The sequence below is a fragment of the Pinus tabuliformis genome, chromosome 9 (genome assembly GCF_031772625.1).
Source record: "Pinus tabuliformis cultivar Carrire ecotype Pingquan chromosome 9, CPIR1, whole genome shotgun sequence".
In the NCBI taxonomy this organism is placed as follows: Eukaryota; Viridiplantae; Streptophyta; class Pinopsida; order Pinales; family Pinaceae; genus Pinus; species Pinus tabuliformis.
This window is the reverse complement of record NC_142307.1, coordinates 1,108,385,532-1,108,529,710: the sequence shown is the minus strand read 5'-3', so window position 1 is coordinate 1,108,529,710 and position 144,179 is coordinate 1,108,385,532. Positions and strand designations below refer to the sequence as shown.

Here is a 144,179-nt window from a genome sequence, read left to right as displayed (position 1 = left end):
TGCAGAACCAAGAAATCTGCAGGGTATTCCCAAGAGTCGATAGAGACCAAGACATCCTCCACAATCCCTTCGGGAGTCACAGTGGAGCGATCTGCTAATTACAGTACTGTCGAGGTTTTCCTCAAGGAACCCTGAAGATTGAGTTTGAGCATGGTATCCCTGGTCATCACATTAATGGCAGCCCCCAGATCAATCAAGGTGTGAGGTATGATGGTGCCATTGATGTGGACATCTACTACAGGACTTCCAGGATCTAGGTACTTTGGGCAGATGACTTGTCCTAACATAAGGTCAGACAGTTGTCCTATGACATTGATGGTTGAAGCATCTTTCTTCCGCCTGCCTGGGTGTTTGAAACACTTTTCCTTAACCAGTTTGTTGTATATTGGCACATCCTTGATGGCTTGGAGAAGTGGTATTTTTACACACAACTGCTTGAGCTCACCCAGAAGCTCATCCTCTTCTGGGTTAGGTTGTGTGGTGGCTGTCAGTCTCTCAGGAAAGGGTGGAATAGCCTTCGGTTCACTTTCCTGTTTATCTTCCTCATCCTCTGGGGGAGGAGGTTGGCGATCTGGTAGAGTCTTTCCAGATCGAAGATTGATCTCCTGGATCTCCACAGCATAGGTAGGGCATGAGGTTTCCCCAGTGTATACCTGCTGGGCCTGTCTATTGTTGGGGTTCGGGTTCGGTTGAGCAGGCATTTGAGGTTGCCTTGGAGGAGCAGGAGGTAATGGCTGAGGTTGAACTGGTGGTGGAGGCAAAATGGCGAGAGGAGTATTGTACTGGGGCCTCCACCCCGACTGAGGTGCATTCCACTGAGGCTGTGGCTGGGCATGTGAATGATATGAATGAGAAGTAGGTTGAGTAGGGTACTGAGGTGGATAAGACCATGGAGGAGGCATGGACCAGGAAGGATGAGCAGGGGGACCCCAGGAAGGCATAGGAGTCGATTGGTTGGGGCTGTAATAAGCTTGAGGTGCCCCTTGCATTCCCTGTTGATAAGGTCTAGATCCTTGTGGCCTCCTTTGGTTGAGGTAATAGAGAGGTTCAGTGGGAGCTTCTGTCCCTTGGTACATGGCTTTAAACCCAGGTAAGGTTGGACACTGATTTGTGGGATGGTCCTCCTCACAAACGAAACATACTTCAACCGAATGCAATGGGCATTCGTTCTTAGGGTGTCTCCTTGTGCACCTAGGGCAGAAGACAGCCAAGGCTCTCTCAGCTTCTTCTTTCTTCTGCTGGATCCTGAATGTGTCCAGATGCATGGCAATGGTCTGTCTCACCTCACTCTTGAGATCTTCTAATTGATTTGCAAGCTCATGTTTGAGAAAGGGACACTAGTTGAGAGGAGGTTTCCCCTACCTCGTTTCCGAGCTGCCTTGGAGTGGTTTCGAAACACAGTCTTGATGTCCTCATAAGGCAGTTGGTAAATGTCCCCCCCAGCTAACATGTGAAGGGTATCTAAGAGGTCTTCAGGGACTCCTCGGAGCAGGACCAACTTGAGGGATTCAGGGTCAAGTGTGCACCTGGCCCGCTTATAGCTTAGTTGGAACCTCTCCTCATAATCCTCTAAGGACTCATCATTTCCCATGGTCATCCGAAAGATTTCTCCCTTGGTTTCCTTAGACCTACAATAATCCCTGTACTTGGTATTGAAAGCTTGCTGCATCTGAGCCCAAGTGGTGATACTATTCCCAGGTAAACCCATGAACCAGCGTAATGCTGCATCCTTAAGAGTTGAAGGGAAGAGTTTCAGCTTTTGCTCATCTTCAATATAGTCATAGGTTCTACAAAGGACAGCAAACTCAAACAGGAAGGTATCAGGATCTTCAGTAGTCAGTCCATGGAAGTGAGGTAAGGCGGAGGGGCTAATGTTCTTCATTTTCATCTCTCCATTGGTCTCTCGGATGGGGAAGGCACCTTCTATTCTCTCATCTTCTCTTCTATTGTCAGCCATAGCTTCAGATGGAGTGGTCTCTAACTCTTCTTCTACTATAGGAACTTTGTATATCTCGGGATGTTCACCTATAGGTTCTTCTGGGTCACTGTCACCAAAGAAGAGAGAAGGGTGACTCAGTGATGTGGTGGGGGTGTTGGGTAGGAATTTGCCTGATTTATCTCGGTTCCTACGAGGCATGAAATGGAAAAGACTTTCTTTTTTTTTATTGTTTTTGCTTTTTTTTCCTTTGGTACCTGCAAAACTGAAGCGGATTGATCTACAACTAAAGATGCAGAATTAAACTGAAAGCAGGAAAGGACTAATCTACTTTGCTCAAATGAAATTGCAGGAATGGAAATGCTAGTCTATGCTTGCAGAATTGAAACACTAGTCTACGCTTGCAGAAATGAAAGGCTAATCTATGAAAGCAGGAAATTCCAATCTATGAAAGCAGGAAATGCTAATCTATGAAAGCAGGAAATGTCTATGCTACTTTTGCAGAATGGAAATGAAATAAACTACTTAGCAGAAGATTGTAGTGGGAAATAGAAGAAAAGCAACAATTACTAATACTCTGACACTTGCCCGGAAATGGCGCCAAAAAGATGGTGGGCTCCAGTATTGTATCAATAATGCTACAACTCCTGGGGCTTCCTATCTCTAATTTTATCAACCTGGTAGTTCGTACAAACTTGGAAGCAACGGTGCTGTATGCACAAGTACTAGCTCTTGTCGCAGCTGTCACTTGGTCAGCTGGCACAAGTCCGCTAGGGCTCAAGCCAACTTCTATATGCTCTTCAAAAGAAGCTTTCTAAATGATGGACGAAGGCTATCTTGAGGGAAATTGATCTACTTTTTAAAAGTGAACTGAAAGCCAACCAAAACATGAAACCCTAGTAAACCCTAATTTGACTAGTTTGACCTCTATGATGCAATAGTGAAAGTGCAAATGTCTAAAAAGGATGCCATTACTTCTAATGATGTGAAATGCATGAACTCAAACTACTTCCATTGAAAAGAAATTTGTTTTTGTATTTTTTCTTAAGTGGATGGAGTGATTATGAATTTGTTTCTTATTAGGGTTTGGCTGTGCAGAGGTGGTGCGAAGGGAGAGAAAGCTTGGGAAAGGTCAGGAGGGCTAGGAGAGGTCCCAGAGGGTCCCTAGCATCAGTCCACAGAAGTCTACAACGTTCAGATGCTCGGAAACCAAGTTTGCAGGCTTCTACAGGATGTCTGCAGGGGATCCTACAGGAAACTAAGGAATTCTACAGGAAATCTGCTAACTTCTACAGGATGTGCTGTAAGTGGAAGTTTTGGGTGATGGTGAAGTGATGGAACAGTATGGGTGGATAGGTAAGGTGGAGATGGAGCTTGTGATGACTCAGGGGCAGAGAACCAGGATGGAGAAAGAGTGCACGAAGTGGTTGGTGGATAGAAGGATGGGATCAACGAAAGGTCAAAAAGATGAAGCTACGTGGACAATGGAAGAGTTGGAAGGTGAACGAGCTGAACAGAGGTCGAGTAGGTGGCTTGAGGAGAGGTTAAGAAGAAGAAGAAGGAAGTAGAATGATATGGAGCAGTGTAAATAAAACAAATGACTTATGTCTTGCACCAAAAACGAGAATTCATTAACCAGTGCTACCTGTGATATTAAACCAATGAACAACGATGTAAATCATGAAGAAAAGTCATGCATGGAATTGTAATAAAGAAGTATGGCTCAAGAGCAAAATGCATGGAAGGATCCACGATTAAAACGACTGTGTTGCAGCTTGCATAAAAGTAGGAAAAGACTGCGTTTTTTGGTGGTTGGTATAGACTGCACCCCAATCCCTAAACAGAGATGGCAGTGGAGGAACTAACAACCTTTTCTTGGAGCTCCAGTGGATTAAAAACCTCCTATCCTAATCTAAGCAGTTGAAAGCAATTTAACCATAAGCTAATCCTACTCAATCTTATTAAAGAAATCAAATCAGCAACCTGTGTTCTTTGAAATGCATATCAAAACAAGGAAACAAAATGCTGGAAAGAAAGGTAAATAACACTACAAGAAGAGGAGATCTATTGCTCTCAGGTTGGGCCCTAACCTGAGAGCTATAGCTCCCTTAAAAGCTCAGAATTAGATCCAAATCTGCTTGCCTTTATTCATAATCAAGAGTCTAATGTCATGCCAAAACTGGCTTACAAAAACAAACACCGAGCTATGCTCAAGAATTACAATATCAGTCCAAAAGTTCAAAAAGCTCCTAACAAAGGCTACGGCCTTCATATTTATACAAAATGAAGATCAAGCTGGCTCCTCCATTCGTGGATCTTGGCTGTCCAACTAAAAGTCAAACTGCTGTAAAACTGCTGATCCTGTAGAACGTGTTGGCTGCCTTTAAGCTCGGTGCGGAGAGCTGTTAGAGCTCGTAGTTAAGGTGAAAATCACGAGGAGGGTCATCAAGACTGTGGACAACCTCCCTATGAACCCGCAATGTCACCTTTGATGTCTCCTTGTCTCCTTTTGCGTGGTCTTTTGCTCTCTTTAATGCCAAGAACCTGAAATCATCATGTATTAGTCACATAGATATAATGCCTGCCCTTCTTCCTACAAACAACACGAATATACTAAGAAATGAATGCATAAGTGGTAAAATATGAATGGTTGAACAAGGTAAGTAGGCCAATATGAGCCCAAATTGTACCAAAAATTGGGGCTCATCATCACCCCCCAGCTAAAATATTTGCTCATCCTTGAGCAACTTAGTCCAAATCTTCATCTTTCATTGCTTTTACTGCTTCCCTTGCATCCCAAGGCTCTATGGTAGTGTCCTCTTTGCTGATATGAAACCCTGCTTTCCTGTTCACCTCTTCCCATTGTTTACTGTCATCCTCCTCTGTATTGCCTTCAGTCAACCCTAGCAGTAGTGGTGGGCTGAGTTTAAGGCCAATCCAGCTGGCCTGGAGGCTTTGCATGGATTTCTTGTAAAGGTCTACCCTTGCCAAAGCTTCCCTCATCCGAATTGGGGTATGGTACTCTCGGATTTTCAAGCTGTGAGCCAAGGTATTCCATCTGCGTGTACATGCTTGGGCAGCACTTTCTCCTAACAATCTTTCCATGTCTTCGAAATGAGCTATGGCTTGGGCCTGTTGGTCCATAAATCTCAAGGAAGCTGTGGGATCAGTAGCCAACTGTTGGTGGGCTTAGATGAGTGCAACCGGATCCTCTGGTTCTGCTCGAATGAACAGTGACTCGCTCACTTCTCGGTTCATGACCGATTTTGCTTCAGCTGCTCTTTGATCCTCATGGTTTAACCATGAAGCGAACGCCATCAATTGCATATCACCCAAGGCAATATTGGGATCCCAGGAGACTTCATTAGGCAAAGCCAAATTGTGGAGGTAGAATTCTGCTAGATTGGCTTTGTCTTTTGACGAACTAGTACTACATAATTCCGAAAATTGTTGTGGGTTTTGGATCTGAGAAATACCTCTTTGTGCCAAGGTATTTATTTGGAACTGCAGCCATTGATCTTTTAAGTACAATCCATAGGATTTTGCAGGTTGTCTGCACTGTACAATTGTGCTTCCTTTTGCTGCAGCTGTTCTTTTAGAGCTTGCACTTCAATTTTCGTTTGCTGTTCTGCTTCCTGTAGAAGTGTCATTGGCTCTTCAAGACCGGTGGTCAGCTCCTTTTTGCCTTGTTGTTCTTTTGTGATGTCTTTGGAGGATGTTCCTGCCCCTGCCCTTAGTTCCTATAGCTGCAATCTCAGCTTCTGATTTTCTTCCTGTAGAAGCACACGTTGGCAATTAGCCACATGTTTAGCCATGGTGAATTCACTCCTGACCTCCTTCAGTTGCTCTTGTAAAGGGCCTATGTCTGCCACACCCTTTGACTTGGCGATCTGCATCCATGTGTGGGAACGGACGCTTTCTTCCTCTAATGCAAAAAATAAGGGTACAGTAAATTTCTGCGGTATTATTTTGCCCGCCTCTAAAAAGGTGTAGTATGAACTCAGACTAGGCTGGGGGCTGGGCTCTGGTATATGTACTTCTTTTTCCTCTTCAGGTGGCTCTACCTCACCCTCCTTTGGTGGTGATGAGGGTCCTTCTCCTTCCCTCTTCTCTGTTTCCTGTAGCCGGGCCAGAGTGTCCTGTAGAACATTTTCAGCTTCCTGTAGCCGAGTTTTTTCAGTCAACAGGTCTAACCTTTCTTGCCACGTATTTTTCTTTGGACTCTCCTTCTCGTAGGTGAGTGTGATCCTGGAGGGTGACTTTTCCTTGGGAGAAGCAGGGGTATCTTCGATGACAATCGGGCTGCTGGACGGAGGCTGTGGCTTGCCCGTCTTTATCCTAACACTTCTTTGAGCTTTAAAGTATAGGGGGGTCTCTCTCTTCCTCTTTTATTTTGGCTTAGGTGGCGTGCTGAGGCCAGCTAATACAGCTGCTGCCTCCCGTGCCAGAATATCCACCTTCTTCTCTTTGGGTTTTACCTTTTCAGGGCTTCCTGTACAAGCCCCTGTTTTGGAAATTTTCGGGCTTCCTGTAGAAGACCCTTTTGCCAATTTCGGGCTTCTTGTAGAAGACCCTTTCTCTGTTTTCGAGCTTCCTGTAGAAGCCTGTTTCTGCTTTCCTGTAGACACGGGTGTCACCACCTTTGCTTGCTTAGCTGCATGGGTTTTGCTTTTTGGTTTGGTTGCAGGTGCTGACGAAGTACTTGGGCTGATGTGGACCACCTCAGCTTTGTCCGTTCTGCTCTTCAACCTCTTTTCTCTTGCTGACAAGATGGGTGTGCCACCTTTTTCTTTGTCATCCTTTTCCTCATGCTTCTTCTTTTGTTCTTTCTTCTGCACTGTGGTCGGGGTCTTCTGGCCTTTTTCTCTCTTTCCCTCGGCCACTGCTTCTTGTTCCTCACTGTTGGAGGAACCCGTTTCTTCAATCAACATTTTTATGTCTCCATCTCTTGTCAAATTCCGGAATGATTCCCATGAGAGGGGAACCTTATATGAATGAAGTGCATCCTCCACAAGAATTTTTATCAACCCATGGTGGGCTACCTGATCTGGTATGCCCTCTTTTAATTTTGTGGCACACTCAATTAGGGATTGTAGCAGGAAATAAGGAATGCTCAGTTTTTCTTCTACAGGAAGATCAACCCGGTGCCTCAATTCAGTGAGCAACCGAAAATGATATGCGTACACGATGCTAAAACGGCCTTCACAGGTTATATACTTCATGATTTGCAGGCTGACTTCATTCCATGGTGGCAGCAAGCTGGTTCTTCGCACCCCATTTTTGTCCTCCGAGAATTCCTCCTCAGGTGGAAAGAATTCTTTCTTGGCCTGCTGGCTCAACTTCCTTTCCTCCTTATCCCATGGCAAACCCATCAGAAGTTCAGTAATTCGACTGATATATTGCGGGGTTAGCTTGAGGCTTAGACCCCTGAAGTTCACTGTGGCCAGTGTCTTGGATTTCGGCTTCAGAGCCTGCAAAAATTCTTCTGCCACTTCATCATCGTACCCCTGCAACTTGTCACAAAAAGATATCCATTGAACCCGTGTGAAGAGCTCTACCACTTCCTGGTTTTCCCTTAATTTGGTTGAATCAATGGGTTCTCGTCTTATAAACCCACCCGGCATGATAAAACAGTTTTCTTGACCAGAGGTGGTGATTTTGGAAGAGATTTTGGTTTACTGAGACAGAGCGTAGAATGTCATGCACATAACCCACAAAACTTATCCCTGAGGACTTAGCACAGTTTAATTACTCGACATCCTGTAGAATGACAATATAGGCACAGCAGACAACAATTTCACCGTTTTTCTATGACTAGACTGTGGACGACAATTCTGCCACCTTTAATAACCAGTTGCATGAAGAGTTCAGGGTTACCTCTTTAATTGGCCACCTTTTTACGTGAGGCACCTACTTTCCTGTAGAAAATTGCGTTCCTGTAGGATGACAGCATTCCTGTAGAATGCAGCGTTTCTGTAGAATGACAGCATTCCTGTAGAATGCAGCACGCGATTTTCAGGAGAGACTGCAGTCGATCTGCGCCTTGGGTGTGCTTCTCAATCATTCTGATAGCCAAAGGCTCGGCGTATCACACTGCAGAAGGATCAGGATAGCCACTCGAGTTCAAACCGGTGGTTGATAAATGCATGAATGCAATCTAGCCAATTAGATTTTGAATTCGGCGGAATCCGTGGCGCGGGGGTGAGCTGTCCCCGCCGGACCGTTGGGTGACGTCATCCCATCATTCAACTGCGCATTCACTTGCTGCTGCATCAATTCCCGCAGATCTGTCGCCGCCTCTTCGGTTAAACTCGGTTTTTTTTCGACGGCATTGCTCTCACGTGCGTGCTGCTATTCTTTTTGTCATGGCCGCCACCCTCTCATCCAACTAGACCATTAACTGGCTGACGTGGCCGGCCAAATGGCCATACAGCCGCTCAACCCATTCACCTTTACACTTAGCAATCAATCAAAGTAACATTCATGCAGTCTGATGGAAGGAAGGGTCGAGACACTTACCTGCGCGGCTGCACACGATGTTTCGGCTCTTTGGACGCTGATGAGTCCATTTACCTGCTGTTGGCGAACTTACACAGGCCCGGAGGTCCATGTTCACAAGCTGTCGTCGATGGATGGGATGCTTCAGTTGCATGCGCCCACGTTTCATTGCATATGGCCTGCGCTGTGAATGGTATCCACTCTAGCAGGCTTAACTGTTATAGGACTCCTGCGGGATGTCTTGGAACCATTTTTCCTCCTTGGGTGCATGCTGCACGTCGATGGATGGCCTCACGATCATGCTACTGGAGCTTCTGGCTGACTGTGATGAATATGGTGCGAGATCTCTAGCGCTTTTTCCATTTACATTTTTCTTTTTCTCGAGACTCATCGATCTGCTTTGCTGGTGCAGGTAACTTTGTTGCATGTCGACAAGGATGGTGGAACAAGATAACAGCAATGTGCATGGTTGACAACAGTGGCGTGCATGCGTCCAAACCAATCCTTAGTCGTTAGATCTCCTCATGAAATGAATTCTGGCCCGTTCTGAGCTTCTACAGGAAGCTTCCTGTAGAAATACAGCGCTTCCTGTAGAAAGGATGCGTTCCTGTAGAGAGTCTGCACCTTCCTATAGAAGATCTGCATCTTCGTGTAGAAACTCTGCATTTTCCTGTAGAAAATCCCCGTCTTCCTGTAGAAGACTCAAGCTGTAATAAAATTGCACATACCTTGGAGAAAATGAGTATTCTTGGAGGAGGTGATGGTGAGGTGTCCTGACTGCATGATGAGGACCCTTGTCTTTGAGTTGAGAGGCTTCCTCTCCTCCATAGAACACCTGGATGCAATTTTACATAATGCATCTGTTGAACTTGTATTTTCTTGTGTTTTTTTTCTTTTTCCTTTTTCTTTTCTTTTTTTGAAAGATGACAGGGGTGCCTCATTGAGGTTTTCACCCTTGCCATCTGCCTTAAGCACCTCAAAGAGGTTTTCACTCAAGGATCTTTTTCCAATCTCTTTTTTTTTTGAAAAGACAATAGGGGCGCCTCCATGAGGTTTTCACCCCTACCACCTGCCTTGGGCGCCTCAGAAAGGTTTTCACCCAAGGATCTTTATTATTTTTTTTTTTTTTTTTATTTATTTATTTTTTTTATTATTTATTTTTTTAGATTCTTCAGGGTATGCCCAAAGCAGAGGCAGAACCCTTCTCTATGACCAACACTGCCTTCTCCATAGTTTTGATGAACTCTTGTCTTGAGGGAGGCTTCCTGTAGATCTTCAATCGATGCCCATTGACAAGCATGGAGATGGCTTCCTCATCAATGGTCCGAATAAGAACAGATCCATTGTCATGACATTTTTCCACTGAATATGGCCCTAGCCATCTGGTTCTCAGCTTCCCCTTGAAATCTTTGTATCTGGAGTCATACAACAAAGCCCAATCTCCTGGCTGAAATTGCTTGTCATGGAGATGTTGGTCATGCCACACCTTTCTCTGAAGTTGAACCACTTCTGAGTGAAGGAGGGCTTGCATTCGGTGCTCATCCAGTCCATTCAGCTGCAATAGCCTTTCTTGTTGTGCATGGCTGAGATCTAGGTCCAGCTGAGCTGCCATCCTCAAAGTGTTGTATTCAAACTCAATGGACAGCAAAGCTTTCTTCCCATAGACCAGCTCATAAGGTGTGAAGCCGGTGGTGGTCTTCCAAGTGGTGTTGTAAGCCCATGTGGCTTCAACCAGGCGATCTGCCCAGTCCTTTCTGCTGCTGCTCACCACCTTAGTCAAGATCCCTTCTAATGCTCTATTGGTGACTTCCACCTGCCCATTTGCTTGAGGGTGATAGGGGGTGGAAGTCCTATGCTTGATCTTGTGATGAGCTAGTAGATCTTCAACCAGGTTGGAGGTGAACTGGCTCCCTTGATCAGTGACCAGCTCTCTTGGATAGCCAAACTTATAGAAGATGTTTTCTCTTAGGAACTCGGCCACCTTTTCTTCTGTTGCTGCTTTGATTGCTTTGGTCTCTGCCCACTTTGTCAGGTAGTCAGTGCACACAATGATGTAAGACCTTTGCCTCGAAGGAGGGTTGATTGGGCCCACAAAGTCCATACCCCACTTCTCAAATGGCTCAAGAGTCACCTGAGGTTGGAGAGGCATCTCATCCCTTTGGGTCAGTTTCCCCATTCTTTGGCATTGGTCACACTGGCTGACATATCTTCTGACATCTTGATGAAGTGTGGGCCAATAGTAGCCTGCCTGCAGGATTTTGAAGGCAGTTCTCTTTGCTGCAAAATGTTCTCCACAAGGGCCATCATGACAAGTGAGGAGGATATCAAAGACTTTCTCCTCCCTTACACAACGCCTTAAGATCTGATCGGGGCCAAGCTTGAACAGATTGCCCCCGATCCAAGTAAATGAGGCACTTTTTCTGATGATTCTGCTCTTCTCTCTGGAAGATAGGTGCGGAGGGAACTGTGCTGAAACAAGGTAGTTTGCTATATCAGCAAACCATGGAGAGAGTACTGAAATAGCAAACAGATGTTCATCGGGCATCTGGTCATCCACCGTTCCATCCTCATCTGCAGACAAATCCAATCTAGATAAAAAGTCAGCAACAACATTTTCTCTACCTGGTTTGTCAACAATGGTCAAATCAAACTGCTGCAATAAAAGTAACCATCTAATAATACGAGCATTCACATCTGGTTTATTCATTAAATATCTAATTGCAGCATGGTCTGTATGTACAAAGGTTTGATAGCCAGTAATATAATGTCGGAACTTGTTCAGTGCATGGACCACAGCCAAGAATTCTTTCTCGGTTACAGTGTAATTCAGCTCAGCTTTGGACAAGTTTTTGCTAACAAAGTAAATGGCATATGGAAGTTTTTGCTCAACTTGTCCTAAAGCTGCACCTATGGCTTTGTTCGAGGCATCAGTGTGGATGTGGAAAGGTAGGGCCCAGTTTTGACCTCTCAGGATTGGGGTTGACACCAACTTGTCCTTCAATTCATTTAAAGCCCTCTGACAATCGTCAGTGCATTTAAACTCCACATCTTTTGCCAATAGGCCAAAAAATGGCGAGGCTAGCTTGCTGAAATATTTAATGAATCTCTGGTAGTATCCTGCTAATCCCAAGAAACTCCGAACATCCCTTACCTTTTGAGGAGGTGGAACCTTCTTGATGAGAGCAATTTTGTTAGTATCCACCTGCAACCCTTGGCAAGAAATGGTATGGCCTAGCACAGTCCCTTCGGTCATTAGGAATTCGCATTTTTCAGGACTAAGGGACAAGTTCATCTCAATGCATTTGGTTAGGACTTTTCCCAGATTGGACAATGCTTCCTGGAAGTTGGCCCCATAAGGAGTAAAGTCATCCATATAAATTTCCACTGCATCATGGACTAGCTCCGAGAAGATGCTTAAGACAGCTCTCTGGAAAGTAGCAGGAGCATTGCATAGCCCAAAGGGAAGGACTCGGTAGGAAAAGGTGCCCCAAGGACAAGTGAAGGTGGTCTTATCTTGGTCTTCTGGGCTGATTTGGATTTGGTTGTACCCGCTAAACCCATCCAGGAAAGAGAAGAACTTCTTTCCTGCCAGTCCATCCAACACTTGATCTATGAAAGGTAGAGGGAAATGGTCTTTCTTGGTAGCTTTGTTCAATTCTCGGTAGTCCACACAAATTCTCCATTTCCCATTTTTCTTGGGAACCAACACTAGAGGGGACACCCATTCACTATCTGAGATGGGGTAGATGAATCCGGCATCCAACAGTTTTTGCAATTCTTCCTTGACAATGTCCTTAAGAGCTAGATTCATTCTCCTCTGGGGTTGCCTAACCGACTTACAATCCTCTTTGATGTATATGTGATGGGTAAAAACCGAAGGATGGACTCCTTTCATCTCCTTATAGCTCCAAGCAAAAGCATCTAGGTGACTGGCCAACAGGCTACACAGCTCCTTTTCCTGGGAAGGAGATAGGGAGGAGCTGATCTTCAACGTTCTCTCAGGGCCGAACTCCACATTCTTGACTCTGGGAGTGACAAGGTTGGTTGTACAAAGATCCACTAAGGTGCTAGCTTGGGCCTCCTCCACCAATTTCTCTACGGATAGTGCACTGGAAGGTGGGTTCTGGATCAAGGTCTCAATCAAGTCATCCTCGGTTGGGGGGTCTCTTCTAGTGGTCTCTAAGGTGCACAGAGGTGCTGAGTACACCTCGTCTTCCTCTCCTTCCTCTAACCAGAGTGGTAAGTCATGCTCTAAGGAGGGTTGGGCAGGAGGGTATAGGACTAGCTGTTTGGACATAGGACCATTTTTGATGGTCATATTTCCTGCACGGCAACTTATGTAAGCATCTGCAGTGGCTAACCAAGGCCTTCCCAAAATGAGAGGATATCCAGTAAGCTTTGCCTTAGGTTGCAGAACCAAGAAATCGGCAGGGTATTCCCAAGAGTCGATAGAGACCAGGACATCCTCCACAATCCCTTCGGGAGTCACACTGGAGCGATTTGCTAATTGCAGTACTGTCGAGGTTTTCCTCAAGGAACCCTGAAGATTGAGTTTGAGCATGGTATCCCTGGTCATCACATTAATGGCAGCCCCCAGATCAATCAAGGTGTGAGGTATGATGGTGCCATTGATGTGGACATCTACTACAGGGCTTCCAGGATCTAGGTACTTTGGGCAGATGACCTATCCTAACATAACGTTAGACAGTTGTCCTATGACATTGATGGTTGAAGCATCTTTCTTCCGCCTGCCTGGGTGTTTGAAACACTTTTCCTTAACCAGTTTGTTGTATATTGGCACATCCTTGATGGCTTGGAGGAGTGGTATTTTTACACACAACTGCTTGAGCTCACCCAGAAGCTCATCCTCTTCTGGGTTGGTTTGCGTGGTGGCTGTCAGTCTCTCAGGAAAGGGTGGAATAGCCTTCGGTTCACTTTCCTGTTTATCTTCCTCATCCTCTGGGGGAGGAGGCTGGCGATCTGGTAGAGTCTTTCCAGATCGAAGATTGATCTTCTGGATCTCCACAAGCATAGGTAGGGCATGAGGTTTTCCCAGTGTATACCTGCTGGGCCTGTCTATTGTTGGGGTTTGGGTTCGGTTGAGCAGGCATTTGAGGTTGCCTTAGAGGAGCAGGAGGTAATGGCTGAGGTTGAACTAGTGGTGGAGGCAAAATGGCGGGAGGAGTATTGTACTGGGGCCTCCACCCCGACTGAGGTGCATTCTACTGAGCCTGTGGCTGGGCATGTGAATGATATGAATGAGAAGTAGGTTGAGTAGGGTACTGAGGTGGATAAGACCATGGAGGAGGCATGGACCAGGAAGGATGAGCAGGGGACCCCAGGAAGGCATAGGAGTCGATTGGTTGGGGTTGTAATAAGCTTGAGGTGCCCCTTGCATTCCCTGTTGATAAGGTCTAGATCCTTGTGGCCTCCTTTGGTTGAGGTAATAGAGAGGTTTAGTGGTAGCTTCTGTCCCTTGGTACATGGCTTTAAACCCAGGTAAGGTTGGACACTGATTTGTGGGATGGTCCTCCTCACAAACGAAACATACTTCAACCGAATGCAATGGGCATTCGTTCTTAGGGTGTCTCCTTGTGCACCTAGGGCAGAAGACAGCCAAGGCTCTCTCAGCTTCTTCTTTCTTCTGCTGCATCCTGAATGTGTCCAGGTGCATGGCAATGGTCTGTATCACCTCACTCTTGAGATCTTCTAATTGATTTGCAAGCTCATGTTTTGAGAAAGGGACATTAGTTGAGAGGAGGTTTCCCCTACCTCGTTTCCGAGCTGCCTTGGAGTGGTTTCGAAACACAGTCTTGATGTCCTCATAAGGCAGTTGGTAAATGTCCCCCCCAGCTAACATGTGAAGGGTATCTAAGATGTCTTCAGGGACTCCTCGGAGCAGGACCAACTTGAGGGATTCAGGGTCAAGTGTGCACCTGGCCCGCTTATAGCTTAGTTGGAACCTCTCCTCATAATCCTCTAAGGACTCATCATTTCCCATGGTCATCCGAAAGATTTCTCCCTTGGTTTCCTTAGACCTACAATAATCCCTGTACTTGGTATTGAAAGCTTGCTGCATCTGAGCCCAAGTGGTGATACTATTCCCAGGTAAACCCATGAACCAGCGTAATGCTGCATCCTTAAGAGTTGAAGGGAAGAGTTTTAGCTTTTGCTCATCTTCAGTATAGTCATAGGTTCTACAAAGGACAGCAAACTCAAACAGGAAGGTATCAGGATCTTCAGTAGTCAGTCCATGGAAGTGAGGTAAGGCGGAGGGGCTAATGTTCTTCATTTTCATCTCTCCATTTGTCTCTCGGATGGGGAAGGAACCTTCTATTCTCTCATCTTCTCTTCTATTGTCAGCCATAGCTTCAGATGGAGTGGTCTCTAACTCTTCTACTATAGGATCTTTGTATATCTCGGGATGTTCACCTATAGGTTCTTCTGGGTCACTGTCACCAAAGAAGAGAGAAGGGTGACTCAGTGATGTGGTGGGGGTGTTGGGTAGGAATTTGCCTGATTTATCTCGGTTCCTACGAGGCATGAAATGGAAAAGACTTTCTTTTTTTTTTATTGTTTTTGCTTTTTTTTCCTTTGGTACCTGCAAAACTGAAACAGATTGATCTACAACTAAAGATGCAGAATTAAACTGAAAGCAGGAAAGAACTAATCTACTTTGCTCAAATGAAATTGCAGGAATGGAAATGCTAGTCTACGCTTGCAGAAATGAAAGGCTAATCTATGAAAGCAGGAAATGCTAATCTATGAAAGCAGGAAATGTCTATGCTACTTTTGCAGAATGGAAATGAAATAAACTACTTAGCAAAAGATTGTAGTGGAAAATAGAAGAAAAGCAACAATTACTAATACTCTGACGCTTCCCCGGCAACGGCGCCAAAAATATGGTGGGCTCCAGTATTGTAGCAATAATGCTACAACTCCTGGGGCTTCCTATCTCTAATTTTATCAACCCGGTAGTTCGTACAAACTTGGAAGCGACGGTGCTGTATGCACAAGTACTAGCTCTTGTCGCAGCTGTCACTTGGTCAGCTGGCATAAGTCCACTAGGGTTCAAGCCAACTTCTATATGCTCTTCAGAAGAAGCTTTCTAAATGATGGATGAAGGCTATCTCGAGGGAAATAGATCTACTTTGCAAAAGTGAACTGAAAACCAACCAAAACATGAAACCCTAGTAAACCCTAATTTGACTAGTTTGACCTCTATGATGCAATAGTGAAAGTGCAAATGTCTAAAAAGGATGCCATTACTTCTAATGATGTGAAATGCATGAACTCAAACTACTTCCATTGAAAAGAACTTTGTTTTTGTATTTTTTCTTAAGTGGATGGAGTGATTATGAATTTGTTTCTTATTAGGGTTTGGCTGTGCAGAGGTGGTGCGAAGGGAGAGAAAGCTTGGGAAAGGTCAGGAGGGCTAGGAGAGGTCCCAGAGGGTCCCTAGCATCAGTCGACAGAAGTCTACAACGTTCAGATGCTCGGCAACCAAGTTTGCAGGCTTCTACAGGATGTCTGCAGGGGATCCTACAGGAAACTAAGGAATTCTACAGGAAATCTGCTAACTTCTACAGGATGTGCTGTAAGTGGAAGTTTTGGGTGATGGTGAAGTGATGGAACAGTATGGGTGGATAGGTAAGGTGGAGATGGAGCTTGTGATGACTCAGGGGCAGAGAACCAGGATGGAGAACGAGTGCACGAAGTGGTTGGTGGATAGAAGGATGGGATCAACGAAAGGTCAAAAAGATGAAGCTACGTAGACAATGGAAGAGTTGGAAGGTGAACGAGCTGAACAGAGGTCGAGTAGGTGGCTTGAGGAGAGGTTAAGAAGAAGAAGAAGGAAGTAGAATGATATGGAGCAGTGTAAATAAAACAAATGACTTATGTCTTGCACCAAAAACGAGAATTCATTAACTAGTGCTACCTGTGCTATTAAACCAATGAACAACGATGTAAATCATGAAGAAAAGTCATGCATGGAATTGTAATGACGAAGTATGGCTCAAGAGCAAAATGCATGGAAGGATCCACGATTAAAACGACTGTGTTGCAGCTTGCATAAAAGTAGGAAAAGACTGCGGTTTTTGGTGGTTGGTATAGACTGCACCCTAAACAGAGATGGCAGTGGAGGCACTAACAACCTTTTCTTGGAGCTCCAGTGGATTACAAACCTCTTATCCTAATGTAAGCAGCTGAAAGCAATTTAACCATAAGCTAATCCTACTCAATCTTATTAAAGAAATCAAATCAGAAACCTGTGTTCTTTGAAATGCATATCAAAACAAGGAAACAAAATGCTGGAAAGAAAGGTAAATAACACTACAAGAAGAGGAGATCTATTGCTCTCAGGTTGGGCCCTAACCTGAGAGCTATAGCTCCCTTAAAAGCTTAGAATTAGATCCAAATCTACTTGCCTTTATTCATAATCAAAAGTCTAATGTCATACCAAAACTGGCTTACAAAAACAAACACCGAGCTATGCTCAAGAATTACAATATCAGTCCAAAAGTTCAAAAGGATCCTAACAAAGGCTACGGCCTTCATATTTATACAAAATGAAGATCAAGCTGGCTTCCTCCATTCGTGGAGCTTGGCTGTCCAACTGGAAGTCAAACTGCTGTAAAACTGTTGATCCTGTAGAACGTGTTGGTTGCCTATAAGCTCGGTGGGGAGAGCTGTTAGAGCTTGGAGTTAAGGTGAAAATCACGAGGAGTGTCATCAAGACTGTGGACAACCTCCCTATGAACCCGCAATGTCACCTTTGCTGTCTCCTTGTCTCCTTTTGCGTGGTCTTTTGCTCTCTTTAATGCCAAGAACCTGAAATCATCATGTATTAGTCACATAGATATAATGCCTGTCCTTCTTCCTACAAACAACACGAATATACTAAGAAATGAATGCATAAGTGGTGAAATATGAATGGTTGAACAAGGTAAGTAGGCCAATATGAGCCCAAATTGTACCAAAAATTGGGGCTCATCAGTCAACTCAGTGCTGGCTCAAAACAAAACTCATTCTTATTATCAAAACCATGGATTACATCAAAAACTGTCACAAGTCTTGTAGCTCGAAAATAGAGTAGAGTTTTACAATCAAAAATTTGAATCCTACTGAGCTTCTAGGCCTCTCTTATTATACATCTGAACTCCCCAAAAAATTCCTTAAAATTAGGGACGCTCAGCTCCCAAACTCGAGATAAACTGGTGCTTTGACTTTCACTTACTCGGTTGCCTTATAGTCCTCGTGATTTGGTTATTTGTACTCCGAGCTGATGGAGGAATATTCGAATGGGGAGGTAGTAAATGAGGAGGATTTACCTCCTATAATTCCTCTCCCTTGTCCCATTCGAGTTTTAACCAAGGTCTTTGCTAAAATTCATTGCTTTTATCCTTTAATCCTGTATTAAATGCACATTAGACCACAAAACAAAATATCCAACTCTAACTCATCTCATAAACAAAATATAATCAAAAGTATTCAATAAGTTGTGAGAATAGTTGGTTTGACTAAGCTAGGAGGTGAATTAAGGCCCATATAATTACCCAATGATGAGGCTCATCATCACCCCCCTACTGAAAGTGTTTCTCATCCTCTGAGAAACTTAGTCAATGTCCATGTCCTTCATGGCTTTGGTAGCCTATATGACATCCCATGCCTTTATTGTGGTCTCTTCTTCTTGTTCATAGAAGCCTGCTTTCCTTTCTACTTCTTCCCACTGCCTCTTTTCCTCTTCTTCTTTTCTCCCTTCTAGCATTCGTAGGAGTAGTGGCGGACTGAGTTTTAGGCCTATCCAATTGATCTTCAACCTTTTCATTGATTGCTTATACATAGGTGTCCTGTTGAGTGCCTCTCTCAAACTTTGAGGGGAGTATATTCTCTGATATTCAAGCTGTGTGGCAGTGTGTTCCATCTCCTTAAGCAGGCATGTATACTAGCATCTCCTAGCAGCCTAAATCCTCAAAATGTGAAATTGCTTGCTCTTAGGCAGCAAGATATCTAGGTTCCAGTTGAGGATCATTTGCAATTAGATTATGGGTGTTGATTAGGGCCATGGGATTTGATTGTTCAGATCTGAAGAAAAGAGGTTAATTTTGATCTCTAGCCAATATTCTTTTCATCGCTGCAGCCCTTGACTTCTCATGGTTCATCCATGATGCCAAAGCCATTAATTGTAGATCTCCTAGCTCGGCATTAGGATCCCAAACATTCATGTCTGTGAGGGCCATGTTTGCAAGTAAAAACTCAGCCATTTTGGCCCTGTCATCTAGTGTACTTTGATCACAAAGATCAATAAACTGCCTGTAGTCCTAAAATGGCATGGTGCCCCTTTGTGCTAGTGTTTTAATCTGAAATTGAAGCCATTGTTCTCTGAGGTAAAGAGCATAGGGTTTAGCTGGCATCCTACACTGGATGACCTCCAAGGAGAGGTTTGCCATACATGCTAGTTGGTTTTACCTTTCCTGCAGTTGTCCTCTCAACTATGCATTTTCACTCTCAAGTTGATCTCTCATTATCGCTTCTCTTTCCCTTAAGCCACTTAGCTCTTTGCCCATTTCCTTGAGCTTCTCTTCCATGTGCCCAATGTCTTCCACCCCTTTTTGAGGTATCACCCTGCCTCCTTCAATAAACTGGTAGTAGGAGTATAGGTTAGGTTAGGGACTTGGTTCCTTTGTCTTGGGGTCTTCCTCTTTTGTTTGTTGCTGCTCCCCTACCTTGCTTTCCAATTTCTGTGCTTCCTGTAGTTTTTGTTGTGGATCTTGCAGGATGGCCTTAACCTATAAGGAAGTTGATATGGTACTAGGCCTCCTTACATAGGTGATTGGTGACTTAGGGGAAGGCATTTTGTCTCTTGGAGTAGGGGAATATTCAATCTCAGTAGGGATTTTTTGTTGATATTTGTGGCTTCCCTTGTTTGATTCTTGTGCTCTTTCTTGTTCTGAAATATAGAGGGGTTTGCCTCCTTCCTTTCCCCTTTTGCTTGGCTGGGGTGCTAAGAGTAGTGAGGGTAGCTACTGCCTCTTTCTCAGGGGCCTCTGGAAACACCCTAAGTGACTCCTCCTTGTGTTCTTCCCCTTTTGTTTCAATGCCTTCTTCCTCTTTGTTTTTCTTATCTTCTTCCTCTTGTTGTTCTTTCTCATCTCCATCAGTTTCTTCCTTTGTTTCCTCCTCTGTTTCAGCATCATCCTCCTTCTCTTCTCCCCCTTCTTCTTCTGCTTCATCATGTTCCTCTGTATTAGTTTCTTATTCATCCATCTCATCCCCATCTAGCTCTGTATCTTCTTCTTCTTGTTTTTCCTCCTCCTCACTGACAGAAGGACTAACATCATAGGTGAGGGTTTTGATGTCATCCTCTGCTAGTAAGTCTCTAAAGACTGACCATGTTATAGGGATCCTGAAGTTTTGGAGGGCATCCTCAATGAGGGTCCTGATCAACCCATGGTGAGCCAATTGTTGGGAATTCCCTTCCTTTACTTTGTTGTTGGAGTCTATGAGTGATTGCATCAAGAAATAGGGTATGTTGAGTCTTTGGTGAACTAATGTTTCTACCCCAAATCTTAATTCTTCAAGCATCCTAAAATGGTAGCCATAAACAACATTGTATCTACCCTCACATGAGATATATTTGATGAGTTGGTAACCTACCTCACTCCATGGGTATGGCAGACTGTCCCTCCTTACTCCATTTTTATCCTCTGTGGGTTCTTCACCTTCTAAAAATAATTTCTTTTTTGCCACCTGACTATCTGCTTTGTCTTCTTTTCTCCATGGAATTCCTAGGGGAAGTTTGGTGACCCTACTGATGAGCTCTGGGGTGAGATCTATAGTGAGCCCTCTAACTATAATAGTGGCATGGATTCTGCTAGGTGGAGTGAGGTAATGAGCAAATTCTTGAGCCACCTCATTATCATACCCTATGAATTTTTCGAAAAACCTCATCCATTGGTGTCTTATAAAGATTTCAAGCACTTTGGGGTGTTGTTGTATCCTCACAGTGTTTGCGGGTTCTGTCCTATTAAACCCTCCTGTCATATTTCTTGTTAGGCTTGAGGAGGAAATGAGAGGTTTGATACAATAATTTTAAATTCAGGAGAAAACAAAGTTTCCTATGTATGTAATTCACCTCCCACATTTGTTATATCCACTAGCTTTTACAGAATTTCTAGTTCATTTGCTTGTAAATGGGGATGGATTTTTAGATCCTACCTCTTTAGAATGGTGGCAGTGGAAAATTCTCGTGATATTCCCTCTTGAACCCCTCTCTGCCTATCCTGTAGATTCTAGAATGCCTTTGTGTATCCTGTAGACTGCTCCTATAGACTATTCCTGTAGGAATTCCTGTGCATGCTCCTATAGAAATTCTCTTGCAGAACAATGGATCCTTGCTTCCGATGGGTGGCCAGAGTTATGAGAGCGACTTGAGTGAGGGAGTTGTGAGGAGGTGGAATGCATGAATGCATGCAAATGATGTTTTGTTTCCCTTTATTACTTTTCGAGGTGAGGTGGTGTGATGGCAGCAGAGGTACGTTGCCATTTTTGGAACATTGGTTCCCACTACCACCTCATCATTCCCACTCCTCGTAATCAGCTCCCACCTCATAGATCTGTAGTTAACCACTTCTTGTCCTACTCTTCCTCTGTCTTTGAGTTGACTGTAGCCACGTGTGAGAGAACACCCGGTTTTGTATGTGATGATTGAATGAAGGTGGCCAAGTTAATTGGCCACCTTTTAAATTATAAACCAACTACCTCATAACCCTTACAACTTTTGATCAAATGATGCATATGAGTGAGTGAGCAGGATACTTACCTATGGTTTCGATGCCATGCTGCAGTTGTCGAAGATCATAGGTGTTGCGTTGTTTATTTGTTGCATGGTCATTCTTCTTCCTCCTCTACCGTCTATTGATGGTTTCCTGCCTTTTGCAGGTGTCTGTGACTGAAGATCTAATGTTTTTGCTGCTATGGAGCTCTTAGATCATCCTAGTGAAGACCTGTAGTTGATGACTGATATTCTGTGGGATAGGCTGCTATAGGATTTCCTACAAGATTTCCTATAGGATGTCCTGTAGCTACTTCTCCCTTAGAATTTATTAATCATGTTTCTATCTGGAGCTGTGAGGATGCTGCAATGAATGCACCGAGGGAGTAGGAGTGTGTGTGGAGCAAGGGACATTCAAGCAATGCTCTTACTCTCGTTCGTTTTCGCTTTTGTCTTTTCTTTTTTTCATAACTGGCAGAAACTGGTCTCTTTTTGTTTTGAATGGTGAGTGCAGGGATGATGATAATGGATGAGGTAAGGGGTCAGATCATGTCTAGAATTAATTTTGGGGATCTAACCAACCTACCATTCACCCTCAGATTGCTTCCTATAGGTTTTTCGAAACATTGTAATTCCTACAGGATCACCCTGTAGGTTTCCTACAGGATCATCGTGTAGGTTTTCAGGGTATCCTATAGGAATACAGGGGACCCTGTAGAAAACACAGTCTTCGCCTAAATTGAAGCAATGAAGTGAAAAAATAATGGAATTGATGGAGGGATGCATGGTAAGGAGTGGAGATGAATATATGTGAGGCAGGGTTCCCTTTGGATCTTATCTTTGCTCCTTGATTGTCTCGCCCACCTGCAAATAACAATTATGTCTTTTTTCTCTCTTTTTTTGTTTTTTTGTTTTTTTTTTTTTTTTGAAAAACACCGACACTGCCTCAGAGAGGTTTTCACCCTAGATGTTTGCCCTAGGTGCCTCAAAAAAGGTTTTCACCCAGGGATCTTCTTATTCTTTTTTTTCATTTTTTTTTCATCATTGGGCTGCCTCACGAGGTTTTCAACCCAAAGATGGGACTCAGGTGCCTCATGGAGGTTTTCACTTGAATCCTTATTCTATTTTCTCTTTTTTAGTGACCTGATGAGGGAGGAGCTGGAACTTGCTCCACCATCATCACTATCTTATTGATATTGTCAATGACCTCTTGTTTTGATAAATGCCTCTTGTACATTTTCAATCGGTGTCCACTAACAAGCAATGGAATGGATTCTTCATCTATAGTTCTGATTTGCACGGAACCATTATCATGGCATATTTCCACCACATAAGGTCTGAGCCATCTTGTCCTTAGCTTGCCCTTGAAGTCTTTATACCTAGAATCATATAACAATGCCCAATCGCCCTCTTGAAATTGCTTCTCCTTAATATGTCTATCATGTCAGATCTTCCTCTAAAGCTGAACTATCTTTGTATGTAGGAGGGCCTGCATTCTGAATTCATCCAAGCCATTCAAATGGAACAATCTTTCTTTCTGTGCATGACTGAGATCCAAATCTAGTTGGGCTGCCACCCTCAATGTGTTATATTCAAACTCTATGGACAACAAAGCCTTTTTCCCATATACCAACTCATAGGGTGTAAATCTAGTGGTGGTCTTCCATGTTGTATTATAGGCCCAGGTGGCCTCAACTAGTCTCTCTGCCTAATCCTTCCTACTGCTACTCACAACCTTAGTTAACATGCTCTCCATTGCCCTATTGGTCACCTCCACTTGCCCATTAGCTTGTGGATGATAAGGAGTGGAGGTCCTGTGCTTGATTTTGTGATGGTTGAGCAGTTATTCAATCATGTTGGAGGTAAATTGGCTACCTTTGTCTATGACTAGCTCTTTAGGGTACCCAAATTTGTAGAATACATTCTCCCTTAGGAACTCAGCCACCTTCTCTTGTTTTTTGCCTTAATCGCCTTGGTTTCAACCCACTTAGTCAAATAATCAATGCACATAATAATGTACTGTTTTTTCTTTGAAGGAGGGTTGATAGGCCCAATGAATTCCATGCCCCACTTGTCAAATGACTCAAAAGTCACTTGAGGTTGTAGGGACATTCCATCTCTTGGAGTAGGCTTTCCCATCCTCTGGCACCGATCACACTGACTAATGTACTTTTTCACATCCTGATGAAGCATGGGCCAATAATAGCCCACTTGCAACACTTTGAATGCTGTCCTCTTTGCTGCAAAGTGACCTCCACAAGGCCCATCATGACAGGTCAGAAGGATGTCAAAACTTCCTCTTCCCTTACACACCTTCTCAAGATTTGATCTAGGCCAAGTTTGAAAAGATTGCCCCCAATCGAGGTGAAGGGGGCACTTTTCCTAACTATCTTGCTCTTTTCTTTGGAGGGCAAGTTTGGTGGGAACTGTGTTGATACCAAATAGTTTTCTATATCAACAAACGATGGGGAGAGAACTAAAATAGCAAACAAATGCTCATCTAGTAACTGGTCATCCACCATTCCTTCTTCACCTGCAGGAAAATTCATCCTAGATAGAAAGTTTGCAACAACATTTTCCTTACCAGGCTTATCAACAATAGTTAGATCAAACTGTTGTAATAAAAGAAACCATCTTATAATTCTAGCATTCACATCTGGTTTGTTCATTAAATATTTGATTGCAGTGTGGTCAGTATGCACAACTGTTTGGTAACCTATAATGTAATGCCGAAATTTGTTTAATGAATGCACAACAACCATGAGTTCCTTTTTGGTCACAGCATAATTTAGCATAGCCTTTGACAGGTTCTTACTGATAAAATAGATGGCATAGGGCAATTTCTCCTCTACCTAACCTAAGGTTTCTCCCATGGCTTTGTGTGAGGCATCAGCATGAATATGAAAAGGGAGGGCCCAGTTTGGGTCTCGAAGAATTGGTGCAGTGGTTAACTTACCCTTTAAAATGTCTAAGGCCTCTTGACAGCTTTTTGACCATATAAACTCAGAATCTTTAGCCAACAACCCAAATAAAGGAGACGCCAACTTGCTGAAGTCCTTTATGAACCTTTGGTAGTATCCAGCTAACCCCAAGAAACTCCTGACATCCCTCTGCTTTTGAGGAGGTGGGACCCTTTGGATGATTGCTATTTTGTTTGGGTCCACCTGTAGTCCTTGCTGAGATATTAAATGACGTAGCACGGTCCCTTCAGTCATTAAGAATTCACATTTTTTCGGACTAAGAGACAGGTTCATTTCAATGCATTTGTGTAATACTTTGCCTAGGTTATTTAGGGCTTCTTTAAAATCACAACCATAACGTGTAAAATCATCCATATAAATTTTCATTGCATCATGTACTAATTCAGCAAAAATACTCAAGACTGCTCTCTCGAAAGTGGCAGGAGCATTGCATAGGCCAAAAGGAAGGACCCTATAGGCAAAAGTACCCCAAGGACATGTGAATATGGTATTATCCTAGTCTTCTAGGTAGATTTGGATTTGGTTGTACCCACTGAATCCATCTAGGAAAGAAAAAAACTTCTTCCCTGTCCGGCCATCTAGCACTTGGTCAATGAAGGGTAGGGAAAAATGATTCTTCTTTGTGGCTTTTTTCAAATCCCTATAATCGACACAAATCCTCCACTTACCATTTTTGTTTGGAACTAAAACTAAAGGAGAGACCCACTCACTGTCGAAGATAGGGTATACGAATCCTGCATCTAGTATTTTTTGTTGTTCTTCTTTGACTATATCTTTAAGAGTTGGATTCATCCTCCTTTGTGGTTTTCAGACCAACTTGCAACCTTCTTTGATGTATATGTGGTGATTACACACTGAGGGGTGTACTCCCTTCATTTCCTTGTAACTCCAAGTGAAGGCTTCTAGGTTTTCTCTCAACATGTTGCATAGCTTTTCCTCTTCAAAAGCAGAAAGAGATGGATTAATTTTCAAAGTTTTCTCTGGGCCAAATTCTATGGTTTTGACATGGAGTGGGTTTGAATCGGCCAAGCATAAGTCAATTGGATGATTGTTCTAGGTTTCCCTTACTTCTTCTTCTAATGGTAACGAACTAGGAGTTGGACTTTGGAGCAGGTGTTCAATTAATTCATCGCCATCTTGTTGTCCTCCTCATATGGTTGCTTCCAAAGCATAAAGTTGGGTGGAGTAAACCTCATCTTCTTCCTCCTCCTCCAACCATAAAGGTAAATCATGCTCTAGAGAAGGTTGAGCAAGAGGGTATAGGACTAACTATTTGGACATATGTCCATTCTTGATGGTCATATTCCCAGCTCTGTAGCTAATGTAAGCATTGGTTGTGGCCAACTATGGCCTCCCAAGGATGAGAGGGTAACCAGTAAGCTTAGCCTTAGGCTAGAGAACTAGAAAATCTGCAGGGTACTCCCAGGAGTCAATGGAGACCATTGATGAACCCAAAAAATGGATAATTATATGGGCTCATTCAACCTCGTAATTCGACTTAATCCACCATTCTCATTAGTTTATTTCATGTTTTTGACTATATTTATGCTAATAGAGTGAATTGGGTTAGTCATTATGCCAACAAGTCTAATGTGTTCTTTGTGTAGTCTTTTTGGTCAATTTGGAGACAAAATCAAAGGTTTAAATGAGCACTTGGCAGCCAAATTCGTGGAGAGGATTTTTAGGAAGGTGTCCCCTTCATTTATGGGCCCTTACCTCGAATTCTCCACCATAGGCTCGGAGTTCAAGGGCCACCAAATCGATTATCACAAGGGCAGCCAAGCAAGTCAAGTAGGACTGCTATTAACTACAAGTTTTGGCAGCTGAGTTCCTAAAGTTTAGGAGGGCTGTTGGGGTCCTCAATTTGTATAAATAAGAAGGCTTATGGCATCATTTTGGTTAGCCAGTAGTTAGTCATTTTGTAGGCAGAAGTTAGCTAGTTTGTAGTTCGATTTTAGTCAGTAGATTAGCTTTGCATTTCAGCACATTTTCAAGCTTTCCCTTGTGGATAGTTTTTGATGTAACTCTTCTTTTCTTGCTCAATAAAGATCAATCTAGCTTTGCATCAGCACTAAATATCTCTTAGGAGGTTGTATCTCTTGGGGTTGGGCCCATCTCAAGTGCCCAGTACCTCCTTTGTTTACTCTCATGTGTCTTTGCTGCATTCTTAAAATAAAATCTGTTATTTAGATTTAAATCTTGTTTTGTTATTTAGGTTGTTTTTGATGATTAAAATATCTTTTCATGTTTAGAATAGATTGGTAGGATAATAACAAGAAAAAGGCTCCAAAAAAGGGTCAACAAACACTCTTTGTTTCACCTCTTCCTTATTGGATCAGGGGCTAGAATTGAAGTAACTGTGTTGTCCCAAACAAAAACACTAGTTTGCTTTACCATGCAATCCTTAGTGTACTCTTTTCATTTGCAGAAGTTGGTTATGTGTTCAGATCTCTGAAATGGTTCATTTCATAGTTGATATACATGGTTTTCTTTCCAAATAAAGTTGTTGTTCATTCGTTTTATTGACAGTTAGATTAGATTAGCTAGGACTTTGATTATTTGGAAGACTTTGTTGATTCGGTTAAATGTACATCGTGCAGGGCATCTCTACCACTCTCTCATCCGCCTAATCTTCATCAGAGCTAGCTGTTCCATCTCCTAGCTAGTTTCCTCATCTCAAACCTTTTCTTTTTCCCACGTAACCCTACCTTCTTGCTCCATCATTGTCTTAGCCTTCTTTAAGCCAAGTCAGCCTTCTACACCCTCTCACCACTCCATCCACCAGTCCCTGGATCACTCCAGGCCCCTATCCTACCTCCCTATCCATTCATGCATCTTCCCTCACTCACCCATCCTCTAAAATATACCTTTTAAACATCCTGTAGAAATTTCTAAACATCCTGTAGAAATCTCTGAACATCCTGTAGAACCGCTGCAAACTTCCTGTAGAAGCTCACAAATTAGGTTTCTTGATAGCCAAACTTTGTGAAACTCTTTGGAAGGGTGTTAGGGACTCCTTAGACCCTCTTTGAACCTTCCCAACCTTTTCCAAGAATTTCTCCTCCTTGATCCACCCCTACACAGTAAAAAGCCAGTTAAAAGCACATGCATGATAATTCTAATAACTTATTCAAAAATACAAAAAGATGTTTTCTTCAGGTAGAGGTAGTCTAGACACATGTATTTTACCTTCATAGAAGTAATGGCATCCCTTCCTGTAGTTTTCATTCTCTCCTTTGCATCAGTAGGACTAGCTGGTAGAATTAGGGTTTGCTAGGGTTTGCGTTACTTTTTGGATTTCAGTTTCTTCCCACAAGTAGATTAGCTTCCTTTGAGTTAGCTTTCATCCATCAGTTAAAAAGCTTCTTCTAAGAGCTCATAGAAGTTGTCTTAAACCCCTAGCAGACTTGTGCCAACTGACCAAGTGACAGCTGCGGCAAGACCTAGTACTTGTGCATATAGCACCGTCACTTCCAAGTTTGTTACGAACTACTTGGTTGATAAAAGTAAAGAAGGGAGTCCCAGGAGTTGCAGCCTTATTGCTACAATACTGGAGCCCACCAACTGTCACATCCTCCACAATTCCCTTAGGGGTGACTGTAGAACGGTCTGCAAGTTGCAGAGCTATTGTGGTCTTCCTCAATGACCCTTGGAGGTTGAGCTTGAGCATGGTGTCCTTGGTCATCACATTAATGGTAGTCCCAATATCGATCAGAGTGTGTGGGACAATGGTGCCATTTATGTGCACATATACTACAGGGATTCAAGGGTCCAAATATTTCAGACATATTACATGCCCCAGTGTTAAGTCAGACAGTTTTCCAATGACATTAATGGTAGGGGCGTCCATTTTTCTTCTTCCTAGATGATTGAAGAATTTCTCCTTAATCAACTTATTTTAAATGGGAACATCTTTTATTGTCTGGAGAAGGGGGATCTTTACACATATATTTTTCAATTCTCCCAGAAGTTCATTTTCTTCTAGAGTAGGCTGGATTGGTTGGGCTAATCTCTTAGCAAAGGGTGGATTTACTTTAAGGTTGCTTTGCTCTCTTTCTTCCTCAACCTCCCTATGTGGAGAAGGAGGTTGGTTATCCGGAGAATTCTCCCAGATCTTAGGTTGATCTCCTGGATTTCTATAGCATACACTAGGTATGGTGTCTCTCCACTATATACTTGTTGAGCCTGCCTATTGTTCGGGTTCAGATTTGGCTGGGCAGGAATATGGGGTTTGTTGGGTGGAGGAGAGTGTAGGAGTTGTGTTTGGGTAGGTGGTGGAGGTAATAGAACTAGAGCATTATTGTATTGGGGCCTCCACCCCTGGAGTGGTGGACTCCACTGAGGTTGTCGCAGAGCGTAAGGTTGAAATGACTGGCTGGCTCACTGAGAATGATACTAAGATGCATAGGACCAAGAAGGGGGTGTAGACCAGGAAGTATGAGTAGGGGGTCCCAAAGAAGGTATAGTTGTGGTTTGGTTGGCGTTTTAATATGCATGGGATGACCCTTGCATTCCCTGTTGGTATGGTCTAGGCCCATGAGTTCTCCTTTGGTTGATGTAGCAAAGTGTCTTAGTGACCCCTTCAGCTCCTTGTTATACATCTTTGAGTCCGGGTAAAGCAGGGCACTTGTCTTGGAGTTGTTTTCTTCACATACTGAGAAAATTTCAATACCGTTCAATGGACATTCTTTCCTAGTATGCCTCCTGGTGCATCTAGGACAAAATATGGCCAGGGCTCTCGCTGCTTCCTCTTGCTTCCTTTTGATGCTCATGGTATCCAACTGCAAGGTAAGGGTTTGCAGCATCTCACTTTTGAAATCTTCCAGCATATTTCCAATTTCAACCTTGATGGATAAGTTGGAAGATGATGTACTAGCCATAGGTTGACTACTCCTACCCTTTTTCCTGGCTACCCTAGAACTCTCCTCATAGGGCAATATGTAGATATCTCCTCCTACTAACAAATGTAAGGTATCCAAAAGATCTTCCCTTACTCCTCTGAGCATGACCAACTTTAGTGACTCGAGGTCAAGTGTGCACCTAACCCTTTTGTAACTGAGCTAGATTTTTTCTTCGTAGTCTTCTAAGGATTCATCCTGGCCCATGGTCATCCTGAAAATTTCTTCTTTAGTATCCTTTTACCTACAGTAGTTCCAATATTTGTTGTTAAAAGCCTGTTGCATCTGAGCCCAAGTTGTGATGCTATCTCCAGGTAAACCCATGAACTAGTGCAATGATGCATCCTTGAGGGTAGATGGAAACAATTTTAACTTTTTCTCATCATATGTATAGTCATAGGTTTGGCATATACCAGCAAACTCAAATAGGAAAGTGTCGGGGCCCTCTGTGGTCAGGCCATGGAAATGAGGTAAAGCAGAGGGGCTTATATTCTTCATCTTAGTGTCCTCGTTGGTTTCCCTGATGGGGAAGGCACCCTCAACTCTCTCTCTATTCCCTCTGTCAATTCAATTTTCAGCCATTGGTTCAGTAGGAATTGGTTCCTCTTGTTCTTCTTCACCTGCAGGTTCTTCAAATTTGTTGCTCACCTAAAGGTTCCTCCAGTTCACAGTCACCAAAGAAGAGAGAAGGTTGGCTGGTGAATGGAGTGGGAGTATTTGGCAAGAATTTCCCTAAATTGTCCTTATTCCTACGAGGCATGAAAGGAAATGTTTTTGGGTTGGATTTTATAAGATTTTTTTAAGCTGGAAAGTGATTTTCAAAAATGAAATTGTTGATTGAATGAAAACTACTTATAGAAAGAAAAGTTACTTAGTGAATTGAAAGTCTACTTGCAGAATGGAAAGGAAGGCAGATAATGACAACTGAAAGAAAGGAATCTACTGGATTACTTTTGCAGAAATAAACTAATGGCAGAAAATTAAAGACTAGAAATAGAAGAAGAGAAAGCAGTAATCACATTCTACTCAGACACCTCCCCGACAATGGCACCAAAAAGTGATGAGCGCCAGTATTGCAGCAAGGATGTTGCAACTCCTGGGCTACCAGCTTTACTTATCAACCTGGGGTTCGTACAAACTTGGAGGTGACAGTGCTATATGCACAAGTAAAAGTGAAGGTCCTGCCTGTTGTCACTTTTCATCTGGCGAGAGACCCCAGGGTTTCCAAGCTAGACTCTATAGAGTCAAAATAAGCTTGATTCTTTGATGGAAGAAGAGAAAATCTATTCGAAGAGAGCTACTCTACCGCAGTAATGAAGAAAACAACATGTAAAGGTAAATCACACCATATCCTAATTGACCATTTAAACAACTATGCTAAACAGAATTGCTAGATCAACACTAACCTAATGCTTCTATCTAAGTTACAGAAGTAAAGGGCATCAGACCATACTAATGTGTAAGCAAGGAAACTAAACTAAATATGTTTTCACTTTTTTGTTTTTTTTGGTAAATCAAGCATGCAATTTAATTGTTCTTGTGGATGTGACAGGGAGATGGAAGGTGGCTGAGGATGGCTAGCAAGTCTATGGAGTGTTTGGATGGTGTGGAAGGGTCCTAGGAGGCCTTTTGTGAAAGGAAAGGTCATTGATATAGAATATTAGGCCGAGAACAAACTCATTGTGTAAATATTTATTTATTAATACAGAAGCGCAATTTCTGAGTTTGTGTGGTGTGTATTGAGTAATTGAATTATGAATTGTGTGTGGATTAGAGTAATTCTGCATACCATAAGTGTGCAGGGAATTCAAAAAGATTCCAAGAGAGAGGACAGTGCTCAGAGGAGTAATGCAATGATCGGACAGTGCTGGAGTCTGATTGAATAACCAAATCAAAGCTCAAGAGTGGCAACATTTAAATAATACACATAACAAAGTTCAGGAAGGAGCCAAGTAGAAGAGCAATCGAAGATTGAAATCAATGAAAGGAAGAAGTAATGAAGCAATAATGCACATGAAACATTGGATTAGTCGAATCAACGATTAGGATTAACGGAAGATGAGCGGCGGAGATCTTTTCGCAGGAGATTAAGTTAATAGATTGATGGATCACATCGAGTCACGAGTCGACAGAAGGGTGGAAAACGTATAGAATGATGGAGTGATCTTCGTAGGTGGTAAGCAGTATCTTGCGCACCCTAAGAGCTGTAAGCGGTATTCCTAAATTTCACGCGATTAGCCTAAGTGGGTGACACGTAACACAGGAAAACCACTTTTTTCACGCTCTCAATCGGATATCGGTCGTGTAAGAAATCACGCGAGATTGTGTGATAGTCTTTGGATCATGCGGGATTGATCAATGGTGGAGATCAGCCAAGAAAGTTAGCGAGCGGGTGACGTGATAGCCTTTGGATCAAGCGAGACAGATTGACATTGGAGATTGACCAATCTAGTTGGCGCGCGGGTGACGCAATAGCTGTTAGATCAAGCAAGACAGATCGACAGTGGAGATTTTGAGTGCCTAAAGTCAAATGTTGAAATGAATACGTCAGCTATGCGACACACGGTTGACGGTGATTGTTTAGGTTTTTCGTGGATCGTACGGTAAGGAAATCCACGGGTATAATCTAATTAAGATGTGATTTATTAGCTTCTGCTTATGCATTTCAATGTGTCTAGGGAATTTCAATGAAAAAGGACAAAAAAAAATAGTGAGGGTGAGGGTGGACCAAGAGATGGTTGAGGTGGATGAGGTGAAAGATGGATGTTGGTGATGAAGTCTAGACCTCCTCCTGAAGTACCTGCAATGCTTAAAACGTGTGTGTCTTCCAAGAACTATGCAACAAGATACATTCTCATAAACTAGAAAAGCATGAATCAGTTGCCCATATTATGCATGAAGAAAGTGTTGAAGGAAACGAGAATATGAGTGATATATTATTAAAGAGAGAGAATGATAGAAAAATATGACAATGAAATGAACCAAGTACTGAATCAAGACAACAAACTCCAAATCTCATGAAAGAACTAGAAATTTGTGTTTTTAGGGTTGTTGAAGGGTCTCTTCCTCAAGTCATGGTCCCAGAGGGAGGAGGTGAGGCCGAGACACCTGTTGACAACCTTATGGTGATCTTTTTCTCCTTGCTAACCTGCTAATTGAAAGAAGGCACAAATGGAAGCAAACTAAAACATAACCAATCTACTCTACACTATTGTAATGAAAATGAAGCTACTTAAGCAAATGAACAATTAAACCATGAATCTATGCTAGCATACATGTACAATAAAGAGGAGCCTTGGCTGCTAGGGTTGGGCTCTAACCCAAGAGCTTCAGCCCTCTAAGTTAACTCAGTGCTGGCTCAAAACAAAACTCATTCTTATTATCAAAACCATGGATTACATCAAAAATTTTCGCAAGTATTGCAGCATGAAAATAGAGTAGAGTTTTACAATAAAAAATATGAATCCTATTGAGGTCCTAGGCCTCTCTACTTATACATCTAAAGTATCCAACGACTTCCTTAAAATTAGGGAGGCTCGGCTCTTAAACTCGAGATAAACTGGTGCTTTGACTTTCACTTGCTCGGATGCCTTCTAGTCCTCATGATTTGGTTGTTTGCACTCCGAGATGATGGAAGAATATTTGAATGGGGGGGTAGTAAATGAGGAGGATTTAACTCCTATAATTCCTCTCCCTTGTCCCATTCGAGTTTTGACCAAGGTCTTTGCCAAAATCCTTGCTTTTATCCTTTAATCCTGCATTAAATGCACATTATACCACAAAGAAAAATATCCAACTCTAACTAATCTCATAAACAAAATATAATCAAAAGTTTGCAATAAGTTGTGAGAATAGTTGGTTTGACTAAGCTAGGATGTGAAATAAGGCCCATTATTATAATTACCCAATGATGAGGCTCATCAATAAGCTTGGAAAATGCCTCACATAGCCTTCATACACCTTCATCTACATTGATCCACCTTCAAAACACTTTTTATACCCTCACGACGCTCACAGATCTAATTCTGTAGCAAAACAGGGCAATCTGGTAACATCTTAGAGTAATCATATAACAGACATGTAGCATCTTGTAGCACTATCCATAATTTACCATATTTGCTCTAAGAGTTTGATTTTTTCCTCTTGGTATTGAACTTTTACCCCCAGGTTCTGAATCCATGATTGGGGAGGACTAGAGACCACTCTAGACCCACCTTTCCTTGACTGCAAGTACAAATTTGCAATTAGAATTAGAAGACAAATTTCCACATTTGAATAGAAATAAATGTTGTCTTATGAGATGTACATGGATTTTGGTACTAATTCCAAGTTTCATTTAACACAGTGATAAAAAGGGTGATTCACCAATGTAAAGTAGATTATACTTGATCCACATTTTTTAAGTCGAATAACACTTTTCATTTTTTCAATTAGCACATTCTTTACATTCTTGCAATTAGAGTCAGTATTTACAATTGGATGAATAACACTTTCATTTCTGCAATTATAATAATTTTTTCGTTCCTGCAAATAGAGTAGAACTCTCCCTTTTCATGCAATTTCTTTCTCTAAGTTAGTTGATGGAGTGGTCTCTATAGGCCTTGATCTGATCCATTGCTTGAAGGTGGCATGTGTATAACTTGACCTACTATGCATATAGCATTTTCACCTCTATGTTTATACAAATCCTGAGTTGTTAATTAAAGCTGGTAGCCTTGGGAGTCACAACATTCTTGTTGGGATACTGAGGCTCATTGGTTAGCCATGGTCAACCATGATCAACCATGATCAACCAAGTTCAACCATGGTCACCAAAGATCAACATGGTTATAATGGTCGAAAATAGTCGACCAAGGTCAACTAGAGTTAATAATCAACCATGGTCCATTATGGGAAACCATGGTTGACCATTATCAACAATGGTCTACCATGGTCAACCATGATTGACCATGATTGACCATGGTCAACCAAGTTCAACATGATTAAAATGGTCAAACATGGTCAGTGATGATCCCCCATGGTCTACCATGATTAACCATGGCTAGAATGTTAGATTACGTTGCAATTTATCCAATGTAAACACAAAACTATGATGAAACGTAATCTCCTTTTAATAGTATTAATTAATATTACTAATAAAATATAGCCAACAACATTAGTCAATCATTATCAATCATGGTCAACCATGATGGTCATAAATGGTCAACCATATTGGCCAGCCATTACGGTCATAATATATGGTTTATCATATTGGGTTTAATATTAGGGTTTATATTATTCAATTTAATATCAAGGTTTGTAATATTAGGTTTAATATTATAGTTTATAATAATGGGTTAATAATATAGGGTTTAATTTTTGGGTTTATAATTTTGGGTTTAATATTATAGTTTATAATATTGGGTTTATAATATTATGGTTTAATATTAGGGCTTATAAGTTATAACATTGGGTTTATAATATAGGGTTTATAATATAGAGTTTATAACATAGGGTGATCAACCATGTTCAACCATAGTGAACTAAGGTCATCCGAGATCAATATGTATAGAATGGTCAACCAAAATCACCCTTTGTCGATCATGATCAACCATGGTCAACCAAGGTTGAAAACCATTGTCAACCATGGTCAACCAAGATCAACATGGTTAGAATGGTTGAAAATGTTCAACCAAGGTCAACTAGAGCCAACCATGGTCCATTATGGTCAACCATTATCAACCATGGTCAACCAAGGTCAACATGATTAGAATAGTCAAACGTAGTCAATCAAGGTCAAACACAGTCAACCATGATAAACCATGGTCAAGCATGGTATACCACGATCAACAATGGATAGAAGGTTACATTATATCACAATTTATCCGAGGTTAACACCCTTCAACTACGATAAAACATAATCACCTTTTAATATTATTAATTAATATTAATCATGAAACATAGTCAACCATGTTACTTAACCATTATCAACCATGGCCAACCATTATGGTCAATCATATTTTCCAATAATTATGGTCATAATATTGGGTTTATAATATAGGGTTAAATATTACGATTTTTAATATTGGTTTTAAAATATTAGGGTTTAATAGATATGGTTTTATAATATTAAGGTTTACTATATATGGCTTAATGTTATGGTTTATAATATTGGGTGATCAACCATGGTCAAGCATATAGGCTTTATAATATTAAGGTTTATAATATAGGGTTTATAATATCATGTGATCAATCATGGTCAACTATAGTCAACTAAGGTCATCTAAGATTAATATAGATAGAATGGTCAACCAAGATCAAGATGACTAGAATGGTTGAGCAATATCAACCAAGGTCAACATGACTAGAATGGTTGAGAATGAGTAGAATATGGATTTGAAAAATGTGCATAATATATTTTTAATTGTGTCTTCTATCTTGAAAGATGCATTGAATTATGAAGATCTATGTCCTGAAGGTGGATCCCCATTAGGATTCGAAATGTTGACAAGATGAAAATATTATTGTGGATGATCCAAATCACAAATTTCCAAAACAGAGCCACGGAAGCTTAAAATCTAACGTAATATATAATATTGTGATATGATAATATATTTTATATAATATATATTATAGAACGTGGCTTGAACATATAATAACTAATTCAATTATGTAACATATTCTCTCCTTCCTGCATTTAATTTCACACCAGTGCATTCAAACCTATCATCTTATAGTTGTTGCATTCACACCCATGATTATGTGATAGTTGTTTCATATTGTTTTATATTTTACATTTTATTATTTTAGGTTTTACTAGTTTTATGTTTATGTTTCATGTTTAGGTTTAGGTTTATGTTTATGTTTTAAGTTTTATTTGTTTTCGGTTTATTAGTTATAGGTTTTATGTTTTATTTACTTTAGATTTTACGTTTATTTGTTTTACATTTTACATTTGGTTTGGTTTTAGGTTTATGTTTATTTTGTAGGTTTATTTGTTTTAACTTTTAACTTTTATTATTATTATTATTATATAATACATGCTTTATTAGGTTTATTATATAGTATTAAGATTATAATAATAAGTTTTATTAGGATTATAATGTAATATTAATTTTATAATATTAGGGTTTTCATATTAGGTTAAAGAGCTCTATGGTTAGAATGGTTGACCATGTACAATTATAATATAAATATATTATTAATGTAATAATAATATTTATGGTCAACATTGATCAACTATGTTGGTCAATCAAGATCTCTACGGTTAGAATGGTCAAATGTTGTCAATGAGGATAATCAGAGTCAACCATGGTCCATTATGGTCAACCATGATCAACCATGGTCAACCATGGCTCACCATGGTCAATCAAAATCAACAAGGATCAACATGTTTAGAATGGTCTAACATGGTCAATCATGGTCAACCATGAACTACCACGATCAACCATGATAGGAATTTCCTCTATTACGATGATCAACCATGGCTAGAATGTTTCCTTACATTGCAATATATCCAATGAAAACACTCTTCAACTTCTATCAAACATAATTGCCTTTTAATATTAATAATCAAACATAGTCAACCACATTATTCAACCATGATCAATCATGACCAACCATGGTCAAACCTCGTTGAATATACTCAGCCATGGTTAACCATTATGGTCAACAATATTGGCCAAACATTATGGCCATAATAGTGGGTTTATAATATTTGGTTTATAATATAGGGTTTAATATTGGTTTTAATATTGGGATTTATAATATTGGTTTTATAATATAGGGTTTATAATATTGGGTTTAATATTAGAGTTTAATATGTTAGGCCTATAATTCCCTGATGGGTGTGTCGATCCTCGAGATAGGATCAACACATGGGCAATGAAAGGTCATATAAGGCAGATGGGGAGGAGGAGGTCGCATCTTACCTCCCATTATGCAAGACGTAAGGTGAAATTCTCTGTGCGACGTGTGAAACTTCATTCGCCCTTTGTTGGAAGTCATATTGGTAAGGTAAGGTTTTAATGGCACAAGCTAGGGATGGTAAAATTTATATTGGTCTTGTTGAATGGAGGTTTGTCGATGTTGGTTTGAGTTGCTACAATTTGTATGGGTTCTTTGGCTCTCACGTATTCCTGGAGTGGTGGCGATTTCGACATCACCACTCCATCCATTGTGTTCACTCTTCAAAAGTTGCAAGTTTGTCTTTCGATGCCCATTTATTTGCTCTGGTCTCCGGGTTGAAAGTTTTTTGCATGGTAGGGTGCTTGGTCATGGGTTCCTTTCAAGTGTTGCTTTGTATATTGTCATCTAAGCGTCTTCCGTGGTTGAGGTGGTGCCTGGGGCCTTTTCGCGCAGTGATTCTTCTGATCATTATCCTCTATACATTCTTATCTTTGATCTATGTTTTGCCTTCTTGTTAGGGGACTCTCTTCTGGGTTTTGGGGAGGAATTCAGTTGATAAAGGTGGTAGCAGGGTTATGTCTTGGTCTGCTTCATGTGTGGTCAAATTATTAGTTGTTTGTTTGTTTAATTAAGTGATTGTCATTAGTTCTCAAAGGTCTTTGGAGGGCCTGGTGGTGTTGTCTATAGTTTAACTTGGCTCTATTTAGGTTTTCGAGGTTCTCGTACCTGGGTTGTAGATAGGTGGCCCACGATTTTTCCCTCTAGTGTTTCCCATGTATGCAAAGAGGTAGAGGCGTTGTCTGGTTGGTGTGGAATCTAATTGTGGTCGAGGTCTTCTGCTTCTAGGTCTATGGGTGGTGTCATTCAGTTTCGCAGGGGCGGTCGATGCTGGTTGTTGTGGGCCGGCCTCAAGCCTTCGATGGTGTTCTGTTTGGTGGAAGGGTCTACAGTGTGTAGTAGGTCTCATTATGGGGGTGTCCTCCTATGTATTTATCATGCATCCTATTCCATGGAGATCTCGTTCCCATCCCTTGAATCTGGGTGTGTCATCCAAGGGTGGTGACTTGGGCAGATCATTGGAGGTGGTGTGGGGAGGTAGGATTGTTGCAAGCTTCAAGCGAGGAGAGAGTGTCGTAGGTGGTGTGGTTAGTGGGTCAGTTGGATTTTAGGTGGCAAGGGGGTGCGAGATCTAGATAGGGTGGTCATTCATTTCATTGTCGTGGAGCGAGCGTGCAAGGATTGAGTAGCAGGCTGGGGCATGTAGGTCTTTCAGGGTGTTCTGTTGTTAGCTAATCGATTAGTCTTGTGGTCCTTCATGAAATGCTCCAATATATTTTGGATCATCTAGAAGCTTATGATAGTACTAGAAATGAAGAGCATGAGGTGTTCATCACCATGCTTAATCAACTTCATTACTTTCAATGCCATGTTAGAGAAAATATTGTAGTGGTTTGGCGAGGGCAAACCTTGCTAGCAGAAAAGGTCGAGAAGTTGGAAATGTGGTTGGCTCAATTTGAGCAACATGCTAGCTATCCATATCTCCCTCCTCCCCTTGTAGAAACTCGGCCGAATAATCTAGCGTCAATTAATTCTGATGATAGAGTATGGTCATTGGTTTCCTTCTGGTTTTGTTTCTCTTTTGGTTCTTTTGGCCTATTAGAATTTTGACTACTGATATGCTTCTCCTACTGTTTCTTTATAATATGGTGATCGCATTGGTCAATAAACTCGGTCGAGGTGAGACCACCATAATTTTGATATCTATGTACTATTCTTTTGATGAATGAATAAAATCCTGACTTACAAAAAAATCATATTAGGCTTATAATATTCGTTTTAATATTAGGCTTTATAATATTGAGTTTATAATATAGGGTTTATAATTGCCTTTTCATATTCTTAATTAATATTAATAATCAAATATAGTCAACCAAATTAGTTAACAACCATGGTCAACCATGATCAACCATGTTCAACCATTATAAACCATTGTCAAACCTTGTTAGATATGCTCAACCATGGTCAACCATTATGGTCATAAAAGGTCAACCATTATGGTCATAATATTGGGTTTATAATATAGGGATTAATATTGGGTTTATAATATTGGTTTTAATATTAGTGTTTCTAATATCGGGCTTATAATGTACAATTTATAATATTGGGTTTAACATTTGGGTTTAAAATATAGGGTTTTTAATATTAAGGCTTATAATAATGGGTTTAGTATTAGGGTTTATAATATTGAGTTTATATATATATAGATATATTTATTTAGTTATAATGATTGTATGTAGGGTTAATAATGATCAACCATGGTAAACCATGATCAACCATGATCAATGAAGATAAACATGGCTAGAATGGTCAACCCATGACCAATCATGGTCAACCATAGCTGATCATGATCAACCATGGTCAACCATAGTTAACCAAGTTCATCCAAGATAGATATGGATAGAATGGTAAACCAAAGTCACCCATGGTCAATCATAATTAGCGATGGTCAACCATGGTCAACCAATATCGACATGGTTAGAATGGTTGAACATGGTTGACCAAGGTCAACTAGAGTTAAAAAAGGTCAACTATGGTCAATTATGGGAAACCATGGTTGACAATGGTCAACCATGATCAACCATGATTTACCATGGTCAACCATGAGTAACCATGGCTACAATGATTCAATACATCGCAATTTATCAAATGTAAATACTCTTCAACCCCAATCAAACATAGCCGTATTTTAGCACTATTAATTAATAATAATAATAATCAAACACACACAACCATCTTTGTCAATCATTATCAATAATGGTCAATCATAGTCAATCATGATCAACCATGGCCAACCATTGTGAACCATGGTCAAACTTGGTTAAATGTGCTCAATCATGGTCAACCATTATGGTCATAATATCAAGTTGATCATATTGGGTTTAATATTAGCGTTTACAATATCTAGTTTAATATCAAGAATTGTAATATTGGGTTTAATATTAACGTTTATAATATTGGTTTTATAATATAGGGTTTGTAGTATTTAATATTAGAGTTTATCGTATTGTTGGGTGTGTGTTATATTATTTCCACGACTAGTCGCACGCGTGGGGGGATCACAGAGGGAGGAGACATCCCCCCTGTTTGTTGCACCAGGTGCAGCAGGGGTATCATATGGGGGGGGGCATCCCCCCTATTGGAGGGTTCCAGGGGGGCAGTAGACCCCCAGCCCAGGGTTCGAGGAAGCACTCAAGAATTTATTTTTGGACCCTATATTAGTTGGACGGACCTACCTATGGTTTTGTGCATGGATTTTGCACATGGTTTTGGGCATGATGGTTTTCTTCCCATGGTATTTTTTAGATCGATTCAAGGGAACTATGGTTATCTTCTAATCCATGGTTAATGGATTGGGGTTTGTGAATGCTTCGGCATGTATATATATATGTATTGTAACATTGAAATAAACATAATGAAAAATAAATCTGGTAGTCCCGGTTTTAGAATCTAAGGGAAAATATTTGTGTATTTGTTTTATATTCTTGTCATTATTTATTTTATGTTTTTAGAATTCATCTGCAAGAAACTTTTGTACAGGGTTAAAATCTACATTTAGAATCAGAGTTGTTTTGGCTTCAAGGAGAGGCCTTTGCTATTGGTGGGTTTTGTTCGGGCCTATGGTAAACCCCGTTAAGTGGGAGATTTGCAGGATCAGTTCTTATCGTGAAAGAAGATGGCGAGTAGTGGAAAGATAGATATCAAGAAATTTATTGGTCAGAGTTTCGAGTTATGGAAACTCAAGATGGAGGATCTGCTAGTGGATAAAGATCAACAGATCATGATAGATCTGTGTGCTAAACCAATGAAAATGTCAAATGAAGGCTGCATGAAGTTGGATCAGAAAGTAAAGAGCACAATACGTTTATGTATCTCATATTCAATATTGTTGAATGTATCAGGGGAAGCTACGGTGAAGGCTTTGTGGGATATGTTAGCGACTTTGTACCAATCTAAGTCTCTAGTGAACAAACTATTCTTACGGAAAAAGGTATATAACCTGTGGATGAAGGATGGAGACTTGGTGATAGAGCCTCTGAATGCCTTTAATACTGTGGTAAGCGAGTTGTTATCGGTTGATATTAAAATTTGAGATGGAGATAAGTGCATCATTTTGTTGTCTTCTCTACAATATTCGTGGGATAGTTTGGTTGTTTCAATAGGTAGCAATAAAACTACCTTGAAGTTTGATGAAATAGTCTCATCCTTGCTATCAAAGGATATGCGACAGAAAAATACGGAGGGCCAGAATGGAGATGCCTTTTATGTATGAAGACAGTCCCAAAATAGAAACAAAACTAATTCCTCGAATGGTAGATCTAAATCTAGAGGGAGATCTAAATCTCTAGGAAAACCTATAAAAGTGTGCTCAAAATGTGGAAAGGAAGGGCACTTCAAAAAGGACTGTAGAACTAAAGCTCATTAGAACGGAAAGGGATCTGATGATGCTCCTTTTTCATAGGTGAGAACCACCTCAAATAAAGGTGGGGATGTGTGCTTGGCTTCTTCTTCAAATACACATGTAGATCATGAGGCATGGTTGATTGACTTAGGTTCATCCTTTCACTTCACTTGCCATAGGGAGTGGTTTTGCGAGTATGAGAAATATGATGGCGGTGATGTATTCTTAGGGGATGATAGGAAAGCTAGAATCATCGGATGCAGAAAAGTCAATTTCAAGTTTCAAGGTGGAAGGATTAGAACACTTCCAGGTGTTCTGCATATTCCTGCATTGGCCAGAAATATCATATCTAAAAGCAATATGGATGATGTAGGTGTGAAAATAGTGTTCGATAAAGATAGTAGAAGGTATGTCTAACTACTCTAAGGTATGATCTGAAAATCTAGTGGTCTTTGGAGAAAACACCATGCTATGGAATCAAAGGCTTGGACGTATTGGAGAGGAGGGCCTTCGAATACTTCATGGTAATGATATGGTAGAAGGTATGTCTAACTACTCTCTGGATTTCTATTTCTATGAACATTGTGTATATGGGAAGAAAAATTGGGTGATTTTCCCCTCTAGTGCTAAGAGGGCAAAAAGGATATTAGAGCTTGTGCACAGTGATGTGTTTGGGCCTGTTTTGGTTCCATCATTGGGTAATTCTGTGTACTATGTATCATTTATAGATGACTTCTCAAGTGATACATGGATATATTTCCTTATAAATAAATATAAATTCTTTGACAAGTTTAAAGAATTTAAGGCTCTAGTGGAAAACCAAACAAAGAACAAGATAAAGGTGGTGAGGATAGATAATGATATAGATTTCTGCAAGAAGGAACTTGAAGATTTCTGTAAGAACTGTGGTATATCATGATACAAGACTACTCCATACACACCTCACCAAAATGGGGTTGTAGAAATAATGAACAGGACATTGATGGGAAAGTCAAGAACCATGCTCAGTGGTGTCGAGTTAGGAAAAGAATTCTGGGGAGATGCCGTGGAGACTACATGTTACTTGGTTAATAGATCACCTTCATCAGCATTGGAGGATAATACTCCACATAAGGTATGGAATGGCAAGAAAACCTCTCTTTCACATGAGAGGGTATTTGGCTATGATGCATATCTACATGTTCCAAAGGAGAAAAGAACCAAGTTGGATAGTAAATATAAAAGGTGCATCCTTATTGGGTATAAGGATTGTTTAAATGGTTATAAGCTTTGGAACCTATAAACAAAGAAGGTTGTGTACATCCAAAATGTGGTGTTTTCATAGGTGAAATATGTTATTAAACATGAATTCCTACCAAAGGAACCTGAGAAGATAGATTTTGAGCTAAAGGAGGAAGAATCAGACTCTATAGCAGAAAATGAATTAGAAGATGAAGAGACACAAACTCCAACTGTGAGAAGATCAGTTCGAGAAACAAGGTAGCTAGAAAGGTATAGCCCATCTGCTTTTTGTTCAAATTTTGATTTATTTATTACTGATGATGGTCCTAGAAATGTCAAGGAGGCAGTAGATTCAGAGGATGGGAAACTTTGGAAAGAGGTCATGGTTGATGAAATGGCATCTTTAGACAAAAATTAGGCTTGGGATATGGTGGAGTTTCCAGCTAGAGGAAAACCGATTAGAAGCAAATGGGCGTTTAAGAAGAAGATGAATTAAAAAGGCAAGGTGGAGAAATACAAAGCTCGGTTGGTAGAAAAAGGTTATTCCTAGGTGTCGGGAATTGATTTTAGTGATACTTTCTCATGTTGCCAAGGTAGCTTCTATTATATTAGTTTTATCTATTAATGCTCCGTTTGATTTTGAGGTGGAGTCAATGGATGTGAGGACAACATTTCTTCACGACAATCTGGAAGAAGAGATCTACTTGAAGCAACCTGAAGGCTTTGCGGTGAAGGGTAATAAAGAATTAGTATGTAGGTTAAAAACGTCTTTGTATGGGTTAAAACAACCACCAAGGAAGTGGTATCATAAATTTGATACATATAAATGAGGACTTGGCTTCACGAGAAGCAAATCAGATCACCGCATGTATTTTAAATTAATTGGTGACCATGTTATTTATTTGGTCTTGTATGTGGATGCTATGTTGTTGATTCGAAATAACAAAGAAAATATCAAGGATTTGAAAACCCAATTGTCCTCCAAATTCGACATGAAGGATATTTGTGCTTCAAACTATATTTTGAGCATGGAAATTAAATGAGATCAGGAAAAGAGGAAGCTCTGGTTAAACCAGAGGAAGTATGTCGAGACAATATTACAGAGGTTTAATATGGATGATAGTAAACCAACGAAGGTTCTTATTCCTGTAGGTGTAAAGTTATCTGTTGAAAAGTGTCCTAAGACACAAGAATAGGAAGAGTACATGTCTCGTGTTCCATATGCAAGTGCAGTCAATAGCCTGATGTATGCAATGGTATGTACTATACCAGACATTGCACATGGAGTGGGAGTATTGAGCAGGTTTGTGTCAAAACCACAGAAGGAGCATTGCATAACAATGAAATGGGTTTTCAGTTATATGCGTGGCACTAGTGATTATGGTCTCTACTACCAAGGAATACCAAGATTGGATAGAGTTTTGGACATTCATGTGTTTGTTGATCCATACTGGGCTGGAGATTTAGAACAGAGAAGATCTACAAGTGGGTATGTGTTTAACCTATTTGGACGAGCAGTTAATTGGATGAGAAAGAGACAGTCTATAGTGGCACTTTCAACTACAAAGGCAGAATGCATGGCATCCACTCATGCAAGCAATGAAGCAGTATGGTTGCAGAGATTATGTTCAAGTATGGGGTTAGTATAATGAGCTATAAGGATAGAATGTGATAGCCAAAGTGCAATTTTCTTGGCAAAGAACCCTCCTTACCATTCAAAGACAAAGCACATTGATGTTCAGTGTCAGTTTGTGAGGGATATGGTTGACGACAAAAAGGTGTTGCTGGTAAAGATGAACACATTGAAGAATGTTGTAGATGCATTGAGGAAGTATGTGAGCACTGGGATGTTTTCTTTGTGTAGAGAAACAATGGGCATTGCAAGGATGGACCAATGACTAAGCTCTCGTGTGAACCCTTGTGTGGAAAATAAAACAACAAGTGGGAGAATGTTGAGTGTGTGTTATATTCTTTCCATGACCCTACATTTGGTGGGTAGACATACCTATGGATTTTTGCATGCGTTTTTCACATGGTTTTGGGCATGATGGTTTTCTTCCCATGTTATTTTGTAGATCTGGTCAAGAGAACTACGGTTATGTTCTAATCCAGGGTTAATGGATTGGGGTTTGTGAATGCTTCAACGTGTATATATATGTATTGCAACATTGAAAGGAACATAATGAAAAATCAATCTCGTAGTCCCAGTTTTGGGATCCAAAGGAAATCTTTGTGTATTTGTTTTATATTCTTGTCAGTGTTAATTTTTTAGTTTTTGGAAATCGTGTGCAGGTAATTTATGTACAGGGTTAAAACCTATAGGTATTGGGTGATCAACCATGGTCAACCATACAAGATTTATAATATTGGGTTTAGTATTAGGGTTTATAATATTCAGTTTACTATTATGGTTTGCAATATTAGGTTTAATATTAGGGTTTACAATGTTGGGATTAATATTAGAGTTTCTAATATTAGGGTTTACTATTAGCATTTGTAATATAGGGTTTATAATATAGGTCCATTATGGTAAGCTATGGTTCATTATGGTCAACCATGGTTGACCATGGTCAACTATGATCAACCAAGGTCAACCATCGTATACCATGATCAACCATGGCTGGAGCAGTTCATTACATTGCAATTTATCCTATGTTAACAATGTTCAACTGTGATCAAACATAGTCGCCTTTTAATATTATTAATTAATATTCATAATCAAACACAATCAACCACATTAGACAACTATTATTAAACATGGTCAACGATGATCAACCATGGAAAACCAAGGTCAAACATGGTTGAATATGCTCAACCATGGTCGACCATTATGGTCATAAATGGTCAACCATTATGGTCATAATATTAGGTTTATCAAATTCGATTTCATATTAGCGTTTATACTATTCAATTTAATAATAGGGTTTGTAACATTAAATGTAATATTAGGGTTTATAACATTAGGCTTAATATTAGGATTTTTAATATTAGGTTTAATATTAGGGTTTATAATATTCAGTTTAATATTAAGGTTTATAATATTGGGTTTAATATTAGGATTTATAATATTGGTTTTAATATTGGAGTTGATAATCTTGGGTTTATAATATTGATTTTAATCTTAGGGTGTATTATATTTGGTTTATAAGATAAAATTTATAGTATAGAGTTTATAATATCAAATGATCAATCATAGTCAGCCAAAGCCATACAAAATTAATATGGATAAAATAATTGATTCAAGATTAATATGGATAAAATAATTGATTCAGGCCGAAATTTTGAGCCTGACTGAAATCCCATAGTGCCGAGCTACTCTCCCAAATCAGCGCTTCCTTCGGCCATGTAAAGATATGCCCTAATATTTCGAGCTAACCCTCACGTATATACAATGGAGATAACTCACCTTTTTAAACCTTAACATCAATCCTCATACACATCTATACCTTTTAATTGTATCCAATCCTTTCCATATAGCCCCGGAGCCAGGATCTCGCTATAAATATAGAAAGCCCCACTGTATCGGCGCTTTAACCTCGTGCTCATTCCCATTGTGATTACACCTTATAACAAGTGCCTAAAATTTGACCTCGAATTCCTCGCCTTTCTCTTTATATGTGTTTTGCAAATCAACGGTTTATAACTTCCCGGCGAGACCCACTCTGCCACGTGAGCATGATCACCTAAGATGACGTGACAGAGGGAAGGGTTACAACATTGTCCTAGTCCACTCATTGTTTCTCGACCGCTCACAATCGCCTGCTCAATAGGAAAAGACATTTATGGAAATCGTCAGCGTAGAACCTTTGGGCGCGGCCCACTAAGGCTTCAGGCCTTTGTATGCTTTGTACCCTCTATTTCTATTTGTTGACCGACACGTCAGCTAGTACAGTCATCCTGCCTAGTTGTTAAGCATTCCTCTTATCCTTACGGGGTGATACCTACAACCCAGCACTATCAATTCTATCTTGTGGCACTATCAAATGATGTATCCCATCACTATTAAGTGATAAAATTCTGTCATGAAAAGAAAACTAAGTGTTTTCTCCGCTTTCCTGTGTATTTGGACTTCGACCCCATCAAGATTTCAAACTCCTTTATCACTACCACAATTATTCCTCTAGGCCTCCATGCTTCCACTTCTTACTCTCGTCCTTCATTGTAATGGGATCATTGATCACTCGAGTGATCAATGATCTCTACTTCTAACCAAACCCAATATATTTTCGCCTTCTCACTTCTCCCAAAGTGCCATTACTCCTCGGCTATGTTCTGTGGGCTCAAGCCTTGTATCCTCTATCTCTTTTCTTTGCATGTACACTTTATCTTAACTTCAATAATTCCTCTCAACCCTCTCTCTTCTTTGATATTGAACAATATCGTGTTAATTGTCTTTCTCTATATAATTTCACAAAATTCTAAGGCTCTCAACTCATTTCTTCCTTAATTCTACACTTTTATTGCACCTCTGAGATCGATCTGCAATCTTTTCATATATTGGCCTTCTCACTATATTTTTCTCAGTTTACTTTTATATGGAGTTATATCAGTCCTTGGCCCTTACACCTTTCTCTCGACTTCGCTATTGCACACTCTAATTCTCTGTAGGAATTATGTTCTATATATATACGCGTTGATCCCTCGTGAGATTGATACCTATATTACACTTGGTTCAACATAAAAGATAGGCTCAATACTACATAATGATAAGAATCTAATAAAAGGCTTAGTCTCACTCAAAACACTCGAACATAATGATTCTTCTATTTACATAAATAATTACAAAAAGCCCTTCGTGGCTTGATTATTACAATGAAGCCGTTCTCGGCCTTATGGCCCTAATTGGACTTCAATTCCTCTCAAGTCTCTCTATCACACCCTTCTTTACTCTACTCTCATTTACATGAATTTGATTTCATAATTATACAAATGTAATTCTGAACTTGAATTAGTTCATATCCACAATGTTCTCAAGAAATCCTATCTCTAGATCCCTAGATCCACTAAATACTCAAGGAATCTAACCCTTAGATCTCTCTAACTTTCCAAAATACTCTAGAGATCTCTCTTTTAGAAGAGATCTAATTACATTAATCCTTACTTGAATCAATTACGTACATTTATCCGAAAAACATAGGAAAATACATTAAATTAAATAATTCCACAAATTAGAAAACCAACTCCTTTGGTAAATGAAAAGACACTTATGCTAGTCAAAATCGTTTTGACTTAGAAGTGGAATGCTCCTACATCAATTGTCACTCGAGGTCAACCATGGTCAACCATGATCAACCATGGTCAAACAAGGTCAAATGATAATCAACAAAGATCAACATTATTATAATGGTCAAAATATGGTCAACCAAAATCAACCAAAGTTAACCATGATCAATCATAGTTTTTACCATAATCAACCGTGATCTACCAAAATCAACATGAATAGAATTATTAAAAATAATTAGAAACTTAGCTTTGAAAAACCTACCTAATCTATTTTGAATCATGTCTTCACTCTTACATTGAATTATTTAACCTCTCCGCGTGTCAAATGTAACCTATAATATTATTATATGATAATATATTTTAGATAATAATATTATATTATAATATATATTATGGAACGTTACCTAAACGAATAATAACTAATTCAATTATGTACTGTCTTCACTCGTGGCTTCTTTGAATTTCACACAAGTGCGTTCACACCCATCACCCTGTAGTTGTTGTATTCACACCCATCACTCGTCTCTTCACACGTGTCCCTATGTGATAGCCGCTCCGTATGGTTTTATGTTTTACATTTTATTGTTTTAGGTTTTATTTGTTTTATGGTTATGTTTTATGTTTAGGTTTTATGTTTTAAGTTTTGTTTTGTTTGGTTTCGTTATTTATTTTTAGGTTTTTTTTTTGTTTTTTTTTTTTTTTATATGTTTTTTAGTTTTATTTGTTTTGATTTAATGTTTTATTTGGTTTATATTTAGGTTTATTATATAATAATAATAATAGTGGTGTAGTGTTTTTAAATTTGAAAAAGGTCATAAAATCATATTTTAAAGTTTTAATTAAATCAAAATTTTTAAATTTGATGATTTTTTTTCAAAAGATTACATGACTATTTATTTAGAGGAGAGAAGTCTTTTCAATTTTTTTTTAGAGAAACTTATTCCTAGATATTTGGAGCAAGTTGAGAGTTATTCTCTCAATTTTAAGACTCTATCCTAATTTCTTTATCTCCTAATTAATTTTAGAATGACTCACTAATTCTAGAAAATCTTAGATTTTTTAATAAAATAATTATATACAAATTATATATAAGATGCTCCTCCATATAATAATAATAATAAAAAAAATATTAACAATAATAGATTTATTATAATATAATATTATAGGTTTTATGATATAATGATAGGATTATAATATTAGGTTTTAGGTTTTATTAGAATTATAATGTAATATCAAGTTTATAATATTAGGTTTATCCTATTAGGTTTATAATAATATTATATAAATTAATATTAATTATTAGTAATATTTTTTTTAATATTGATAATATTAATATGTAAAGTATTAATACTAATATTATTTGCATTTATAATATGTTGAATTAATACTTTATTACATTAACTATGTTACATTAATTATAATATAAATATATTATTAATGTAATACTATTATTCATGGTCAACCATGGTAACATTGATCAATTATGTTGGTCAATCAAGATTTCTATGTTTAGAATGGTCAACCAAGGTCAACCATGGTCGACCATAATCAACAAAAAGCAACCAAGATCAACGTGGTTAGAATGGTCAAACATGGTCAACGAAGGTAAATGAGAGACAACCATGGTCCATTCTGGTCAAACATGTTAAACTATACTCAACCATGATCAACCATGGTCAACTATGTTCAATCAGGGTCAGCCATGTTTAATCAGGGTCAACCATGATCAACATGGTAAGAATGATCGAACATGGTTAAACATGGTCAACGATGGATTACCCTAATCAACCATGATCAACATGATATGCATCTCCTCTATTACCATGATTAACCATGATCAACCATGGCTAGAATGCTACATTACATTGCAATATATCCAATGTCAACACTTTTCAATATCTATCAAACATAATAGCCTTTTAATATTAATAATCAAACATAGTCAACCACATTAGTCAACCATGACCAATTATGGTCAACCTTTATCAACCATTGTGAACCATGGTCAAACCTGGTTGAATATATTCAACCATGGTCAACCATTATGGTCAACAATATTAGCTAACCATTATGGTCATAATATTAGGTTTATAATATTAGGCTTAATATTGATTATAATATTAGGATTTATAATATTGAGTTTAATATTAGATTTCAATATATTGGGTTTAATATTAGGGCTTATAATATAGGATTTATAGTAGCATTTTAACTTTATTAATTACTATTAATAATCAAATATAGTCAACCATTATCAACCATGGTAAGCCTTCATCAACCACTGCCAATGATGGTTAACTGTTATCAACCATTATGAGCCAAGGTCAACCATGTGCAAAGCTTGTTGAATATGCTCAAACATGGTCATTCATTATGGTCATAAAAGGTCAACCATTATCATCATAATATTGGGTTTATAATATAGGATTTAATATTGTTTTTAATATTACCGTTTATAATATTGGGTTTAATATTAGGGTTCATAATATGGATTTAATATTAGGTTTTAATATTAATACTTATAATATTAGGTAATATAGGGTTTTTAATATTGGATTTATTATTATTGATTTTAATATTAGGATATATATATATGTGTGTGTGTGTGTGTGTGTGTGTGTTTATTTATAGGGTTTGTATATAGAGTTAATCATAGCCAACTATGGTCATCCAAGATCAACATGGTTGGAATGGTCACCCATGATCAACCATGGTCAACCAAGGTCAAACAAGATGAACTATGGTCAACCAAGGTAAAACAAGATGAACTATGGTCAACCAAGGTGAACCAAGATCAACAATGTTAGAATGATCAAACATTGCCAACTAATGAGCAACCATGGTTAACCAATGAGCAATCATGATCAACCATGGCCAACCATCATCAAACAAGGTCACTCATAGTTAACCAAGGTCATCAAAGGTCAATATGGATATAATGGTAAACCAAGGTCACCCATGGTTGGTTCAACCATGATCAACCATGGTCTACCATGATTAACCATGGCTAGAATGCTACATCACTTTACAATTTATCCAATGTCAACACTCTTGAACTGTGATCGAACATAGACACCTTTTGATATTATTAATTAATATTAATAGTCAAACATAGTCAACCACATTAGTCAACCATTATCAATCATGTTCAACCATGATCAACCATGGCCAACCATGATCATCAATTATCAACCATTCTGAGCCATGGTCAACCATGGTCAAACCTCGTTGAATATGCTCAACCATGGGCAACCATTGTGGTCATAAATGGTTAACTACATTGGCCAACCATTATGGTCATAATATTGGGTTGGATATTAGGGTTTATTATATTCAATTTAATATCAGGGTTTGTAATATTGGGTTTAAGATTATCATTTATAATATAGGGTTTAATATGAGGGTTTATTTGGTTTAATATTATTGTTTATAATTTTTGGTTTACAATGTTGGTTTTACAATTAGGGTTTATAATATTGGGTGATTAACAGTGGTCAACCATAGTCAACCAAGTTCATCCAAGATCAATATGGATATAATGATCAACCAAAATCACCCATGGTTGACCATAATGAGTCATTGTCAACCAAGGTCAACCATGTTGAACTAAGATCAATATAATTAAAATGGTTGAACATGGTCAACAAAATCTAACCATGCTCAGCCGTGGTCCATTATGGTCAACCATAATCAATCATGGTCAACCATGATCAACCATTGTCAACTTGATTAGAATGGTCGAACATGGTTAACCAAGTTTAACCATGGTCAACCATGATCAATAGTAGTCAACCACATTAGTCAAATATTATCAACCATGGCCAACCATGGCTAACCATTATCAACCATTGTGAACCATGGTTAACCATTATGATCATAAATGGTGAACCATATTCGTCAACCATTATGGTCATAATATAGGGTTAAATATTAGAGTTTATGATATTGGGATAAATATTAGGATTTATGGTGGCGATCCCGAGGAGGGACACGTAGCTGTGACTGTTTAATTCTTTGGTTCTGAATTAAGTTTGGTGGCAGGGTTTTGGTGTATGACTTTAATGCGATTTATTTTTTGTTGTCTACCCTCTGTACTGACCTCGAGCTTGTGACTATGGCTTATCACTTTCGTTGAGGGTGTTTGGAAGTCATTTCTTCTTTGCGATGGTTTCGCTCTTCAGGTGCTCAGTGTTTTCACATGGTATTTGCAATGGGTGGTAAATATCGTGCCTTGTTTGTCTCGTATGGTGGTTTACTGTGCTCTGCTGGTTCTTTGTGGTTTGTTGGTGTTGTGCCTCTACTCGTTCTCTGTAGTCTGTTGATGTTGTGTCTCTGCTCATTCTCTGTAGCGATTCACTGCTCTGGTTTTTGGAGGGTCTCAGGTTGTTTTCCACCTGCAAGTTTATTTTTCTCTATCATTTGCTTCAAGCTTCATCTATGCTTTGTTTGCAGTGATTTGTATGTTGATGTTGGGTCTGGTGACAGTTTGGCTCCGCAAATCTCAGGTCCCTGCCTGGTTGCTACACAGGACGACTCGGTGCACTTACTCTCAGGTAAGCTTCTCCTTCCAATTTCATTTTCACTCCTTGTTTTTGAAGGTTCTAATGCTCTAACTCCTTGGTGAGTAGGCAGAACGCGTCCATGGCTCTTCTGCTGGTGGAAACCCTCTGTTGTGGGTCTCAGCTCTCGTCCTCCGTCACGAAATTAATCCTTCTCCAGGTAAAAACCCTCGTTCCTCTTCCAGTTGGCTATTCGCTGTTGTTTTTTGTTTCGTGGCTCAAATTTACTGTTGCCGTGCTCTGTGGTGGTGTGCAGGCCCTTCCAGGGGAACGTTGCTCCACAACTTCGACCTGGGGACTATTCGCAGGCTTAGGGAAAACCCGGGTAGGGTCTTTCCGTGGCTGTAGCGATTTCTTGCTTGCTTTGTTTCTTGTTCTATCGATACTTGCTCTGTCGCTTGCTCTTGTCTGTATTCGGTTATGCCCTTGGGGTTTTGGTTCCTTTGTGTCTGTATGTGGTCTCTGAGGTGTTCATGCCCTCGCTGTTTGATTTGGGCCTAGCCTGTGGACTGTAATTTTGTTGGTTTGCGTGGGTTTGGAACCCTCCACGATTTCTAGGTTATAGAATTTGTACAGTGAATTTTGTTGAATGAAAAATGAAAATGCAATGTACAGGAAATGCTTTTAAATGTGGAATATAATAGTACCTTGGTTTTGTTTTGTTGAAAAAAGAAATATATATGATGGTGTACCTCTGTTTGGTTCTCAGATTTGAAATGCTTCCTGTTACAGAATGCTTGTTGATGCTTGTTCGGATCTTTTGAATAAATGGTTTCACCATCTTGCTTTCATTTTGATGCCTGAAACATCGATACATAGGGAATGTAATGAAAATTAATCTACCTCCTTAATGACAGATTTTGAATTGTTTTCTATTATAGAAATTCAAATAATTGTGAAATTACCACTGCTGGGCTCTCTCTCCTCTCTGGATGGTAGCCCTTCCATCCTCTCTAATTTTTCCTTTTCAATACATTATTAGCAGTTTCTTTACTGTTGAGGAACTGTTCCTCAGTTACTTTTCAGTTGCTTAACAATTTCTTCAAACAAGTTCCTAACTAATCCTATTTTGATATGTTTGCCTAATTTAAAAACTAACAATGGTTGAGTTAGCCTTAATTTTAAATCAAACTAAAATGAAACAGAAACTCAAAATGTTTTCCTCTCTGTCCGGCAAAATAGAATAGAATAAAAACATTTCCGAGCTGTTGCCTCTTCACTCGGATGCTCTTGCATCAATTTATAATATATAGTTTAATATTTTGGTTTATAATATTGGGTGATCAACCATGGTCAACCATATAGGGTTTAATGTTAGAGTTTATAATCTTGGGTTTGTAATGTTGGGTTTAATATTGGGATTTACAATATAGGGTTTATAATATAGGGTTTAATATTATGGTTGATAATATAGGATTTATAATATTGGGTGATCAACAGTGGTCAACTATAGTCAACCAAGGTTGTCCAAGATTAATATGGATAGAATGGTCATCCAAGGTCACCCATGGTCGACCATCATTAGGCATGGTCAACCAAGCTCAACCATGGTCAACCAATATCAACATGGTTAGAATGGTTGACAATGGTCAACCAAAGATAACCAGTGTTAACCATGATCAACCATGGTCCATTATGGTCAACCACGATTAATCGTGATCAACAAAGGTCAACATGATTAGAATGGTTGAACATGGTCAAGCAAGGTCAACTTTGGTCATATTCAATCATGATCAACCAAGGTCAACATGAATAGAATGGTCAAACATGATCAAGTAAGTTCAGCTTTGGTCAACCATGGTATACCATGATCAATCATGATCAACCAATGTCAACATGAATATAATGATCTAAAATGGTCAAGTAAGTTCAACTTTGGTCAACCATGATCAACCATGGTCAACTATGGTATACCACGATCAACCATGATCAACAATGGCTAGAATGCTATATTACATTACAATTTATTGAATGTCAACACTCTTCAATTGCAATCAAACATAGTTGTCTTTTAATATTATTAATTAATATTAATAATCAAACATAGTCAACCATTATCAACCATGGTGAGTCCTTATCATCCATTATAAACTATGGTCAACCATGGTAAAACCTCTTTGAATATGCTCAACCATGGTCAATAATTATGACCATAAATGGTCAATCATTATGGTTAACCATATTGTTCACCCATTATAATCATAATATTGGGTTTATAATATAGGGTTAAGTATTAGGTTTTATAATATTGGTTTTAATATCACAATTTATAATATTGGGTTTAATATTAGGGTTTATGATATTGTGTTTAATATTAAGGTTTACAATATTGGGTTTAGTATTAGAGTTTATAATAGAGAGTTTAATAATAGGGTTTATAATTTTGAGTTTTTAATATATATATATATATATTTATATATATATATATATATATATATATATATATATATATATATATAAAACTCACCCAGACATATATATATATATATATAATGTGGTTGTTATTATATAATTATTAAACAATCACATAGTCAAACACATTATTAAATGTGGTTTGATCATGTGTAAAAGTGGCTTTGAGATTAAATTCCTATGATATATCTAATAATTATTAATGTGGTTAATGTATGTCTATTGGCCTCTATTAGCCATATCTACTAATATGTTTGTGCATATGCTTTACATATGGATTTAGACTTATATCAACCACATTAATAAATATAGCTGTGTTCATCTTTATATTATTCTACCTTAAACTAAAACTATTAAAATTATTCAAAAGCTAAATGAGAGTGTAGGCCGATGCAAATACCCACAATTCGCTCCACTAGAAAATTCTCAAAAAAAATTCTCGCAATTGGAGACTCAACCATGTAGCAATCAGGGTCATTCAAGGAGAGTTGATGCACATAAATCCCTCCTTCCTTCACTATTCGTTTCACATATTTGATGTTCATTTTTGCAACTTGCTCTCTATAGCCTGCACATGTTCACACTGCGATTCCAAAGACATTGGGAAACTCAGTGTAGTTATCTACGTAAATCAGCAGGAAAAACGGATGGTTATTAGTAATTATACATGGAGCTATGAATCTCTGCATCAAGAGGATAGTATAGGTGAAAAATGTACCTCAAACGAGATGTGATGGTCTCTTAGATTGATTTCACTTTTCTCGTGTACATTGTCTCGGCTCGTAGATTGTAGTAAATGGATGTCTATTCCATAATTAAACAACCTACAATAGTCGAAACCCAAATTATAAACTACAAACATCTTTCTCCTTAGACAGACTGAATACGCTGTTGACATTAACCCAAATTATAAACTACAAACATCTTTCTCCTTAGACAAAGACTCAATACGCTGTTGACATTATAAGTTTTGGGAAAGTTTTTTGTTGTGAAAGTTTGTTTACTATGACTACTATCCATGTTTTTAAAATGTAAATAGAAAAACAAATTCAACCTACTTACCAGGATCCATCAAAAGCCAAACGAACCAGGTCTTTTAAAATGAACGAAACTGAGGATGTCTTTATAAAATCGAATGGACCTACAGACGCGAGAAATATGATTCAATAACCTGAGAGAGGGGACCTGATCCCGGTCCTTCGTTCTTAGCAGAGTTCACCAGTCTCCATGAATGTTAATCTTACAGTACCTGCATTCCTGCTTTTGTCCTGAATAATGGATTCAAAATGCCAAAACTACCTGACTAACATGAAAATGCAGACATGGATTCATCTCTCGACTCACGTGAATGATTCACGTGTAAGTTCTCACTAAATTAGAATCTCGATTCACGTGTACGTTCTCACTAAATTAGAAGCCCGAGTGTAATGGAACGTGAAATCTCATCATCTCATTTCAAGTGAAACGTTGGGTGCAGCCTACACTCAACAGCTCATTTGTTTTTATTTATTTATTATCTTAAGCCATTTAATTGTCCGCAACAATGTACATGACAGATCAACATGACAAATAAAAGGAGATAAATACTTAGAAAATAATGTGTTCTCATTTTCAGAAATTGGTATATATCTATCTATCTTAAGTAATCAAAAATTTTTATTAAAATTTATTTTATATTTTTGATAAATTCTAATCAATTTGAAGCGATTATATATATAATATTGTATTTTTTAAATGTTATATCATATACATAACTTAAATTTGTAAGTCTAAAATTGTTTTGTTGGATTTGAAGGAAAATTATAGAAAAATAAACCTAAAAAAATGACCAAAATGTAAAAGAGTGACACTATTTCAAATGTTTTAATCATAAAAACTTATTGTTTTCAATTGTTTCATATGATATATACATAGGTTTTTTAAACAATATATAATATATACATAGTTGACATTAAAATATTTTACATAACAAGTGCATTGAGACATTTAAATGGTCCCCATTAAAATGGTTTTTTTATTATTAATATGTTTTTAAATATAAGCCAATATTTACTTAATCTTGCATATTAAAATATTATATTCATGACCCATATTGAAATATTTTATTATTATGAATATTTTTGAATGTCACATTAATTTTATATTAAGGATTTGCATGAATGGCACAACTCCCTCTTAATATTCTTATAAGGAATTACTTGATGTTTTTTATTTTATTTTTTTACTTTCAATTACCCTTTTCTTTGGATATTGAATATTTTATTATATACAACATTAAAATATTGATATTGAATATTTTATTTTAACATTTTCTTTCTAGGTATATACATTCTTTCTATGTATAGATATGCATAGAAGTGATATCGACATAAATCAGTTAACATAGATTTTCAAATAGTTTATTTAAGTTATGAAATTATATGAAATCATATGTTCATCAAAATATCTTTTTATAGAATGAGTGAAATATGTTTACTACATTGGGTTGTAATACCAACAAAAACCCAGTGACCATAGTGAGGATGAGATTATTCATGTTTTATAATGCTTTTAACTAGCAATTGCACCAGATGTTGCAAAAGAAACGTTAACGTTGTAAGTCATGATTCATGTCATATAAAAAAACATTGAACATAAAAATTAGTAAACAAAATGGCATTCAAAGCTATTCCAAGCTAGAAGATAACCAAAAACCACTTACATTATCTCAAATTGACAAATTCTATAACGTTTCCAACATAGATTGTCCCTTAATATTCAAAGATGGTCTTTTAAGTTCAAATATCAAATATTTGATAGATTTTGAAATAATATAAGTAGTAGATGACATTAAACAAACTAAATAAATAATATTAATTCATGAGCAATATGATGAGTATCTTTCCAAATGTGAATTTGCATCAAAACCTTACAAATTTCATAAGTAAATGAGCTAGACTTAAGCTCCCAATTACTCATAAATTTTGGTGTAATTTGGTGTAACGTCTACAACTTTGATGGGAAACTCTAGTGCAGTGCACTTGATGATGTTAAATATCTCCATTGTTTCCTTAGAACATTATCTTTGAAATTGTAAAGAAATATTTTGAATTGCATGGACACTAACAACAAATAACTTCTTGTATATATCATTTATTTATGAAGAAAAAAAGCAATCCAACTTTCTATCTGATCATGACTAAATATCAACATAAAAACTTATTTTAAACTTGTATCGTTTATGCAATCTTTCATATTTATAATTTAGACATTTAGTCATATATCTCACAATATAAAAAAACTTCAAAGGAAACAAAAATTTTAAAAATAAAAAACATACTTAACATTTTATCATTAAAAATATCTTCTACATTGTACATGTCCATTATTTACCCTTTTATATTACAAAGTTATCAAATTTATGTGAAACATTTTCTAACATGAATCATATCCCATAATCTTAAAAAATTGAAGAAAAAAAGAAAAAATTAAAAGTGGACAATGCTCTAAGGTGGCCATCCTTCTATTTTTATTTTTAATAATTATTATTGTTATTATTTTTATAAATAAATATAATTTTAAATTTTATTTGTTTTGAAAATTATTGTGAGTTTGAAATAATTCATACTTCATTCAAATTCCATTTTCAATGTAAAGGAGTAAATTCATTATTTTATCATTTTTTTATTAAAAATATGTCATATTAAATTGGATTCATTGTCATTACATATCACTAAAATCTATAAAAATAATTAAATGATTGGTAAATATTACATTAAAATTATGATTTGAACCAAACTAAATCATTTTCATATTAGATTTTGAAATGGTTATGATATTAAGTAATGTTGGAAGAAAAAATCTTATCACACAATACATATGGAATCATTAACATTAATTTGTTTTTGATTTTTTTTTAATTTATAATTAACAAATCTATATAAAAGCATGCATATTAGTTCCAAATCTATTTTTATTTATATAATTAATAAAATATATTAATAATATTTAAAAAAAATCAATATAATTATTCAAAATCTACTATTGGATGAATTTGTTTAAAGAAAAACTACGAAATATATAAGTCACGCTAGTCACTAACATAACAACTTTACACTGTTAAGTTAAGTCACGTTAGTCACTGACATAACAACTTTACACTGTTAAGTTAAGTCACGTTAGTCACTGACATAACAACTTTACACTATTTGATTGGAGAGAAGTGGATCTTTTGTTGAGAATTTACTAAATAATTATTTTAGATAACATAGCAACTTTAATTCACTATTCAAGTGAACTGTTATGGTATCACCAACAATATTTCCTTTATTCAGCATGATATTATGTGAGATTTTCTTATGTATTTGATGAGACAGGGGCCCATAAAGAAACAAAAAAGGGTTTTTATGCCTCGGAGAGCAGACCCGCGATCTTTCCTTTATTCGGCATGATATTATATTATGTGAGATTTTCTTATGTATTTGACAAGGCAGGGGCCTATAAAGAAACATGAAAGGCTTTTTATGCCTCAGAGAGCAGAATTTATTCCCAAGAAGTTGAAAAAGCTTGCAAAGTGTAGATTTGTTGTTGATATTGTTTCCTTCCACACAGGTTTGGTGCATATTTCTTTCTCCTCTCCTAGCCGTTTCTGACCATTTTTCAATATTGAACTGTCTCACTTGATCAAAAGCTTGCAATCTCTTACATTCTACCTACACATAATTTGTTTATGAATGTAATGATTTCTACATTATTGTATGTCAAGGTCCAATGGAGGAGAAAGGATCGGTGTCATATGAACTTTCCAAATGCCAAGGCTCTTATCTTAAAATTTTCTACAAGTGAATACTTTCTTACACCATTTATGCAATCAATGCATCAATTAAAGGTTTTGATAATTGTGAATGACAATTTTAAGTGTGAACACTCCAAGACATATTAGTATTGTCTTCATTAAATTTGTGAAATGTTATTTAGTTAGAGATATTAATTTTGTTTAGGTCATCTTTTCATTTATCAGTGTTGGTTCTTGTAGGTCCATCACTTTCTTCTTCGTCCTCTTCATTTTGGTGTCCTTTTCGAAAAGTGAAATTGACTTCCATGAAAAGTTATGATATTTGTGATAGGAAGTAGTATTTTTTATGTAAATTGTATGTAAATTGTCTTTTCTACAATAAAATGTACATGATTAATTTTGTTGATGAATATTTTTTGAAATTATTTTAAAAACATGGTACCACATATCATGTGAATAAAAACAAGTTATTTTAAGAACATGTTAGCAAGTATCAAATCGTAAAGTAAGAAGTTGAATGGAAAAAACATAAATAAATGCTTACCTATCCCATTGTATAAGCAAAAACATGCCAGTGCATATCAAGTCATAAGGTATGAAGTTGAATTAATAAAATCAAAACACAGGCCCTCGTATTGGCAAAAACATTGGTGGAGGAAGAGTTAGGTCACTTTTTTGCATGAATTACATGAATTCTAAGTGAGAAATGGATGAGATTGTTTAAAAAATCATTGAAAGCACATATTACTTTCCATACTAAGGAATAGAAAGGGACAACATCAGTGAAACTTTTCTTTCTTGCATCTTGAGAATTGATGGCCAAGCAAGAGAGGGCCACTAACCCGAGAAACCTAGAGGGTCACTATCCCGAGAAACCTATTAACTACACCATTGTGAGTGTGTCTCTATACTTCTTTTTATCTTTGCTTCTGCCTAAAGGTGTCTTGTAACATCAATGGTCATGCATGAGGAGGGTTCCCACTACCATTGAGGAGAGCACTTGCATATCATTCCTTCTCACTTCTCCAAATGATTTCAAGGGGAATTCGTTCATCCCCAACCAACATATTTGTAGAAATTTTGAATAATATGACACATATTCAGAGAGATTATCCCGATTATACACTATTACAAAATACATGCATAATACATAACCTCCTCTACGTTGATCATCAATTTTGCAGTATTCAGAAACAATCGCATGCGCACATTGAAGCATCAATCCCACATATCAACACAGTATGTACCCGGGGAAAGCATACAGCTGAAAACCCCCAACTATCTGTATATTATATTGATTGAGAACATGTAACAATACATAGTACAATACTCCTCACAAGTAATCAATACTATCTCCACCTGTTACACACAATACAGCTCAGATCTGATCTCCAAATCTCCCCCGCTGCTTGCCTGCCTCCACTGCACAATCCTGCAAGAGAATGAATGAATCCAAACTCGTTCCAAGTTCTATTTACCTTGGGAAAATCACTCACACTGGAAATCATGTGAGCACAGGCTATATCACTGGGCATATGCAATTCTCATGGGCATACTCAATCCTTTGATTGTGCAAAATCTCATGCACAACTATAGTCACAACTGATAGCAATCTCAACCTCTAACACCTGTCTCCACTGAACTATACATGCACTGACATGCAACTGAGTTAACTGATGTATTCTTTAGTTGCTTTATGAGTTAATAATTAATTCACATAACTCATCACTAGTCTATTTGCAGTTAGACTAATTACAACTAGTTTAACCAAGTCAAACTGAACACAACTCCATCAATTCCACATCCAACTCCACCAAACTCAACTGCTTGAGTTCTAACTGAAGTCCTGCATGCAATAGCTCAACTGACTCACAAAGAAAGCGCATTTACTTCTGACAGCTGCATGTGCCACATCTATAGCTCAAACTGAAGTTCTCCAAGAGGATAAGATAAAGTTTATAGTCTAAATATTATTATGAGACAATGATATTTGACTTTTCTATTTTTGACTAGCAGTCTAAAAATAGACTCTGATCACTCCTGCTGTGATCCAAAAATAGAAGTCCATCTATTTTTCCCAACATGACCAATCATCCATAAGCAACATCCTGCAACTCATAGACATGATCCATATGTCTAAAAATAGACATAGTCTAAAAATATACTTTGCGCCATAGTTTGCCTGTGGGCCCACTTAGTGAAGGCGACTCCTTTCCAGTAATCTCCATCATCTTGTTGCATTCTCAACAATATTCAACCAATCCTCCTGAGAAAACAAATATGGTGAGGAAGAAGCTTGCAGCCTCTGAGAAAGAGTCTTTATGCTAAGACTTCATCCTTTGGGAAACGCTAAAATCACATCTCCTACTCTCTTTCCCTCCCATTATTACCCTCTCATTTATCTATTTCTTTTACCCTTCAATGATGTTGGCTCATTATCTTCCTCCCTCACACACTCTCTATCACTCAATTAATCATTATTTATCTCTATATTTTCATATTCCCCACTCTCATTCCCTCAATCCCTCTCATCCACCTCTTCCCTCTCTTCCCCCTACTCTCTATCACCGAGTCTCAATATTTCACTACCTATAACACCTTTTTTCCCTCACTACCCAACTCCCTTCGATTCATTCCATCTCCCTCTCTCTCTCTCACACACACACACACATGCACACACACACACACAAACAAACACATTCCTATAATTTACAATTATCTAGTTTCCCATTTCTCACTCTAATTCTCTAGCCATATTTCTCTATCCAACTTCCACATTTTACGTTCATATCCTTCCCTCTCTCTCTCTCTCTCTCTCTCTCTCACACACACACACACACATACACAAACACACCCCTATAATTTACAATCATCTCTTTCAGATTTCTCACTCTATCTCTTTGTCCCTCTTTCTATATCCGGGTTCCACAATATACATTCATATCCTTCCTTCTCTATCTCTCTCCCACCCTCACTTCTTGCTCTCACAAACTATTAGTCTCTATCTCAATTTTGATCGTATATCCTCTCTTGCCTCCTAATCCCATTCCCTCATCATTTATTTTTTCTTTCCTCCCTCTCTCTCTATTCCCCTCTATTTATCATTCTCCCGACCACCACACTCTTTCTCTACCCACCACTCTCTCCCCCACATCATTTGTCTCCCACCCATTCATTCCTTTATCCATCGATCTCTCTCTAAATCCCTCTCAATCTCACTCTCCACACTCCCCTCTATATCCCCTTTACCTCTCCCCCACCCTTAATCATTTATCTTCTGTTATGAAACCAGCTCAAGAAAAGATAGAAAAGATAGATCAACACCTTAGAATTCAGCCTCTTCGAGGGGGCAACCTCCTTTACATTACATAAATGAACAATTCTTGGATGATACAAATGAAAAGACCTCCTTTCTATATATAGGAGTCTAAGGGGTTATAACATAATCAGAGCCGACATAACAATAATAATGTAAGGGCACAATAATAACAATAGTGGGCTTCTATGGGGCAAAATAGTAACAATATGGGCACTACATGGGTACATCAATATAATAAGTGGGTTATACTAATAACAATAAGGGGTTACACTAGTAGTATAGGGGCCTAACATGCCCCTCTACTTCAAAAAGCGTTGTCCTCAACGCTTGAGTAGTTATTGATGCTTCTGTATAAAATTCTTGCCCTCCCATGTGGAATATTTAGCGGGTAAGTTATTCCACTTGATGAGATACTCTGAAATTGATCGATTTCGTAGCTGTCGGGTTCCTGTTTCTATGATTGCTCCAGGTTCCAATATGATTTTTCCTTCCTCTTCAATTTCTGGCAATATTGCTTGAATTGGGATCTTTTGCAACTTTTGAATAAGTGGCCATACTTCTTCGTCCTTCTTCCATTCATCCCTTGCTTCGTTTATCCAATCTGGTTGGATAATATAAATAGCACAAAACAATGCTTCCACATCCTCATCCTTGAAGAGTCTTCCCATTCGGTAAGGTCGCCATTTTTTAAGTGCATGTAGTATTGCCAACATTTCCTTCTCATAAATAGCTTGCTTGAGATGTAGCAGTAAAAATACCCAATCACCTACATCAAAACATTTTTCACTACGATGTTGATCTACCTGTTGTTTCGTTTGATTTTGCACCGAAGTGGCGTTATCCTTTAAAAGTTGGAGAACTTGTTGTTGATGCTCGATGTGATCTTTCTCTGCTTGAACCTTTTTCTTCTTGATATGTCCTTCTATCTTTTGAAGAGTGGTAATTTCTTCCAGTCCTTTACAAGATATGGTCTGATTCATTTCTTGATGCTCGATGTGATCTTTCACTACTTGAACATTTTTCTTCTTGATGTGTCCTTCTATCTCGATAGTTTGAGGACTGGTAATTCTTGCCAATGCTTTACAAGATATGGTCTGATTCATTTCTTCTTTCTTTGGGGTGGTGTCTTGGCATATATCCTCTTCTTTTGATGTTTCTTGATCCTTTTCTTCCTCCTCTTCATATTCTATGTAAAATAATTTCTTCTCAGCACACCTATGACCTTTAGTGCATTTGCTATCACAATTGTAACAAAGCCCTTTTTCTCTTTTTTCTTCCAATTGTTGTGGTGTAACCCTTGTAGGTTGTGGGAGGTTGGGAGAAACAACACTTCCATCTTTATAGTTGTGAGGGGTATGCTTCCTTGTTTCCATAATTTTGCTTTCCATTATGTCACAAATCCCTTTTACTCTTTCCAATTGTTGTGGTGTTTCTCTAAAGAAGGTGTTGCTCTTTGTATCCTCATAATGTGCTATCATTTCCTCCGTGAAAATTGACCACGTAACAAGTTTTTTACGCGAACAAAGCCCTTCATACCATAAAAATTGATCTGGTTCTAAATATGAAGATGCAATACATACCTTTTGTAATAGTTGTACACCATGTAGATCAAAATATTGCTCCATCTGAAGTATCCAATTTACCGGATCCTTGCCATCAAACTTCCTCATCTTGCTTTTTCTTGATTTTAGGAGCTCGACCTTGAAACGACTGTAACTCTGTACTTTCAGATCTTTAAGTTCTAAAATTGTGAACTATAGTAGCCCTTTGTGTCCTCTTTCCAATGCCACCAATCTGATCCAAATTGGATTCTCTAAGAAAGAGTTATGAACAATCTCCCAAGATGACCTGATTATAGACCTTTCCAGAAGAGAAAAGTTGTATGAAGTGCCACGTGTACAATTTTTGATATTTGGTTCTGAAAAAGATATAAAAGAAACTACAGTCCGTCCTCTTTCTGTACCTTCTTACAAAATTTCAATCTGATTCTCAGAGAGAAAGTTATGATGGTTTTCCCCAGGTCACCTGTTTTGAATGTAATTCAGTAGTTTGCAAAAATACCAACTTCCTTAGATCATATCTCCGCAAATGTCGTGCAAAAAGCTCTGAAATTCGGACCCAAGGTTCAGCGCGATTTCGTCTCAAATGGGTTTTTTTTTGCGACTTCTGAAAAGTCACAGAAAAAAAGTTATAGCGAAAATGCCACGATGACCTCACTCTCCCTCCCTCTCTCAATCTCCACATAGACCTCTTCTTTGATAGAACCATGCAAGAACGCGGTCTTAACATCCATCTGATGTAGGTTCCATCCTTGTGAAGCCACAAGGGCTATGATCAAGTGGATGGTTGTATATCTGGCAACAGGTGCAAATATCATAGTCTATACCTCCCTTCTCAGATAAACCACGAGCATCAAAATGAACCTTATACTTTTCCATACTTCCATTTGTTGCATGCTTTATCTTGTAAAGCCATTTTGAAGTAACAATTGTCTTGTCCAGGGTCTGGGAACTATTTCCCAGACATCATTCTCCATAATATACTCATATTCTATGGTCATAGCATCCTTCCATAGTTAATGCTTGATGACATCTGAGAATGCTGAAGGTTCATTTTGTATGATCGTTCTCATGATGGTCAGGTATCCCTGATACCTGTTAGGTTTCCTACTTTCATGGAAGGTTCCTCAGGGCGCAACATGTTCTTCAGCATCATCAAGTATCCCCCTAAGCCATGAAGGCCTCTTCCTAGAAGAGGAATTCTCATGTGGATGAGGTTCAATCAGATCCATGGGTTCTTCTACTTTAGGCATTGATTCATCATCCTTTTCTTTCGATTCCCTGGTGTCAGCTTCTTGAGAGCTACTCAAAGTCAGTAGATTGTCCACCTTGCTGAGAGCCATATCTTCGTCAAAGGTGACATCATGACTAATTATGACTTCCCTTTGACCGGTGGTGAACATTTCTTCAAGAGTTTAGGAACCCAATTCTTGATGAGGGCATCGATTTTGTACATATATGGCGGTGATTGTAGTTTCAGCCCATAGAATCTTTGGAAGTCTTTGATCATGTAGCATGACCCAGACAGATTCCACACTCGTGCGATTCTTCCTTCCCGCCACACCTTTCTGCTCAGGAGTATGTGGTGTAGTAGTCTCCCTCTTAATGCCAACCTCAGGTATGCCTAAGTGAACCAACTGTAATATATCGGAGGTCTTGCTTTGGCTGGAGGCGAATGGTCCCCTTTTGAGCTTTCCTTTTGGTACATCTTGGACATACACCTTCTTTCTCTACTCAGAATTCGAGCATCCCTGTAACCATTTGTCTTACATCGAGTATAGCTTTATAATGAAGGGGGACAAACCTCCGATGTCAAAGTTCAGACTAAAGAGTTGTGTTACAAGACATGACACCTAGTGGACGTCCATTGACTTGATATAATGAATCAATACTAAACCCAAGAGTAAAGGCATCTTTAACATTATTTTTCCATATACATACCTTGCCATCGCTGAAGGTTACCTTGTGGCCTTTGTCTTCCATTGCCGAGATGGACACTAGGTTCTTTTTGAGGTTAGGTGCATTTAATACATCCTGGACTTTCTAGCCTTCTTGAATGATTGTCCTCTTCCTCGATTCCTAGCTCTCCTCTTACCTTTGCTATTGAATTTGTCATTCCTTTGATTTGCCATCAGAGGGATTTTAATCATTGTCCCGGTGTGAGTCCTTTCTATTAGGGCACTCCCTTGCATAGTGACCTGCTTTATCGCAGATGTAACATCGTCCTTTTCTTCCACCCTTAGGTCCAGCCTTTCCTTTTGATTTAGTCCCAGAATTATTTCTTTTCTTAGCATGAGAAGAAGAGGCAACGGGAGGACCTTTAGGCATGGGAATTTCTTGCTCTTCTTCCCTTGTTTCTTCTTGAATGCATCTAGCCATGAATTCCTCGAAACCACGAATTACATTATAGTTCAGAAGAGTAGTCCTGAACACGTACCATTCGGATGGTAATCCTCCAAGAGTCGTGAGTGCCATTTCCCAGTCTATCGTAGATTTCCTTGGAGGTGTCCAGTTCAGAGATGTAGGCCACCAAGTGCTTGTCGATAGAGTCCCGGATGATCTTCTATTGCTTTGACTTCTCCATTTTTTCATTTGCTCCAGGCAGCAGCGGATGCATTTGGTGGAGGCTCAATAATATTGCCTCTCACATTATCCAACACTCCTTGATTCTCAAGGGTTAGATCGATAGACATCTTCCATCCGTGATAGTCATCTTTCTCACGGAGCTTGTCTTCAACAGGAAAGAGTGTTGAGGACCCCATAGTTCTTTTAGAATAGCCTTGCCAATATTCTCTTCGATGATTGCTCTTGCTCTTGCTTGGGCTTTTTCTTCACCTCAGCTCTGATACCATGTTAATTTATGGTATGTTCTATGCTTATAACAGTTTACTTCTTTTCCTTAGTATATTCCAAAGATTAGCAATCACACGTACATAAAGTAAAGTGCAGATAGAACATTAAACGATCGACAGAAAACAAGCCAAGACAAGAGACACAAGATGTGGCGGCTAGCTAGGGACAAACCCCACAATGTGTGGGGAAACCCTTTGATCAAATCTTCTTTTATCTTCAATAATTCAGCAGAGAGAAATAGTACAATAAATCTGATTCATATCAGCAGTAGAAAACCCTAGATCAACAGCATCAGCATTAGCGGCTTATTATCAAACTAGGGTAGACCATATCTCACAAACCGACCGTTGGATTGACTTCATTCCACCACCAAAAGTTTCAGCTTCCAGACGAGGTTCAGATGAACCTACAACGCAGTTCAGATGAGGAGATCTTCTAGGCCACGCAAGTCAATCTTTACTTCTGCAGTTGCAGCTTCAGTTTCAGCAGTTTCCGGCTTCAAACTAGGGCAGTTGATATCTTGCAAACCATTCATCGGATTGACTTCATTCCACCACCAAAAGTTGCGGCTTTCAGAGGAGGTTCATATGAACCTACAACGTAGTTCCAAAGAGGAGATATTCTAGGCCACACAAGTCAATATTTACTTCTGCAGTTACAACTTCAAATTCAACAGCTTCCAGCTTCACATGTGTGAGAGAGAGACCCATTTCAGCACAGTAGAGAAGAGACTCATTTATGCGCAGTAGAGAGAGAGAGAGAGATGTGATGAGATGAGTGAGTCCAAATGAGGAAAAGTCCTCTTATATTTATACACAACGTTGGTGGGTGAATAGATGCGACTGTTGGGCTTCTGAGCCTACATGAGTTGTAGGTTGGCTTGATAATAATTCCATAATCAAAATAAATTCATATCTCCATGAATACTTATCGGAATCGGATGATCCTTATATCAATCCTACACCTCTCGATGAGAGGAATCTAATAAAAATATTATCAGCCATGAATAAGATGACCCACATGATGTTTTTCCCTGGTTGCCAATTTTAACAGTATGGCAGTAAGAAAGACTCCCCAAGCTTGGATCAACCCTGCATCTTGTCTATGGAATTGCTGGAGCTTGACATAGTATAAGAAGAATGGGAGATGTTGAGAAAAATTTCCAAACACACTGAAAGAGCATCCCTATGTCGTTGTTGTGGAAGTTGATCAGGAAAGCATGCTAGGTCAGTCCTTTGAAGAAGTGGTTGATGAAAATCCTGACCTCATAACAGAGCCAAAGCTTCATGAGTCAGAATTTCTTTGGAGGAATATGTCTGTGCCTTAAAAGAACAAAGTGAAAGCCAGTTATCTCAGATTGAGTCTCAAAAAATTGACATCCAGAAACTTCATGACCATTTGTAGAGACAATTCCACCATAAAGTGTAATATCCAAGTGATGCAAAAATTCATTTGAGGGTGTGATTCTTGGAATAGAATGATGAAGTGCACATGGTATTATCCTATAGTGTACTAAGAAGAACTATCAATTTTTAAACCATTTATGAATTATTACTTTGAGCGATTACTTTTCACATTATTGTTGTTAATATATATATATATATATATATATATATATATATATATATATATTATTTTATTTATTCAATATATTATTTAATTTTTTTGCCGTTGTGTTAAAATTGTGTTTTATAACAATTAAACAAATATTTCTATTTGGAATGCACATAAGCAAAGGTTTTCAAAATATTTTAGAATGTGCAATCACTTTAAAATGACAATACCATAATCAAATGTGTGTGTTTATTTCTAACTGTTTTCTTGATAAGGAATCTGTCATGAAAGGCTCAGTTTTTTACCTTAGGACGAGCACCATATTTTTAGAAAAAGACATATCGAAAGAATAAATCACTGGAAAACTCAATAAATTTGCCTTTAGGTAAAAATCCATGTCCTATCTTAGATTTGTTATATATTTTGAGTCAGTGCATGTTGATTATACAAGAGTAGAATTCTCATTGAGGAGATGGTGTTATGGATGATTTTTCTCCTTTCATGGATTTTCATGGCTAGGGTTTATGATTGATCTTGATTTCTTGATTAAGTGGTCTGTATAATCTTGTTGGATTTGTTTATGGATGATTATTAAGTGTAATTGGAGTTTTATAGTGTAAAGGGTGCATTTTCTTGGTTTCTTCTTAGATAAATCCCTTTTTGAAAACCCTAGGAATTAGGTGGATCTTCTAGGCTTAGTAGTGGACATCCCTAGGTATTACCCTAGACCCACTTACACTCTCGCAAGGGAGTTCTTAGTTGATCCATACACACAATGGAAAGACACTAGTCTCTCATCCTCCCATCAAATTCCAAATTCTAAAACTCTTTCAAAACCATTTTGTTGGATTTACTCTTCTTATCACGTTCAAACTTATTGCTCTAAATCCAAACAATGTGAACCTAGGGAAGTCTGCCTTGAGTTGGAGGAGAGCTAGCCGAAGTGAAGAAGAGGGTTGATGAGGTGACAATGGCCTCCTCGTGGTTACACTCAAACAGCTCTTGAGACTTTAGACTTTATCTCAAGAAGTTTGAGTTTGTGTGATTAACGTTTTGGCACAATTGTTGAGGATAAATTCCATTTCCCTGAATACATTTGTAAAGATGCTATAAATTTGATGAAGGTTTCATTATTGAATATTTTTACAGATTTTGAAGAATTTGTCCTTGTGAGGTGGGCCAAGCATAATTGTGAAGGCATTGGTGGCTCGCCTTAGTCACTATATTGCTATAAGGCACAAAATTACATTTATTATCAAATTTGAGCCTTCATATTGGGAAATTGCATGCGATACAGGATGGTCCCATGGAATTTCATGAAATATATAAATCACTTGATGTGAAGAGTATCATGGGTACCCTAAATAGTGTCCACCACATTGGTGGGAAGATTGTCCAAAATTTGATGGAAACCAATCATTGCCCATTTTTGATGTGGTAGATGTCTTGAGGTGTGTTTCAAAACTCAATGTGGTACACCAAGACTTGATGATGAGGTCTTTTTACATGTTTTTTGGAGGAAAAAGGGGATTGGATTAAATATCCTCTCAAACCAAAGAGTATATTATCCATTGCAGTTTTCATTGAAGAATTTCTCAAGCGTTGGGGTCCTAGAATTCAAAGGTATGAAGATACCTATGTGGAATTGATCTTAACCGACTCACATTGATCAAGATCACACAGAATATCACAGATTTCTTGATGAATATTTTTCCCATGCTCCCATGCTGAAGCTAGAACTATCTCAAAATTGCTTTGAAGAACAAGAATTGGATGAAGATAGTGAGTTTTGTGAGCATCTGGTTGAAGCCTGTTGCGATGTGAATTTATTGATTGGGCTTTGCATTGAAAGAAGAAAGGAACTTTATGTTGGATTGCAAGCTTATCAAATCGATCCTATAGATGTTCTTATCTTCGAGCTTGCTAAAAGGTACAAGGCAGTGAATTTTCCATGTGCTGCTATAGAAATAAGTATGGCAATAAGAAAGAATCTTCGCTCTTGGATCAACCCTTCATCTTGTCTAGGGAACTGCTGGAGCTTGACATAGTAGAAAAAGAATGGGGATACATTGAGAAAAATGTCCAAACACACTAAAAGAGCATCCCTATGTCGTTTTTGTGGAAACTAATCAAGAAAGCATGCTAGATCAGTCCTTTGATGAAGTGTTTGATGAAAATCCTGACCTCATAACATAGCCAAAGCTTCATGAGTCAGAATTTCTTTGGAGGAAGATGTATGTGCCTTAAAAGAACAAAGTGAAAGCCATTTATCTCAGATTGAGTCTCAAAAAATTGACGTCCAAAAACTTCATGACCATTTCCAGAGACAATTCCACCATAAAGTGTAATATCCAACTGATGCAAAAATTATTTTAAGGGTGGGATTCTTCGAATAGAATGATGAAGTGCATATGGTATTATCATGTAGTGTATTAAGAATAATTATCAATTTTTAAACCATTTATGAAGTATTACTTTGAGTGATTACATTTTAGATTATTGTTGTTAATATATCTATATATCTATATATATATATATATATATATATATATATATATATATATATATATATATATATATATATATATATATATATATATATATATATATATATATATATTATTTTCTTTATTTAATATATTATTTAATTTTTTGTTGTTGTGTTATAATTGTGTTTTATAACAATTAAACAAATATTTCTGTTTCAAATGGACATAAGCAAATATTTTCAAAATATTTCAAAATGTCCAATCACTTTAAAATGACAATACCATAATCAAAGGTGTGTGCTAATTTCTAACTGTTTTCCAGATAAGGAATCTGTCATGAAAGGCTCAGTCTTTTGCCTTAGGATGTGGACCAGATTTTTAGCAATAGATACATCAAAAGAATAAATGACTGGAAAACTCAATAAATTTTCCTTCAGGTAAAAATCCATGTCCTATCTTAGATTTGTTATATATTTTGAGGCGGTGCATGTTGATTATACAAGAGTAGAATTCTCATTGAGGAGATGGTGTTATGGATGATTTTTCTCCTTTCATGGATTTTCATGGCTAGGTTTTATGATTGATCTTGATTTCTTGATTAAGTGGTCTGTATAATCTTGTTGGATTTGTTTATGGATTATTATTAAGTGTAATTGTAGTTTTATAGTGTAGAGGCTTCTTGGATAAATCCCTTTTTGAAAACCCTAGGAACATTTTTAGTGGGGAGACTTCTCTTGAATTTCTTGGATTTTTTAAGATACTAGGTGGATCTTCTAGGGTTAGTAGTGGAAATCCCTAGGCATTACCCTAGACCCACTGACAGTCTCGCAAGCGTTAAATTATGGTATGTTCTATGCTTAGAGCAGTTTACTTATTTGTCTTCTATTAGCCACAGATTAGAAATCACATATACATTAAGTAAAGTGCAGATAGAACATTAAATGATCAACAGAAAACAGGCCAATACAAGAGACAAGATGTGGCGACTAGTCAGGGACAAACCCCAATGTGGGGAAACCCTTTGATCAAATCTTCTTTAATCTTCAATAGTTCAGCAGAGAGAAATAATACAAAATATGAATTCTGTAATTTTATATCAGCAGCAGCAAACCCTAGATCAACAAAGTCAAACTTGGTCAAACTAGCTTAAATTGACCTCTAAAATACTTGGTCAATTTCTGGTCAACTTGTCCTCAAACAACCTGAAGAAACAACCCTTGAACAACCCCAAAAGTATAGTCAATTAGCATATTTCTGAAGTCAATTGTAGCCCTAAACTAGGGTAGTCAACACCGGTCAAACTAGAGGACATATTACCTCGATTTTCATGCCAAAAATTGAGGCATGCCTAGGAGAGGAAACCACACCCAATCTGCACTTCTAGAAGGTCAACACTTGGTCAACGCTGGTCAAAGAGATGACCAGTTGCCATAATCTCCTCCTTTCTGCGTCTTCCTTGCCCTAGGATGTCTTCCTTTCAGCCACACGTGTGAGAGAGAGAGAGGCTCCTTTTATGCGTAGGAGAGAGAGAGAGGAGATGAGTGAATTGAATTGTCCAAATGAGGAGAATTTTCCTTGTATTTATATGAAAATGTTGAGGTTGAATAGACATGACTGTTGGGCTTCTGAGCCTACATAAGTTTGCTGGCCGACCTTCACAATTTGTCCATAATCAAAATAAATTCATATCTCCATAAATACTTATCGGAATCGGATGATCTTTAGATCAATCCTACACCTCTCGATGAGAGTAATCTAGGAAAAATATCAGAGGCCATAAATAAGGTCATTCACATGGAGTTTGGCCCTAGTTGCCAATTTTAACACTCACTCTCAACTAGGGAGAACTTCATCTGCAATCTGTCAGACCGTCGCTGCTATCCATCCATCAAATGCACTGTCGTGTACAGCTTGACCCCACTCTGCTCTGCTCCACTTTGCTATGCTTTGCTTTGCTCGAACTATGAAGAAGAAGAAATGATCGAGGATTTATCATACCATCCTCCACTGACCCAAAGTCAGTCTCAGAGTGTGAACCACTCTCACTGATCCCAGATCAGTATCATTGATCCCAGATCAATGGAGGTCATCCTAGCATAGGGAGTATGGTAGATACAACGATGCGTCCATCGATAGTACTACTATGGTCCCTATCCTCATTTCCCTGCTCATTGATCAGATGAGAGGTACTTCCCATGAGTCCCAAACTGCATGGGTAGGATGCCTCAACAAGAGAACTAATCATCTTGTCTAGTGGATGCCACGAAGAACTAATCATCCTGTTCAACAGGAGAACTAATCATCCTGCTCCACAATCTCCACGGAGAATGAATCATCTTGGTCCATAGGAGAACTAATCATCCTGTTCCTCAATCACCACGGGGTGTCACAGGGGAAGGTTGAACCTTTACCCTGTACATAGTGCACCACCAGGGGATGGTGAGTCGCCTTGTGGTCACATGTCGCTCCAAGAAGTACCTCGTGCCCCCCTGGAGCTTCCAAAGCTCAATACATCATACTCGACCCTCATAAGAGGGTCTCTGAATGACACCAAGTCGTTCTCAGAAAGTCAGGAATTTGACCTTTCCTAGGGGCTTTGTCAAAATGTCAGTGACCTGTTCATCTGTACCGATATGTTGGAGCCTTATTGCTCCTCGCGACACCATATCTTGAGTATAGTGGTACCTAATATCGATATGCTTGGAGCGATCATGAAATACGGGATTCTCTGATAAACGGATCCCGCTCTGGTTGTCACACAGAATCACAGTGGTATCCAATGTAAATCCAAACATCTCACTGAAGATCTTTCACAACCAGACTACCTCACAGGAGGCCATGCTAGCAGCAATGTACTCTGCCTCGGCGGTGCTCAAAGCCACCGAATTCTGCTTCTTGCTCATGCAGGATATCGAGGCAGATCCCAAAGAGAAATAGCACCTGGAAGTGCTCTTTCAGTCCACCACACTGCCTGCCCAATCAGCATCAGTATACCCAAGTAGTTTCACATCTCCGGCAGTGTATCTCAACCCATGAGTGATTGTGCCATGAAGATATCTCAATAGATTCTTGGCACCAATCCAATGTGAGTGGTGAGGCTCAACCATATGTTGACTCAATGTGTTGACTGCAAAGCATATATCTGGACGGGAGTTCACTAAGAACATTAATGCTCTGACGAGTTGACGATACTCGATAGCATTTCGTAAAACAGGTCTAGCAGCACTAACACTTAACTTCTTGAAGTCAAGCTCCATCGGGGTAGTTACGGGCTTGCAGTCCACCATGCTAAATCTCTCCAATATCTTCACCACATATTTTCCTTGAGATAGGAAAATCTTCCCTGGTTTCTGCCAGACTTCCAGTCCCAGGAAATAGTGCATAAGTCCTAGGTCTTTCATCTCGAACTCAGAAGCCAGCTTCCTCTTACATTTGTGAATGAGAGGGTCTGTACCTGTTAGAAAAAGTTCGTCAACACATAGCACCAGTATGAGAGGCTTGTCATCTATAACCTTAGAGTAAAGGTTAGGGTCGGCTTCACTCCTAGTGAACCCCAGCTTCATCAAGTAGCTATCGATCCTCTCATACCATGCTCGGGGTGCTTGCTTTAGCCCATATAGGGCCTTCTTCAACCTGCACACATGACATTCTCGATCATAAATCTCGAATCCTTCGGGTTGCTCCACATAGACCTCCTCTTTGATTGAACCATGTAAGAACACAGTCTTGACATCCATCTGATTTAGGTTCCATCCTTGCGAAGCAGCAAGGGCTATGATCAAGAGATGGTGGTATATCAGGCAACAGGTGCAAATATCTTGTCATAGTCTATACCTTCCTTCGGGGAGAAGTCACGAGCAACAAAACGATCCTTATACTTTTCCGCACTTCCATCAACTGCATGCTTTATCTTGTAAAGCCATTTTGAAGTGACAACTACTTTGTCCTAGGGTCTGGGGACCACATCCCAAACATCGTTTTTCATAATGGACTCATATTCCTTGGTCATAGCATCCTTCCATACTTTATGCTTGATAGCATCTGTGAATGACGAAGGCTCATTTTGGATGATCGTGCTCATGATGGTTAGGTATCCCTGATACCTGTTAGGCTTCTTACTTTCACGGAAGGTTCCTCTGGGTGCAATGTGTCCTTCATCATCATCAAGTGCCCCCCTAAGCCATGAAGGCCTCTTCCTAGAAGAGGAAGGCTCTTGCAGAGGAGGATCAATAGGATCCATAGGTTCTTCCACATCGGGCATCATCTCATCTTCCTTTTCCTTCGGTTCCCTGGTGTCAACTTCTTTAGATCCCCTTAAAGTAGGAAGATTGTCTACTTTGCTAAGAGCCATATCTTCGTCAAAGGTGACATCATTTCTAATCTCGACTTCTCTTTGACCAGCTACATAAATTCTATAGCCCTTAGTATTCTCGCTATAGCCCACGAAGATTCCTTTCTTTCCAGATGCACCCAATTTATTCCTTTTCTCTTTCGGCACATGAAAATATACAGGGCTTCCAAAAATTCTAAAATGAGATACGTCAGGTTTCTCACCAGTGAATATTTCTTCGAGAGTCTTGGAACCCAATGCTTGATGAGGGCATCAGTTTCGTACATATACGGCGGTATTTGCAGCTTCAGCCCATAGAAACTTTGAAAGTCTTTGATCATGGAGCATAGCATGGACAACTTCCACAATTGTATGATTCTTCCTTTCCGCCACACCATTTTGCTCAGGAGTATATGGTATAGTAGTCTCCCTGTTAATGCCAACCTCTTTACAAAAGTCATGAAACTCATTGGATTCATATTCAGTCCCATTATCAGTCCTTAAGGTCTTGATCTTCTTTTCAGTTTGATTCTCGATCAAGGCTTTGAAGTGTCGAAACCAGGAGAACACTTCATCCTTCTTTTTCAAGATTTCCAAGTCTTGCGAGAATAATCATCTGTAAAAGTGAGGTGATATAAATATCCTCACAAGGAGTTCAGAGGAATCATACCGGATATGTGTGAGTGAACCAACTGCAATATATCAGAGGTCTTGCTTTGGCTTGAGGGGAATGGTCCGCTTTTGAGCTTTCCTTCGGCACATCCTGGACATACACCTTCTTGCTCTAATCTAAACTCAGGCATCCCGGTCACCATTTTTCTTACATCGGGTAGAGCTTTATAATGAAGGTGAGCAAACCTCCGATGCCATAGTTTGGACTGAAGAGATGTGTCACAAGACATGACACCCAGTGGACATCCTCCGACCTGATATAATGAATCAACTCGAAACCCAAGAGTAAAATCATATTTAAAGTTCTTTTTCCATACATGTACCTTGCCATCGCTGAAAGCCACCTTGTAGCCTTTGTCTTCCATTTCCGGAATGGACACCGGGTCCTTTTTGAGATTAGGTACATATAATACATCTTGTAAGTGGATGGTATTACCCTGATTGATTTGAAGAGTGACATTTCCTACGCCTTTCATGGGATATTTTGAATTATCTACAAGAACAATTTATAGGTTGGTTTCTTTCTCTATCAAATTATAGAGAGCTTCTTTGTAACCAGTGAAGTGCCTTGAGGCACCACTATCAATAAGCCAATTTCCCAGCGAGTCCAGGGGAGAAGTAGTAGATAGAGCAGCTGGTAGATAATATTCATCTTGCTTATTGTTAATAGTGTTAGATTCATACCTGGAATTTTTCTTGCCTTCTTGAATGGTTGTCCTCTTCCCTGATTTCCGACATTCTTTTACCTCTGCCATTTGACTTGCCATTCCTTTGATTGACTTGAGATGGATTTTGATCATCGTCCCGGCGTGAGTCCCTTTTATTAGGGTACTCCTCCCTTGCATAGTGACTCATTTTATTGCAATTGTAACATCATCCTTTTCTTCCACCCTTTGATCCAACCTTTCCTTTGAATTTAGCCCCTGAATTGTTTCTTCTTTTAGTATGATAAGAAAAGGCAGAGGGATACCTTTATGTACGGGTATTTCTTGCTCTTCCATCCTCATTTCTTCTTGAATGAATCTGCCCATTAATTCCTCAAATCCAGGAATTAAGTTATTGTTGAGAAGAGTAGTCCTGAATATATACCATACAGATGGTAGTCCTGCAAGAGTTGTGAGTGTCATTTCCTTGTCAGGAATTACTTCCCCAATAGATAAGAGATCTTTCTTGATCTTGGTGATTCTTGAGAAATATGCTTGCATACTCTCATCTTTGCCCTTATTAATTTCCTTCAGCTTATTTCTAAGAAACAAGACTTGATTTGCATCATTAGCTTTAAATAAACTCACCAATATATTGTAGAGTTCCTTGGAGGTGTTCAGCTCAGAAACATAGGCCACCAAGCGCTTGTTGATAGAGTCCCGGATGGTCTTCCTTTCTTTGACTTCTCCCTTGGTCCATTTGTTCCTAGCAGCAGCGGATGCATTTGATGGAGCTCAACAATTCCGCCTCTCACATGGTCCAACACTTCCTGTTCTTCTAATGTTAGATCGAGACACATATTCCATCCATGATAGTCAGAATTCTCACGGAGTTTGTCTTTAGGAGGGAAGTGTGTTGAGGACCCCATGATTTATTTCAGATAGCCTTGCCAACCTTCTCTTCGGTGATTTCTCTTGCTCTTGCTCTTGCTTGGGCTTTTTCACCTCAACTCCAGTACCATGTTAAATTATGGTATGTTCTATGCTTAGAGCAGTTTACATATTTTTCTTCTTATTAGCCATAGATTAGCAATCACATATACATTAAGTAAAGTGCAAATAGAACATTAAATGATAAACATAAAACAAGCCAAGATAAGAGACGCAAGATGTGGTGGCTAGCCAAGGACAAACCCCAATGCAGGGAAACCCTTTGATCAGTTCTTCTTTTATCTTCAATAGTTCAGCAAAGAGAAATAGTACAAAATCTGAATTCTGTAATTTTATATCAGCAGCAGCAAACCCTAGATCAACAAATTCAAATTGGTCAAACTAGCTGAAATTGACCTCTAAAATACTTGGTCAATTTCTGGTCAACTTGTCCTCGAATAGCCTGAAGAAACAACCGTTGAACAACCCCAAAAGTACAGTCAATTAGCAGATTTCTGAAGTCAACTGCAGCCCTAAACTAGGGCATTCAACACCTCGATTTTCATGCCAAAAATGGCAGCCTGCCTAGGAGAGGCAACCACACCCAATCCGCACTTTTGGAAGGTCAATTCTTGGTCAACGCTAGTCAAAGAGATGACCTGCTGCCCTAGCGTCCTTCTTTCTGTGTCTTCCTTGCCCTAGGATGTCTTCCTTTCAGCCACATGTGAGAGAGAGAGAGAGAGGCTCCTTTTATGCGTAGGAGAGAGAGAGAAGATGAGTGAATTGAATTGTCCAAATGAGGAGAATGCTCCTTGTATTTATATGCAAACATTGAGGTTGAATAGACATGACTATTGGGCTTCTGAGCCTACATAAGTTTGCTGGTCGACCTTCACAATTTGTCCATAATCAAAATAAATTCATATCTCCATAAATACTTATCGGAATTGGATGATCTTTAGATCAACCCTACACCTCTCGATGAGAGGAATCTAGGAAAAATATCAGAACCCATAAATAAGGTGATCCACATGGAGTTTGGCCCTAGTTGCCAATTTTAACAACAAGGGAGTTCTTAGTTGATCCATACACACAATGGAAAGACACTAGTCTCTCATCCTCCCATCAAATTCCAAATTCGAAAACTCTTTCAAAACCATTTTGTTGAATTTACTCTTCTTATCACCTTGAAACTTATTTCTCTAAATCCCAACAATATGAACCTACGGAAGTCCCCCTTGAGTTGGAGGAGAGCTAGCTTGAAGTGAAGAAGAGGGTTGATGAGGTGACTGGGGCCTCCTCTTAGTTGCACTCAAATCGCTCTTGAGATTTTGGACTTTATCTCAAGAAGTTTGAGTTTGTGTGATTAACATTTTGGTATCGTTGTTGAGGATAAAGTCCATTTCCCTGAATACATTTGTAGAGAAGCTATAACTTTGATGAAGGTTTCATTATCGAAGATTTTTACAGATTTTGAAGACTTTGTGCTTGTGAGTTGGGGCAAGCATAATTTCGAAGGCATTGGTGGCTCACCTTAGTGACTCCATTGCTATAAGGCACAAAATTACATTTATTATCAAATTTGAGCCTTCATGTTGGGAAATTGTATGCGATAAAGGATGGTCCCATTTCATGAAGTATATAAAGCTCTTGATGGGAGGAGTATCATGGGTAGTCTAATTAGTGTCCACCACATTGGTGAGAAGATTGTCAAAATTTTGATGGCGACTAATCATTGACCATTTTTCATGTAGATGTATTGAGGTATGTTTCAAAACTCAATGTGGTACATGAAGATGTGATGATGAGGTATTTTTGCATGTTGTTTGGAGGAAAAAAGGGATTGGCTTAAATATTCTCTCAAGCCAAAGAGTATATCATGCATTGCAGTTTTCATTGAAGAATTTCTCAAGCGTTGGGGTCCTAGATTTCAAAGGTATAAATATACCTATGTGGACTTGATGACAGCTCTACAACATGAAGCCCTTCTTGACTGCCTCACATTGATCAAGTTCACAAGGAATATCATGGGCTTATTGATGAAGATTTTTCCCATGCTCCCATGTTGAAGCTAGAACCATCTCAAAATTGCTTTGAAGAACAAGAATTGGATGAAGATAGTGAGTTTTGTGAGCATCTAGTTGAAGCCTGCTGCGATGTAAATTTCTTGATTGGGCTTTGTATTGAAAGAAGAAATGAATTTGATGTTGTATTGAAAGCTTATCAAAGTGATCCTATGGATGTTATTATCTTAGAATTTTCTAAAAGGTACAAGGTAGTGAATTTTCCATGTGTTGTTATAGAAAGAAGTACGGCAGTAAGAAAGACTTCCCAAGCTTGGATCAACCCTTCATCTTGTATAGGGAACTTCTGGAGCTTGACATAGCAAAAGAAGAATGGGGAGACTAAGAAATTTTCCAAACACACTAAAAGAGCATCCCTGTGCCCTTGTTGTGGATGTTGATCAGGAAATCATGTTGGATCAATCCTTTGATGAAGTGCTTGATGAAAAGACTGACCTCACGACAGAGCCAAATCTTCATCAGTCGGGGTTTCTTTGGAGGAAGATGTTTGTGCCTTAAAAGAACAAAGTGAAAGCCATTTATCTCAGATTGAGCCTCAAAAAATTGACATCCAGAAACTTCATGACCATTTGCAAAGACAATTCCACCATAAAGTGTAATATCCAAGTGATGCAAAAATTCTTTTGAGGGTGGGATTCTTGGAATAGAATGATGAAGTGCACAACATATTAACCTGTAGTGTATTAAGCAGAATTATCAATTTTAAAACCATTTATGAAGTATTACTTTGAGTGATTACTTTTCAAATTGTTGTTGTTAAGATATATATCTATTATTTTGTTTATTTAATATATTATTTAATTTATTTTTTGTGGCGTTTTTTTTTAACATAGTCGATTGCTATTTATATTCCCAAAAAAATTGGGAGACTGAGCTCCTGAAGTACAAGATTAAAGCTTGTAGGCAGAGCTTGGAGATGGTTTGTGAAGCAAAATTCTCCTAAGCTTTTGTCATTTCTGACTTGAGGGAAACAAGAGCAAGTGAAGATTCTAACAAACTAAGACAACAGAAAACAGAATCTGCAATACATCTTAATCTATGCTAATATGGCTAATCTGGCGAGCTGTAGATTCATCTGGCTTGCTGTTGGCATCGACATTCTTGAAGCTTGAAGAGCTAGTGCTGGGCGCATTGCGTTTTTCCAGCATGTATTTGTGGATTTCAATTGATTCTTGAGCGTGGCTACATCTGTTGGTTAGTTCGTTGAACTGTTCCTGGAGCGAGAAGATCCTGTGGAGGAAGAGATTGAGGTCTGCCTCGTATTTCTCGCTGGTCATCCTAGCATGAGAGTCATATTTGGAGTCCAGGATTTTTTGGTGCGCTCGGATTTGCTCCAACTTCGTGCCATCCTTTGAGTCCTAAACGCTGTCTTGCTGCTCTATTTGAAGAGAAAGGGTCTATTAAGGGGGAGAACGTTTGATTCAGAGCTACAAACTGAAATGAAGCCAAGATTAAGATCACTCTATGGATCAGGGTATAAAAGGAAATTATCTTTCGAGGATAATGATGGGAGGTGAGGAGGTATCACGATACAAAGGCTAATGGAAGAAAGAGCAAAGGAGCACCGGGAAGGGAAAAGAGAGTGGAAGCGGCGGAGAGCGGGAGAAATCTGTTGAACAGGGGACTGAGAAAAAGCACAAGGGCATAGGACCAAAGCTTCTGAGTGCTGGAAGGAGGGAGGGAGGGCAGATTGAAGAAGAGCAAGCCAATGAGAAGGCAGGACAAAATCACGAGAGGGAGAAGGAAGGAAACACAAGAGACACGGGAGAGTGAACAACCCAAGATCGAGGGCACAAGATTAGTGACAGGATTGAATGGCAGAGATAAAATCGTTGACAGAGATTTGGCAGAAACGGAATGGTGCTGGATCATGTCAGGATATTTCTTGAATTTGCTGCTAAGGTTGGATTCAAAAATGTTGTCACAAATCATGAGGAAAAAATAAAGGGAGATGTTGATGGGATTCAAAGTTGTTGCAGAGGAGATTTCTTTTGGAACGGCTACTAGCTCGGTTGGCACATCTGTCAGCTTCTTTATTGAAGGCGCGGAGCACATGATAAAATCGAAGATCCAAGCTTTGGTGGATTAGAGTTTGGCACCTGCTGATTATTTGTTGAATGAAGAGATTTGAAGCCTTTCGACTGTTGTTCATAAGACTGATTATGGTGGCAGAGTCTCCAAAAACCATTGCTTTAGTAATTCCAAGCTTTTGAAGTTGATTTAGACCTTGGTAGAGTGCTAGCGCTTCTGCCCTATTGTTAGATAAAGGTCCCAATCCCCACTCAAAGGTGGCTATGATATTACCACTGGAATTATAAATGACTCCACCAACACCTGCTACTCCAGGATTGGATTTAGAGGCTCCGTCGAAGAAGAGGTAATGGGAATTGCTGTTTCAGAGCCATTCTGAGAATTCTTCTGGTTTGGTTCTAATTTTCCAGCTGTGACTAGGGGTGTTGGGATGGTCACGGACATTATTTTCGATCTGAGTGCTCCTACTATTGTCTATCATGCTGCCAATAAAGTCTCTTTCTTCAACACAGAGGCCAACAACATCAATTTTCTTTGTGTTCTTAGCAGAGATGGTTTCTAGTGCTAAGCTTTTAGCCTTGCTACAGAGTTGCCTTGTGATGGTCTCCTTGTCTATGAAGATCTTGCAATTCCTTGCAAGCCAAATTTTCAACCGAAGGGCATAGGGGAGAGCATCCCACACCCTTTTAACTATATTATTCTTCTTATGCTGCCAAGGGTAACTCTTCTTCTAGAGGCTTAGGATCTCATCGATGGAATGCTAGGGGTTCTAAGAGGGATGACTATTAGGGGAGATTCCATTTCAGCAAGAAATTGCAAAGGGGCATGAAATGAAAAGATGTTGGGTAGTTTCTTCTGCTTCTTGACAATTTGGGCATCAAAGGGCCCAACTATACCCCTCTTTTGCAAATTGTTAAAGGTGAGGATTCTCCCTTTCAGAAGGTTCCAGATGAAAAATTTAATTTTGGGGATGGCTTCAGACTTCCAAATACTTTTCCAGTGTGTCCAAGGAGGAGCAAGATAGTCCCTATTTCATAAGTATTGGTGGCCAACTTGAATTGTGTAACTAGATCCTGTGGGATCCCAATGAAAACTGTCAATGCCATTTTTGATGATAGGTGCAATGCTGTGGAGATGAGCCTGAAGACTGTCAGAGCTCTTCTTGAGATCTCTGGGGATGGGAGGAAAGCTCCATCCCTTCCAAGTCTGCGAGTTGATGTCCCATTGCGAGATTTGGTCCAAGTAGTGTATTCCTTTGTTGTGAAGGAAGAGGAAGATTTGATCCATACCTGGCTGGCTGCTAATAGGCTGATTCCCCATAATCCTGTCTACTCCAATTTTGACACTGCTGCCTCCCTTGGGAACTTTGGAGATATTTTGCGCCATAAAGGGGATAACTTTTTTGCATAGTTTCCAAGTTTTTGAGTTGTTTCTAGTTGGTATTTTGCTGTCCAAAAGGCCCATATCCAAAGGTCTTCAATTGTCCGTTCTTTTCCCTAGTTAGTTGGCCTTTCATATTGGCCAACACAGCATCGCACCAGTTGAAAATGGTGCCTCAGAAGCAATCTATAGCCATCCGCATTTGGGAACCAGTGGCTATGTGCAAAGCGGCAGCACCGCAAAGTCTGGTAACTGTAAAGGCAATTACCATAAGTTCAGGTCGGGATATGTATTTGATTTCTATCCCCTTCTCCTGGTTTTGATTGTTGCACCACTCTAGCCGGAGACTAGCAAGGGATTGGCCACCCGGCCTAGTCCCGAATAGAGACAGTTGCTCGCCCCTGTTAGGAAAGCCAGTGAGAAAATATATGTCGGAGGGCTCTATCTCGAGCTGGTGTTCTCCGATGTAGAAACAATGATCCTGAATGTTCCACCTTTCAACCAGCCACTCTAAGAATGGCACCTGGGCCCTCATGCCAGGTATGGCCCAGTACTTGTAGAGACCGCATGCCTTTAAAGCATCAATCGAAGGTTGATGACCTATTGCGGCCAAATCGACATCTTCGTGTTCTCTTTCACGCCAATCTAACATGGTGGGCAATCTACACACCAAAAAACATTGATTAGAATTCATTAAATCAAATTTTGATGGTTAGGTTTTGAGTTTGGGTTTTTAAAATCCGCTTTGCGCGGAGTACGCACCCCGCGTTCAGAAAACAGAGCGTGGGTATGCAGCTGTTCTGAAGGTGGGCTGCGTACTCTGACCATTTTCCCATATACGAAAATGTCGGGGTACGCAGGTCACCCATGGGGCACCTGCGTACCCCGAAAAGCAGACCCTAAAACCCCAAACCCTCCAAAAAATCAAACTAAAACTTAAAATGGAATTCTAAACGGATGAAATTGAAGAGGAGGATGTTGTGAAATACCTGAAAGAGATGGCGCTCGATTCTGACGGTCGGATTCTTCGCAAAGTCCACGGGAAGTTTCTTGTCAAAAGCCCTTTTCTCACCCTCAACAGTAAAATGGTAAAAATGACATGGTAAAAAGTCTTTTATAGGTTTTTTGGATAAATGAATGCTAAGTTTGTTTATTTTTCACCATGAAAGGATATTTTTCAATGTATTTTTTCCCATCTTAAACAGGTATGAGTAATGTGTTGTTTTTGTGCAGGACAAAAGGACTTTAGGGTAAAATCATCATTTTTCACGAACCAAGACATCAGAGTCATCTTTTAAGCCCTTTTCTGACTCCTAAAACATGAAAAGATTGCCGAGCGTTTCTTTTACACTCGTTAAAATGGAATTAAAAGACGGTCCTCTTACAGCCCTTTTCTAACCGTAAAAACACGAAAAGATTGCCGGATTTTTTTCGTTTCAAATTCGATACTGGAAATAAAACGACATGCCTCTGATCGCTTTTTACTTTTCAGGTCAAAGGAATTAATCATGAAAGTACTCCTTGGTCACAAGATCAAGCGGTTCTCTCAGGTATTATTTTATACTTTTTCGGGCTTGGGAGACACAAATTTACGAAAAAGTTCAACCTAGAGTCTTCTTTAGTTTTTTTAGACTCTCTAAAATTGAAAAACGCCGAGTTTCTCCTATACTGGACTCGTTAAAATTTCACAGTAAAGGACCTGTTCGATTACAAACAGGAATGGACCACTCCTTCTTAGGGTCCGAATCTAAACTAAGTTGGACTCATCCGAAGGATGAGCTTATAATCAAGCATATGTTATCCTCCTCAAGCTTGTAAAAAACAAAGAGGTACTTGCCAGAAGAGAGAAGAATGAACCTATTTGTTATCCTTTGTTACAGAAGAACCTTATTGCTGCTTTTGGACACGACACTTTTCATTCACCTGGGTTGGGAAATCCTTTGCCTTAAAGCTGATAAAACCACTTTGAAAGTCTTCAACCGTTTCTGGGTATTAACTTTGGGTCAATCGTCGCCAAGCCATCTGTCGTGTCGTTATGTGTTCAAAAGGTCTCTGCAAATAAACCATTCATATGCAAAATACTTGTCATCCATTTTGACCATCCCTGAGTCAGTCCTTACAGCAACATTTCTTCAACTTGAACAATGATTACGTGTTGTGGGCTTGCCTGCAACGGGTCACTTTCTATCGACATCGGCACATTATCTAGAGAGATGACTTAGAAATCGTCAGTACCTTGAAGTCTGCATGCATCAAAGGCAGGTTTCTCGCCTTTGACGACAGTTTACATCATTGACTTTCGATCAAAGGATTCTGTGATGTGTTCGACATCAACCCATTCATTCACATTTCATGGATTGTACTGGGTACTTTGAGAACCATTGACATCATTGGTGGTCTCTCTCACACTTGTTAACAGTTTACATCATCGACTGGTAATCAAGTGGTTTCTACCATGTTCGACATCAACTCATTTATTCGCATGGATAGAATCGTACCAATTCAGGAAGTAGAGATGAAGACCCTGGATCTAGTTTCCACCATCCAGGCTACGAGGAGTTTTGTATTCATTATATAGTAGACTAACCATAAACAGATGGCTACGTCCATACTGTGTCTACAAAAGTCTATGATTGTGATGTACTGCAAAATCATTCTTGTATCAGAGCAGTAGTTAGATTGTTAGTTAAAGTTTTCAATCTGAGTATGGGAATTCCTACCTCAGCGATGATATCATCTTATATATGTATTTTGTGTTGAATATTTGCAGGTTCTAACCGGGCTCTCCGCAAGATACTCCTTGAAATGATAAAGTACTTCACCCTTCCTAGATCATATAAAACCCTAATCTACTACAGGCTTCGCACTTTACGGGGCAATCTGTTACACTAAAAAATGTCACCATGACTATTTGCAGTTAGTATGGCTCCATCCACTGTCATACTATCCTCCTTGGCAAGTCTCATGCCTCTGAGCTTCATGTCAAACTTCAAGAAAGAGAGAAAAGTCATTTAAAGTCAATTATCTCTGGTACGCAGTTTCTCTTAGCCTTACCTGCGTGTACGCAACCCAAGTTCACAATACCTGCGTACTTGTACGCTCTGTATGTAAAGGGGTGGGTGCGTACCCCTGTAAAGGTCAAAAGGCGCCAGTTTCATCTTAAAAAAGTTACTTGTGGTCATTTCTAGAGTCTTCTAGAAGCTTTTTTGACGTGTATGAAGCGCCTCCAGATGGTTCATGTATCCCTACCAAAGAGGAACTTATCCCATCAAGAGGGGAGCTATCCCATCCAAAGAGGGGCTTATCCCATTGATGGTGGACCTGAATAACTTCCTCTAGAGCACTATAAATACAGGCATTGGGCCAAAGGGAGGAGAGGTTGAAAGCTGAACATTCCTAAGGGTAGATGCTGCTGGAATTAGGACTTCCTTGTAGAAGCTTGTGAGGAGAGATTACCATCTTCGCTTGTTTCATTTGGAAGTGGGTGAGCTGATCAGAGTAAAGGAGAACTCTTGTGGACCCTGGGAGGGACTTGCACAACACCAAGGCTCAGGTTGTAATGGTTCCTTTTGTTACCTTTTAATACAAATAAGTCCATTCTTCTCAACAATTTGTTATTTATGAGTTGTTTCATATACTCCTTGGTCTATATGTTAAATATGTTTTATTTTATGTGATATTCAGGTGCTATTTAATTGTTTGATTGTTAGTGAATGCAGGTTTCGAAGAGAAGGAGGAGCTCATCCGGATCAACGAAGCTGGACTACTACAACAGCGTTGGGTTACAGGCAGGATCTAAACACTTGATTTCTCATATTGTAAATGCATATTTAGAGGAGGATTGCTCTTATTTGTCTTGTTTGTCACTAGAAATTCTTAGGCTTCTAGGGAGGTCGGTTGTGTCCGCACTAACGACTCTTTCCGCATGACACCCTCCGACACCCTTAACCATCTTCCCACACATTTTTTTTTGTGTGAGGTTTGTTGGGGTGTGGGTCGGGTCCACTGGACGTGGCCCACCCACGCCCTTAATATGTGGTTTAATGTTTATTTGGCGAGGGTGGAGGGCTCAGTGGGGTGATGGCCACCGAGTCAAACTTTAATTAAATATTTTTGTAAAGCTTGGGGTTAGGCAGGGGTCATGGTTTTGTAAAATTTTTTGTCATGTAGTTTTTTGGGGTGGCGGGGGTCGTGGCCTGCCACCTCATATATATATATATATATATATATATATATATATATATATATATATATATAAATAGGGGGGTAATTTTCAAAGTTTTAGTAAATAAGGGATATTGGGAAAATTAATGAGGCCGCAATTTCGACCGATTTTGGGAGCTAGGTTTCATGCTTCGGGGTCAGTCAAATTGTAGGACACTTAAACCTGGCCCATAACCCAACTTTAACCAAAACTTTGACTGGCTCATTCTCCCTCATACGAGCTCGGATTGACGGACCGTTTGCACCTCCACAATGAGGACGACGAGATCTACATTCTAGTCTTGGGTCAAAGTCATTCTGAGCAGTTTTATTTTCAAGCGTTTATAAGCCCTCTTTGCCCTCTGTGTCTCTAGAGCCACCTGGATCAACATGGTGTTGGGTGTGGAGCATGATTATCATCCTAATTTAGAGGTCTTTGTTTCAGCCAGATGTATACCCCAGGAAGATTGTACACCCCTCCATGCGGGCCTTGTAACAGTATAGTAATTTCTAGTCAATTTGGACTGTTCATTAGGCGGATGATTTGACGGTAGAATTTATGTTTAGTTTATTTTTTTTTTCCATAGAAGGCAACCCCTCTCTTTGTATGAGGGCAATGTATTGAGGCTGTGAAATATATGTGTATTCTCAGAGCGAGAAACAGAGAGGTGAGACTGTGAGAGAAAACAAAGGATATTACAACGGATCTGCTGTAGGTTGTGTCTCTTCATTTTGCTGGATAATAAGAAGGAAGGACTGGCTGTTCAGGGTGGACGTAGCCCAAACTGGGTGAACCATGTATATCTGTGTCTCTCTGGTTTTATGTGTTTGTGTTTTTCCGCATATTATATGTCTTGCATTTCTCTGTCATATAAAAAAAATTTCTAACACGTGGCATGAAGATGGTCCTTTCCCTAATAGCATCATCAAAGCCAAATAGGGCAACACAATCCCGATAAAACTGTATCTCGTGATTGATTTTGCTATGAAGCTCAGGATCAGGTACCATCCTATGAATACAAGAATGGAACCCTTCCATCACCTTACCATCGAAATCAAAGCCGCATTTGTATGAAAATGCGGAGTTGAGGAAGAGTGTTGTTGCATGAATGGGTCGATGAAGCATCTCTATCCACCAACTATCAATCACATCCCATAACATCATATGCCTATCAAGCCCAGCAGAATGCTTGCCTGCATAATAAGAGTGAATGGCCTCCTTGGCCCTATACATGGCCTCATACAAATAAGCCATTGCAGACTTCTCCCCATCTACCAATCTCAGAACCTTTACTATAGGTTCACTAACTAAGCATGCTTCTTCTACTCCCTGCCAAAACGTGTCAGAGTACACCATTTTTGCAATGGCTCTCCCATCGTGTCTCCTGTTGTATCTACAATCATGCCACTCATCAGAAAAAAAACACTTGCTTCAACTTGAACTGGCATCGAAGCAAAGACTAAAGATTATTAATGTTTGTGGAAAAACGTGTGATTGCAAGATGTCGCAACTCCTTGTTTCTAGTGAACCTCCTCATGAAGCTAAGAACAAAAGCATGGTTATAAATAAACTTAGAGACGCTCCTAGCCATATGAACCACATCCTCGATGAAGGAGAGTTTCCCCATATCCTCAGGCAGCAAATCGATACAATGTGCTGCACATGGAGTCCAAAACAATGTGTGATGCCTCTCCATAAGCATCTTGTCAGTAGGCACATAATTAGTTGCATTTTCTATTATGACTTGCACCACATTCTGCACACAAATCTCCCAAATGAACCCATCTAACAACTCACATATAGTTGTTTCATCTTTGATATGTGTTGATGAATCCACTGATTTAATAAACATGGTACCTTTAGGACAATTTACCAAGAAATTTAGAAGGGTCCTAACCTTCCTATCCTATCTATCCAACCATCAGACATCACTGTGCATCCAAAAACTTCCCATGTTTTTTTCAACTCTGCTAATCTAGAGTTGATTTCCTACTTTTTTGCTTAAATAATTGGCCCCCGCAACTCCTCATATGTAGCACTTTTGTACCCTGGGCCAACAACAACAATAACATCACACATTGGCTACCAAAATGGATTGGTTTCGGTGATGTTGAGATGTAAGTCGCTCCAAAAAAGACACCTCCCCATGACTCTATCTGCTTCTTGCTTCTCCTTTTTTCTTAACAATTGATTTTATGCCAGGTTGTGCTCCATGTCCTATTCGTGGAAAAAAAAATGACGAATTCCACTAGCAGTAGCAGGTGATGTTGTGGAGCCCCTCCCACTACCCTCAGCCTCAAAATCAAAAGAAGATATCCTGAAAGATCTACTTGCACGTTCAACCTTGTTTCTTTCTGCCTCTTCCTTCTTTCTGTGTTTTTCATCAATTGCTTCAAGAGATTTTTGTATAAACTTCGGACTAGAAACTGTACAAATCCTCACATCATGTCGAGTGAGTCTAGCCAGATGGTATTTCAATTGCGTAACCCCTTCTGTCATCTTGGTCCCACGCAATTTTCATGATAGATATGCCCAATTTGTCCCACCATCAGGCTCCCTATAATCCCAAAATGGGTCCAAGGCTTTTGGCATATTTGAATTTTGTATTGATCTAACTCAAACCTAGGGCACAAAAAATAATGGAATTAATAAGTAATAACCACCTCATTTTACAAAATAATTCTTTTGCTACATTATTTGAAATGTGAATTCAATGAAAAATGACAATAAGAGGTGCATTTGAATGTTAAAAAAAAATGGATTTTGTTGTCCAAATATGGAGAAAACCCTTGCATTGGCTCAAGGGCATGAAAATCATAGCAAATGAAAAAAAAAAACAAACAAGAAAAATGTTTGTAGGCAAATAGGCAAGCAAGAATAACCCTAAATATATCAAAAAAATCATTAACATAGGGGTTTTTTAGAACATACTTATTAATGGAAGAAATGAAGATTGTCTCATCGTTCTTCAATCTTTGATCAACAAAAAAATCGTTTTTGGTGGCGATAATGACTATTCAACCCTTGATTCCTCCTAGATAGCAAGCACAATGCTCTCCCCTTCCTTCTCCAACAATCAGAAAACAAAAATCAGGAGAAAAAAAAAATGAATTTTTCCTTTTTTAGCCGTGGCACTGCGGTTTTTTCCCTGCCCGACAATATTTTGGGTCATCGTGTGATATTTGCCGAAATATCACCGATATTTTGAAAATATCACGATATTTTCGGGGAGAGAAAATATCGCGATATTTCCTCGGTGATATTTCGCAAAAATATCGTGATATTTGAGAAAATCGGCGATTGTTCGGCGATATTATATACAGTGGGACAGACTGTTTAGAACGCAGTCTATGCAAGATTTGGGAGATGTTTACTGGAGCTTAATGGACACAATTCCATTATAGTTATGGAAGATGAAGTGTTAGTCATGGATGAGTAAGCTCTTCTTTTTGTTTCAGTTGATACTACAAGATAAAGGTGCACCAGTTGTGAAAGAATAATCTTTTAAGCTTGTTACCCCTCTTGTTAGCATGGGTACATACGCAAGAGAGGGTGGAAAAATGATGCGACGCAGTGAGGAAAATGTGTGCCGACAATGAACAGAGAGGCCAAGATGAGGTGTTTTTGCACATCTGCAAGGAGAAGCACCTAGATTCCATGTTAGTGCTTTGTTGGAACAAATTCTTCAAAATATTTCTAGAATGCGCAATCACTTTAAAATTACAATACCATAATCAAATTTGTGTTAATTTCTAATTGTTTTCCAGACAATAAGGAATCTGTCATGAGGTAGAAACTCAAGATCTTGAATTAGATATTCCTACAACATGTCAATATGTAAATGAGGAAAAATAAATTAATCTATTAGTTAAATATTAGTTCCAGGACATAATTAAGAAACTCTATGATGCCCCAGCCAAATTAGAGGATACAAAAAATGATAAAATGCAGTAGGTGGATAACCTTTGTCCTTGAAATAGAGAAGAAGTCTTTGAAAATTTCATCTTGCTAATTATTCTACTAAAGTTTGAAGTCTTGTTCTTGAGCAATGAGAAATTCTCAACCCCTGTGATTCCAAATATCACTCTATTGAAATCCCAAGTGAAAACATTGATATTTCAGAATAAATTTGTTGCGCTAAGTCTGGACAAGAAAGATCATTCCCTTGAACCCTCACATTGGCTCCCTACAACATCAGTGTTTTGTATTTTCTGGAAAGGCCATTAATTCATTTGGTGAGGGTGATCCACTGTGTCTCCAAGAGAAGAGGAACAATTCATAGCTAAAACTTTGAATTTTGTTGGCAGTATGTGGAGCCAGAGAAAGGATACATGTTATATCATTCCTACATCAAAGGCTCAGTCTTTTGTCTTATGATATGGACCAGATTTTTACCAACAAATACATGTAAAGTTTCATACACTCACAGGTGGTAGTAAGGGTTAGATTTCAGATCTGGAGGATTCTCTTGATGATATTTTTGGTCTGCAAATGCCTAGAATTTATTTTAGACTAGCAATGAAGGAAGTTCTAGCCTACTAGCATCGTGATTTCGATGTGTCACTGTTTTGCATGATGGTCAGGCACAGAGGAAAGGGTCATTATACTTGTCAGCTTTGATGGTGTTTTAATTGGTAAAGTGGTCATTCTCATGATTACATGATGAGATGTTGGAGTTATCATGCACTCTCATGAGAAGCACATGTCCCCAAGTAGGAGCCTAATGTTACCCATTAACCTAGCATAGGGGGGATATATATGCCAGATTCAATTCTATACTTTTTGGGAAGAAATGATTTTTAGAACAGATAGAGTGAGGAAGAGAACATTCTAGTAATTGCACACCAGAAACCAACATCATTTGTTTCTTAGAGCCCTGATGATAAATTGTTGCTTACATGTGGTATTGAGGAGGTTGTTAAGCTTAGGAATGTTGAGGCTGGTGAATGTAAACTGACCTATGGTGAAGCCAACAGTGGGTTCATTTCCTGTGGTTGGTTTCAGAGGATAAACATTTTATGTTTCACTGAGTTGATAATGCACCCACATATGGAATCTTAAGGGAAAGGATAGGAATGCTAAAAATGGTCTAATCTGGGTATCACATTTGGTGGAAAAGATATAATCAACATTTATGGGGACAATTCTATTGTCTTTTACTAGAGGCAAAGGGGTTGGACAGACTATTGAGAAGGAAGTCTATGCAATATTTGGGAGATGTTTACTTGAGATTAATGGACACAATGCCTTTATAGTTATGGAAGATGAAGTGTTAGCCATGGATGAGTAGGCTCTTTTGTTTGTTGCAGTTGAGACTGTAGGATAAAGGTGCACTAGCTGTGAAAGAAGAATATTTTAAGCTTGCTACCCCACTTGTTAGCATGGGTACATACATTTTCCAGTGCAACATGTTGGCATTATGTTTTCTGGTATGACTGTATGTTACAGATGTTGTACTTGATGGCAACTCCAGTGGTAAGGCTCTCAGTTTGTTGAAAATTAAGAAGGACGCAGGCAATCGGTTCAGAAAGTACGTCCCCGCAGGTATACCATGCAGAACCCGTGTCCAGGGATGCCGGCCAGCCGTTCAGGAGGTGCGTCTACCCAGTGCACACATTTCAAGGCAGAGAAAAGCACGTGGGGGTTTCTTGTGTGGTATCTAGCCGACGGTTTTATGTTTCTATGGTGTCGGCTCGTGGTATTGTTCCATGTTTTGGGGAGGAGCTTGCCTATATAAAGCAAAGGAGTTCATTTGGATTGAGCAATTGTCTTGGGTTGAATATCTTATTTGGTGAGATCTAGTCCAGATCTAAGAGGGCGAATCTTCTAATGGACTGTGATCTCTATGGCGTATGATCAGATCTGTAGATCTGACTGATTGGGTTTGTCCTAAAGCCTTCATATCATTTATATCTGAAGGGTCGCAGGTTCAGTGAAGAGAAAGTGCGCCGGGACGCAGGTACTGTAAAGAGCAAGTGCGCCGAGACGCAGCACAGTAGAGAGAGAGACCTGCGTGGGGACGCAGGGCGATCAAGGTTCAGGTGCGTCTCTGAAGCAGAAAGACGCGACGCGATAGCGTTTTCAGGTGCGTCTCTGTAGAGAAAGACGCGACGCGATAATATCTTTGGGTGCGTCCCTGAAGCAACAGAACGCAGAGCAGTCAAAGGAACAGTGCGTGGGCACGCAGCAGAGCAGAAGGATATCTGCAGGTGGACGCAGAGTAGCAGAAGGTTAACGGCGTCTGGTCGCAGGCCACAGAAAGAAAAACTGCGTCTTTGTTTTAAGATGTTCTGTTGATTGAATTTCTCTGTTGATAAGGTGTTCTGGGTTGGTTCTGTTATTGCTGATCTGATATCTGTAGTGGTCTATATCTGTTATGTACTTGTTGATCATCTGATGCTTTATGAAAAGAAGTAGGGGGTTGTAGCTCCCTTCCAAGAGTAGACTGGAAAACGAGAAAGAGAGAGAGTTGTAGCTCTCTGCAGGTTGCAGCCTGCGTACTGGTAAAGGACTGCACCAGTACAAAATCATTGTAAAAGAAGTTTCTAAATTGAAAGAAGATAGAGACATATTGCAGCAGGTGGTTTTCACCCACATTGGGTTTCCACCTTACATCTTGTGTTCTTTGGTGTGCCTATCTGTTTTTTTTTATGCTCATTATTTTATGGTACTGACATGCAAAAATAATTCAAAGATCAAATAAGGAAGATTTATTAATTTGCTTGATAATACTGATTCACCCCCCCTCTCAGTATTATTTCCAACAATTGGTATCAGAGCAGGTCCTTCAGAGAAGCTTGATCGCTTGAAGGTAGATCGTTCATCATGAGCAACTACGAGAGAGAAGCATCAATCAGGCCACCGATTTTTGATGGGACAAACTTCAATTATTGGAAGGTAAGAGTTACTGCATATCTTCAATCTCTTGGTACAGAAGTTTGGGACATTGTAGAAACAGGCTATGCTTTTCCTTCAGCTACTCCTACAGATCCAGCTGAGAAAAAGAAGTATGAAACAAATGCAAAAGCAGTCAGTACTTTATTAGGAAGTATATCCCAAACAGAATTCATGAAGGTAATGCACTTCAAATCAGCAAAAGAGATATGGGACAAAATGATCACGAGCTATGAAGGAGATGAACAGGTAAAACAAGCTAAACTTCAAACTCTCAGGATTCAATATGAGACTCTCAAGATGTATAATGATGAAAGTGTGGCTAATTATTTTCTTCGGGTAGATGAGATTGTTAATTGTATGAAAAATTTGGGTGAAGAAATAAAAGAGGCTATAGTAGTTCAAAAGATTCTAAGATCATTATCCCCCAAGTTTGAATCTAAAGTATCTGCAATAGAAGAAAAGGAAAATCTCCGTGTTCTCACTATGTCTCAGCTACATGGAATTCTAACTGCTTATGAAATGAGAAAGGGAGGTCCATCAGACAGAAGGGAAGCTGCTTTTAAGGCATCAGGCAAAGAAGATTACTATGAAGCAAGCCATGTTCCAGAAGAAGAGGAAGAAGAATCAAATTTTGTCAGAAATCTTCAAAGGGGTTCTGGAAGGTTCAGAGGTAAGCTACCTTTCAAATGCTTTGCTTGTGGAAGAGTAGGTCATTATGCTGCAAAATGTCCTTATAAGGATAAAGGAAAGGAACCTGCTAGATGGAACAAGAAACAAAGTGCAAATAAGAAAAGCTACTACACCCATGAAGATAGTGATGGCTTATCAAACAGTGATGAAGATGAACAAGGTAATAAATATACGCTGTTAATGGCATTTGAAGATGATGATTATGAGGATGCTGTAGATGTGGATAATCTCTATGATGAAATTACTAGACTCAAGAGATGTATAGAAGAAAAGAATGTGATCATTGATACTCTACAATTTCAAATTGATGAAAAGGAAAAACATCTTGAAAAACTAGAAGGTGAAATTGTTGGTCTCAGAAAAGAAATTGAGAAAACAAAAGCTATTAATCTTAAGTTTGTCAAAGGATCTGAAACTTTGGATGAGATTATCAATGTGCAGCGGTCTCCTCTAAACAAGACAGGTTTGGGCTATAATGGAGAAACCTCTCAAGCATCCACCTCAAAAAGTTATCTTGATGCAGCAAGAAGAAATGAGCAAAAGAACAATGAAGATAATCAGGTAAAGCAGGGACGAATTACAAACAGAAACTATCAGGGGCAATCCATCTTAAGGGTGAACAAAAGCTACAACCAGCCACAGGTAAAATCTTCTCAGTTTGGTTCAAGAATAGATGAAAATAGAAATTACAATCAGTTGGCTGGTAGATTCAATAACCGCAGAAGCTTCTTCAATGGACAATGCTTTTCTTGCCATAACTTTGGTCACAAAGCAGCTCAATGTGTTGCATATAAAACAATCATGACTAGGGAAGCTCAAAAACAAAGAAGTATGATTACAAAAAGGACCTATAACAACTTTTCGGCTCTTGAAAATGAAGTTGAATTTTCTATTTGCAATAATTTTGGTCATGAAGACTCTGAATGCAGGAGCAGGTTTCAGAAGAAAAAGGAACAAGAAGGAAAAAGGAACAAGCCACAAGCACCAAAACATGGAGAATAAAGGAACCTCAAACAGAAAGATGTGGGATAGCATTTTATGCAGAAGGACAGGAAAATCTATGGTACATTGACAGTGGATGTTCGAAACATATGACAGGTGATAAAGAAAAACTTGAATCTTATTCTACTTTAGAAAAGGGAAAGAAAGTTTCTTTTGGAAATGATACTCCTGCAACTATAAAAGGAAAAGGTATTGCTCCTTTAAAAGAAAAGGTCAAGGCTGGAAATGTTTTGTATGTTGATGGATTGAAGCATAATCTACTAAGTGTCAGCCAGATGTGTGATCAAAGAACCGAGGTTATTTTCAGATCGAATGGATGTCTTGTTCGTGATCTTGATACAGGTAAAACAGTACTCAAAGGCAAAAGAACTCCAAATAATCTGTACATATTTGAAGAAGGACAACAACAATGCTATCTAAGCAAGGATGAAGAGCACTGGTTATGGCATCGAAGGTTGGGACATCTAAGCTTCTCACAAATAAGGAAAGCATGCAAATATCAGGCAGTTCGCGATCTTCCAGATATCAAAATTCCTGACAACACCATATGCAGATCATGTCAGTTTGGAAAACAAACCAGGACTAACTTTCCAGAGAAAGAAGGATCAGCTAGCATGCCTCTTGAGCTAGTACATACAGATACATGTGGTCCATTCAGGAAAAGAACACCTAGAGGAGAGGAATACTTGATATTATTTATTGACGATTTCTCCAGGTTTGTCTGGTTAGGACTTATGAAGCACAAAGATGAAGCATTCGAAAAATTCAAGTCCTTCAAAGCCTTGGTTGAAAATGAATCAGGTCACAAAATTAAGTGCCTCAGATCCGACAGAGGTGGGGAATTTACTTCAAATGAATTTTTCGATTTCTGTGATGAACATGGGATAAGGAGAGAATTCTCTACAGCTAGAACTCCTCAGCAAAATGGAGTTGTTGAAAGAATGAACAGAACAATCCAACAAATGGCTCGTGCTATGCTTGATGAATCAGGAACTCCCGCAACTTTCTGGGGTGAAGCTGCACATGCTGCGGTTATTATTCTCAACAAGACAAATGTCCGGGTGAACAGCACTCAAACTCCTCATGAGCTCTGGAGTGGTAAAACTCCTTCGGTAAAGCACTTCAAAATCTTTGGGAGCAAATGCTATATCAAGAATACTGATGAGCAGCTTGGCAAACTTGAACCTAGAGCAGATGAAGGCATTCTTCTTGGCTATTCTCCACATAGCAAAGCATACAAATGCTACAATAAAAGACTTGGCAGAATTGTTGACAGCATTGATGTAGTGGTTGATGAGAAGGGATATATTCCTAGGCAAGTACATCATGAAGATATAGAAGAAGATGAAGGCTACCCTCAAAGACAGAATGATGAAGAAGAAGAACCCCAAGGAGAACCTCAAGAAGAACCAGAGGAGCAGACAAGAATAGAAGAGAAAACTCCATCCAGATATGTTCAGAAGAATCATCCAGAATCTCAGATTGTGGGGTAGAAAGAAGCAGGTGTACAAACAAGAAGAACAGTTGCAGAAGCCTCAAGCTATTTGGCATTACTCTCCTCTACTGAACCACAAAATGTGAAAGAAGCATGCAAAGATGAATGTTGGGTGAAAGCAATGGATGAAGAACTTGAGCAAATCGAAAAGAACAACACTTGGGAGCTGGTTCCTAGACCAAAGGATAAGAATGTTATCGGAACAAAATGGGTCTTCAAAAATAAATTGAATGAAAATGGAGAAGTAATTAGAAACAAAGCCAGACTTGTTTGTAAAGGGTATGCGCAGCAAGAAGGAATAGACTTTGAAGAAACTTTTGCTCCTGTTGCAAGACTTGAGGCCATCCGAATGTTCCTTGCTCTCTCAAGTTTTCAAAACTTCAAAGTATTTCAAATGGACGTGAAATCAGCCTTTCTGAATGGAGACTTGGAAGAAGAAGTGTACATTGAACAGCCAGATGGGTTCATTCTTGGAAATGATCCAAATCTTGTATGCCGATTGAAAAAGGCTCTCTATGGTCTCAAACAAGCTCCAAGGGCTTGGTACTACCGGTTGGACAAATATCTTCATCAACAAGGTTTCTCAAAAGGTTCAGCAGATAGCAATCTGTATATAAAAGTTGAAAATGACAAATTGCTAATACTTGTTGTGTATGTAGATGACATTATTTTTGGCAGCAATGAAGAAGCTATGAGTCAAAGCTTTGCCTCGGTCATGCAGAAAGAATTTGAAATGTCCTTGCTAGGAGAACTGACATATTTCCTTGGTTTGCAAATCCAACAAAAGGAAGGAGGAATCTTTTTATCTCAAACCAAGTATCTCAAGCAGATTTTGAAGAAATATGGCATGGAAGATGCAAAACCAGTATGTACACCCATGGTCACAAGATGTAGTCTCAGTGCAAATGATGAATCTGCAGTAGTACATCAACCAACCTACAGATCTATGATTGGAAGTTTACTATATTTGACAGGTACCCGACCGGACATCATGCATGCAGTTGGAATAGTTGGAAGATTTCAGGCAAATCCGAAGGAGACTCATCTTCAGGCAGTAAAGAGAATTTTCAAATATCTTCAAGGGACTCAAAATTATGGCTTATGGTATCCTAGAGATACAGATCTTACTCTTCATGCTTATACAGATGCAGATTGGGCCGGAAGCGTGGATGACAGGAAAAGCACAAGTGGTGGTGCGTTCTTTATGGGTTCCAGACTGGTATCTTGGTTCAGCAAGAAACAGAGTTCGATTGCCTTGTCTACAGCTGAAGCGGAATATGTTGCTGCTGCATCTTGTTGCACTCAACTCCTTTGGATGATGCAGACTTTGCAGGATTTTCAAATCACTTGTACACCACCTATCCCCATCTTATGTGATAACACAAGTGCAATCAGCATCTCAACGAATCCGGTTATGCATTCAAAAACCAAGCACATACCAATCAAGTACCATTTTCTCCGGGAACAAGTGCTTGAACAGAAAGTCAAGTTGGAATATGTTCCTTCCAAGGAACAAGTTGCTGATATTCTTACCAAACCATTGCCCAGGGACACGTTTGAATACCTCAGGCAAAAGCTGGGGGTTGTTGATGCATCATCTTGTTGAACCTCTTCTTATTGGTGGTACAGGCTCAGGGGGAGCACATAATGCATTGTTGGCATTATGGAGAAGGAGATCTTGGAAATAGCTGCAATATGTCTCTATCTCTTTCATGGTGGTGTGTTGCTGCACATCTGGTTCATATTCAGGGGAGCATGAGCTTAGGGGGAGCATACCCTTTGCCCTTGATGTCAAAGGGGGAGAATGAAACTGAAGTTTGTGAGGTTGCCATCAAGTCCAAAGGGGGAGATTGTTGGCATTATGTTTTCTGGTATGACTGTATGTTACAGATGTTGTACTTGATGGCAACTCCAGTGGTAAGGCTCTCAGTTTGTTGAAAATTAAGAAGGACGCAGGCAATCGGTTCAGAAAGTGCGTCCCCGGAGGTATACCATGCAGAACCCGCGTCCAGGGACGCCGGCCAGCCGTTCAGGAGGTGCGTCTACCCAGTGCACACATTTCAAGGCAGAGAAAAGCACGTGGGGGTTTCTTGTGTGGTATCTAGCCGACGGTTTTATGTTTCTATGGTGTCGGCTCGTGGTATTGTTCCATGTTTTGGGGAGGAGCTTGCCTATATAAAGCAAAGGAGTTCATTTGGATTGAGCAATTGTCTTGGGTTGAATATCTTATTTGGTGAGATCTAGTCCAGATCTAAGAGGGCGAATCTTCTAATGGACTGTGATCTCTATGGCGTATGATCAGATCTGTAGATCTGACTGATTGGGTTTGTCCTAAAGCGTTCATATCATTTATATCTGAAGGGTCGCAGGTTCAGTGAAGAGAAAGTGCGCCGGGACGCAGGTACTGTAAAGAGCAAGTGCGCCGAGACGCAGCACAGTAGAGAGAGAGACCTGCGTGGGGACGCAGGGCGATCAAGGTTCAGGTGCGTCTCTGAAGCAGAAGGACGCGGCGCGATAGCGTTTTCAGGTGCGTCTCTGTAGAGAAAGACGCGGCGCGATAATATCTTTGGGTGCGTCCCTGAAGCAACAGAACGCAGAGCAGTCAAAGGAACAGTGCGTGGGCACGCAGCAGAGCAGAAGGATATCTGCGGGTGGACGCAGAGTAGCAGAAGGTTAACGATGTCTGGTCGCAGGCCACAGAAAGAAAAACTGTGTCTTTGTTTTAAGATGTTCTGTTGATTGAATTTCTCTGTTGATAAGGTGTTCTGGGTTGTTTCTGTTATTGCTGATCTGATATCTGTAGTGGTCTATATCTGTTATGTACTTGTTGATCATCTGATGCTTTATGAAAAGAAGTAGGGGGTTGTAGCTCCCTTCCAGGAGTAGACTGGAAAACGAGAAAGAGAGAGAGTTGTAGCTCTCTGCAGGTTGCAGCCTGCGTACTGGTAAAGGACTGCACCAGTACAAAATCATTGTAAAAGAAGTTTCTAAATTGAAAGAAGATAGAGACATATTGCAGCAGGTGGTTTTCACCCACATTGGGTTTCCACCTTACATCTTGTGTTCTTTGGTGTGACTATCTGTTTTTTTTTATGCTCATTATTTTATGGTACTGACATGCAAAAATAATTCAAAGATCAAATAAGGAAGATTTATTAATTTGCTTGATAATACTGATTCACCCCCCCTCTCAGTATTATTTCCAACACAACATTCATCACTATTGTAAACCCAAGGTCACAAGTCTAAAGCCGTGTAAAAACCATGTGAGGCTTTGTATTAGGCATACTAGACCAGTGTCTTGTTACTTTTGAGTCTATATTTAGTGGTTTGGTTGGACCATGCCCTGTCTCTTGAAAGATTCACCTAAGCTTTCACGTCCCTAACCAAATTGATGGCTTCATATGGACTCTCTTAAGGACTCATGGTTTTATGGGAGCCTACATTTGTAGGGGTGATACCAGTGTAAGGGTCAGTCCAACTTGCATCAAGGTGCATCTATGTAATTCCACATGGTTAGGGCCTTATCGAGGCTATAGATGACCTTGGCCTTGGTGCAGTATCCCTCATGACAACTCTCATAGAGTAGCGGTCTCATATGACAAATTTCACATTTCTCAAGGTAGTTCATGGTTCCGTATTCAAAGTGGTCGTGGTGGTCAAAAGGTCAATCCAGTCTCATATTGTATAGCATGATGAGAGGATTCCATACCATGTGGAATTTTTCTGATTTATGCATTTGGTGGCGAGTTATAGCTTGATCAAACTTGGTCAATAGGTCAAAACGAGTTTCCAGGTGATGAAACAGGGGCAACATTGGGTGGTTTGTAACATGCATTATGTTAAAAGTGGTCAACTCAATGAGAGGAACAAAACTCATGTTTCATATTTTGCAAATCCTCAAGGGCATTAGAGATCATGCACTTGGGCATGATGATGTGGCAGGGCAGGTTTCCAAGAGGCTTAATAGGGGCAAATATTGATATAATTTGACATGTAATGTGTCAAAATGGGTCTACAAAATGAGAGGAAGAAAACCCATGTATCAATTTCTCTAATTTCGAAAGGTTAGAGCTTAGAAAAGGCATGATGATGTGGAAAACAGGTGATGATGTGGTAACACTAAGTAAGATATGAAGATTCTAAGAGATACCTAGTTTAGATTCAGGTTGGTTTCAACATACCTAGTAACATAATTGTCAGAAAGTCAAGGGTGTCGGAGATCCAACTTCCATGTGGCTAAGTCGAATTAATAAAGGGAAATTCAAGTAAAAAATAGCCTTTGGTGAAGTAAACTAGTCATTGGAGACTTGATGGACCAATTAGTTGGAAATTGTAACTAGGTTCGGTCTTCATTTAATGTATTTGAGTCATCATGAAATGTACTTATCAAAAGAATAAAGAAAATAATGTTTATTATTGTAACAATGACTTATTAAAGCATGGGTTTCATGCTTAGGTCATCATTATACTAGTCAAAGTCCCCATTTCTCCTAGGATTAATATTGAGTTTATAGAGTCATTGTGCATTCAAAGAGACCCTTCTTGGGCTTCTGAATCATGTAAAAAGGTTAAGTGTTGAGTCAAATATGATTTATGTATCCTCCACACCAAGTCAGCCTAGAAGAGATCAATTCGGCCTAAGGACACTTATTCAACCCACAAGAATCCTATAAATACAAGCTAGTCGAAGTCATTTGCAGCATCACATATCAAGCTAGTTCGATATCTCAAGAGTAGATGGGGAAGTGCGAAGTCTGTTGTCAGGAAGCCAAAGGAAGTGCGAGTTTTGGGAAGACTAAGAGAAGAAGAAAAAAAAATTGTGTGCTTCTCTCTCTATTTTGTTTCCTATATTAGGAGATTGAAGCCTTGCAAGTTTCACTGTTATCGGAAGTTGCTTGTTGCCAGAAGTTGATCCTTAGTCGAAGTTGTTGGAATGGGGTCGAAGATCTGGGAGGATGACTTGGTGTGGAGGGAAGGCCTGGTGTTTGTCTAGGGTGCAGAGTCTCAAAGAATACTATTGAAAGAAAGAATTATTTTGTGCATCACTTGTCTTTCTCAAACACATTTTTGTGGGCTTCGGCAACATTCTATGTTGACCTTGGAATCGATTTTGAATATGGTAAAAGAAGGACACCATATGGGTGAAGTCTGTATGAAGAACTTGAAGATTTTCCTCCAAATCAACGATGTCTTTGATCTGCCTGATGACTACACCAAGAATGGTGCCTGTCATTTCCTTGGCCACATTGGTTGCTATCTCAACGGCCATTGAATGAATAAAATCAGAAATGAAGGGGAAATAAAAATTAAAAACCAAAGCGAAGCGAAATGTATGTGTATCACAAGAGAGGAAAGAAAAAGGGTGTGATGCACTGAGAAAAATGTGTGTCGACAATGAGAAGAGAGGCCAAGTTGAGGTGTTGTTGAACATCTACAAGGAGAAGCACCTAGATTCCAAGTTAGTGCTTTGTTGGAACAACTTCTTCAAAATATTTCAGAACTAAACAACTTCTTCTCATCCTCTTGTGATTCCAAGTTAGTGCTTTGTTCCAAAGAACTAATGACATCTAAACCTTTGAATTTAGAGGAGCATAAGACTTCCATGGAATCTTTCACCTCTAGGCCTCCTCTTCCTAGGTTGTATATACAAACTTTGCTTTGTACCCTAATATAGAAGTATATCCCCCCAGGGCAGGGTTCCTTGGTTAGAGCAGAACATCCTCCTTGCTTATTCTGATATGTGTTGTTTTATGGACACATCTGAAACCTCCCACTTCTAATGTAGTGTTTGACTTTTGCGTGTTTCCTTAGATAGTAGAATTGCAACACAAGTCTTATCAGTCTTTTGCGTCACTACTTTTAGAGCCAAAAGAAAAACTATGATTGAGCAGGTTTATGCAGCTCGAAATGCGATTGAGCAAGTTCATGTACAAAATGTGCCACTAAATCACATAAGTTTGAGAGGGTTCACCCTCATTTACCACTGTGAATAGATGCTTGCAACTCTAGATGGGATTCAATTTAGTAACATTATCCCATAGGAAATCAATAGAGTCACATATTCACACCAAACATTTTTCCAAAAGACTTCTATTGAACCTCATTCCCAATACATTTTTCCAATAAAAAATCCCTATTTTTACTAGGTGTCCCCTATTTTTATTAGATACTTTTTTTAGAATCCCTAATACATATAAATTCCCCCCATATAAATGCAATATATTGACTCTATTTTTTTGAATTGTAAAACCCCTTTATGAATGAATGTTCTGAGATAGTGGTTAATAAGGTGAAGTACTTGTGCACAAAGATTGGATATGTTTGTTATAAAAACCGGTTTCTGAACTTCAAGGAATCCACATGAAATAAAAAAAGATATAATTGATAAGGTGTTGAATAATATCGAACTAAAATTCCACAAGATAGGAAATAATTTGTGCCATTTAGTTGGTACCCAGATAACAGATGACATCTGGCATAATACTACATATTTTGTGCTTAACATAATGAAGATTGTTAGTAATGGGTAGTTAGTATGCATCAATTTCAATGTTCAAGCATCATGAGTATCATGACATCATGTCATACCATAGCTTTTTGCCTATTGATTTCTATAGTTTTGATGTGATGGATGTTCTGTGGCAGAATTCTTGAACATGATGAACCCTAGTTGTAATGATGATTTTTATTTTTTTTCTAATTCCTTTTCTGTATAAAATTCTTCCTTTAACTATCAATAAAATATGTTACATATTAGTAATGTCACACAAAATGGTATGGAGTTGAGCAGCCTCAACAATTGAAAATAGTGGTGTGAAAAGCCCCAGTATCTATAAAAAAATTCCCAAAAACATAACGCCTATCAAAATTGACACATGGACATACATTTTAGAAGCAACATTTCTTAAAATCCGCTTGAAATAAATGAAAAAAAACCAAAAGTCTTGCCATAAAGGAACAAAAGAATTGTTCACACATTTCCAAACAATTCACTAACTAGCATGATGAAACCTGCAATTAAAGGGGTATCTTCTTTGTCATTAGGAATGGCCCCCAACCATTATTAGTTGCCTAAAACTTTGTGATAATGTAAATTCAACCATGATTAACATGATAAACATCTTTGGTTTGATTCTTGTTCTTTGAAATAACAAGGGCAAGTGTTAACAACTTATCAATCTGGGACAGTGGTGGAGGGATACCTGGTCTAGCTATGGTGATGCTCGCCTTTAGCGATCAACAAAACTAGCTTTGTGCCTTAGCCTTCTACTAGAACTTTGTGATTCCCTAGAGCAAGCAGAGGGAGTATGAGAGCCAATAGAATGTTTCCTTTTCATAATGCAAAGATATCCCCTAAATATTCTTGCAATTAGCATAGATGTGGCATATCCCACTAACTTTTGCATTTGAAAAATAATTTTCATGTAAATATTAAAGACAAGCATAAGTAAGTTATTTTTTTGCCCAAGTAAAAATTTGAGCATCTTGGCCCTTGTTAAAATCTAAAAAGGAATTATTTCTTTTCATACACATAAGAAATAGAATTCCAGCTCTAATACTCCATTGAACTGCAAGGAAGTTGATGGCCTATGACACTTTGTACCCTAAGAGAGAAACCTATTAGGAAATGGGTGTAGTGAGTATTACACACCCAAGTGGATAACCTCTTGGAGAAAATTTTTCTCCCATTTTATTTTCTCACATAACCTAGTGAGTGTTATTCACTGGCATGTATTTTGTAAAGGCCTCAACCTTGTTCCAATTCAACTCCATCGAGAAGGTTGTAGAGGATTGAAAGCCTAAATTCATGAAGAGTGATTTGGGGATGATCACCTTAACATTTTCGGTGACATGTCTATGAAGATTGGTTGCCTTGAACTTTTTTTCTGCCTAGGGAAAGAGACACATTCCCATGTCCGAGCATCAAAAATGTCTTTGATATTGTTAATGCCTCTTTTCAAAAATGAAAGGACCAAGAACCATGTTGTCTTGACTTTTATTTCATAAAGTAGGATGAGGACACCATAAAGAGTGATCATTCAAAATAAACCAACTTCAAAGCCTTGGTATTTCCAGTTCAATCTTTTAGGCAACCTTCTATGCCCTCCAAATGCTCTAAGCAGTAAAAGTCCCTTTCACATTCACAATGGTTGGGTTAACAGTCAAATTCTGTAAATTTATACTTTGTGGGTATGACCTCCATTGTTTTGCATATGTAGCAACTTGCAGGACTGGAAGCAGTGAGGCACCAACTTCATGTAAGGGTTATGGTGGTAGAGGTTCTCTTATTATAGGCTCACCAGATGAAGGCCTTCAAAGCTAAAATAAAGAAGAACAAAACTGAATCTGCATCAAATATGTCAAACATTCACACAACTAAGACTCCAAATCCATACATGTTTCTTTCTTGACAAATATTCTGCAAATATTTATGAGTAAGATCCACTGTATTTATGGATACATTTGCAAAAACAATTTTTGTACCATGCAATTAGCTTACTTGAAAATTTTCCATTCTCTTTTTTACAAAAATATAAAATCTTTTAATATTATTTTCTGCAAATATTTATGAATATATGTACCATGCAGTAAGCATGCTTGAAAAATCTCCATTTTTTTCTACAAAATATAAACTATTTCGTTTGAATGTTACCAGACTCAGTGTGGGAAGATTACAAGAAATGCAATTGGAAAAATGATGGGGAGACAATGCAGAGAATCTCTTGGATATGATTCATTTGTTGTTAGAGATCCTTCAAGCACCTGATCCATCGACTTTGGAAATGGTTCTAGGAACGATTCCTATGTTTTTTAATTTTGTGATTATTTCACCTCGTGGTTATTTTGGGAAACAATTTTGGGAATGCCATACATTGGTGGATAGATTTTTTTTTTATTTTTTATTTTTATTTTTAATTACAACACCCATTCCATGATATCTTCTCTTTATTTTTTATTTCATTTTGAACTTTTACTTTGATTTTGTTTTTTCTTTTAACTATAAAATTGAACATACTTGGTATCATATCCATTTAAAAAAGATCCAAAACTTGAATATAATATTAGTATTATAGTTGTTTTGTGTTAAACGATTTTTATATTCAAATTTTATGGATATAGAATATAAAAACGAATGTCAATGCCTTCGTTTGATTGTTACTTGACTTTGGTGTGGGCAGGTTACAGGAAATGTGATTGGAAAAAAGGATGGGGAGACAATGCAGAGCGTGACTTGGATATGATTCATTTGTTGTTGGAGATCTTTCAGGTACCTGAGCTATCGACTTTGGAAATGTTTTTAGTATGGATTCCTATGGTTTTTAATGTTGTGATTCTTTCACCTCATTGGTTATTTTGGGCAAGAAAATGTTTTAGGAATGCCACACAAGACATTGGTGGACCGATAATCTTTTTTATTATATATACTTGCAATATCCATTTCATGATATCTCCTTTTTATTGTTTGATTTCATTTTGAACATTTCTTTTTATTTTTTTGTCTTTTAACTATAAAATTGAAAATACTTGGTATCATGTCCATTTAAACAACCAAATCTTGAAGATGAAATTAGTATTACACGATATTGATTGAAATCTTTTTAGTGGTTTTGTGTTAAAATATTTTCATGACTATTAGAAAAGTTTACTTTCATGATGTTATTTGCGCACATGTTTTTTATATAATTGACCAAGTTCATGTGTTAGCGAATGAAACGTTTCAAATAAAATGACAAGAATTAGACATTATATCTCAGATTATTTGTTTTCTCAAGTTATCTATGCTTGAGTTTTTTAGCTAGTAACTTGGTTTGCATGATTGTGCCTAAGCTTTCCCTGAAGGTTGAATACTATGTTACTAAGGTGTTATTTTCTATGGTGACAATTTATTTTCTTTGTTTATACAGGTCATTTAGCCACATAGTGCCCATTGTCGCCCAACTAAAGAAAACATGTTCAAGTTTCTTGCTTTTACAGGGAAACATGGCTTTGACATTGCTAATGTTGAGGTATATGTCGTATAAATCCTTTATAGTCTATTTTAGTTTATATTATAATGTTCATCGTCTTTCATGGCTTACACTCTGCACTGTATCTTCTTTTTCTTCTTCTTCTTTTCTTTTTTTTTTGTTCCTCATAAAAGGAACTCAATATTGATGGTAAGAAGCAAGAATCGAATAAAGAGGAGAACAATAACACTGGAGCGACAAACGAAAAGAAAGAAAAAAAGAAGAGAATTAGCCTAGTGATACCCTTAGAGCCAATATTCCGCATAAGACACAAATGTAAAGACTGATGGTTAAGTCTTTAGAGTTGCTGAATTTACCTGCAGTGCCTTGGAAACACAATGATAACGTTTTGAAGTAATGAAACAACATTTCATGTGTAAATTTTAGTTCAACGAATATTAAGTTGGAAAGTCATATTGTAATACTTTAAATTTAATATAATATAGTTTATGTGGTTGAAATTATTTATAGTTGCACTTGATATTGTTTAGTATTGTAATTAACATATGTAACTTTGTGTTTTTATATTAGATAAATTTGCACATTGTATGATTTTTTTTAATTTAATCGTAAAATCATACTAATTAATTTATGTTGATTAATAATGAACACATAAAATCAATCTAAAACTACAAAATTAGTGGTTTATATTGACTAATGATGAACACAAATAAAATGAATATGACTAAATTAGTTGTTTATAATGATTATTAATGAAAGTAAATGAAATGAATATAAACTATTAAATTAGTCGTTTATATAATGAATATGAAACTACCAAAAATGATAAATGACTACTTCAAATGATAATTTTTTGATTACAAATGACGACTAAATTTTTCATATTTACGACTATTAGTAGCTAGTTTATAGTATCTTATAAGACGACCAAAACTTAGTCATATTTCTTTCGTCATTCATTGGTTTCAAAAGATGACTAAAATTTGCCTATATATGACTATTGGTAGCTAATTTACAGTATCTTATAACATGACCAACATTTTAGTCATATTTCTTTGGTCATTAATTGGTTTTCTCGGGTGATCATATAGTAATATACTTAGTTGTATATTTGGTCTTTAATTGTGGCAATTAATAACTAAATCAATGACTAAATTAATGACCAAATTAATGACTAAATATACTACTAGAGGATGAAATTGAGACAACAAAGTAATGACTAAGCTAAAAATTATTAAAAGTTAGTTGTATTATAAGATATTATAAATTAACCACTACTGGTCACTTACTGAAAAATGGTCATTTATATGAAAAATTAAGTCGTTTTTTAGTAATTAATTAGCCATTTTGTACTAGTGCCTCATAGCTCACTATACCAACCTAATACTCGAACAAAATTTCTATAAACATACTATGTCCTTCTTCGCATGAGTTGCTTCCATGTATTTATTGCCACTATAGATTATCACTTATTAATCCAATTGACGACTCTGCGAAATAGGTTAAACACTTATCTACTTGTAGATGTTCTTCGATCTAGATCTCCAGACTATTTTGCATAAAAAAGTCACATGTTTCCAACACTATATCCAATCTTGACTTTCCTTGGTAACACAATCCATAAATAGTATTTCCACACAAATTCCTAAAAACACTCTTTATTATTTTCCAATTCCCCTTCCCTGGTTTTGAAAAATACCTCCTTAATACTCCCACTACATGTGAAATTTTTTTCTAGTACAGACCATTGTATACTTCAAACTTACAACTGCACTAGCATATGGAACATGTGTTAAATTTTCTACAAGATGGACAATAGAAACCAAATTTTTTATCTGATAATTACTACGTAATGACCTTCAAACAATTTATCTCATGCCACCCATATCATTAAGAAATTATACACATAAAATATCAATAACAAATGCAATAGAAACATTAAATATCGTAGGAATACAACTATGCACAATAAAGACAATAATTTTACCATGGGAAACCCAACCTTGGGAGAAAACAAAGCAACATTTCTTTTATGAGAAATTATTCTTCAGCGAGGTTTACAAATCCGAATTTTCTACAAATACGTGTCAATCCCCAAGTAAAAATAATACTAGTCAAACTTGGTCAAAATCAACAACAAGATAACACTGGTCAAAACCAGTCAACTCTCGTCAAATTCAACCCTGCAGTGCTTGCGGTCAGTTGTCATAAATATGTGATTGAGTGCAATCAAACGGGTGAAACTTCAGCATACAATTTCTATAGTAAACTATGGTCAAATTGGTTAGCATGTGGCTCCTACGATCAACCTATTGCTGACTGATGTCAAACTGGTCAAACTGAGAGAGAAATAGATTGGTAAAAAATACTCAATTCATCCTCATTTTCTCCTCATGTGTGGCTATCTAAGAGACCTCAAACATGAACAAGAAACTTGATTGATTGATGATAAAAATTAAATGTCACATTAGAAGAAATTTCGACCTAAAAGTGCCCAGGAAATTTTCATGTAATTCCCATGTCATAATATGTAAAGCAATCAAAATCCTTCAAATTTAAAAAGAGATACATATAAATATTTTGGAAGGAAAAGAAAAATACTATTTTTTTAATTGTCTTTCTGGCTTATCGCCTTATAGGTTTAGTCAAATTTCAAGTGTAGATAGTTGTTGGATGCGGAATTAAATTCCACATCCAACGAGTCCCCATTATGCATACTTTTGAGAAAACCCACATTAATAAAAATTGAAGATACATTAAAAAAGTGTGTTCAACACGTTTTTTTAATGTGTCTTCAATTTTTATCAATGTGGATCTTCTGAGAAGTATGCATAATGGGTACTCCTTGGATGTAGAATTCAGTTCCACATCCAACGAATGTCTACACTTGAAATTTGGGTAAACATATAAGGAGATAATCCAAAAATACAATAAACAAGTACTTTTCTTTTTTCCCTCCAAAATTCATAACTCTTATTTTATTATTTTAACTATTGTTTTTATTATTTCTCCTTAGGAGACCATTTTTTCGTTGAAATTTCCTCTAATGGATCACATATTTATACTCATTGAATGTGTTGACATAAGCCAAGAGACACATCACTTCCCTTGGCTAAGTTGACTTGCACTCAAAAAACGAAAAAATAATATATATATATATATATATATATATATATATATATATATATATATATATATATATATATATATATATATATATATATATATTTTCTTAGGCCAAGTTGGAGACCTCTTTGGCATCCATGAATATCTCCCAATGCTACAAAAGCAACAACACTTCCTCTTAGTGAGGGAGGAATTCTCCTTAGCTGCAAGCATACTTCTACTTAGCTAAAATTTCTCTTTCATTGAGAAAAGTTAATAAGCTTTCTATGTATATGTATGCACAGTTATATATCACTCCATCTTAGAGTAGGAAATATGAGTATACTGGGCCATTTACCACCAGTGAAATTAGCATGGCCTAGCCAAAGTCCTTCATGGCTTCTCAATTAAATATATAAATCTCCTTTGGTCAAAATCAACATGACCCAACCAAGTCCATCTGGATTCTTAGGAGAGGAATTGCCTTTAGACCATTGACCCTTCACCAAATCATCATGGCCCAACCAAAGTTCTTTATGGCTTCTCAAGTGAATTTTTATCTATCTCCTCTAGTCAAATAATCATAACACAACCAAGTCCTTATAGCTTTTTAAGAGAATATATGTCCAATTCTGAAATTTATTAGGGGCATTCACTCTTGGTTAAATGACCTAATGAAGTGATTCTAAATTCTTAGGTGAATGTATCCATTCCCCTAGTCAAATCAATATTACCCAGCTAAGTCCTTCTGGCATCTCAGGAGATGGTATGCCTGAACCTTCAAAGACATCAACACTCCCTCTCAACGAGGGAGACATTTTTCATCACATTAAGCTTGTCTATGAAGTACACAAACCTGGCTCTAGACAAAGGCTTGATCAGAATGTCCACAATTTGTTCTTCTATGGACATGTACTAGCAATTCAATGCTTCCCTTTGCACCATCTTTCAGATGAAGTGACCTAATTAAATGGTCCTGCAAGAAGCCTTCAAAGCCACATTGATTCACGACTATGACAATGGTTGTGATATACTCTTTCTTTTTTGTACTGAGTGCAACAAAATTCTAGGTCCTTCTAAATTAGGATATCGTAGTCGATTCGAACCTAAAGAAACACCTCAAGGTGATTTTTCTATCCTTTGCACTCCTGGCCCAATCCAAATCTCCATATCCTAATTGCCTCACTTCACCACCTAAGACATATCTCAAACCATACCCAACGGTGCCACAAAAGTACTTCAAGACATGATTTGTTTCATGCCTTGGCTCAACCATAAACCAACTAGCTTCCTTCACTAGATCCATCACCGCAATTGTTGTCCAATCACGCTAACTAGGTGCTCCCTTTGACACTAAAGTAGATCTTCCTATGTCAATTCTAGTTGCCCCCTCTGCCACTGCCAAGCTCCCTCTATCACTGAAGTCTATCCTATTTTCTGGCATGGCCCCCTCAAAGAAGGCATACTACTCCTAGAGACATCTCTTCTCTAAGCATCTTGTCTAACAATATCAACCCATGATATCCTCTTGGAAGGTTTCTCCTTCCATTCTTCTTGATTGTTTTCTTCCTCAAAACTAGAAGCTCTTCAAGTCATCTAGCATGGTCATGGCTCTTGCAGTCCATCTTGGTGAATTGTGTTGGGCTAGTGGTCAAACTAGTCAAATCTGGTCAACTTCAACCCTCTGGCTACTATGGTTAATTGTGGTCAATCTATGGTTGACCATATTCAAAGAGATAAAAAATTGTCCTGCAACTCCTATGATCAACTGCAGTCAACCTATGTTTGTTTGTGGAAATACTGGTCAAAATTTGGCCTATGACTCCTGTAGTCAACTATGTTCAACTTACGGTTGATTGTGTTCAAATCAATCAAAATGAGAGAGAAACTATCTGGTAAAAAATCAATTATTCCTCCTTTTCTCCTCACATGTGGCTATCCAAGAGACCTCAAAAATGAAGAAGAATCTTGCTTGATTGATGATAAAAATGAAATGTCACATCATGTATTTATACACATCGAATGAGCTAAAATAAACCAAGGGACACACCCCTTCACTTAGTTGGGCCGACTATCTATCTAAAAAAAAATATTTTTATATTTTCTTACATTGACTTGGAGACCTCTTTGGAATGTGGGAATACCTGCTGATGCTACAAAAAAATCAACAACATGAGACATGTCCTCTTCCTCTTCTTGTGTCTTAGGATAATGTTTTGCAAATAACTTTAAACCTATATGAATATGAACCTTTACTCATTTACATTCTTCCTTTTTAAACCACTACAATATTGTCTCAACACATCTCCTATGATTTAAACATAATTTCCTAATTTCCCAATCCCTTATAATTTCTACGCCTAAAATTAAATTTGTAGCGATAATATCCTTCATTCCAAATTTACAAGTAACTAAATTCTCACTTCTTGGATGAGTTCATTGTCATTTCTAATCAATGACATATAATCCACATATAAGACCAAATAAATAATATAATCACCAACTAATTTGAGATATACATAGTGATTTTATTTTTCTCCTTGTGGAGCCAAGTCACAATATATAAGTGTCATTTTTTTTATTCAATACTTGGTGATTTCTTTAACCCATATAGGTATTTTTATAGCTTACATACTAGCTATTTCTTTACCTTCATTGCAAATTCTTCTAGATCCTTCATGTATATTTATTCTTCCAAATCCCCATGTAGGAATGATGTCTTCACATCTATCTATTCTAGTTCAAAACAAAAATAAATGGAAACAAATAAAAGAAATATAATAGAAGTTAACTTGGAAACATGAGAAGATATCTCACCAAATTCAATTCCCTCTACCTGGGAATAACCATTGCTACTAATTTCACTTTTTGCTTATCCACTTTTCCTTCTACATTCAACTTCTTCTTAAACACTCATTTCATGCCAATGGGATTTCTTCGAGTAACCAACTCCACAAGATACCAAGCCTCATTTTTTGTCTAATATTTCCATTTCTTCAACAATGGAATTTTCTAGATTTTTCCATCATATGAATCAATTTCATCCCTAAGAGTTTTAGGATTTGTATGTAAACTAGGTGAAGTATATCTTTCTACCTTCTTTCTTATATGAACTCATCTTTTCAATACTAGAGTGTGTGGCTCATTTTCTTCTAATTATTTTTCTTCTATAGAGTTTGATTCATAATTCTTTGATTGAAACTTTATCTTCTCTTTTTCTTTCTCTCTTGGTAGGAATTCATGTTTGACAACATCTTTGATTTCTCTAAATACTAGATCTCAACTATATAAAAACATCTTATTTTGTGGGTTCCAAGGCTTATAACATTATAGACTATCTTTATATCTAATAAAGACACACTTTTCAACTTTTATATCTATCTTGCTCCTATTTTTCTTTTGAATGTGAGTTTGATTCATCACCCTTTGATTGAAATTCCATCTTCTATGTTTATTTCTCCCTTGGTAGGAATTCATGTTTGACAACATATTTGATTTCTATAAATACTAGATCTCAACTTTACACAAAATTCTTAGTTTGTGGGTTTTAAAGCTTATAACCATTTAGACCATCTTTATATCTAACAAATATACACTTCCCAATTTTTTTATCTAGCTTACTCCTATTTTCCTTTGGAACATGTATATAAGCATCACAACCAAAGACTCTAAGTTGTTTAAGAGAATGTTTCTTACTATTCCATACCTCATTTAGATTATTATCATCTAATGATGATGAGGGTGATCTCTTTACCAAGTAACATGCAATATCCACTATCTCCCAAAAGTATTTTCCTAACTCAACATTACTTAGAATGTTCCTTGATTTCTCCATTAGCATTCAATTCATCCCTTTTGGAACTCCATACTACTAAGGTGTTTATGGAGTAGTCTTCTACCTTTATATATAATGCTTCTTATAGAATTGTTGAAATTCATTCCCATAGGATTATCCCCATCATCTGTCCTGAGCACCTTAATTTTCTTTTCTATCTTTTTTCACAAGAGATTTAAAATCTTTGAATTTATCAAAGACCTCAGATTGCTTCCGAAGGAAATATATCCATGTGTTCCTCCAGAAGTCATCTATAATAATAGATAGTGCACATAATTTATTCAGTGACAGAACCGATACAATTCCAAACACATCATTGTGCACCAACTTTAATATCCCCTCTACCCCATATTACCCCCCCCCCCCCCCCCCCCCTTTCTTTTTTTTTTTGCAGAAATTTTGGGTGACGGCGGGAGAGTTGCAGCGCAGATCTGAAATTCCAAGTGCCTGGATCAAGATTTCTACCACATGGGCAGATGCAGAATGATTGTTCCATTTCCAAAAACAGGTTATAATAGGGATTCTGAGCAATATTGACGAAACTGTGACCATTTCAAATTTTCGCCAATTTTTTTGTGATGGCGGGCCTAGATCTGAATTTGAATGACTTATATCCATTTGATGGCTCTCATCCAGCCAAATGGCTAGCACAAATGGAGAAATGTTTTAGATTGAATTACATCATGAATGATGAGACTCAGCTGAATTTGGGAACAATGTACTTGGACAATGAAAGGTTGCAATGGTGGCAAGGGCATCAACGTCGCTATCGTTGGCCCTTGACTTGGGACAAATTCACTAAAGCTCTTATGGACCGCTTTGACCGTAAAGCTAATCTTGTGGATAAGCTCACACAGACCGACACACAGCCTAGCAAAGATTTTATTTTTACAGGAAATAAGGAAACCAAGGAACCTAAAGGGTTATTTTCTGCTAGTATCTCCTTATTGCAGGTTCATGGATTGATTCAGAAGGAGAAAATCATTGTTTCTATAAATCCGAGTTGCAAGAAAAATCTCATAAATGTCAATTTGGCAAAGAAATTGCAAGTCCCAGCAAAACAAATTGAACATACAGAGGTTGATGATAAGGATGTTCCAATCTATAAGGATTTGAAGCTTTCTATGGATAAGTATGTGTTTCATGGTGATTTTTATGCTTCAGATATGGATAACATGGATGTTGTTTTGGGATACCCTTGGATGGAATCCGTGGGTACTATCAATATTAATGTGCAGAAGAAATTCCTGAAGCTATGGTATAAAAAGAAGAAAATTACATTACAGGATATTTCCATCCATAAACAGGTAGAGCACATGGAGGCTGAAGCAGAAGATGTTCAAGGGACTGACATATCAGATGATGAGCCTTTGATGATTGACAATCAAACACAAACAGAGGCTGCAGAAGAAAAGGTTACAGGTGATGATACATCAGAGGAGGGCTCAGTGGTTGAAGTCATATTGAAAAAGAAGACACCACAACAGGCACCACAGCAGGGTGAAGTCAAGCAAAAGCCATCGTGGGTTAAAACTTCAACATATCATCACCCACATCACCCCGCAAGACAACCATCATGGAAACCAAGTAGTCACATGATGGATAGAAAGGAGAGACGATCCACCTACTACACATCAACACAGAAGAGCTGCCACGGTCAACTTCCATCTCAAGCGAGCGAGGCACCAGCGAGATCGAGGGTTCACCTTTCTCTTGGATGGCTAGATGCACGTGCATGGTATCAGTGGACTACTCTTTTGAGTAGATCTTATTATTTATGTTCTTCCCATGTTTCGGGGACGAAACATGCTTAAGGGGGTGGAATGTTATGTACCAAGGGGGGGTAATATGGGGTACCAAGGGAGGTACCCAAGGTAATAATGTAATAATGGGATGGGCCATAGTAATAAATAAGGTGGTTAACCCATGTCATGTAAGGGACCACAAGTAGTTAATAATAATGTAATGGGCTCATGGTATTAGTGGATGGTATGAGGAAACCATGGTAATGATGCATGGTATTGTATGTATGAGGCCTATATAGAGGCTAGAGACTCCACATGGAGAGATATGAAGAGAAGTATTCTTGTATGAACATGCATATGGCTTGTGGAGTGTTCTCCTTCATTAAGGAGTGAATGTATGGTGTTGCCCTACCTTAAGGGTTTGATCAATAAAGAATCATTTCATTCTATTTATATCTTGTTATTCTTGGGTTATTTCTATTATCATAATATTTCAGGGTTAGATCTATAACATATCACCAAAGGAGAATCTACTTCATTATGCTTCCCCTTTAAAAAATGTTCACAAAAATCAAAATCCAAAGAGAAATTAGTCATACCTTCTACCATATCACTACCATATATTACTTTAAGGACCTTCTCTTTGATATTCCCAATCCTTTGATGCCATAATATAGTCCTGCTTCTAGAGATTATAGTATTTTTTTCCTTCTTCAACTCCACTTTCAAGAACAATGGAAAATATGCATATAACACTAATATTACTTCTTAACATCTTATACAAAAGTTCCAATCCAAACTCCCTCATCAATTCCATTGCACCTCTAACCATCCTAAAGTTTTCTAGTTAAAATGTTGTTTTACATCTACATTGCTCATCTTACTTACATAAATCAAATTTCTAGCCAATCCTAGGATTTGTTGGACAACAACGAGTGTTTTAGTTCTTCCACCCATGAGTTTTAACTTGATTTTTCCTCATCATATGGTTGTTGAATCATCTCCAAGGAAAAAATCACCACCATGATATCTTCCATACTCATAAAAATACTCCCTGTGAAGAGTCATATGAAAGGATGTCCCTGATTTCCTTAGGAATGCCTCATGACCTACATGTGTACTTGAAGAAGCCATGTATGCACCACCTCCTTCATTTGAGGAGGTTTTTACTTCTATAGAAGGAGCATCATCAAATCCCTTCATGTTCTATGTAATTTTTGATCTATAGTATTTTACACGTATCCAACATACCTATAGGAATTTTCCTAGAGATTTAGATCTTCCTCTGGATATAGATCTCCCACTTGACTTATTTTTATTTCTATTATGGGAGAATCCTCTCATATACAATTCATATGTTTTCTGAATATCCATGTTTTTCTATCTCATCTCCTTTCATAACAAGGTTGAGATCATCGAAACATAAAATAGTTGCATCATTACCTACTGAAAAAACAAAATTATCCCACGATTTTGGTAAAGAATACAACAAAATGGTACACTTATCTTCTTTTGAAATCTTAATATCAAGATATAACAACATAATTACCACAATATTGAAGGCATTTATATTCTCTATCACCAAGTCTCTATCCTTCATCCTTAGGTTATACAATTTTTTCTATAGGTATACTTTGTTCATTAGGGGCATAAACTATTACAAAATAACTAACGTGTTCCATAATTCCTTCATTGTAGCTTCTCTGGAAACATTTAGTAATATTGAATCTAAGATACACAACCATATTTTTCTCTTTTCATTTTGATTTAACTTGCTCTAGTATTCTATTGCCATCCCTATTAATGTAGTACTTAGATCAACAATGATGCATTGGATCTTTTTCCACTAAAATATCTTCCATTTTGAGCTTCCATAGATTCAAACTCTACCCAATGAATTTCTTCTCTATATTTAAACTAGTCACCATGTCCTTCACCACAAGAATTGATTATATAGATCTCCCATTATAAGAGTGTCTACCACAGGCCTGAGAAAAACCATATAGCCCATTAAGTGTCCCTTTGAAGCCAAAACTTATTTGATACCAATTGTAGGTTTTAGCCTTCTATAGTTAATTCTTGCAAATATATTCTTGATAAAGTAGAAAAGATGCAATATAACACACACATAATAACATAGAGGTGTTACCCTAGAAACGGAAACCAAGAAAATTAGGAAGTTTTTTAATATATTCTTGTTTATATATATATTTCAATATCCATATAACTCCAATCAATTTACCTAGGTTTATAATATAGCTAAATTTCCTTAATCGAAACCACAAAATTATGGGATAAACTATCATTTTCCACAAAACTGCTAAAAGTGAAAAACATTTGTCAAAAATTGCTAAACTTGAAGAAAAAAATCTCCCCAAATTTTTTATTAGGAGGCACTATAGTCAAACCCCCTTATGAGTCCCTGGTTATGCCCAACACAATGTACTACATGTGAAGGTATTTGTGGAAAGAATATGACACATAGTTGGTATTCTTAGAGTTGGCACCTAAGTGTTATACTACTCAGTAAAAGAATTCATATAGGGAGCTTCATAATATTTTTTTCATGATCCTTATTATGTTATATATATTGCTTTTCTCCATTATAGTTAATCCTTCATGGCTTTCTCCATTTGACATAATATAAAAATTTACAATAATTTACAATAGACATCAATGTAAGGAATCCTCTAGATTGAATAAATATAATTTTATCCTTTTGTAAAGACATTTTTAAAATGCTAACTAAGGTGTTGTATGGTTTATTGACGGGGAAATTTATACTAGCTCAAAGGCCTTATGGTTTTAACTTCGAAAATTTTGTTGATTTTGTAGTGCCACATCCTCATCAATTTGAAGATGAGCATCCTCTTAGCCATGAAAAGAGCTCTAGAAATATATATATTTTTTTTGGAACTCTCTTTTACTATAGTAATGTTTTTTCTTATAGTAATGTTTTTTCTTGCAAGAAAACATCTATGGTAATGGAATAAGAACTTTCACGTAATGTCATGTTGGTTTCTTTTTTGAGTGCATATTTCATTTCATTTCAATGGGAGCTCATGCATCACCAAATTCAAGTCCTCATCTTGTGAAATTACATAATATTTTATCTAATTACTCCATGTTGTATATCTATGGACGTTTATAATGTTTTTGTTTTTGAATTCAACTAGTGATATTTCTAGTTCATCTTGTGAAATTACATAATATTTTATGTAATTACTCTATGTTGTATATGTGTGGTAGTTTATAAGCTTTTCACTTTTTGAATTTTGGAAATGACTCTCTAGTTGGTTACTAACGTTAGTTGGAGTATACTAGTAAATATAAAATTTAATTACTCTATGTTGTATGTTTGTGGTAGTTTATAAGCGTTTCACTCTTTTAATTTTGGTAATGACATCTCTGGTTGGTTACTAACTTTAGTTGGAGTATGCTTTTATAAATATAAATTTTTATTAATATTATTTTGGATTATACTTGTAATGAATATAACTTATTTAATTTCTAAAGAAACTAATTAATATTTTTTGCAATAACCAAAATTTTCTATTTAGTTTTTATAATTATTTCTTGGTATTGCACAATTGAAGGTGTGTTTTTTCCCACCTTTCCTGAAGATACTCTCAAGAGATTTATATTAGTTTTTTTTTTAAACAATTGAAAAAAAAGACACCTTTTCAAAGATACGGAAGGTTCACTTATGGATAAGCTTAGATATACATTTATTTTACTGAAAAATTATATATACATTTATTAATAAATTATCTTAGGTTTGTAATGATATATATATCTATCTATATATATATATATATGGTTTTGTGGAATATTCATGATTTTTTAATAAGGGAAATTTACTTGAAATAATGTAAGAATATTGATTTACGATGTAGAATTATTATTATTTTCATTGTATCAATCATTACATACAATAAACTTTTACAGTTTTAAAAAAAAATATGGTATTAGATATTGTATTTAATTTATTTTTATTGTTGATGTTATTCATTCTTTTCCATTTTGAAATCAACCTCTTTTAAATCAAAATCAGCCTCTTTTGCTATTTTCACATCTGGGTTTTATATTTCTTAATATGCTTTTTAATTATGAATATAATATTTTTCTATTTTCTTGAATCGTCTATAAGTACAATGCGTACAATGTTTATCAAGACTAAAGATATATCAATATAACTAGAAATTGCACCAGATGTTGCAATGGAAACGTCGTAAGCTATAAATTGGAGAAGAACCGTGACATAAAAATTCATTATTATGCAGGTGCATACTTTGTCATTAATTTGTCCTGTTGGATTTGACGACCTAGATCATTGCATATTTTGGGAGCTCGGGAAGTGATATCAACCTCTTTCCCATTTGCAAACTACTAGAACACTCGATCTGCCTCCCTTCATCAAATGGTTAGCTGATTGATAAGACATAACACTCAAATGTTGAAGACGGAAACTTTGAAACATAAAATGCACAAGCATATTGATTCCCAAAACATTTTTATCTTATGTTTATGAGCAAATTCCTTTTATAAGATTTTACTTAAGATGAGATCTGATTAGTTTTGACAAAGTCAACTTTAACTAAGAAATAATATAAATTGAAAATGCATAATGCTCAATATTAACCATGCCTTTATTATCCTACAACTAACTATTAAGAATAGCTATAAATGGTTGCCATATGTGGCACATTAGTTCTTCACCGTTTTAGCAAAAATGACCTTACCTTCTCAACAAGGGTGGGAAGCTATGTTCAAAATAAACTTGGGACAACCTTTTTTCCTAAGAAGGCAGTTGGCTTTGGTGCCTAACAAGATACGTCATAGTCTGCTACTACAGGTCTAATAGTGTGTCTTCCTCCAACAACTGCTGAAAATCCAAAATTTTATCAAGTGGGTGGGAAATGTGAACTTCCTCTTCAAGAATAGGAGGCTTGAGATTATTAACATTATCCACATTGTGGAGGCAATGCTACCAAGAAAATCTAAATGACATGCATTTACACCAACATGCTTGATAATAGTACATGGACTATAGTAGATGCACTTGAGTTTATGATGTCACTTCCCCTTAAGACACATTTTATCTAGATAAAATTAAACTCAGTCACCTATGTAAAATTGTACAAATAGTTGATGTCTATTATGAAGTTATTTGTAGAAATGAGAGGGAGTGTGAAGAGCATAGGATACTTGGGAATGGGTGCGATCCAATTTCTAAAGAAAGGAGGATGCCCTGTGCTACTTCTTACGTTGGTGATGGGAGACAACTGGAGGAAGAGAGTTGGGAAGCTTGTATAGGGCCAACCACTGGTAACCATAACAACCTCATTATAATTATGTTGTAGGACATGCAAATAATAATTGCATTGTTATTTTTGGTGTAGCGAACACAAAGGTCTTGTAACAAGCTGCAATTTATTTCTTAGGTTTGAACATTTGGTTTTTGTCTTGGAGTGATTTATAGAAAGCTTAGGGGGTGTGAAGATCATCAAATACTTGGGAATGGATGCAAGCTAATTTCTAAACAAAGAAGGATGCCTTGTGGTGCTTCTTTTGTTGGTGATGGGAGACAACTTAAGGAAGAGACATGGTACCATGTAAGGACCAATCACTAGTAACCATAACAACCTCATTATAAATGTGCATGGAAAGAAGAATCCCACTATTTATTTTTGGTGTAGAAACACATAGGCCTTGTACCAAACTGAAATTTATTACTTTTGTCTACCCATTTATTCATTTGCAAATGAAAGGCAATAGAGAAATGAAGCTCACAACCCAATAACTATTGTAATATCTTCCAAAATGTGTTGCCTAAAATAATCATGTGAGAGAAAACCTTTGCATATAAATCTTCACCCAAGGATTTCACAATTGATATTGTTTTACATCCCTTATTGTCCTAATTCTCTCTTTCCTCCATTGTTTATTGAAGAGACAGGTAGTATTTTTTTGTTTATGTATTGTTATTAGAAATCATATAAATTATCTCTTCCCTTGCATCAATATTTTTTGTAAGTGTATTCAAACATTTTGCAAGTGGTTCCCATCAAGTGTTGAATCCAATGGCATCTATGTTTGGTGGATGTCAACTTTCATCCACTTTTGCAAGTTTTATTTTTTTGGCACCCTACTTACTCTTTTTGTGTGTTTCTCTTAAATATCAAAGGAATTGTACCCTTTTATATAGTCAATGAAGGGCAAGGTAGAATAGCACTCAATTATTTATTGTCTAATATCGATTTCTATATTCCTACTTGTGCAGCTATTCTATTTAGATTCATTGAAATCTCTTCCTGTAGAATGCCTTGGTCCAGGGGATGTGAGGCCTTTGAATAGTTGTTATGATGCTCAAATTTCTATATTTCGAAAAAGGTGCATAAAATGTTGGAACATGCAAAATTATTTGTTGTGGGGATGGTTCTCTAGCATGTGAGCTTCTAAAGAACATAGCCTCATAGGAGCTACCTAAAGAAAACTATAAGAGATGATAAAGTTATTGAGAAGAGAAATATTAGTAGACATTTCCTCTTTAGGGATTCTAATATTGGGTAGGCAATGTTAAGAGTGGCACCATCAACAACCAATGCAATCAACCAAAATTTGCAGGTTCAAGCAATGGATAATCATGTGAGCCTAGATATCAAAAATGTCTTTGGCTATTCCTTCTAGAATGGTAAGTCTGATGTTGTTTTGAAGACTATGGACAATGTCAATGCCATGTTGTATGTAGATTCAAGGTGTGTTTACTTCTAGAATCCATTGCTAGTTTGGAACACTAGGAACCAAGTGCAACACCCAAATGGTTATCCCTCACTTGACTGAGAAGTATGGAGCATCAAGAGACCCCCCTCAAAAGCAGGCACTGTTACACAATATTTTGTCACACCTCCTACACTTCCCTGTGACATACCCCGAAGTACCTGAAACATGACCATCATACAATTTACTCATCCATATATGTAGCTCAAATCCTCCCTAAGGCGTTGATTGGAAAACGCCTTGAGCTTCCCCTAAAGGAAATGGCTCTTAAACCCTAATTTGAGGGTAATCGCTCTATTGAAGCCAAAAACCGTGATGATCACATGTTACAATATACTCGACCGACAATGGCATCGCTTTGTTTACTTGTATACCCGCAATGATCCCAAAAAATAAATTTTCCCAAAGAGGATGAGAAGCTTAGTAATCTAGAAGCTTCCAAAGCCACGAGCTGAAGGTTGTTTGGCATAGATGAGGTCAAATTCTCCCAACTTGGCCTGTTGGTCTTATCCCTATGAGCTACTCCTTGAGATGAGGGCCTAATCCTATCTTTTGAGAGGTCTTAACTCCCTTTCCCAGCCTATATATTCATCCTCTCCCATTCTCAAATGGTGGGTCAGGTTAGAGGCTGGTTGGTCTATGTCTATTTTCACCCTTATGCTAAGCTTGTGCCTAGAGGATATTCATTAGACTTGGAGAAGGAGTGCTTGGAGAGTTCTTGTCTTGGACTTGGATTACCACTCAAGGAGAGCCTTTCAACATCAAGTCTTTGGTTGTAAGATTCCATTTATTTCTTAATAATATACAACTGTCGGTTCATCTTCCCAAAATATATATGTTCATGTATTATTTAGCTTGACATTCCTTGATGAGTTAAGTAGGTTGTTATTGGATTTTCTATTAATTTTTTCATGCTTTGTTGTGTCCTCATCAGTTGTGTAGGTACATAATCACTAAGAGAAGCAGGAACAAGTCCGTGACACAAGCAGTTCAAGGCCCTCAACAAAGGAAATCAAAATAGCATCAAAACGAGGTAGGCCATCTCTTTCTTTCTTCTTTTCAGTTATAACCTAGGAAGATGTCTAGTTCATTATCACTTTAGATGTTATACCCACTCATTGGGCTAGAGGGATAATCTGTGTTTGCAGAGAGGATTAACCTTGTCAACAAAATGGTGACTCCACTAGGGACTCTATGATCCTTCCCATCCAATCCTTCACCCTGATATTTTGACTAGTTTGACCAACCGTCGACTTTTCGGCTTGTCTGTATCAGTCTGGGTGTATACCATCACTGATTACTGCCTTAGAGTGCTAAGTCTAGATTGTTTCTTGGAATATTTTTAGCTTTTTACCATATTCCTTGCCCATCACGGGTTTAGCCTTAACAGTCACGATGGCATCACGGTTTTTACCTTTACAGTCACAATGAAATTTTTTTCTTCATTATTTGGTCGCGCTGAAATCATCATTACTTTTTTTATACAAAGTAGTGATGCCATCGTAGGTTTTTCCTATGCAAAGTAGCGATAATCATGGGTTTGGGTATATAAAGTAGCGATGATCCTTGAATGTGAGAATTTTTTAGGTTTCTTCCTAAGAATCTAGTGTGTCTTGGCTCCTAAGGTCTTTTCCCATCATGTATGCTTGGATTTGTCAATGATTTGATTGATTTCCTTGATTAATTTGCAAAATTTGTCTTGTTGGCTTCGAAGTGAAATTTGACTGAATTCTAGGTTTTCAAGTCATTGGTCATTGCTTGCTTCTTTTTGGTTTCATTGAGATGTTGGTTTTTCTAATTGATTGAGTGTTGTTTTCTGTGGAGATCATTGAAAACATCGTTTTGCATTTGTTTTAGCTTATATTTCGAAATTTACTTTTCGTGAAAATGCATTAGATTAGTTACATTGAAAAGTTAGTTTTTGAGATTCATCATTTAGAATAGATTACATTTTTTCAATGATTGAAAGCTAAAAACTGTATTAGGTGCATTAAATCATTCAAAATTGAAAGAAAAGCATACTTCATGTAAATGGATCTTAGTAAAGTCAAAATCATTTTTCTTTCGAAAAGTTGCACTTAGGATAGTGGAAAGTGAAAATATTTTTTAATTTTGGCATTGCGTTTGGAAGATGAAAATGAAAGTTAGTGGAAGGCATTTTTACATGATACATTATTGATTGAAATTTCTTCCCTCGATTAATCTAGCTTTCATTGAATGAGATTTTTTTCCTTTTTCTAATATAGTTGCATCATAGGTTTTCAGGTGACATCGTTTTAAGGCCTTGAAATCGAAACACAATTCCAAGTTCAACTTTAAAATCTATCAATTAATATAAGGAGCATTTGAAACATTAACGTTCATACTTAGTGGTCTAGTTTAGAGACGTGTTCTGACGTCTATAAAAATTAGCAGCGATCGTTCGCCTTTGCATTAGATAATTCTAGCACGGACTTGTGCTCCATGTACCGTCGAGTATATAAAGGGAGACCCTCATAGGTTGTAAACCTTTATCCATAGGAATTCGAGTCTGCCACCCCGTGAACGTGATACACCGAACACAACATTTAGGGAGATTGCCTACACGTACATCAAGTCCTTGGTAACTTTATTTGTTGAGGTGTATATTACAGTTCACGGTTACTTGGTACTACTTTTGCCTAGAGTTACCTAAGTGATCATTTCAATCTTTTCTGACAATTTAAATTTGAAAATATCATCGAGCACTTGTCATTTCAAGCTCGCTAAACCAACAAAAGCAACTAGAGTCACCTTTTCATCCTTTTCTCGACTCTTAAAACATGAGAAGACAATTTTTCTTTTTCAAATTCTAAAATTAATTGACCGCGGAACAACATCCTTCCTATGGAAATACTCCTTAGTAGATCTTAGGTTGATACCAATGGAAGCATTTCCTCAGTCTACCAGTCAAGGAAACCCCTCTCACAAGAATCCTAGTCCTTTTCCTTCTTTTGGAAATACTGGTGCTCCCTATATGGAAACGTTGTCCCTTCCTGGATTGACCATTGGTCTGCCAGTTTGGTTATTTTTTACCTCAGTGGTTCTGAGTGTCCAAACCTCTTTTCAACCGCGTTCTCCTCCACCTGAACAACATCAACCTCATGTTGACCCTAAAGTTGATCCCTCGCCTTCTTCACCTATTTCTCACCTCGTTCTTCCTCTTCGACTGGTAAAAGTTTGGATTCTAGTAACCATGAAGCTAAGAAGAAGAAGAAGAGGATGAAGAAGAATAAGAAAAATAAGCAAGGGGGCAACCAAACAACTATTGTTACCGATGGAACTAATGAAGCAAAATCTTCCATCCAGGCCTAGAAAGTAAAATTCCCTTGCATGTTATGTAAGGGTGACCACCATCCTCAGAATTGTCCTTGTATTCCTAATGTCTTAGAAGTATGGTCTATAGGTTAACATCGACCTTTGTCATCAGCCTCTGGGCGATCATGCTGGTGATAAACCTTCAAATCGTAAAGCTCACGGAAAAGAGGGAAAAGTCAAATTTCCTTGTAAGTTGTGTGAAGGTAATCATCCCATTCACCTTTGTCCTCTTATAGATGTAGCTTCCGAAGAGTTAGAAAACCTTACAGCTTCTCACCCTCGTCTTCCGACCGGGTATCGAAAGCTTTCCCCTGATCCTTCACTAGTTGATCCAATGATTAATCAAAATTCATCTTTGGTCAATCGCACTCTCTCTGAAACTGAGTCTCATGAGTCCATTATCGACCAACCATTGATTGAGAAACTAGTAGACTTGACCCCACCTTCATTTAACCATACCTTTCCGGTAGAGAGTGAACCTCATACTGCTTAGGTTCTTCTGGTTTCTTCATTTTCGAATGAACTGGAGGGAAATCCTCCTATTCCCGAGGTGCATGAGAGCATTTATCTTGTTCCCATAAAGTAACAGGGTAGCTCTCACATTCCTACGACACCCCCTCCAAGTAGTTTAGTCAGTTCTTTTGATTGGAGTCGACTAGCAAGATATTGCCTTCTGTCTTATGTGCCTTTCCAGATTATAGTACAGGCTTACCATATGGCCGTACCTAGCCCAGTTATAGATGAGGGCGCATCTGTTAGTATTATGTCCTCAACTGATTAGAAATATTTAGGTTCTCCGCAACTTGTCCCCGTCACCCAAAATCTGTTATGTTTTAACAGAGGAACCACTCAACCATTAGCGATCCTTCCTAAGTTGCCTAATGATTTGGGAGAAAAGACTGTCTATATAGACATGATGGTTGTCCAAGGTCCATTGGATTTTAATCTACTCCTTGGTCGTGACTATGTTTATGTCATGGGAGCTCTCTTGTTTCTTCCCTCTTTCGAGTGGTGTGTTTCCCGCATGAAAGAAGCATCGTGATCATAGATCAGCTTACATCCATTGGTCCTTAATCAAATCCCGCTCAACCATGACCCCTGAATGGTTCTTATATGCAAGCAGTATCACCCCCGCCACAGGTTAATTACGTGGCCACCTATTCCATGCCCACATCTACTGATGATCTAGTAGGTGATGTAGTACACCATGTACCGGGGGCATTGGAACCTGGTTTTTCAATTAGATCCATGGACATGTATCCCTTCCAGAGTGTTGTTCTCCCATCAGATGAGAAACTCTTGGAAGCCATGGCCTCTGTTGTTCTGTGATCAATGTGATGGAGGAGAGTTCCTTGTCTTGTGTCAAGCTCATTAAAAAATGAAACAAGGATCTTGGAGCAGAGTTCCTTGTCCTGTATCAAGCTTGTTAAAAACTGAAACAAGGGATGGCGCAGAGTTCCCTGTGCTGTGTCAAGCACCTTAAAAAATGAAACAAGGGATGGAGTAGATTTCCTTGTCTTGTGTCAAACTCCTTAAAACATGAAACAAAGGATATGAGGATAGTTCTTTTACTATGTCAACCTCGTTAAAAAATGAAATAGGTTCCCATGAGCATGGTTCTTTTACTTGTGTCAAGCTCATTAAAAACTGAAACAAGGTGTCATGAGCATGGTTCTTTTCCTATCTCAAGCTCATTAAAAAATGAAACAAATCCCCTTCCAATTCGATTCTTTGATTAGATCTCGTAAAATCCCAGTCAAGTCTTTCACTTGATCTCGTAAGTAAACCTTCATTCCATCCACCTGTTAGTAACATGTAGTCTACTTAGGTGAATGAAATGAAGCTTGGGGGGCATGTACCTCGAATTGAGTCATTTCGCTGGGGGCATGCAAACTTATCTCAAGCATAGTTTATCTTTGTTTCAAGCTTGTGTAAAAATGAAACCAAATCCAAGCATAGTTTGTTTCTGTTTCAAGCTTGTGTAAAAATGAAACCAAAACCAAGCATTGTTTTTTCTCATGTTTAAAGCTTGTTTGAAAATCAAACCATTCCCACTTTACATCTCATGATTGTCATTTTTATCAGCCATTTTTTTCCATATGAGCCTTGGTTTTTTCATTTCCATCATTACCATCTATTTGGTTGATCATATGCTTTCACTTGGTTGTTTTACCCTTCTCTGAGGAACATCTGCAATGACTGGTTTTGTTAGCCAGCCTCTTGACCATTACATGTTTTGAACAGTTCCATCATTATCAGAACTAGTTTCTATCCTTTTACACTACTCATTCCTCCAAGAGGAGTCCCCTTTCAGCGCTTTTTAGACTCAAAAAATATGAAAAGATTGTCGAGTACTTGTCATTTCAAACTCGTTAAATGAAATGAAATGACGTCGTCTTAGTATATGTTTACCCCTTTTTCGGGCTGAGATTGACTATTTCCAAAAAAGATTCACCTTGGTCAATATGGTCAATAGGTTCTCTCAAATATTGTTTTCTACCTTTTCGGGTTCGAGGGACAAATTACGAAAAGGGACCTGATGGAGTTTTCGTTTTCATATCTTTTTCAAACTCTCTAAATATGAAAAAGATACCGAGTTATTCTTATGTCGGACTCGTTAAAAAATAATTAAGACGAAAGACTTGTCACCATGATGAGACCGAGTTTCTCCTTCCTAGGACTCGTAAAACTTACTAGGATGGATTCATCCGAAGGGTGAACTTATACGAAAAGAAGATGGTATCCTCTTCAATCTTGTGTAAAAATAAAGAGGTACTCGCTAGAAATAGCGGGGAAAAATGAAGATGAAACATCCTTTGTATAGGCAGCATGTCGCTCTTGAACATGATGCTCTTCTGATCTCATGTCGGGTTTGGGATATCCTCACTCAGTCACTTTTCCTCCCATGTTTGGGTGACCTATTTTTTCCTCTCATTTGACTATTTTGTTTAGTCATTATGACCCTTGGTCCTATGTTTAGTCAAATGCTCCCACACTCTGGAGTCATGTTGCCAATATGTTCAAGAGAAGTCCTATATGTTCTCTATTACCTATACATTATCTAACTCTTTGCTACAGTCTTAGATCCTACTCATGTCATTCCACTTTATTCCTCGTTTCATGTCGATGATGAAGGAATCATTATGACTCTCCTTCGAAGGGTCACTTCCTATTGACTTCAGCTCATTATCTAGGAAGATGACTTAGAAACTCCGTTTCAGTACCTTAGAGCTCGCATGCCTTAATGTAAAGTTCTTCACATCCGACGACAAGTTTTCACTATTGGCCTTCAATCGAGTGATTCCACAAGTGTTCGACTTCACCTCCGTTATCGCATTCATGGATTTTATTGTCGTACCTTGAGATCCATTGTCATTATGGGTGTTTTCTCAATGGCCAATAATCAGGGGGTTTTCTAGCATGTTCAACTACGACACATTCATTCACATGTTAGAATTCATACTTTGATCGAGTTGGGATGGAGTGCAAGACCCTGGGTCATGTCTGATATGTCTCAGGCTGCATGGAGTTATGTGTTATTCATGATTGTACACATGTTTCTGCTATACGGATGGTTGTGACCATACCATGGGACTTTATATTTATTATGATGATCCTTCTATATCGGATGGCTGCATCCATGCTTTGGATCTTAGGTTACAGATGATCCTTCTTTATTGGATGGCTACGCCCATGCCATGGATCCTTTCATATATTCCTTATCATCTAAATCGCTGCACCCATGCCGTAGATTCATGCCTTAACATCAGATATGTATATGTATATGCATCTTTGATTTGCAGGTCTCTCTAGAGTGCTTTTCCTCGTCTTTGCAAAATCTTGTAAAGCGTCTCATCCATCACTCATTGTTCTTCCTTCATGCTTTAGGGGGAATCTGTTACACATTATTTTGTCACACCTCCTGTACTTGCCTGTGACATACCCCAAAGTGCCTGAAACATGACCATCACACAATGTACTCATCCATATATGCAGCTCAGATCCTCCCTAAGACATTGATTGGAAAATCCCTTGAGCTTCCCCTGAAGGAAATGGCTCTTAAACCCTAATTTAAGGATCGTCGCTCTTTTGACGCAAAAAACCGCGATGATCACATGTTGCACTATACTCGACCCGTGATGGCATCTCTTTGTTTACTTGTATACCCGCAATGATCCCAAAAAAGCAATTTTCCCGAAGAGGATAAGAAGCTTCGTGATCTAGAAGCTTCCAGAGTGGCGAGATGAAGGTAGTTCGGTGTAGATGAGGTCAAATTCTCCCAACTTGGCCTTTTGGTCTTATCCCTATGAGCTACCTCCTTGGGATGAGGGACTAATCCTATTTTTAGAGAGGTCCTAACTCCCTTTCCCAACCTATATATTCATCCTCTCCCATTCCAAAATGGTGGGTCAGATTAGAGGCTGGTTAGTCTATGTTTATTTGCACCCTTATGTTAAGCTTGTGCTTAGAGGCTATTCATTAGACTTGAAGAAGGAGTTCTTGGAGAGTTTTTGGCTTGGACTTGTATTACCACTCAAGGAGAGCCTTTCAACATCAAGGCTTTGGTTGTAAGCTTCCCTTTATTTCTTAATAATATACAATTGTTGGTTCATCTTCCCAAAATATATATGTTCATGTATTATTTAGCTTGCCATTCATTGATTAGTTAAGTAGGTTGTCATTGGATTTGTTATTGATTTTGGCATGCTTTTTTGTCTCTTAATCACTTGTGCAGGTACATAAACACTAAGGGAAGCAGGAACAAGTCCATGACACAAGCGGTTCGAGGCCCTCAACAAAGGAAATTAGAATAGCATCAGAACGAGGTAGGCCATCTCTTTCGTTCTTCTTTTCAATTATAACCTAGGAATATGTCTAGTAGATTGTCACTTCAGTTTCTAGACCCACTCATTGGGCTAAAGGGATTGTCTATGTCCATAGAGAACCTTGTCAACAGGCACCCATGTGCACGCTTCATTCATTTCCACTTCATATTCACCACTGTCTCACATGGGAAAGGTTTGAATTTGAAGATCTCTTAGACAAAACTCCAACTGAGGCAAAGCACTTTTCTTTTAAAATTAGAAGAATACATAGTAGAAATCAAGTTTGCAAGGGATACTAAGGCCCGAGAACTTCTAGAGTCTAATGTCGATTGTTTGGTTTCACACAAAAGTCTAACATTTAAAGATTGTGTCTCTTGGGCTAGAATCAAGTAATTAAATACCCTTCCTTTTCCCCTTTCCTTCCCTTTCCATGATTATATACTTTTCATTTCCATCATTCATTGCAACAATCTTAACACAATTTACTATTTACAAAAATATCAAATTTCAATAAACTAGATTTTCAAATCACTAACTCATTTGAGGATTCAGGTTTGAGGATTTATTTTCAAATCGTGTAAAGCAACTTACTTTTAACTTCCGTGAGGATGCAACTACAAGAAAAGGTGCACCATTCTAGTCTTATCCCAAGCGTTTCCCAAAGCCCCTCCACCTTTCTTCCCATGATCCCAGTCATATGTCCCTGATTCTTACAACCTCCATTTTAAAAGCTAATACATATGCCATTCCCATTCCCGATTGGATTTCAAATCCAAATTCAAGCAGATTGGCGCATGTGGTAAAGTGCATATTCCAGTTTTCGAGCCAAAAGAAGGGGTGAAGATTGTCACAAATGAGAAAGCTACATATGTGAACCTTTCTTCTACATTGTATGATGATGATGATGATGATGATGATGATGAACTGATTGACAAATTAATCACCACACTGCAACATGGTGTTCAAAATCTACCTTCAGGCTTTCACATGAATCCTATTAAGTTTGAAAAGGTATTCTCTAACTTTCCTCATTAATGATCCCTATTATCCTCTACTAATTACATAGCTTCTCCTCCCTTAAATAAAATATTTCAATTCAACATTAGTTCATTCTAAAACTTTAGTTGTTGCTTCATTGCAATGCAAGATGATCATACAAATTATCACGTGGATCTTATCATTGGACTTGCTAATATGCGAGCAAGGAACAATAGCATACCTCAAGTGGATAAGATCAAGGCCATACTTCTTACTACCTTAAGTGTCATACTTCTTATGAGCACTATGCATGAGATAATAAAACCAATATAACCACCATTTTCTACACAAATTGGCAAAACTCTTCTTAGACTAGAGTTGCACAATTACATGGGATATTGCTTACAACTATATTTAACAACCTTTTCAACATGGGATATTTCTTACAACTATATTTAATGACATTTTAAAGTCATATGGGAAATCCATTTTCAACAACAATTGGGATGAACATTAATAACATAACATAGGAAAGCTATTCATAATTTTAAGTCTTACGTATGTAAATTATTTTACAACATAATATGAAATTCTTCTTTTTTAATTTACTAAGAAAGTATCATAGTTGAATAACAATCAATTTGCTAAGTCTTAAAAACTATTAAAATTGTTATACAATAATAATTAAACCATTAATCTCAAAAACTCAGTTAGAATGCAAGAAAAATAAATTAAAAATAACAAAAACAAGTAATAATATATGTCTAGAAAAAACACATAGGTCATTATTAATATGGAACTTTCATTAAGAATAAAATATGTATTAGAAAGAATAAGATCTCAATCATTATTATTAATCCCCTTTGCATTCTCTTCAATTGTTAGGATAAAGATGATTAATGTCCACCATGAATGTCTGTGTTAATTATGGTGTTTCCATTCCTGTCTCTACGTTATTAGATTAATTTTGTCTCTTAAATTTTATAGTATATTATAGGTTAGCTACAAATAACATGAAAAATTATTGTCTCCTATGTTGTTTAGGGTTGGTGGTGAATGTATTAAATATTCATTGAGGGAATTTCCTTTTTCAAGTGCAAAGGGATTTTCGTATAGTGCAAAGTGATTTTCGTATAGGAAAATAGGTAGTAAATAAGATGGCCCTTAATAACAATTAAGGTAGAAAAAGTCATTTAAAACTCTCTTCATTTCACTTAATAACATTTACAAAATTACAAAATGTTTATCTCCAATCATCTTTTTTTTTTCATCAGTTTCCACCTATTAATACCTAAAAACAATATTTCCAAATCATTTTTATGTTGCACCCTGCATGTCGCTATTTCAAAAAAGAAACCAGAAGAAACTAGTGATAGACTATGCAATAAACATTTCCCAACAATATTATATTATTTTGGAAGGTAAAATCAAAACCTGGAAACAAGTGTGACCTATTTAGTATGTTAACTATTATCTTGTAAACTCAAATAACTACTATCTTGTGAAGGAAGAATAGTAACTACTATAGTAAGATGAAATATATATATATATATATATATATATATATATATATATATATTAACCACATGGTGAATCGGTAACTGCCACGCCTAATCTAGGGGAGACCCAAGATGCATAACCAACCACCTGCAAGTCGGGTATATTAAGTTCCTATGATTTTAGCAAGAGCATACTCATGGGAAAGGGGAATCTGCCCCTCTAGCCGCCACAATAGCAGGTCATTGTACTCAATGAGATTTGAATTTCGATCTGCCCCATGTGACTTACTGTCAAACCACACATCACTGCAAGTCGGGTATACTAAGTTCCTATGATTTTAGCAAGAGGAGACTCACGGGAAAGGGGAATCCGCCCCTCTAGCCGCCACCACAGCAGGTCATTGTACTCAATGAGAACCGCCCCTCTAGCCGCCACCACAGCAGGTCATTGTACTCAATGAGATTTGAATTTCGATCTGCCCCATGTGACTTACTACCCCATGTGACTTACTGTCAAACCACACATCACTGTACACACATCACTCATCAATGCACACACATCACTCTAAAGTAAGATGAAAAATATTATGAATCATGTACCACGACAAATGAAGGGCATTCCATGTGACTTACTGTCAAACCACACATCACTGTACACACATCACTTACCGTCAAACCACACATCACTGTACATTAAGATGAAAAATATTATGAACCATGTACCACGACAAATGAAGGGCATCCAATGTCACTTACTGTCAAACCACACATCACTGTACAGTAAGATGAAAAATATTATGAAAAATATTATGACATCACTGTACAGTAAGATGAAAAATATTATGAAACATGTACCACGACAAATGAAAATATTATGAAACATGTACCACGACAAATGAAGGGCATCGATAAAGCTTGAGAAAAAACCTGAGAAAATCCCAAAAACAGGTGAGTCCAAAAAAGAGTTTGGCAGTTTTTAGTAATACCTAATGCTCAGAAAAAAGAAGAAGATTGTTAATCCATCTCCACAAGAGAATCGTTAATATTGTCCTTCAATATTAATTAATCTAAACTGTCTATTTTATCCGATGAGATAAATATTATACCATATTTTTAAGTGCATATAAAATCCTCACAATACCTAAACTTCATTCTGGAACATAACGATTTGAAATCTTTTTATGTATGATGAAGATACCCTATAGAGATACCCATCTTAATCAGTTTCCACATCGTGCAATGGTTTGTTCCCATAAATCATAATACTTATTTCACCAAGAGTAGATACAAGAAAATACATACTTTTAAGAAAGAAACTTACTCGTCGTGGCCTGCAAACTCGAAGATATTTCCAGTTTCTGAGAAAATGATAAGGGCGACTTCAACATCGCAGAGAACAGAAAGCTCGAATGCCTTTCTTAGCAATCTGTTCTTGCGTTTTGAGAAAGTAACTTGGTAGCAGCTAGGTTTTGGAATGTGTTTAATCTCCATCTGCGTCTTCCCCATTTTGGGTGCTCTCCAAACCACACAAGAGTTTGTCCAGCTCTCGTGCCTGCAAATCGTTGGCTTATTTATAGTCTAATCATATTTATTGACAGATAAGGAACCTTTTCCCTTTCTCTGAATGTAGCAGGAGGCACATCTGAAAACCGGCGTGCCAACGTGGTCGGCTGTGCGGAGGAAGCATCATAATATAAATTTTCTCCTAGAATAAAACGACATCAAAACCAACTCGTAGAAGAATTATTCGCCTTTTCCAGAATACCGGGCCCTTTCCTGTGTTTTTTTTTACTTTTAAGAAAGAAACTTACTCGTCGTGGCTTGCAAACTCAAAGATATTTCCAGTTTCAGAGAAAATGATAAGGGCAACTTCAGCATCTCAGAGAACAGAAAGCTCGAATGCCTTTCTTAGCAATCCGTTCTTGCGTTTTGAGAAAGTAACTTGGCGGCGGCTAGGGTTTTGAATGTGTTTCATCTCCATCTTCGTCTTCCCCATTTTGGGTTCTCTCCAAACCACACAGAGTTTGTCCAACTCCCGTGCCTGCAAATCGTTGGCTTATTTATAGTCTAATCTTCTTTATTGATAGATAAGGCACCTTTTCCCTTTCTCGGAATGTAGCAGGAGGGGCATCTGAAAACCTGTGTGCCAAGGTGGTCCGCTGTTTAGAGGAAGCATCATAATATAAATGCTCTCCTTTTAGAATAAAACGACATCAAAGTCATCTCATAGAAGAATTATTCGGTCTTTTCCAGAATACCGAGCCCTTTCCGGTGTTTTTTTCCTAATTTTCTGCTATCTCTCTCTCTATATTAAGATAGAGAAGGAAACAGTTAAAATGAGTCTTTTTAGTAGTTAAATTTTATATTTTATGTTAATTATTACTAATTAATTATTAATTTCAAATTATTATTAACTATTAATTGATTATTAATCTAACAGTTGATTTTTGTTCAATTGTCTAACATTAAATCTGAAGGTGCACAATGAAACAAGATGGCACTTTGAGAAGTCTTTTTAAAAAAAAATGCGACCTAACTAGCATTTGCACCACATGTTGCAAAGGAAACGCCGTAAGGCAATGGCATAAGAAAAAATAACATAGAAGAAAGAAGTCAAAATTTTATGCAATTTTGTTTCTTTACTGGTGTTTCTTTTTATCATATGTTATGTTTCAGGGATATTCCAACCAGGGTATGTTCAAAGTGAAGGATTTATGAAAATGCTCTTAATTAAGATTCTGGAACCTTTATAAGTAAATGAGTTAAATCAAACATTTCATAACAAAGTAATCTCATATCACCTTAATTCACAATGCAATGGATAATAGTTTTTGTTCGTTAGAAATTGGTCTAATTTTATGAGGAAAGCTTAATAGAAAGACTTTAGTTGTAAGGGGAACATTAATAAACTCCCTCATCATTTGTTATATGATGTTGTTAATTTAGTTACTTGTTGCTTCTTATCCTTATTCTTATCCTTATTTCACTGGTGTAAAGAATGGTATTATTTGTTATCTCTTTGGACCATTGTATTTTATCTAACTCAATCATTTCATGTATTTGTATTTTATGTTTATAGGTTCCCGAATCACTGTTCCCTATCAGCATATCCACTCCTATCCGAGTGAAAGTAATTCCCCGTGAGTATATCCACTATATCCACTCCTATCTGAATGAAAGTAATTCCCTGTGAGTATATCCATGAATATATCCACTCCTATCTGAGTGAAATCTGTTATGCATCCACAAGTGCTAAGAATGAAGAGGACACTGACAAAATAGTCATTCTGCAAGCATGGAACAATTTCAACCATTAGGTTTTTACTATTTGATTCATTTTACAGTTGAGATTGGGCACCATACTGTCATCGGTAATATGGCCTTAGAATGGTATTAAAGGCAACAAATTTGATCCCTAAACTATAATGTTGTTGACATATTCATTGATTTTGAATGCTCCGATTCTAATTTTCAGGAATGGAAAACTGCAGAAAGTTTCTCAAGCTCTTCAAATTTTCTTCATAGAGTATTCAGGGGATAAGAAACTTCATCAAGATGAGATTGCCAACACCATGGTATACATGTCTCTGCAAAAGATTGAGGAAGGTGTAGTTTGTGGAGATACCGCCAAAAAGCAGATTGAAGACAACCCTTTGGCAGGTGTAGTTTGTGTAGATACTGCCAAAAAGCAGATTGAAAGATTGAGGAAGGTGTAGTTTGTGTAGATACTGCCAAAAAGAAGATTGAAGACAACCCTTTGAATTCCAAAGAAGCTAGAGATTTACACATAGGCTTCAAAACATATATTACCCCAAGACAACAAATATATTTATATTTAAATATATGGAGGAGAGCAATGCTCTATCAAAGCAAACACAATCTTTTCCAACACGTCTACAAGAAAATAAACTTAATTTTTTAACTAGCTTTTTCAGATCATAACATGCCACCAACTTACATTCAAATAAAAACAAAACTGCTCAGTGAGTGTACATTGGTTGGAAAACTCCAACACGTCTACAAGAAAATAAACATAATTTTTTAACTAGATTTTTCAGATCATAGCATGCCACCAACTTACATTCAAATAAAAATAGAACTGCTCAGTGAGTGTACATTGGTTGGAAAACTCCACTAATAACATATATGATAACGAATTTCTTCTTCCTGCAACAGAATTTTAGAAAATTGAGCTCAAACAATGTGTAACTTCACATTCACCAGAAGTCGCAACAACCCAGTGGACATTTAAAATAGTGAGTAGACTGCTATCAAGTGGACTCCAGTAGTATTACTTCACAATCCAGTTAAATTGTTAATGCATGTAGGATCCCAAACTAACTGCCATTGATTTGTTGAACATATTTCTCAATAAAAAAATTGGTTGATTAAAAGCCAGTTCCAGTCGAACCATAGTATGGGTAGCCTGGACCAAGACCTGCTCCACCACCTGTTGTGTGCAATCCTGATGGAAGCATTTGTGGATCTTGGCGGGATGTTGCATATTTTGCATACTGGTTTGAGCTGTATGGTGTTGTGGAGGTTCGAACACCATATTATGAAGCAAATGAAATTCCTCTGTATTTAGGTTGTGTTGCATATGGAGGCTGAGGTGCATATGCTGAAAGGCTTGATTGGATATGCTGAGAAACTAATTGGTGGTGATACAGAGACTAGTACCTGTGGCCCTGGCCTATGATATGAGTTCAGGCTTGGATAGTCTATTCCATAAGATGTCTGCATTTGTGGAGATACTGTAGGCTGTGATGATAGTTTCTCCTTCTGACCATCAACAGCAAGTTTCATAGTAACAGTCCTTCCCTGCATGCCAAGCATAGAACATAGGTGTCAAGATCAACAACTACCCTTCAACTAATATGACCAACATTATCCAGTACTAGTTATTACTTAGATCAATGGTTTTGTTTGGTTCCTTAAGAGCCCACTTTGTAGCCTCCACAGTCTTGAAAATCACAAAAGCACATCCACTGTTGGTGACAAATACATACATCATTAACGAAGACAAATACAGCCAAACAAGCTAGGCCTTGGAAAAACATGTATAAATCTCTAACAACAGAAGCATGTTAAACTTCCCATCATAAAGCAAACCGATGTATATTAGATTTGTAACCTGGATTAGTTGGTATTCTTATCATATGCAGCTGAACCTTCTTCTATCTCTCCATATTTGGAAAAAAAAATCTAGAAGCTTATCATCGGCCGTGTCATATGAAAGACCACCAACGTAAAGTTTCCTTTGATCCTGATCTTCACTTTGACCAGGACCTATGCTCACAACTGCCAGTTTCTTACAGTAATCCTCCCATGTACAATAAACAATAATGGATATAAAAATTACGAAAAATAGGTGTTAAATAATGAATGAGTCATTTGATGATTGATATTACACCCTATGTAACAATGGAGTACCATAGACTTTGAGAACTCTCAAGACTCAAACAAAACAACAAAATATAAATGGAATACCACTTTTAGCAACAATAGTTGGATTGCTTTCATTTTTCTTCAAACAAGTTTGGGGTTTTACAATGAGCCTTCTTTACAATTACCTTGTTTTTGGAGCACTGCCAAAGTTCCTAGAGTAGTTACTTCTCACAAATGACAAAAATAATTAGCTTCGATTATCCCTTATGACAAAAATAATTAGCTTCGATTATCCCTTACATACTCCAAAAAACCCAAATTAAACCTTTGTTACAATTTCTTGTGGCAAACCTCACTGTCAGATTCTGTGCAATTAACAAGCAGAATGAAATGCTAATGTGTCTTGTGATTCCTCTTGCCTTAATTGAAATGCTAATGTATCTTGCAATTCCTCATGCCTTAATTGAAAAGACATGCAAGTATCAAGATTCAGGGGGGTTTGCTATTAGTTTGCTATGGTATAGGAAGAATGACAAGACATTTAACACTTTAGTTTATCACAACAATCACCTTGGATGCAACTATAATCTGCTTGGAGACCCAATACGTTTATAGGACCTATTAGTCTTTAATCAGAATAAAAAATGAAATTAATAAAACTCTAGTCAATGACTTCAATAAAAAAACGTGATTGAGAATCTTAATTTTTAAGAGGTTATTTCATTGGTTTAACATCTCTAATATGAATTTTCCAAGTTTGTTTTGGTTCTGATGAGAAGTTAATTATGTACCAGGGTAATTATAGCGTTACAACAATGAACCTTCTTTACAATTACCTTGTTTTGGAGCGTTGCCAAGGTTTCTAGAGTAGTTACTTCTCACAAATGAGAAAAATAATTAGATTCGATTATCCCTTACATACTCCAGCAAAACCAAATTAACCTTTGTTGCAATTTCTTATGGTAAACCTCACTGCCAGATTCTAGGCAAATAACCAGCAGAATGAAATGGTAATTTGTCCTGCAATTCCTCTGCCTTAATTGAAATGCAAGTATCAAGATTCAGGGGAGCCTTAATTGAAAAGACATGCAGGTATCAAGATTAAGGGGTGTTTGATATTGTATAGGAAGATTGACAAGAGATTTAACACTTCAGTTTATCACAACAATCACCTTGGATGCCCAATATCCCTCTCAAAAATTGATGTTCATGGTCAAGAATCTTAGATGGAGTCAGTCAACATAAAGGGTTCACTAAGAAGTGAGTATGCATATCTATTGACAAGTTGTGAGTACCCTTAACTATATAGATCACTCGTTTGAATTATTCTCTTCATCATAACTCACGAACTCTTTAATGGACATATGCAGAATAATTGTCTTATATTATAAGATAAAGAGAATTAATCTCCCTGCCTACCCAAGCCAGAAGAGCCCTGTGGTCAACACTTCTAATAAGCTTTCTACTTGTTGCAAAGGTGTAGACTGCCTATTCATCCAAAATCTATGGAATATAATTCCACAATAGGTGCAACTGCTACCTTAATGGTGGACTTACCTCTTATGGATCATCAGAAGAAAAGAACCATTAATGTGACCACTGGCAAAGCAGGCTAAACAAGTAACAAAAACAAATCAGGGTTGCCAACAAGAACCACCATCCAATGACACGAATAGGAAACCAGAGAAGAGAAACAATAACAAATAGTCTTGCACAAGGACCTCACCAAGAAACAATCAGAAAATATATGCTCAATGTCCTGGTTTTGCCACACTGCAAGGCCATCCAGGAGGCCTGTCTCAGCTCACCTATCTTTGATGAAAAATGAGCATAGACATGACTTTGAGCTCAGAGCACACCAGGGAATACATACAACAGCAATTCTTTTCAGCCACCTGCTTTTTTAAGTCTGCCTTAATTGATAACTGAAGGTCTTTGCCTAATGCACTGATAAAAAGCATGGGTATTATATAAGAAATACGTCAACCATTATGGCACCACCTTTATTTCCAGCTTTATTTGCTTCATTTTAAGGCCAATTTGAAATTTGAATCTCACCTGAATAAAAGGCAAACATAATATCCATGTTGAGGGCTCATGTTTTTTGTGAGGCAATAATATCCCAGATAGAGGAGGCAATAATATCCCAGATAGATTCCTCTAGGAATATCAATCTCCTCTGACAGAATCCTAAAGATCCATCCAAGACGATAGACCCCCAAAAGAGGTCATTGTCACTCCTCTTCGATTTTATTGGGGAAACAAGCACTACATTTTGGTGTCGGATAGCTGCTAAAAGGCTACACAACTCATCAAATGTCTTTATAGCATAGCACATTTCACAAAGCTCCATTTGAGAGTTGGTTTGAAATAAAAAAAAAAAATCTGTAGCAATTACTCAAGAAAAAAGTTAAGTTGACCGCCAGAGGAAGTTGTTGAAAAGTTGAAATAACTATGCATATAAGTTGCATATTCCCTCATTTTGGGGATGTACCAGAGCAAGATTTGTATAAAATATGTTGCAAATCTAAGGTCATTTCCCAGTGGTGAGCATATGATTTAGAAATTAGCCTAGATACTATTATGAAGCTGTAAGCTAGCTACCACCATGCATTTGCTCAGTCTAGCCGATATTTAACTCTCTTCTCGATAAATTGACTGTGCCTTTGCTAATAGGTAAACGGATTATGGAACTGGGTAAGGTGAATCAGCTCAAATTTCAACTCAATCAATTGGTGGCTAAGCAATAGTAGGTGGATAAGGAACTCAATCTTTCAATGGCTCTCGATCCAACCATATGTTTCTTGGGTATAGGGCAAGAACCTCATCAACTTTCACTGGTAAAACCTGGTAATCAACCTCAAGAAAATGTTTGTTTACAGTCAGGAGACCATGGGAGGAGAGTTATTCACAAGTATAGCTTACAAATGGATCTCAGGTGGTTTCTTTACAGTCAGGAGACCATGGGAGGAGAGTTGTTCACTAGTATAGCTTACGAATGGACCTCGAGTGATGTGAGCTAGCTATAATGGGAGATGTGAGTTAGCTGCCAGCCTGCATTTTCTTAGTCTAACAAATATTTGACTCACTTCATTTCTTGGGTATAGGGCAAGGGCCTCATCACTTTTTCTGGTATAGGCTGCTAACCAATCTCAAGAAATGTTTATAGTTAGGAGACCGTGGGAGGAGAGATGTTCATTAGTATAACTAACAAATGGAGCTCAGCTGAAAGCTTCTCCCGAATAGTCAAGGGAGAATACTTCTCACATATAGTTAAGGCCTCAACAAGGCAAATGTCCTCTGATGTAGTTTGGTCTGGTTACCTATCTCAAAAAGTTACATGAATTAGAGTCCATATCAGTAACTAGTATTCTCTCATGATTATTACCTATGAGACATCAATTGCATTTTGCAATGGGAGACATGTCTATTCCATGGAAGAGGATGTCTTCAATGCAAAAGGGGTGAAATATCGTCTCCTTGCAATCTTATTGAGTTACAACCAAATATGTCCTAAGCATACAAGAATAGTTAGGCAATTATACATGCGAAGCTTGGTTTTATTGGCCAAATGATAAAAATTTAGGGTGGATTATAGTATATAACAAGCCAGACAATAAGGACAATACTACTTTGTGGCTTGTGTCAACGATAAGGACGAACAATGAAGGTTGATATGCACATATATACAAAACAATGTATTATTGGGCATATGCCTACCAATATGAGATATTCATATATATAGTTTTGAGGGTTGTTTATTCAGGGTAGACAGGAAAACTCATTTGCGCTGATTCATACACAATTTTGATTAACACATTCGTATGATTGGGGATTCCTATTAAAATCCATTGTTGTTGGTAAGAATTCAGGGCACATCAAAGAACTTAATTGTAATGGCTCATCCTAATTCGAAAAAATAAATAAATAAATAAATTTTCGTATCTATGGAGGCAATATTAAAGAGTTTGTTTTAGAGAATCCATCTAGGGCTTATCTCAAGATACATATCCAAGGCTCTGTAAAGCACATCACAAGAATCTATGGCAACATCTGGCAATGATTCAAGAAGCAACTGAAATTTGGAGGGCTTGAGATTGACATCGGGGGCCACCTCCGTAATATACTTGTCCATGAGGCTACCCACCCTCTTCAACCGACACCAGTAGAAAATGCCAGAAGTGGGCTCGGTGCCAGTGGGAAATTAAGGAACAAAAACCATCGAAATTTAGGTACAAAAACCATCGCCTAATCCATGAGGAAAATCTGCACATATCTGAGAACAAGATCCACTTCATAGAGGCAACCCATCTTAATATACTTGTCCATGAGGCTACCCACCCTCTTCAACTGACACCAGTAGAAAATGCCAGAAGTGGGCTCGGCGGTGCCCGTGGGAAATTCAGGTACAAAAACCATCGCCTGATCCATGAGGAAAATCTTCACATATTTGAGAACAAGATCCACATCATAGAGGCAACCCATCTCCCGGGGTGCAGGAATCAGTATGTTATCCAATGTAGCATTGTCCAACTGTGATCCAATCATAGTGTCTAGTTGTTTCCTGCATAATTTAGAGGCATTTAACACAGTGGCCACTCTTAGGATCCCAAACAATCATAGTGTCTAGCTGTTTCCTGCATAATTTAGAGGCATTTAACACAGTGGCCACTCGTAGGATCCAGTTTCGAGATCTTCCATTTGCACTTTTCTAGGCATAGTGGTGCATAATCTGCTCATCCCTCCCACATTTTTCTTGGGGGATATGGAGCTGTAGCCAAGCATTGGCAAGCGAGACTTCAGGTAATGCAAAATAAATCTCCTGATAACCCAGTTGTCCATTTTCACAGAGCACCCAATGACAGGCTAAGTTGGTAGAATTCACTAGAAGTAGGCTAAATTCTAGCAAAGTAGAAAGGAGCAGTTCTTCACCTTGCGAACCCGGGCGCCAATTGTGTTT

At 37.9% G+C, this 144,179-nt stretch overlaps 1 pseudogene; it reads left to right on the top strand.

Annotated features, from left to right (window-relative positions):
• The first annotated feature begins 52,088 nt into the window (after positions 1-52,088).
• On the top strand, positions 52,089-137,547 carry LOC149152536 (ubiquitin-activating enzyme E1 1-like; annotated as a pseudogene).
• Positions 137,548-144,179: the final 6,632 nt, after the last annotated feature.